The sequence below is a fragment of the Crassostrea angulata genome, chromosome 3 (assembly GCF_025612915.1).
Source record: "Crassostrea angulata isolate pt1a10 chromosome 3, ASM2561291v2, whole genome shotgun sequence".
Taxonomy (NCBI): Eukaryota; Metazoa; Mollusca; class Bivalvia; order Ostreida; family Ostreidae; genus Magallana; species Magallana angulata.
In genome coordinates this window covers 13,014,259-13,115,739 of record NC_069113.1, presented here as the reverse complement: position 1 = coordinate 13,115,739, position 101,481 = coordinate 13,014,259, and the positions used below count along the sequence as shown (strand labels likewise).

At 35.4% G+C, this 101,481-nt stretch overlaps 6 protein-coding genes and 1 long non-coding RNA gene across 8 annotated transcripts; 3 read left to right on the top strand and 4 right to left on the bottom strand.

Annotated features, from left to right (window-relative positions):
* The first annotated feature begins 10,084 nt into the window (after positions 1-10,084).
* On the top strand, positions 10,085-44,127 carry LOC128177541 (uncharacterized). Its single transcript, XM_052844278.1, has 17 exons — positions 10,085-10,981; positions 13,219-13,275; positions 14,388-14,462; positions 14,855-14,897; positions 15,956-16,152; positions 22,192-22,321; positions 22,553-22,833; positions 23,320-23,545; positions 26,491-26,732; positions 27,157-27,289; positions 28,265-28,456; positions 32,195-32,353; positions 33,160-33,328; positions 38,527-38,677; positions 39,870-40,125; positions 41,221-41,317; positions 43,264-44,127. The coding sequence occupies exons 1-17, from the start codon at positions 10,838-10,840 to the stop codon at positions 43,625-43,627; spliced, it is 2,916 nt and encodes a 971-aa protein (XP_052700238.1). The 5' UTR covers positions 10,085-10,837; the 3' UTR covers positions 43,628-44,127.
* Positions 44,128-48,304: 4,177 nt separating this feature from the next.
* On the bottom strand, positions 48,305-56,454 carry LOC128178042 (fumarate hydratase, mitochondrial-like). The gene is made up of 9 exons (XM_052845031.1): positions 56,347-56,454; positions 55,481-55,606; positions 54,456-54,566; positions 52,990-53,166; positions 52,601-52,756; positions 51,863-51,974; positions 51,524-51,604; positions 50,936-51,139; positions 48,305-50,744 (listed from the first exon to the last, which is right to left on the bottom strand). The coding sequence occupies exons 1-9, from the start codon at positions 56,347-56,349 to the stop codon at positions 50,320-50,322; spliced, it is 1,395 nt and encodes a 464-aa protein (XP_052700991.1). The 5' UTR covers positions 56,350-56,454; the 3' UTR covers positions 48,305-50,319.
* Positions 56,455-56,736: 282 nt separating this feature from the next.
* On the bottom strand, positions 56,737-71,528 carry LOC128178831 (zinc finger protein-like 1 homolog). 2 transcript variants are annotated; one of them, XM_052846192.1, is made up of 8 exons: positions 71,477-71,528; positions 60,337-60,441; positions 59,559-59,679; positions 58,982-59,175; positions 58,317-58,677; positions 58,196-58,225; positions 57,868-57,991; positions 56,737-57,628 (listed from the first exon to the last, which is right to left on the bottom strand). In XM_052846192.1, exons 2-8 carry the CDS (start codon positions 60,436-60,438, stop codon positions 57,436-57,438), a joined length of 1,125 nt encoding a protein of 374 aa, XP_052702152.1. In that variant the 5' UTR covers positions 60,439-60,441; positions 71,477-71,528; the 3' UTR covers positions 56,737-57,435. The 2 variants fall into 2 exon arrangements, with proteins under 2 accessions (XP_052702152.1, XP_052702153.1); XM_052846193.1 differs by lacking the exon at positions 58,196-58,225.
* Positions 71,529-71,754: 226 nt separating this feature from the next.
* LOC128177073 (uncharacterized) lies at positions 71,755-76,999 on the top strand. The gene is made up of 9 exons (XM_052843596.1): positions 71,755-71,859; positions 72,574-72,728; positions 72,824-72,900; positions 73,941-74,066; positions 74,461-74,538; positions 74,777-74,870; positions 75,135-75,211; positions 75,648-75,715; positions 75,840-76,999. The coding sequence occupies exons 1-9, from the start codon at positions 71,772-71,774 to the stop codon at positions 76,979-76,981; spliced, it is 1,905 nt and encodes a 634-aa protein (XP_052699556.1). The 5' UTR covers positions 71,755-71,771; the 3' UTR covers positions 76,982-76,999.
* Positions 77,000-82,244: 5,245 nt separating this feature from the next.
* Positions 82,245-83,291, top strand: LOC128178286 (uncharacterized). Its single transcript, XR_008242934.1, has 3 exons — positions 82,245-82,381; positions 82,828-82,995; positions 83,209-83,291. It is a non-coding gene; the product is annotated as an uncharacterized LOC128178286 (long non-coding RNA).
* A 1,849-nt stretch (positions 83,292-85,140) lies between these two features.
* Positions 85,141-95,813, bottom strand: LOC128178602 (DNA polymerase delta subunit 2-like). The gene is made up of 10 exons (XM_052845852.1): positions 95,539-95,813; positions 93,694-93,815; positions 92,961-93,084; positions 92,406-92,526; positions 91,879-92,074; positions 90,257-90,337; positions 89,797-89,954; positions 87,642-87,769; positions 85,803-85,904; positions 85,141-85,326 (listed from the first exon to the last, which is right to left on the bottom strand). Exons 1-10 carry the CDS (start codon positions 95,753-95,755, stop codon positions 85,187-85,189), a joined length of 1,389 nt encoding a protein of 462 aa, XP_052701812.1. The 5' UTR covers positions 95,756-95,813; the 3' UTR covers positions 85,141-85,186.
* A 1,404-nt stretch (positions 95,814-97,217) lies between these two features.
* LOC128177213 (blastula protease 10-like) lies at positions 97,218-100,942 on the bottom strand. The gene is made up of 11 exons (XM_052843841.1): positions 100,795-100,942; positions 100,480-100,578; positions 100,114-100,357; positions 99,550-99,676; positions 98,982-99,051; positions 98,678-98,878; positions 98,432-98,561; positions 98,211-98,330; positions 97,980-98,077; positions 97,737-97,855; positions 97,218-97,611 (listed from the first exon to the last, which is right to left on the bottom strand). Exons 1-11 carry the CDS (start codon positions 100,867-100,869, stop codon positions 97,467-97,469), a joined length of 1,428 nt encoding a protein of 475 aa, XP_052699801.1. The 5' UTR covers positions 100,870-100,942; the 3' UTR covers positions 97,218-97,466.
* Between the last annotated feature and the right edge of the window lie 539 nt (positions 100,943-101,481).

The following is a 101,481-nucleotide window of genomic DNA, read 5'->3' as shown; positions in this document are numbered from 1 at the left end:
TATCATATTACTTTGTTTGATCATCATACTTTGTCTTAAATCAGACAAATCCATTTATTCTTGAATTAATATTTTCATATATTTATTGAACTAAAAATGTAATATGCATGTATCTTTGGCTCTATAATTCCTTAAACAATATTGCAAATTAGCAACATAAAAAGTAATTTTTTTCTAAATCCGAAATATCCAAAAATGCGGCTCTTTTTTTCATAGATATTTCAACACACGCTGTATATATAGATGTACATGTATGTAACAATATGAACAAATCTACTTAAATAAAATTGTTCATGAAATGTTTTCCATATCATTTTGATTTTATAGAAACGTTTTTTAAAATTTGTTTCACAGAAAACGATTTTCTTTTTTTTATTCTGTGGGATTTGGGCGAGGAATAACAATGGCTTCAGTTTCAAACAACCTGTCTGTGTTGAATATCCGGGGCGAGGATTCTGTATTCCTTGGAAACGAATCTCTCGAGCGAAATTTCCTGTTGTCTGTCCTAAAGAGACTCGCTTACGACTACAAGCTCTTTATATTCCCACAAAAAACCCGGTGCGTCTCCCCCATGCATCAAAGGTGAATCGCTGCCCGGCCATCGATCGACGACCCGTTGTTAAGAAACACAGAAATCTTGTTAATTATTTGACATCTATAAGTTTATTTAATGCACGCAAGTTTGTTGTATGTATATTTGAGATCTCTGACGAAGATTTAGCACCAACGGAATAAATAAAGACCTGGAGATAATAAATACTGTGCCAGTTATTGCTCCGCAACGGTTAGATTTACAAGTGTTTGTTTCATTTATGTTACCAACACGTTTAAGTAAGAAGGTAGACAAATTTTAAAACACCTACTAGTGATAGCTAACACAACTAACTAAACTTTGTATTTTAAAATCGGTTTTGTTAATGAGAGAGAGAGAGAGAGAGGGGGGGGAGAGAGAGAGAGAGAGAGAGAGAGAGAGAGAGAGAGAGAAAGAGAACTTGTAAAGATTTAAAAATTCTAAATTAACATTTATATAGACACAATATGATAACGCTACCTATCAAACAAATGGCTTTTGATGTTTTTTTCTCTTTTTTGCGACGTACCTGAAATTTTTTTTCGGAAAAAAATATAGGATGAGTATGTTCACACGTCAACTTGATTAAAATTTCGAAAAATCAAAGAATACGTTCACTAAAAAATAAACGTTCAGTATGTTTTAATTTCAAGCTTTTGCGTCTCTAAGTTATTGTATTTCATCTTAGTGTGATGAGTCCTTGGGGTTTTTGCAACCTTTGAGACATCGTTCGTTCGAATATGCTCATATACAAAGCATATATATATACACTTGTTTATGCCAAGCATAAGTCGTGTCTTATCGAAAGGATATCCTACTCACAAGAAGGAGAGGTTATCTGATAAAACTGGGATGGGTTAAAGCACCGGAAAAACACACACCTGATGCTGAGGAAAAAATTAATTAATTAGTTCCTGAGAATTCGATAACAAGATGTTTCACCCCAGACGTAACGACGTTACATTGTTTTCTATTTTCTCACCAGATTTTCTCCCGTTCTCCCAAATTTAAGAGAGTGAACAAGTGTCAGTTCACGCTGTCTCCATGAACACCCGTGGGGATAAGGAACTTGGACAACGAGCTTTAACTGAACAAGTATTTTTTGGAACAGTGAACACTCGGGGAGAGTTTTATGTTTAAAAACACAAGTAGTCGGTGCCCCATTTTCACATTTACAAGTACATGCAGAACTATCCGGACTTTAAACCGAATTGGATTGACTTAAAAAATTTAATTATTATAAAATTAGATGCTTTTTATTCTTATCTGCTATTCGTTTTGGAAATTTTGTGTCCTTAAGATGAGCTAAAGCCAAAGAAATATGAGCTCTATCGCCTCGGTTTTCCTAATGATGACGTCAATGCTAGCTTTCTGAATAGCAGTAATTCCTCTTTGCTCTGTCCAAGTCCTATTGCATGTGGCCTTTCATTCGATGTTGATTGCTTTAGCGTAAAATTAGTACTTTTGAAAATAAATGAAGGTTATAGATGAATATTAATTTTGAAGTACATGCGTTTAAATTATGTAGGCAGAAACTGCCTGTGTAATATCTGTTTCAAATCAAACAAAAAAAATCACTTTACTGATATTTGAATTTGTGAAAATATTATTATTTCCTTTGTTTTGTCGATAATATTTCAATTCGTAATTTTTATTTATGAAAGGAGTGGGGGGGGGGGGAATTTTCCCTTTTTATTTATTGTCATTATGTTTCAATAACGTTTCACCAGAACTGTAGTTGTAGATAACAAATACACTGTAAATTCATCCATTTCAAGAAGACTATAAATAGTGTTATCTGAAACATTCATTTTGTCTTATATTATTTATTCTAAATCGTCAGCAAGTCTTTACGTAAATGAAACATTCCCAGAACGATGTATTTGTATGCAGTATCTAATTTTGATATTTTTTTTCTCTTTTCTTCTATTTTCATGATATACTAATATGTAAATCTCAGATTTGCGAAAACTGTTAAATAAAAGGCTTATATATAACATACTTAAACAAATAATGAAACAACCATCGCAGTTTTGAATTACTCTACAGTAAGAGAGAATTCTTCTTGATCATTTGACTTAGTTTCGATTCAGTCGAAAAGATGAGCAAGAATTTATATGTCAAAGCTTATATTTCTTTTTTTCTAGTCCAAATAACGGCCTTTAATTAATTAATATTCTTCTCGTTATCAATATATTAGTAAATAATCCTACTTGATTAAAACTCATTCAATTTTTTTTAATTTGTTTGTCTTGCAATAACGTCAAAAAAGACTTCCATGCGTTCGTATTAATTTTGAGAATTTTTAAACATGCATCTCATTAGAAATAGTAAAAATGATTACATCATTATCATAGCATATTCTACTGATACTGTGCTGCATTTCTTTGATTAATTTTAAATGAACTTACTCAACGTCATCTTCTGTGGTAAATAAATGTAATTAGCGTCTGTTACTCGGTTGTTATGTCCTTACTTCATAGAAAACAACGTTCTAACGTTAACATGATTGACTTTACTGTTTTAACTGCAAAACGATGAAGTTGAACACATCTTATATTTAAAAACATTGAAGACAGGAAACGGAATACGTTTGATCTATTTCCCTTAGTTAATTGTGGTTTTAATCGGAACTGAAATCTAAGCAAGCTTACGTATTTCCACTCTAACTTTTGATTTATTGGTTGAAGTAAATAAACATGACTTATATTGACGACCCGTTATCTTACACCATTTTTTTTCTCCCTGATGTTAAAACTAAATACGAGAAATGTTGTAAGTACACAGCTGCCTGGTAGAGGTCAGTTGTTGAACTCGTACCAGTCACGTGACATAGGAATCGTTAACGTCAAAATAGAAGAGTTCCATAAATGTGTCATGAGATTCGTAAATCCTAGGAGGTTCAAAATGACAATGTAAACAGATGTACGCAAGATTATTTATTTTTTTGCTTGAACCGAACAACAATTAATCTATTTAGTTTTCAGTGTACTATTATTCTTCTATGTTTCATCACCACGTCATATTTAAGTGTATGGTTATAACGTTTAGATAACAAACAAAATATATTGTCCCTAAACCTCCTGAATTCTGGTGAACTCTTATCTTCGGAAACATCGTAACAAATTTTAAAGATGAAATGTGAGGTGATATGGCACCCGATATCCATTTGCCCTTTATTAGTGTCTATCAACTTGGATTTCGGATTTCATGCTTCACAGCAAAGTTTTCATTTTTTTTTATTATTTTTTTTTTTTTGTTCTCGAAGACGATGGGTAAACAATAGATATAAACATGACAAGGTTTTAATCTTTTTAGCCCTGGCAATAATGAAACTTTAATGAAATCGTGATGTGTGCCACTTATAATGGAAATTACGCACGTGTGTCTCAAGCATTGCGACCTCAATGGCGTTTCCACCTACTGATGACAAAGCAAAATTGAGGATCTCACTGAATAATGGACGGGAATAAATGGTGATCAGCAGCTACATTGAATAATAACACACTCCAAATTAAGGGAAAATAGGTTCAATATACATGTAGCAAAAAGTATGTGCAATTTCAGATTTAAAATGTTATCTTCTCAGTTTTTATTTTATTCTATTTTATCAGAATGCGTCCAGCTTCTGCTTTTTACTATTTTATAATGATTTTTTAAAAAACTCTTTTTGCTCTCATATAATGGTCCAATAACTGTTATCGGAGTGTCGTGGTGGTCAGGTGCCTTGTGAGGAAGTGGAGCAAGCATATGGAAGTCTGAGAAGCATACTATTGGTGTACATTATTATACTTTCATGTTAAATACTGAAATCTGATTGGTTTCAGACGCAGTTGATAATCCGTTCTATTACCCTAAGCGTTAGTAACACACTTAGCAACGGGTAACACTATATAAATAGTGCCTGTTTGGGAGGGTAACTGTTGAAATTGACACCCGAAGTAAACCATTGTCAACCGACGCGAAGCGGAGGTTGACAATGATTTTCGAGGGGTGTCAATTTCAACAGTTACCCTCCCAAACAGGCACTATTTATTTTATTATACTGAATGTTTTAGTTTAAAAGAAGATTTTACTGCTTATATATAGAAATGAAGTGAATTCTACGGCGAACCGTATGCGCATAATTTCCGCGCATGTAACAATTCGTTGTGTTACCCGTTGCCAAGTGTGTTGCTCACGTTGAGGGTAATAGAACGGATTACCAACTGCGTTTAAACCAATCAGATTGCAGTATTTAACATGAAAGTATAATAAAACGAATTGTTACATCTAGATTATGCGCGTACGTTTCATAGTAGAATTCACGTCATTTCTATATATTTACATTCTACTGTGTTTTTCCATTAAATTCCGTGATGTTTAAATGCCTCTAAATGCAACACCTATTCACTGCGTATGAATTTACGAGTAATTTACATAAGTAGTTCTCAAACAGTGATTCCTATGTTATCTGTTAAAAAAACATTGCATGAATGTTGTCAAAACACCATGTTTTATAATTATTCAACAAAAAAGTTGACTTTATTGTTAAAAACAACATTTCAAGAGTTATTCATCATGGATTATATTTTCATGCTCGTCGATCACATCTCAACAGTCTATGTGAAAACCAGTTTGAACCGGTTTTGCAAAACAGCTGTTCTTGCTGTTACTTACTCACTCCCTCCGTGATCTGCACTTTATATCGATTTATTTAAGTAAACAATTGATTTTTTCAGTAAGGGAATGTAAATATAAGCATTAAATGATTTATTTTTGACGTCGTCGTGTCAATAACTGCCGTCAGGTGAGCAAACAAATTATCATAACGCGCTAACGCGCGTTATTCAATTTGTCTGCTCACCTGACGGCAGTTATTGACACCACGACGTCAAAAATAGATCATTCAATGCTATAATAAAAGCAGTAGGCCTAAAAAAATTCTCTAAAATTAAGACATTCAGTATAATAAAATAAATAGTGCCTGTTTGGGAGGATAAAAGTTGAAATTGACACCCCTCGAAAGCCATTGTCAACCTCCGCTTCGCGTCGGTTGACAATGGTTTCCTCGGGGTGTCAATTTCAACTGTTATCCTCCCAAACAGGCACTATTTATTCATCACAACATATAACATATGAATCATAAGTATAAACAAGTAATCATAGCGCAACGTCTCATTTCAGAATATTGATCCCTCGTCCAAGGGAGGAGGGAGGGGGTCCAAAGATAATTTTGTTTGCAAGGAGGGGATGTTCGATGTACTCTGGGAATTGAAATAAAAGTTGCCATAGTGTAAATTGTAATCAAAGGACAAGTCAGGACAGGATTAATTATATGGCTCATAATGTACTAGTATGTAGAATCTGGATTTTAAGTGTGAATAAAATGTAGAATCTTGATCATACGCCACTCCAAAATGGAGTGTCTAGATCACAAGTCGAACCAACGTGTAGTGTCTAATTATAATTCACTACATCATTAAGTATCTGGATCATAAGTCAGACCAATATATATTTAGTATCCGGATCACTTCAACATGTAGTATCTGAATCACAAATCACTCCAGCATATAGTATCTGGATCATAAGTCAGATCAATAAGTAGTATCTAGATCATAAGTCAGACCAATATGTAGTATCTGGATCACAAGTCAGACTAACATAAAGGTCTGGATCACAAAGTAGACAGACATGTAGAGTCTAGATGACAAATAAGATGAATATGCAGTATATGTATCCTAAGAAATACTAGCATGCAATGTCTTCATCACAAGTCAGACCAGTATGTAGTATCTGGATCACAAGTATTTCCGACATTTAGTATCTGGAAAACAAGTCAGACCAATATGTTGTATCTGGATAACAAGTCAGACCAATATGTAGTATCTGGATAACAAGTCAGACCAATATGTAGTATCTGGATAACAAGTCAGATCAATATGTAGTACTAGTATCTGGATAACAAGTCAGACCAGTATGTAGTATCTGGATAACAAGTCAGATCAATATGTAGTACTAGTATCTGGATAACAAGTCAGACCAGTATGTAGTATCTGGATAACAAGTCAGATCAATATGTAGTACTAGTATCTGGATAACAAGTCAGACCAGTATGTAGTATCTGGATAACAAGTCAGACCAATATGTACTATCTGGATAACAAGTCAGACCAATATGAGGTATCTGGATAACAAGTCAGACCAATATGTTGTATCTGGATAACAAGTCAGACCAATATGTAGTACTAGTATCAGGATAACAAGTCGGACCAATATGTTTTGTTTTCCCTTGAACTGAAATGTCACACTTTCATTGGTTTAAACATAGCACGTTATTGCCTCATATATTTCTATATTTGTTCGGTGAGAAATAATATTAGGCAATATGGCCGTCGTTGGCCGACGCTTCGCTTACTCATTTCGATATTTCATAGTATTTAATACATAAACCGCATGCCGTAAGTTCTTAAAGTATTTGGAGTAGTTGCCCTTTGAAATTCTTTAAAATTAGAGTGGTTGCCCTTAGAATATTGACGTCACTTTGTTTTGTCTGGAGCAGAACAAAATGGCAGCGTTGAAATTTGCTCAAATCTCTGTAGAGGAAAGGGAGAAAACATTTAAAATTAAATAGCAAGAAAACTTTGTAAGTAAACATGGGTGAAGCAAAGATTTTAAAAGACTATTGAAAGGTGAGATTGAAAATTTTGAAGAGTTTAAATGAGTTATTTAAAGTGAGTCAGTAACTAACCTAATAAGTAATAGTATCTGGATAACAAGTCAGACCAATATGTTGTATCTGGATAACAAGTCAGACCAATATGTAGTACTAGGCCTAGTATCTGGATAACAAGTCAGACTAATATGTTGTATCTGGATAACAAGTCAGACCAACATGTATGTATGTATCTGGATAACAAGTCAGACCAATACGTAGTATCTGGATAACAAGTCAGACCAACATGTATGTAGTATCTGGATTACAAGTCAGACCAATATGTTGTATCTGGATAACAAGTCAGACCAATATGTAGTATCTGGATAACAGGTCAGACCAACATGTATGTAGTATCTGGATAACAAGTCAGACCAACATGTATGTAGTATCTGGATAACAAGTCAGACCAATATGTAGTACTAGTATCTGGATAACAAGTCAGACCAATATGTTGTATCTGGATAACAAGTCGGATCGACATATAGTATCTTGATCACAAATAAGACCGACATGTATCTAAATCACAAGTCAGACCACCACGTTGTTTATAAATTACAAGTCAGACCAGCATACAGTATCTGCATCACTGATCAGACCAGCAATTAGTCATCTGGATAACAAGACAGACCAGCATGTAGTATCTGGATAATAAAAATAAGATCAACATATAGTATCTGGATCAACGTGTAGTATATGGGTCACACGTCAGACCAACATATAGTATCTGGATCACGTTATGACCAATTCAGCATGTAGTATTGAGAAAACATGTCAACTTAATATTCATTATCTGTATTACATATCATATCAACAGTTGTTTTAAGTGTACGTTTTGGGGGTGATAAAAGAAAAGACTTTCTGGCCTTTTTACATGTTATTGTATTTTGTTTTCAATGATAGTACCCTACCACATTGGGAGTTTTACCAAGATGCACCGTATCTTGGAACCAAGGTACGTGTATAAATGTGGGTGTGATACTGATGTTTGAATTGTCTTAAAAAGTTGTTTATGCGTTCTCTATGTTTAGCGCTTTATTTTGTCTTTTAGTGGCAATAAAAAAAATATATAACACATTTACAAGAAAAAGACAAAACTTTCGCAATGACTCTCTAGAATTTTGATATCATATTCTATTAAGTAAGTGATAATGAAGTGAGAAATTGGTGAACGATTTTCGATAAATGTCTGTCTATTTCAAAACCTTAACAGTTCATTTCTAATCCCAGATTAGTGTTTGATTTTAAGTTTGACAAACTTTAGTTCAGACAAATTCAATTTATGAATTGCATGGATTTGTAGAACAATTAATTTTACCACCTTTTAGCACTTTAATCAATAGAATACGTGGATACATTTGAATGTTTTATAAAACTGCGTCGCGCTGTAAAAGCCTCTGAGAATCAACGTGCAAAAGATATTTGAAAAGGATTATGACTTCTTGTAAATGTTTACTTTTGACATTTTTTTCAATGATGTTTACTTTATGAGGTGCGCATTTCTTAATGCACAAACGAACACTCCTCTGTCTTTGATTTTTAATTGTTACGTAGTCTCTTAAAATATTGTCCCGATGTTTTACAAATCGCTAGTGAAATATTAATTGGTGAAATCAGTTTGCAGATCATCGTTTAATTAGTTCAAGATATTTTTTTACATATAGATAATTATGAAGATGTCTTACTCGGATCATAGTCTCTATAACTAATGCCATGAAAATACGGCACTGGATTTCCCAAAAGAAAACGACGCCGTGTATGCAGTAATTAAAATTTGACATTTTCCCCGGCGTAACGTGGTGGGATCAAGCAATGGAGAGGGAGAAATCTCCATAAAATCTCTTCTGTAACGCACAATGTTCTTTTATGGTATTGTATAAATGATTCCCTTTGTGCAACAGACAGCAACGCAAAAAAAATAAATCACAAAATGCACGGATTGCAAAATTCTTAACGCTACAAAAACAAGCGAAAACAGTCAGAAGGCAGACCACCGAGAAAATAACATATGTCTTAGGAGGAAAAATGACAAATGCATCAACAAAAGAAAACAAAAATCTGTGAGACTTTGGGTCGAACGTTTCTTGTCCACTGACAAGAGCAATCACCATGGAGGTCTCAAAGGGGAAATATTGACGTCACGCACGGTTGAATGTAACGTGACATCGGCTCTGCAGCGGTAGCAACCAGGAAATTACTTCAAGTGCATCACTTGTTGCACGCGCAGCGTATGAAACCAATTTTCGTATTTACATGTTTATGTTGTGTAAAAGAATTTCGCTCGAAGGGGTTAATTGGTACGTGCAGATTGCGTACTCTGTTTATAAACAATTTTGTCGGGATTCGGGGATAAAATAATCAATTAGCACTGCTTGTTAACAAAGCGTTTTGAAGGGAAGGGTCCAGGGGTCAGGTAATGAACGGTACTGGGGCCCCGCATTATCGTCTTCTTTTGAAGAGAGTTGTCCACAGAGTATGATAAGTAACCTATAATGTCGCTTATTTATTTGTTGTTCGTGATTCAATTAAGATCTCTTTCAAGTTTTGAACAAGGCTGTTTTATTTCACGTTAATCAACGTCCTTTCATTTTTTTTTTTAAATGAATGGAAAAAACTCTTGAATTTGTTAATTAATTTTGAAAAACAATGGAACCAAAGTCTTTGGATCGTATGAGTTCCATTCTATAGTAACTCAATTTGACCCAGATTGTCTCAGATAAAAATAAAAGAGAGAGAGAGAGAGAAAGAAGAAAAACTCGAAACGGGAGTTTATCAAACTGAATATCTGGAGGTTTAGAAGCGGTAGATGAATCTATGGCATGTCTGATGTGATTTGTTTGCGAGCCTACGTAGAGGTTGGGCGATAAGAAGAGATACAGGGAGAGATTCGGGTTACAGTAGAAGAAGTTCCGAGTTAACGGCACACATTACAGTCAACGGAGGAACAAAAAGAGCTTCGATGTATATGTCTATGACCTAACACGCCTCGGCAATTAGTTTAATGTTAAGTTTTGGTGTTTGATTTCTTCTACCTGCTTGAGTATCCGCATCAAGCCCCGTGCTCCGGGAGGATATAATACTTTTTTTCTTTGAGAAGTATCGTTATATAAACGAGTTCCAGAGGTTAATTAATGGTGAGAGTTTTAAGGAAAGGGGCTACTTCTTGGCAAGTAAGGCTTCTAGCGCCGTGGATGATAAGCAGTCGAAGTGAATATTACAATTAATTACGGATTAATAAGGAGAGGCCATGTGATTCGGGATTAGCGTTTGAAGATCACGGACCCAGCCTTCCAGCTTTCCGCACACGTTTTTGCAGTAATTATCGAGAGAGTGCTTTATCGCCGTTTTTTCATAATAATTCATCTCCAATATAAATATAATATAGATAAGATATATCCGACATTCCTCTACAACAATCGGAGGCACTTGAAGTTGTTACGTGATGAGTGCGCGGGCACATATTCGTATTTACGGAAATAACTGTTCCATACTATAGTTATAAGTCATGGGGCATTAAGGTCGTGATATTGGTGAAAAACAAAACTTAAAAAAAAAACACCAAAAAATATAACTATGGATGGAGTTTTAAGAGTGAAAACAATTTGTGTGACATTGGTGCTATGGATTTCTGCCTGTGTTTTGGTCTTCGCCGATGTTGGACTTATACCAGGGCCAATTGTCACCAAGGCCCAGTGTCGGGCCAAATGTCTGCAAGAGGTATACAATTATTGGTGTTCCTATTCACTTTTTGATCAAATTTACCCGTTTTCAAATTTGTATAAAATAACTTTTTCGACGCTTTTTATTCCGTGCCAAGAAATTTAAAACAAGGGTTAATTTCTCACATCATCATTTACTTAAACTTAAGAACGCCCGATTCAACAAAGAAATTTTGATCATTTCACCATAGATAAATCGATATTTTTTTTAAATTAAAATTTTGTTTTATAAAGGAGTGGGGTAAAATTAAAGTTTTCAAATTAGATGAACTGCATCTTAATTTTGTTATAGTAGCAGATTGTGAACAAATACAATGTACTAGTCATGATACAATTAATGTTTTGCCTGTACTTGTTACATGTTAAATTAAAAGAAATTAGAATTTAATAAAAGAGATAAATCTAATATTGATTTTAAATCCTGCTTGTCACCCTTATATGGTTTTTCCAACTTTTAAAAAAAGTAAACTCAAGAGTTTGATATGCAAAGATATTGCAAATGAGGATAAATATGAATGAGCCATGCATTGCACTCTCATAAGATATTATTCCTTTTAAGAAGATTTAATTGATTCAATAAAAATAACATGATATAAAGTTCCATGTAAAAGTTGTAGAAAACATTGGTTTCCCATGAAAAATTTCTATTAGAAAATAGTCTCATTTTTTTCTGAATACAACGGACACTTACCAAACCTTTGAAAAAATATATTTTTTAATTGTAAAAATTAGATGTTAGCATACCTGTTAACCTTTCAAAGCTGCTATGTAGGAGAATCTCCCCCTTACCAACTTGGCTAAGGGGGAGATTTTGCGTAAACGACGTTTTTTCATGTGAAATGCAAATATATATTAAAAATACTGTTAGACACCTTATTTTACCATTTAATTATTACCATTGCAATCATTTTAAATTTTATTATTTCTATGACTACCAGTGTGTAATTACAACTTGTGTTGCTAACAGTTAGAGATTCATTTAAAACAATTATTAGGTACATGTAAATGTATGATAGAATATTGCATCTATGGAACGTATGAAACGGATAAAAAATACCAATGTTCAATGTCTTTCTAATGCCAGTCAAGTGTTTTTTGTAGCAGTTGTTTAAAAAAAAAGGTAAAACATTGTCACCAAATCATAACTTCTGAGTCTAGCTAATGCAGTTAGGGTGAGGGATCGCATTCAGAACTAACTTTGTGATTAAGTAGTGAAAGGCAACAGACTATGCCTTTACTTATTTCCCTGGCTGTTGGCGCTATAGATGCCAAATTGTGCTAACTTTCCTAAGGTACAACTGCATGATAATCCTCAAGAAATAATTAATCTTGTATTAAGTTTTCTCGATGCAAAAATCTGTTTTCACTTTCACTATTTTTAAGGTAACATTGTTGTTACAAGCAAAGAGAATTTATGAGAAAACAGGTTTGTTATTAGGTGTACATGGCTGGGGACAAATTGATTAATATGTTTGCAATTTCATTTGTTCAATGACAGTTTAATGCAAACATGCAAAACACAGGTGCAGGTACACAAATGCATACATGCTACTTGGAAATGTGGTTTTGAGAAATTAAAAGATATTTATCACTCATAAAAGGGGTGCAATTTAATTGCACTGGAATGCTCTTTATGTGGGAAAGATAAGATGGTTTTGTCTGAGGTTCATATTTTTCTTTGCTGGCTGTAAATTCTAAAATCCAAACTGACTTAGAAATTATGTACTGAAACTTTCATCTAGTGGTTTACAGACAGTATTGTAGTACTCAAAAAGTTTGATTCCGAGTCTTTTCTTTTTTTATACCTTTTTCTAGCTTTTAATTCGTTTAATACAAGAAAGAAACATAATTATGCTCCTGGAAAAATATATCTATTACATGTAATACAGTGCATTATAATTTTGGAAATAAACTTTTTGATATTTATGGTAATCTTTTCTTTTTATTAAAATACTGTTATTATATCAGTTACTAATCTATGATTAATTATTATGATATATAGCAATATTATCTTTCCATTTTTTTTCACAATTCATAAATTATAATTTGAAAGTCTTAAATATATCGGTGTATCATAATGTATATTGATCAGTTTAAAAAAAATGGGTTGTATCAGTGCATGATTTCTAAACTTTTAAAGTTATATCATATTTTCTTAAATGATTAATAAATTGGTTAAAATTACAACACTAAACCATTCATTTTTTGCTTCAATTTTGTCCTTATTTCTTTCAGTTACTGAGATCTCCATTTGATGACAAATCTTGCTTCAGGAGAAAAAGTTGTGATGTGGTAAGATATTTAAATACAAATCATCCACATCTCTCTTCAGAAAAATTCCAATTTTGTTTCCCCATGTTTCAGTCCTTGATTCTACAATAAAGCATGTCATTTTCCCGGGAACCTTTTAGTAACATCATAGAATGGCTATTTTTTGTAACATTTGCCATGAGTTTGTGAACATTAGGATTTAGATCCGACCCTTATGCAAGGTCATTTATTAGCCTTAATTATTGAGAGTGAGTGGGTATATAGCTGCTTTTCAACTATTTTTGCCTCAATTTCCATTAAGTCGATGTAGAGCAAGCTTGATATAATTCATTAAGAAGAGTGAGGGTAGATTTTACTTCCTGATATCTGGAGAATCACTAAAGAAACAATGACAGAGAGCTTAAATCTTGGAGACCAGATTGGATAATGTATGCAAGCTGCACTTTGAAGTTACTGAAATTTATTTGTGATGTTCACATCGGCTATTGTATAGAGATCTTGCCAAACATAGCTTATACTTAAGTTCTCTGGAAATAACCTTTTCGTATATTGTGACAGTATATACACTTTTTCATGCCTTCACCATGTGTTAACAGTCAAAACTATTGTCTGAAGGGAGCAGAGTACTGGAGAAATTTTTGTCCGAGCCATTGTAGGCTGAGGACAATAGTTTCTTGGGACCTCTTGTGTTAACATGTCTTTAATTATTGATTAAAGACAGAATTATAGTTACCAATTTTTTAAACATCAATTTACATTGTAGATATATATAAAGCTTAAATAATAATTATTACTTTGGAACAAAAAAGGATGCACATGAAGAAAATATTATGATTTGCTTACTGAACTGAGCTTAAATATATAGTATAAATTTATAGAGGGTGCTATATTTTTCAAAAGTATTTCACAGCTAACTAGAGCTGAAAAACTGGTTTTGCAACTGTTAGACCACAAGCGAGTACATATGCACTGCATTCATTTGATCAATCGGGATTTAAATTCATGGAAGACTAGGAAAAATTACTCGGTCATCCATAAATGTATCCAATTCAGTAATGATGTGTAAGTGAAAAATATGACGGCATCATAGAGATCTGTCTTAACTGCACTTTTTGTCTTCTTTTATTTTCCAGTGTTGGAATATGTGTGAAAATATCATCATTACACCCGAAATATTTTCAGAAATCTGCAACAATGAGGATTACTGCGTAAGATATCAAGTTTTAATATCCTGTTTGTATCTATTATGAGAATCAGTCAGGGAGTAACAACTTTCGAATATGTTATAAAAACCAATCTCAGATTTGTACCTTTTAAACTCTAGAAAGGTCTGACATTTCTTCTAGATTGTTTGATTCATCTTAAGCATCAAATTATTAATTAGAAACATGTGGAAAAACTGCTGTACAAGAAGTATAAGATAGCTAGCTCTGATTCATACAGGATTGATGAAGATCAGTTTTAATATTTTGACCAAGCTGACTGCAGATGCAAAAGATTTTCAAAAATAAAAAAAGTATGCTTAATGAATGAACTACATGTACCAATGTATAAGTTTTTTATGAAATGTTTATGCATCTTTCTTTCTTTTTAACTGTAGCAAAGGGGTTGCCAGATAGCATGCAGCTTCAACAAAACAAAAGGTAGATATATACATACTCTATGGATAGCTGTTGAGGGGATAACATTGTTTTATATTGGATGTCAAATTACCTACTGGTCAATATTTTGTAGTACATGTTATTACCCTCTATTCCAATATATTATATGTACAGCATTATGCATTTACTATACATGTACCAGTAGATGGAAACATACTTGGGTAAAATATGTTATACTGTATAATGTTATTTGAGCCTTAAAATTAATATAGAAATTTCCAGAGGGAACCCCCATTCTCTGTGTACATTATACATACAATATATGAAGTATTGTGTAAGAGGCATACCGATGTACTAGGCTGCTCATATTTTGCCCTGTTTCTAGGGAGAAGAAAAGTTTCATTTCTCTTTTATGATGCACTGTCTTAGAACAGAATATAATTTAATGATTGTGTTCGCATGGCCAGGAACAGTCAAAATCCAATTAAAACAAGTTCTTTTCCCTTATAACACAAAGATAAAAAAGAACCCGAGACTCATTAATGCTGCTCTACTCTTATTATTTTGATCTAGTTTTTCGGGGGTTCTTTAATTGGCTAGACTCCTTATGGGGTTGATCATGTGAGAATTAAGGGGCAAAATTGTAATTATTTGAGAAAGTTAATCTACAGTTTTGTGTTGGTAAATTGTTTGTGTATTTTGATCGAGTTCCAGACAGCATTGTCCAGAAGTATTTGGCCTGGAAGCTGTCCCTTGCTGTGGTTATAGTGGCTGATCTGTAATTAGTTATGATCTTTCTTTGTGTATGTTGGCAACTCCCAGAATTTGACCAGTTGGCTGCTAGTAGTAAAGATAGACTCAGATAAGATAAACAGGGAAATTAAAACATCAAAATCTGTTACTTGGGAATGGCTGCAGGGTTGACTGCCCAATGCCTGGCAACCTGAAGTATAACCTCCCTCAAAACATGCCCCCAGATGTCAAGGTCAATCTGCTTACTGTGACATTGAATATTAACCTTTCTCCAACCCATTGTTATCAGTTCATACAAAAAAACATGGTATTCATTTATTAAATGATAATATTTGGGTCCATTTCAGTACCATCATCCATAAGTTGGAGCTTTGGCATGGAACCAGCTGTGATGAATTTTAAAAAGACACAGAACACAGAAATTGCATGGGAGACTCCTACGTCTGAACAAGCATCTGGATTAAAGCAAGCTTTTGTGTATATTCTCATGGCGAAGGAGCCCGTTGGTAATCCCAGGAGTAGGACTTGGACAGAAGTCACACAGGTATACAGAGAGAGAGATAGAAAGAGAGAGAGAGAGAGACCACTGAGCCATAACCAAGACCTGTATGCATTCTATTGATATACCGGTATACAGTATATATAGATGGAGAAACTATTTGTGAATATCATATCACATTTTCAAACATATCACATTTTCAAAAGATATGACTTAATTCAAACACTATTGCAGAAAGTACACATATGTGTGTTAATTATAGAGCTTAGGGTAGGAATTTGCGGTTTGGGGTTTTGGAAGAGGCTTTTATCAGCTCTACTCTTGGTGAAAGATTCTCTTTCAGTTTTCGTATCCATAGTATCAGAATTAACTTCATCAAAGCAGTATTGATGTCAGCAGGATCTGAACTCATCTTATCACCTGCTAAAGACTTTGTTTTTACAGAACTGATGTCTTGATAATGACGAAATATGATTTAAAAGCTTTCACCAGCTAATAGCTAATATTTTGGTTGCTTTGAAACTTCAACACATTTTTTCAAAGTTCAGTTTCATGATTTCGATTCCCATTACAATTTTCTTCTTTAGAAAAAATAAAACGAAAATAATTGAACCTTTGTTCAGAATACAATAGATGTATGTATTGGATATTAATTGCCTAGTACAATAGTGACATTCCTGCAGGTTAATTTATAATATATACCTATGTACACCTGTGTCTTACAAACTTGTATCATCTCAAATATTATGTCCTAGCCAATCTGTAGACTTGAAATATGAAGATCTTGATTATTATAAAGTGCTAAGTGATTAAGAACCATGCTTTAGAAGAGGAGAAGTTTGTTTTTTTCTTACGAAATATGATGAAGAAAATTATGCAATAATCTGAGACATAAAGATGCCTGAATAACATGGGAAATGACTCCTTCTGTACCTTGGTTATCAATACTCCTCAACAAATTAAAGGAATCTAACACAGCATTTATCACTTTCCTCATATATTTTATTAATCTGCTCGTAAAAATTTATTCTCCCTGCGTTCATTTCCAGAATCTCGTGTATCAATATTGCACAGTATAAGTATGTAGAAAGGAGATCTATTTTTGCTGTGCATATCTTACGAAAGACTTTTAATCCGTAAATCAATCTGTTTATTGGTATTCCATGCAGCGTTAATATTGTGAAGGCAGATCATAATTTCCTCACATTTCTTATAATGTGTCACCTAATTTTATCTGCCAGCCTGTGATTAAAATAGAACCATCTTGGCTCTAAACTGATGTCAGTGACTGAGGAGAAAAAAACCCCACCATGGATTTCAGTCTTATGGAAACTGACAGAGAGAGGAAGATCTGTATGTGTGGCCTTGCAGCCTTTGAGCCTTTGATGAGGATGTAAACATGCATAATCACAGAAATAAAAACATGTACATTTATTCATACTGTTTTTTTATTGGAGCCGGTTCTGTGTTGAGCAGCAAGGGTCAGAAGAGTGCATACTCGGGGCGCTGTCTAGCATCGTTGTGGGTACATTCTTACTACTACACCTTTCAGTGAGGTTCTGGAAGAGGTGATGAAAAAATGTCTGAACCTTCCACCTGTTGCTGAAATCTTCAGGCTTACTGCCGGCCCAGATGCTGAAACAGCACTTAGAAATATTTAGAAAACATACCACTCTAATGTTTCAATATTGCAGATCTACCGAATATCAGGATCTTTACGACGGTGTGCTGCTCTCCTCTTAAGTAGCTTGTCTTATCGTAGTAGAGATAGATAGAAAGAGCAATGGCACCAGTCAAGAAAAAATACAGCACACACGGACATGAGTTTCTGTTCCTGACTGGCCCCCATCATTGGTGCATCTTCCGATAATCCAGTAGTTTTCCTCATCATTAATACATCTCATTTATGAAGTATCCACTTGAAGTGAAGCAAACATCAAACCCTTTAACAGCACTCCAGCTCGTAATCATAATAAAATCGCCTCTATCTCCCAAATACCACCAGCAGTGTCGAATCGACTGATATTCTATTTAATAAAGTCTTCTCTTTTTTAACTTAATCAAAATTTCAAGGCTGGCAGGGTCTATAAATTATTGCTGAGACATGACAAAGCAAGTTTTTCTTAATTATCCAATAAAGATTTTATAGCATGAAGATTGTATTTCATTTATTGTAGCTAAGAAAATACACAGGTGCTTTCAAAAATATATTTTTGATCCATCTCTAATTGTTTAATGTAGAATGGATGAAGTTGAGCAGTGCAGTTTATTATGATAGATAATCAATTTTCGGTTGAACTGAGTTGCCTTCACATTAATTTGTATATTTGCTGCATTCAAACAGAGAGAATTTGATATGTATAGCGAGTAAGAAATATGTGCATTAAAGTACAACATTTGAAATAAAACTTTAATATGCATGAGATACCAGTCGTAAATCCAAATATTTCATTTGCAATTCTTTTTTAAACTTAAAAAATATATCAATAGATATACATGTTCCTTAATTACACCACATGTACATAAGTTAATTGCCCAGTATCATACAGAAATTTAAATGAAAAGGATTGTTATTCATGTATTGAGAAGACTATAGAATAGACAGCACAATTGGATACATAAAACACTAGATTGATCGAATGTTTTATTATGAATTGATCCATTTGTTGCTTCCATTAGTTTTGTTGTCATTGGATTGTGTATTTTAATAATTATACATGAAATATATTATGTTAATTGTTTTCTATTAATTTTCTAATTCATTTTTTGTTTTTCATTTTATCAATCATTTTTTCCCCAAAAATTTATTATAAAATAGAGATTGGTATGAATGAGATTGAACGCCACTGGTTAAAGCCTAGACAATAATAAAATTTGAATATACAGTCAAACTTCATTATCTCAAACTAGATGGGACTGTTTAAAAATTTCGAGATTTCCAAGTATTCGAGATATTGAGGGTGAAACACTTATGTACACACTTTTTCAGTGAGATTGTAAAATACTTTCATTTAGAATCATTTTAACAAGACCTTGGACTTTCAGTAGGGTGTAGCAATGTATTTCTTGCGTCAAAAGAAGTTAATCATGACTGGATTTCAAGCGAAATATGCAGCGATTGCGTAGTATTAGCTCAAAAGTCAGACAAATCTTGTTGATTTCAAAGAGCTATGGCTGAATGGTCAGCAATGAAATAGACAGGCCTATGTCACATTGCTGTTTGACACAACTACCCAAAGTCCAAGCTCTTGTTAAAATGGTTCTATCAACACACTTCATGAATATTGATAGTGTCCTATATGTTAGCTAGTTCTTGGATTATTATTGTCAACTTTTTTTTTTAAAGCTGTCGATAATTGTCTTGTTTGTAAGTCTGCATAGAGCAATATGACATAGGCTCGCAGTGAGCAGTATGTCCTCGCAGTGACTCAATCTGTTCAGTAAGAGCAGCATTATCGTTAGTCGACAGTCACTGAGATGATTGGTGCTGCCAGTTAGTAGCTAGTTTATGCGCAGACTTGATGTGAAGCGGCTGATACATGCGGGGTATCTCTGGTACATGTTACTCTTGCTTCAGTGTAACCCCAGAATATAGTACGCCGTCTGGGCTCCAGCATCTTATAATCTACGCGATCTTGTAGTTTATCCCCATAAATATAATCCAAAGAAACATTCAGGAGATAGTTAGACATTTGACTTTTACAAGCTTGGTATTTGTGAATACTTACTAACTTATTTGATAGTATGAGTAAGTGACAGACTCTATATATTGAAAGCTAGCTCACAGACTGTAAGATACAAATGTGAGATTCTCTGGTTTGGTTGTCTGCAAAAATGTTGTATCATAAGAGAGCAAAGTAAATGAATGGAAAAAAAAACCATATGAATAAGTTAAAAATTCAAGAATGTCAAATCTTCCAAGTCCAACCAGTCTATGGAGAATGCAAAATAACAAGAGCCCAAGTAAACAATTCTTCAATAACTCAGCTACACCAAAAATACACTGTCTGGAGATGATATACTATAAGATTCCTAAATAGCTAATATTTTGTGTTAGAAGGAAAGTGCAAAACAATTGGTAATAATGTTTCCAAAGAAATGTGACCCAGTTCCCAAATGGAAATCTCTAATGGTTATGTGTCTGTTGGTTGTTGTTTGACAACATAGCCTCTAACAAGTTACGACTGCAATGATAAAATGGTGTATACTCTATCAGCTCTGTATACTTCTAGATATTGCGCTTAGAAGTAATCATTCCAAGAAGTAATTGAGGCTCAATTTTCATTATTGCAGGAATTCCTTTGCTCAGTGTGCTCAAATTGTAGGAATAATACTATACTGTAGTATATGTCATTTTGTCCTACCCATTTATCATCACAGCCTATGTTAAACATCTATCTTTTCTCATTGCAATTTTAAGAATCAATTTATGTATTATGTAATTTTGAGAACCAATATCTTATTGAAAGTCATCATTTTTTCTGATGTATTTTCTTGTTCATTTTTTATAATTATTTGTGATAAAATTAAATAAGGAGCCGGATAGTTTTTGTTTTTATACACAATAAAATTTCCATCACTTTTATCTCGTCTAGCTCTAACGAAATGTTGTTTTCGTAAAATTTGTTTCCCACTGTTTCGTTGCAAACAAAATGTATTCTCTTAAATGCATACACTATACACTACGACTCTTGTTATTTCGAGGTGGGATGAAAAAAGATGCACAATATAATATACAGTGATATTGTTTATGATCTTGTTTTGTTAAACACAAGATTTTTGTAAAGTTGTCTTGGCACAGAACATTTCTGACTGGTGATACTCGTTTCGATGTACAAATCCACGCAGCATGAAACAGTTGTTTCTTCAATTGGCGTTGTCATCATGCGATATTTTGGTTCTGAGTTCTGTCTGTGCATCCACATGAAAGAAAATAAAACAAGAGTCATCATGATTTAAGAATTGTTAGTTTATTGAGACTTAAACTGTAGAACACCACATTGGATTGTAGGGGCTTTGCGTTGTTGATAAGTATAACATGTGTAAGCCATGGATCCGTCTCAGTTGAATGCCGAATCACACCTCATTACAAGCTGCTGATGGACGAACTCTCCCTTTATTCTTTTCTGAAAAATTACCTGCTTCATTTCATGTGCAGACACCTTGCGGCACAAGCACCAGAGCCTGTTTCCTCATGACTAATTTCTCACAGAATTTTTTTTTTACGTGAAGGATAAAGGATAATCGAGAAAACTTACCAGTTTTCTTGTGTATTTTGAAAACAATTAAATTGACAAAATATAAGCAACATCAAAAGCTTTTCCCACTTTACATGTTAACTAATGACTTTTGGAATATATAAGATGCTGCAGAAAAAAAGCCTGCCATACAGATAGATGTATATTGCCAGTTGTTTAATATTCCTCTTTATACAAGTTGAGCTGTATGGGATTTTTTTTGTGAGGACATGCAGTTTTTCTATTTACTTTATGTCCTTTCCCTTTGTTCCAAATCATGGTTGGAGCCATATAACTCATCATTGATCTTAATGGGACATATTCCCCTCCCAAATTTGATTATGCTTACAATCCAAGCTTTCATAGTAGTATCTGATGAAGACTGCACCAAAACATTTATACCATATAAACCTAAAAACACACAGATTTCATATTTTTCTGCCTTTGTAAAGAGTCTATGAAATATTTATTGAGACTGGTTTGAATTAGAAATGATTGCCTATATATAATCATTTTATCAAAGTCCTCGCTTGATTCATTGTTTTCATTTGCAAATACCAAGTTTTAGAAAATTGTACAAAGATGTGAAAATATGATATACCAACATCTAATTTGTATCAAATCTTTGTTTTGCTCCTCAAATGAGTAGTTTTACGTAAATTCATGATTAGAGATGCTCTTTGCTATATCTCTTCAAATTATATACCACTTGAAAATAAGCCAAAATGTGGTTTTGAACTGAAACTTTGGAAGATGATGAACATAGCAAAAGCATGTCTATGCACTTGAAGTTTTTCATCGTTTTGTGCTTCTAGAGGTCTGTATTTAATGTAATTTGTCTTTTCAGACAGCATCTAAACAAGTAGTGTTGAAGAAAGAGGTGCTGCTCCACAGTTCAGAGTTTTGGTTGATTGCTGTAACGGAGAATGGGACAGCCACGGAAGCTCATTTTGAAAATAAAGAAACTATAGTCAAAGGTTCTTAATTATTATCACATTGCATACATTTGTTCACATACACTTCAAACATTTATTCACATACACAGAAATATGAAACTTTTTAAAAGATATTTTATTTGATTTAAGCTAGAGAGACATTATACATATATATACATAATTTCATGTTTTATTGAAATTTGAAAATATTGATCAATATTGCCTAAAAGATGCCAAAAAATGGATTTTTAATTATAATATTTTTTTTAACAGGAGTAAAGTACCCATCATCGTCATCTCTCACAGACTACACAACCCATGGCTCCTCAAAAGGCACCACAATTCAGGTCAATTTCACCATTGAGGAGGACCCAAGGGACACCACCCTGTCAGTGTTGTTAGAGTGGTCAGACCCTCCCCTCCCCCTGAGGGAGGTGGATGCCTACAAAGTGACCTGGTTTATGGAGAACTGCGAAGTGTGGGAGAGGTCACCCCCCTGTAGTATTCCTGCCGACCATTTTGCTCACACTGTATTTTATTCCAAAGACAAAAAGGTATTCAATCTGCTAGTGTAGACAATGCATGAGCAACTGCAGAAGATTTGGTCATTCTGAATTATCTATTGTTCCAATTTTTTCTTCGGTGTTTATCATTCTCCACGACAAATATAAATTTTAAAAAATAGTCATATGCTATTAAATTTGCAATAAGTGCATTATTACTAAAATGAAATATTCTTTACAAATGTCATCAAAATTAACATTTAATTGTCAACAACTTGTTTATATTTTCTCTTTAAATTGTAAAATATTCAACTTTTCACTGTAACATGCACATTATAAATTGGATGAAAAACCAATTTTATCGTACTATATCAAAACACCCATTAACTTTGATAAAATGTAAGAGAACTAATTTTAAAAACTGTATTTCAAAATTACAAATGTTAATGTAAATATAGAGCTTCAAGAATGCAAATTGCAATCACTAAATTGAAATTTAAAACATATTAACTAGATAGTTTCCTTTTCCTGTTTCAGTCATCATATAGGATAAATTCTCTTATGTACAATACTGAGTACAATGTCAAGGTCGAACTTCAACAAGCCAATCAGAGGACCAGCACTGAATGGGTAGGAGAAGTTGATTTCAAAACGGATCTATGTGAAGAAGTTGATGAACAGACTTATACCAAGTGTAAAATAGGTCTTAACCCTGATGAAACAGTCCCAGAAACCCCCATAGTGGAAGAAAAAGAAGAAAGAGGTCAGTGTACAATCAGGTCAAGGACAGTCTGTATTTGTCCAACCTTTGACCTTAATTTATAATACATTGTAAACCAAACTTATTACATGATATAATGTAATAGTGTTCAGATGCCTTTGTTTCCAATGTCAATACATTTAGATGTGTATTTCTATTTACCACATTTAATGGAAAACGGCTTCCACCAAGTATATTGATAGGTATACATACATGTGCTAATTCTATATCCACTATAACCTGTTGAAAAGTCAATTTCTGCCAAATATTGTACATGCCAAGTGTAATACATGAAAGGTATTGAAAATGTAGTTCTGTTAGGGCTCTCTCTCTCTCTCTCTCTCTCTCTCTCTCTCTCTCTCTCTCTCTGAGAGACTTGAAATGTGCAGACAGTTGTAATTTGTTTGACCTGTAAGAATTTAATTATTTTCTATAAAACTACATGTCTTATCATTCCGTAGGAAGCAGAGTGAAGGGAGGCAGGGTATCAGATAAGTTGCTCAGTCGATCTCAACGGTAATTACTGGTAGCATTTTATATGGGATATTTTTTATATCCTTTAGGCTTATCGCAGGTGAAGATAAGACAAAGTCGTAGGGGCTAACTTAGAAATCCAGCCAAAATGTAGCACCTTGTTCTTGTACTCTGCAAAAGTGATTCAGATAAATCCTCATTTATCCCTAATTTTCCCTAATTCAGTGGGAGTGGTTGGGATCTATAGGTAAATTGCTTAATGCAGTTTTCGTTTCAAATCCAAACAAACAATTTTGTTTCTTTGAGATCTTAAAGATGCTTTTCTTGTCTAATTTAAATCTAAAGATGTGCGGGAGTGAGGGTTGAAAAAGAACTTCCTTCATCTAGATAGATCAGACTAAAGCAAACATTTCTGGGAATCTTATTTTCATGCTCCATTTTTATGGAGAATTTATTGACTTATTTTGTAATTGTAGCAGTTGGTATTAAAATGGGGGGAAAAGGGGATCCTTTTATTTCATTGTCAAAAGTAATGAAAAATTTGACAGGAATGTACAATTTCGATGAGATTTATTGGTCTAAATAATCAAAAGATTAAAAAAGAGGGAGTGGGTGCAAAAAAGCAATGAACTGAAGTGATGATATAAATTCATATTTGTTTGTACTTTTTCATTTCAATTTGGGTCATTCCGCTGACAGAATTATGAAGACAGTATATATATTTCAAACATGGAAACTGTAAATCAGCCATAATTTCTTGGCTACAAGATATATTACCCGGAATAAAGGAACTGATATGCAGTGCACTGGAAGTGATGATGTACACACTCTGTCAGTGGAAGTATATTGCATATGGGGGTGATAAAAAACAAATGAAGCGCAGGAGAAATCAAACATTAATAATTAAAAAATTCGGTTAAGTTCCCAATCCATCCATCATTACGTGGCTACTGATGAGGATTTCTTGTGTGTATGTTGAGCAAACTAACTACACTTCATCAGAAGGTATTGCTATGATTTTCATAATGCCACCTTCCTCAAACCATCAGCAATATCTCTGATGTCTGCTATTCAACAATCTCCTACCTCAATAGTATGTGATATAAAAATCTGACACCCACTGAGAACAGAAAATAATACTGTAATCTTCATCAATTTTTGGCACCTTCTGAAATCGCATTACGTCAGAGGTAGTGTATATTGTTTTTATAATGTTGTACCCCTTTGCTGCAGATTAATGTCGTCTGCAAAATCTTTTTTCTTCATTATTTTTGATACCGTAAAGCAGACTTCTGTTTTGAAGATAGGAACAATTACATGGTTGAAGCTCATGCAAAGAGGGAAATAAGAATGTGTGTTCATAAATAACTAAATCCTATCAAAGTAGTTGAAAGGGAATTCATTTCCTTATCTGATGTCCAAGAATGTTCTTGAAGAATAAATAACGTTAATACTTTTGAATTAGATAGAGCATCCTAGACTGTACATTTGACAATATTAACCTTATATAGCATGCTTGGCTAAAATTCCAAACAAAGCAAAACAATTCTGAAATTCTCAAGACAGCACTGTAATATTAGAAATGGGAGTTCGCAATTAGAAACCGAGCTAAGATTCTCTGGCTTAGTGGACCATTAATCAGTTATCCTTGGTCCCTATTGCAGCTGAAGAATAAAAGGTCATAATTTACCTGATTTAATTCAATTGTCTATTATTCTTTTCTTCTACTTTTATGGCTATCTTGCATGTTTGGGTGATCGTAATAGCTTAGGATTAAGGATTTGAACTTTTACAAGAGTTATATACCCAATAGCCCCCAGGGACCTATGTTTATGTGTTGTTTTATCTGTTGCCCCTTTCTTGGTGAGTGTCCCTCACACACGCTTTCGAACTCCTAAACTCTGATGACGCCGAAACCTCCATGGAATCCACTCCACCGTCTTGACTTCCTGTATACTTATCTATGCATGCACTTCCTGAGTCTCCCTTTGTTTTATGTGATGTGTTAGATACACACTAGAACAAGTTGGATTTCTAATAAGAAGAGATATTTAAGCCTCGCCTAGATCAGGACAAGCAGCCTCTGTAAGCTGCACCTCGTACATACTGCTACTCATACATGCAATGCAGCAGGATTTCATTGTACAATGCAATTAATGTTAGTCTCCACCCAACCTCCTTACATTGATTTCTTTGGGTTTTTTTTGGCCCTGTCAGAAATGAAACCTAGAGATGTACCATTGGTACCGTTACATGTACAATGTACATGAAATCTTTGATGAATGTATAATCACAATTATAGTTTCATCAGACAACAATAATTTTACATGATTTCAACAGACTGCATCAACGCAATGGAAGCTATCACTGACATGGAACATCATGGTCCTTATATTGGGGCATATATATATATTCTACAAGCAAAATTATGAAATACAAAGTACTTTTACAAATCTGTGTCTTTTACTTTTCAGATCCATTTGTGTGGTACCTCACTCTAAAGAACATGACTTATGACAAGATCACACATAGAGTAACGGCTAACATTTCATGGACTGTGCCATTTAACACGTCACACATCAAAAACTACGCAGTGGCTTGGGAAGTCGTGAACAATGATTCCAACAATAGAAATTCAGCTGGCTATGAAAACCACATCACAACACAGATGTACCACGTCATTTCTTTGGCCCCAAATAAAGAATACCAAGTCTCGGTATGTAAAGATTTGTACCCAGTACCAATACTGTGGGTTTATCAATATATTCATTGAATACCAATTTTCATGGATTTCATTGTATTGAATGTCCAATGAAGTGCAATAACAAATTGATAGATCATTTGCAACAAATTTACAAATCTTTGGTACTGCGTTTTTTTCTTAAACCACCAAATATTGACGCCCAAGAATATTATTGAACCCACAGTACCTCTCAAAGAATTTTATAATCTTAAGTACATTACTTGGTATGTACTCCAAAGCGTGGGGAATCAATCAAGTATAATTGAAGTAATATGGATGACACCTTTCTCAGCTAAAATACTTTTCGACAATTAGTTCAATCTTTACTCTAAGTTTACAATGTTTGTTTTATAAAGCCACAGTTCTACAGCTTAATTTTGAATTGTTGGATTTTCAGGTTGTTGCTGTTTTCAATAACAAGAAAGGGGACATTGAGAGTAGCTTTGGAAGCAGCATGAGCGAGAAGCTGATCCTCAACACATCCTGGTACAAATCTATGCCGGAGACTCCCAGGACTGGGATGAGTAGAGGTCAGTAGTTCAAACCCCACAGATTGCCGTTGTAATCTGTTGTACTATGAATCCACAATACTCATATGAAGTAATGTGACTTATGCCTCATGTACAGAATAATATATCACTTAATGTACAAGTAGTGAATGTCAAACTGCATTTCTATATCTAAAACAGTTCAGAGGACCTCTTTGTACATTCAGATGTATGTTCAGAGGACCTCTTTGTACATACAGATGTAATTTGGCTAAACTTTTGGAAAAACTTGGATACATTTCAAATAATAGTACATGTATCACAGACTTGAGAAATGTATAAAATAAATTAGTTGCAAAGAGAGAAACATCTTCTCTCTTTTTTTTTTAAATTACCAGTAATGTTTAGATTAATCTATATTTTTTGAATCTGCAATTTTAGTTTCAAAGGTTTTGGTGCACATATATTTCTTTTAAGCCTGCATGCTTGCACTTAATTTCATCTTAAGATGCTTCAAAAATGTTGCATGAGGGGGATTAGTTGATTTTTCTTGTAGACTATTGACCCTAATGAAATAAAACATCTAATAAATTATGCAGCTTTATAGGACTGCCACATGCAGCTCAGACAGTAAAACAGATTTTAATCAAAACACTGAGCTAAATTAAACCTGATTTCTCTGAAATTGATTATGCAAGTACTTTTTTTCTTCGAAAAGGGTTCTATGGTATTGTAGCTTTTTCTACAGAAAACAAACACAGTTATATATATAAGCAAAGTGTCAATGGCTTGGACAAGAAATTTTGATTAGTTATAATTGTGTAACTATATAATATATCAAATAAGTTTATGATACAATTTTAAAATTAGGGGAGGAAACTTGGACTTTGCTGGGTATTTGTTATAAGCATGTTTGCTTGCATCTGAGGTTTACTGTATTATGGCATTTGTTGTCGTTGCTATTTCATATCATGCAATAACATTATCTTTTAATCTTAATTGTGTTTGAATCTTTAGACACCTCCATAGTGCAGTCGCAGAAGAAAGGGGTCATGGATCAGGTGATATATGGGGTGGTGATGTTCTGCAGCATCTGCCTGCTGGGACTCATCATGCTGTTTGTCTACAAGAAACGCCATAGCTTCAAGGACATCATTATCACCAAGACAGCCGTCGCCAAGAGCAACAGCTACAAATCCAACGTCGGATGTAAGTTGGATATCTTTTTGTGTTTCATAAGAGATTGTCAAGCTATACATATACATGTTTCATTAAAAAGCAAAAAGAATTGAGGATTTTAAAAGTCTCAAAAACCATATAATTATGAAAAAAATAATTTGAAACAAGAATCCTTTGCCTAAAATTAAACTCTGCAAATGTATCTGGATTTCCATGTCAAATAAAATTTTCAATGCAGCTGCATTGCCTTAATTAAAAGTTCCACATTTAAAGCCTCAACTTTTCATGATAATAGTTGCATAATAAAATACTATTAATCCCAAATTCAAAGATGGCTTGCTATTGCATGAAATGTATGAACTAAAAACTTCATTAGATTGTTGCCTGTAAACAGGAGCTGAGAAATATCTTGGATACCTTTTTGGAACTTTAACAAATGGGGAATTTATAGTGATTTGACAGCTATTTTCTTAAACTTTCCTCAGAGTTCACACATTGGAGGTAAACATGATAAGATGTTTATCATGTGAAGAAGAAAAGTGCAGATTTCCACTATCTTTGAAATATTCAGTATCTGTAGGATGGGTTTAATTTATGCTAACACTGGAGACCCATTACCTACAAAATATGAGTCTACCGTCACATACAATTGATGACTGTACGTCATTGAAGGAATTCCCTCTACTTATGTAATAAGATGATAAATTTTTATTATTATAAGGCTATTAGAAAAATTGCTTTGGGTGATAGTTGTGGAATAATACTATGTTCCTCATAATGTTTGTTGGTTTTGAAGATGGGGGAGAAGAAAACAGAAATTTATCAGACTTTTCATAATTTTTTACAGATGTTTGTATAATAATCTATGCCAGCTAGATGTAAAAAATAGCACATCAATTATACATTATTTAAAACATTGTCTGATAGAAGAATATGTTAAAGTTGAACTGCAAAAACAAAACCAGATTATTTTGCGAGTCAAGTCTCTAAAAATTAGAATCTTTAAACTATATTTTTTAAAGATATTTTTAAAATCTTTACGTAGTATCAATTAAATACTTGTCCCTTACAAATGAAGTTAAGATTTTCTGGGGGGGTTTTTTCCTTTTTTTTTTTTGCTATTTTTATGAAACAATAGAAAATGTAGTAAATATTGTTCTGCATTTTTTTTTGCATTAAGAATTTTTTTTTTGGCTTTCAAATTTTTACATCATACCCTAACTCACCTTATTTCTGCTTGTGTTTGGTAATATGATTACTTTATATCAAAATGAGCAAAAAGTATATATTTTTGCCCAAAATAACCCCCTCCTCTTCTCTCTATACAATAGTTTATGATATCTTAAACAATAAGTCAGAAATTACACGTCTAGACATATCTTTTGAAGGTAAATTTATCTGTTATATTTAACTGCATGTTTGCAACCAAAACGTTTTTTCTCAATTGTGGTAGATGGACTCAGGTGCTTTTAGAAACTCTTCTCAATATTTTTCTATTCAAAAAAAGCAGATTCTTTTGTTGTAACATAAGTCATGTAGTTCTGGTATTGTGATCATTGTGTTACAAAAGAAGATGCACTTCAAGGCTCTCGGCATTACCAGACCCAGTTGGTTTGATCATACACTGAGGCGATCTGATCTCAAATTCTTCTGTGGAATTTTCATTTTGTTTCCATACATGTAGAAATGGTATGGAGAAATACATCAAACTTGTTTTACCTTTACCTTTTAGGAACATATTTTGTGTAAAGAAAAAAAATCCTTTGAATACCAGTATTTTTAAAATGTCATACCAAACTGAAGATGATAATGTTGAAATAGTAAATCCTAGTTTACAATTAGAAAATGTAACACCTCTCTCTCTCTCTCTCTCTCTCTCTCTCTCTCATATCAACAAAATTAAGTTAATCTTTAACTATCATAAGTTATATGTAAGAAGTTTTAGAAATGCATTTGTAAGGAATGCTGTGTTCTTGTAAGAAAATTCTGGAATGTGTCTTGTCACGTACCTTCAGTTTATTCAAGACACAAACATCCTATCGGGTTCAATGTCACATGAATCTTTGTGCATAGACTTCAAAGCACTACGTACTCATAAAGATGTAAAGTTTTCTTTGGACATTCAAAGGAAGCAGCTACCGGTAGGCAGACTGTTGATAGATTCAGTGCAAGAAACTTTGTATTTTACAGCCACACAAGATCAACATTTTGATTACGGCAAGAATATATTGCTACAATTAATCTTGTACCTTTTCTGACTGTAGATACAGGCGATGTTTGTCATCCTGCGGGCTTTTTTGGCACAGGAGCTCTTGTTAACGTTTCAGGTGCATCAATATCCGCTAAATTCTGGGTAATGTTATTTGAGTTAGATAGTGTAAGCCCAGAGTATCCTGGGGAGCAGAGGAAGTTTCCACCTTGCTTGCCTCCCTTTGATTTTGGCATCTGATAGCATTGCCCTTATGTCATGGGGACACCTGTTGACTTCCAGGTACACTGTACCTAGTAGGAGTTCATTATTTATGGCGAAAATAGCTTCTAGCGTCATTACGATATTTTGTGCGTTTTGGCAGTGATTTTTTCAAATTAATTTTTTTAGTGTTAATTATTATGGCAATTGTGAGATAAAAAGATGTTTTTTAAAAAAACCATGGCTTGCTGTGGGATGAATTTTGCTTTAAGTTTGTTGTAACTTTGTTTTCATAATTATTTTCGAATTGTGAAAATTGGGCAGTTATTTTTCTTGTTAGAAACATATTAGTAAAGCACCGCAAATCGTTGCATCTCTTGAGCACTTGATTTTTGTTTAAAACATGGGAAAAAATTGGAGTAATCCTGCTGGCCCGCTCATTATGTTACCTCACTCTTTCCCCTAATCACTAAATACCCACAAATAATGACAAAAGAAGTACAAACAAGGTTTTTTCATTTACGTAAGTATGTCTGAATAACTTCAGGTTTAAAAAACACGCCGAGTTTCTCAGATCTTAAATGAATATGGTGAAAAGAGTCTGTGGCAAAATTTGAGAAAATCCTGGTAATATGTATCCCTGTGTAAAAACTGCTTTTCATTGACGTAAGAAAAAGCGTGCTTCAACCATCAGTTTGGTTTAAAAAAGATTGAATCATGAAAGGAACATGGGATACTGTTACTTTAACAATGTTATAAAAAATTTTGTTTGATGTCCTTCAAAAGGAGAGAATTGATAGTCATGTATTGTTTGATAAAATCCTATTTAATAATTTTCAATTCAATAAATTAAAAATAGAGACATGCATGTGACATGTTTGAAATTTAACACATGCTTTTGATTAAATTTCTCAATGCATTAAATCAAATGCCACTAAATACATTTTACAGTTTACCAATTTATATACTAACAACTTGAACAGCAAGGATATCGAGATTGATCTGGTAGTTACTAATGAAATGCCAGCTCTGGTATATTCTACATCTTTTTTCATGCAGTTTTAGAATAGCTGAGTAGATTTTTCGAATGACATTTAAAAATGTGTTGTACAGGCTATGAATACTAAATTGATATGCAACAAGGCAAATTTTGACTATATAATTATCATCTGGTCAAATAAAGTTCATCGAAATCCATATTTTTTCATCATCAATTTTATTACAAAAACCAATTTTCACTTTTGTGAGAATTTAGATGAGGTTCATTTTTCATTGCATGTTCTTTGTCTTATAGGTTTTAACTTTGGATACCAATTAATTATTTAGCAGGTGTCAAATGATATTTCTTCTGATTACAGGTAAGGTTGATTACTCCAACCAATTGTTGGTGATCAGTGACGAGTGGGAGCTGGATCCTCGCCTCCTCAAATTCAGCAGTCCCATTGGTCAGGGGGCTTTTGGGAAAGTGGTGACTGGTTACTATGAGAACCAAAGAGTAGCCATTAAACTCATCAGAGGCAAGTTTGACATGGTTTTAATTCATATAAGTTATGTGCTTGTACTTTGATAATTTTAAAGTTTTCCGGGTGAGCAAAATTTGCCCTTTTATTTTTCAAACAGTTGTTTTGAATCACTTGAGAAAGCAGGTGTCCCAACTTGGAAACCAGATAGGGACGACCTGATAATTTTGAAATAAATGACACAGACTACACAAGTTTAATGATCTCTTCTAAGATTGTAAACTGTGGAATGAACTTGTAACCTCCAAGAAAAGCTTAAGTGCTTTAGTATCATTTATTTATTTTCTTGATTTTTTCATGTGGAAATTTGAAGATAACGACAAGACCTAGAGAATGAAAAATTTAGGTTAAGATTTCCTTCACCCAAAATTGTGTAAACCACTAGAATTCTCTATTCATTAAAATGACTTTTGCATTTTGTTTTTAATTTTTTATCTTTACCTGAAGACTTTACAGGTATTTTATTCATCAAACATATTGTGGATGAATATGTGAATTTTTTTTTTACAATTTTAATCCATTCCAAAATTTTAATTGGCAAAAAACTTGATGCTGTCAATACTATGTTTGATATACTAGTACATGTATACAGTTGTGAAAACTGCATACCATAGGTTTTGCCAATGAAATATAAATAATGATCAAGTTTTTACCCCTGTAATATAAGAATTGTATGTTTTGCACAAATAACCCTCCCTCCCCCCTTAAAAAAAAAAATTAAACAGAAGTAATAATCAAAGATTTTCGTTTTGAAGATCTGCCATCTTTACATGGTTTAATTAATATTAACTAACTTTTCACAGATAGTGCACCATTATCCTACAAGGAAGATCTTTTGGCTGAAATCAACCTGATGAAAAAAATTGGTTCCCATCCCAACATTGTATCAATGTCCGGAGCCTGCACCCTATCCGAACCTATTGCGCTTGTAATGGAATATGTTCCATATGGAAATCTGCAAAACTTTCTCAAGTAAGTTGCATGATGATCGAAGGATCTTTGATTTTTCAAATCATAAATCATATTTATTCTTCGGAAGTTTTTGCAAATTTTTTTGAATTTAAGGTATTTGAATTCAAAATACAGGTTTATATACATCCTTCCCTCCATTGTATTTTATTCAATTTTTGTACTTAAATTTCTAAAATGGTTGGAATTCCATAAAATCTACTATGTAAACTCAGCCAGTTTCATTCAGCAATATGTAATAGCAGGATATACCGCATATCCGATAATTTTTGCTTTTTTTGCAATCTATTTTAAATCGTAAACTAGTAAATACGCAAAAATTATATTCTGTATTATTTTCTTTAAAAAACCTTTTAAATCGCAAAATATGACTGACGCAAAATAAAAATGCTACACTTTTTTCCCATTTTCGCAAAGGACTAAATTCATGTTTAGCCAAAATCGGCCTAACGTCAAAAGCAATTAATATTGTATTAAAATATTCTAAAACATTTTTTCATTCGTTATGTAACTTTTTTTTCATGTTTAAGGATTCAGAAATTCTATTTCTCATGTTTTTTTAAGACACTATAATAGCGAAAAGCGAGTGTTTTTTATAGCGTCAAGTATGACGTTACGTCTTAAAAGTCTTCAAGTAAATCACATATTAAACATGGATTTAGTCCTTTTGTGACATGCGAAAAAAATCAGTTATACGGTATTTGATTACTGTAAACACACTTTTATTTACATGCAGTGAGCCAGTAATTAAACCTTTCTGGACTCAATCTACAATATTTAATTACTGATATTGGTATGATTGATTGTCTAAAAGTTATCAGTGGCAGGAAAATTACAATGTTAAGGTTTTTGGTGGTTTCATATAATTCACTGAGTGTCTGCACCAAAATGAAAAAAGATTGAACAAGATAGCAGTGATTGTAGGGATGATAGTGAAATAATTACTTGTTTGATGGTGAAGCTGTTAATTTGACATCTTTTTTCAGACTGTTTATCTCTGGGGGAGTGTAGTTTAGTACTTTGTTCCTACTCTCTTGCTAATTTAAAAGTGTCATGTGAGATCTTGAGGTATTCTAAAAAAGAGATGCCGGCTTTGTAACTGTCTTTGATGAGTTGGGCCTGGAAGGGGGTCTATCCAAAGTCAAAGACAGTGCTTCATTGGATGGTATCAAAGTATTGATTCTCAAAGGCAGCAACTTTGAATTTGTTTCATTAAGCAAAAAAAAAAAAATTAAGAAACTGTGCATTGGCAATAATAGGTCTACCCAGGGAGCTTCTTTAATATAGTTCAGAGTGAACTCAGATATCAGGCTTAGTGCTGTGATTGATCAAGTAATGGTAACACTAGTTGAATCAGGCAGTTTTAATTAACCCAGACAGACACTAGTAATCCAAGCTATCTGTAGTGCAGTACTGTTAAATAATGGGGAAAAGGGGGCACTTGCAGTAATGGAGAGTTGATGCATGTCATAAAGTGCCTATCCTTGCCAGGCAGATTACCCCACTTTCATTTTGGAAAATCTCAGACTTGGAGTTTCGGAGCAGAGCTGTATCCCCTACTGTTTGACTGCTCAGCAGAACCAGCCATGGGGAGAGCCACGTCTTGATGCACAATTCTGATATCAAAATAATTTTTAGCAGATACTTCACAGAATACATCAGTTGATTACATCCTAATCACCCCAGTTATTATGCTGGGATTTTATATGGCTCTGTGCAGTTGGGGCCTGTTTTGTATTTGCACTTGAGGCTATTATCACCCAGCGGGCCAGGCTACCAACACATGACCCTATCATCGATAAAGCTAACCTCCCCCTGCAATGGTGGGTGCATTTCTAATGGCCATCTGATTTCCTCCTCAAGGTTATTTATTTTTTCTTGTTGTCTTATCTTTTGGAAAACTTTCTTCATTCACTCTTGCCTTTATTGAATATAGCTCCCTGGGGACACTGCTTTTTGAGTTATCCTTTTAGACATGAACTACCAGTACTGCAAATCACTCTTATACTGTCAATTCCTTATATTACGCAAGTATTTCTTGCACATGAAAAAAGAAGTTGGTTGCATTGGTACCATTAGTGTCCAGCATGGAAACTCCCATCAATTTTCCTAACTTTATTCACTAAAGAAAGCTTGACTTTAAGATTTGATCAGTTTAAAAGTTTTAATTGCTAAGTATAAATTTTCATGACTCTGACAAAATGTTCCATTCTGCATGCAATAGTCATGCTGAAGAGATACCCCTGTATATGATTCCAAGAGAAGTTGACCCTGTCCTCTTATGAGCAAAATAAAAGAAAGTAAAATCCAGTAAATTATAGAATGGACTAGAGAATTTTTTACAGGATGCATTTTGTAAATGAAAAGATAAATCATTAGCAACAAACGCAAACAGAGACATCCTTCTCGGTGATGCTGGGGGTAAAACCCTCCAGAGGCTGACCTTGCATTGTCCTTCACTTGCAATACAAGGACAAAGCTGGCATCACTACATCATCGTACAGATTGTCAGATATATAGGTCCATTTGATGGGATTATCTCCATTGTAAAAAAAATTACAGGAATTAACTGCATGCTCCTGACAGCATTAAGCTAAGCTTATCTTAAATGGAAGAGGTCTGGTTTGTTTTCGTTTCAGTTTTTAAAGCTTTCAACCTCACAGTGTTTTGCCATTTATCATTCACTATATACTGTAAAACTTATATATTTTTATATAATTATCTATACCAACTAACGTTATACATGGATTCACTCTAGTTTTGACCACGTATGGTTGAGTGTGATGTAGGAAATGTGTTTGCGATTATAACGACAGCTGTCAGAGGGTACCTTGGAATGACAGGCTTTATTAGAGTTTCCCTCTTTGGCCGCAGCTTTAACCTTTAAACAAAAAAACTCTATTTTCTAATAGAAAGCAAGAAAACTATTGTCTGTCATGACTGGAACCCGACCAATATCAACATGCCTTCCGAGTATTCTTGTTCATGTAAGTGTTTGATAATGTCAGAGTACACGAAGATTATCCTCGGACATGGATTCAAGCTAAGGTTATAAGTACTTCTGACTAAATGGCTGCAGACTGGAGAAGATTGGAATTATTAACAGTCTTTTAACAGAACATGTCTTGATGGGGTCTGTTAATCTTTGTGGTCGGCAGATGTACAGCCTTTTGGCACTACCTCGTGTTTTGCCTATATCACCAAGTTGTAGGTAGCCATGGCCAATTATATTTCTGTCATAACCTTGCCTACAATTTTTTTGTTTTCAGTGCTGATTATTTTTCTGTTATCTTTATAGCTACAGTTCATGGGAGTTCCTAATTTCATGCATAGTTAGAAATTACGCATTGTCTGTAAGGTTCTTGTTTTATAATCAATGTGGTTCCAGAATGATTTTCCCTCATTTGACTTTCAACAATTGGCAGTGTATTTGTGGGGAATGAATCGTGCTATTTTTTTTTTACTAATTGTTTCAAAATATGATTGAAAGTAATTTTTTTTCTTAGAGAGATGATAACTAAAAGCAAAAATGTTTAAGTAATTGTTCTTGAGGGTTCAACAAATAATTAAGCCTGTGTAGAACATTTGGCTCAGACCCTAACTTTTCTGCACTTTAATGACTGTGTGCAGCCATCTTTGCTCATGGTTGAGGTGATTTGAACTGCTATTTGATGACAAGCTACCAGGTACCCTCAACTTCTTCAAAGTTTTGCACTTGAACTGGAGCTCACTAACATTTGGTTAAGTCATCAGTCTGGAAGCGCTGGAGCAATCGGCCAAGGTACATTTGTCATTCAAGATTTACAACAAGAACAAACAAATCTAAAGTTTCTAATGCCTCAAATTGACTGTGATGAGTTTCATGTGTGAGGTTGATTGTATTTTGCGGGTACAGATGTTTTTTACATAAAATACTCATTACATGTACTATAAAAATGCACAATATTAAAATACCTTAAAAATTATTTGTACGTAAAGAGTAGTGATATCTTGACATTTCAGCTATTCTAAATATTCATCAAAAAAAGAATTTGAAGCAAACAACACATCTACTCCATAAATACTTTCATCTTTCAAATTGATAAAAACCACCTCCAAAATATTTCAAAATGAAAAGGAAGAGAATGCATGCAATTGACATCAATTAATCCTTTTTGCAACAATGTTGTTGAACCAGCATTTTTGCTGTTGCTCTATGATGGATGTTTAGCGCTCAAGTGCCAATAGACGAAGAGATACACTGCTCTTCCTGTAGCCATTGCTTCCTAGTCTTCATCAGCTGTCAATCGGACAGTCAGCCCATGGTAATCAAAAATTAACAAGACTCATAAATCACTCAGCCAATGGCTGATCTCTCATACCTTGCTCTCAGCGCAGGCTGCCGGAAGGTGTGAGATTCACCTCTCTGATGTCTGACGACTGGCACGTGACTCTGCCTGCCTGGTCGGGAGATGACAACACGGGTGCTGAATCTGATTGGAGTCCATCTGAGCAATAAGCCTCCAAAAAAAAGTTATTCTGCAGTGTAAAAAAACTGCCTTTGATTTAATAATGCATGCTGCTGCCCTTTCGTTTGAGGTGGCATGTGGTCATTAGTAAGGAAAAATCACTTGCTTTGTTTTTTACGGACTTTTAGATACATGTATTTGTATCTGTCTAAAAAATAAATATGTAAAGCAGAGAATGGTGCATTTAGAATACTCACATGTAATCTCAGTAGGTATCCTTATACTTGCAAATAGATTTTCTAAAGGATCAGAAATAATTCCTACTTTTTCATTTTAATTAATGAGTCAGTTGTATGCTTTAGTTTTTAAGTGTTCAAGAGAATTGAATTAAGTTCCCGGGGTATTTTCAGAATTAGGATTGTGGGTTATTACAGTTAGTAGTTTTTTAATTCTGCTATTTGTTGCTATCTGACGGTGATGATTTGGTGCATTCAATTTTGTAACCAGTTGCTCTTGGGTTCTTTTTCCAGTTTTGGCTCAGAATTTTCCAGATGTGAAAACTTTCTTTACATTGAATTATTTTTAATATCTGATGATATTTATAAAAATAATAATCTAAATTAAGAGCGCATTGTTTTACTTCTTGACTTCTGTCATATGGCTGATGGAATTCTGTCAGACATTCTTAAAAGAAATGGGTGAAGCATGCTCACATTTTCATGGTAGTAAACTTCCATTTTTTTAATGTTTCAGAAAATGTCGTTTGGAAGGAGATTTCTTGAAGAGAATTGGCCGCCCAAGCGAGGTTGTGTACTCGCTGATGGATGAAAATGGTGGCATCGACAGTGGTGTGATAACCCCTGCTGACATGCTGTCATTCGCAAGACAAGTTGCCATGGCAATGGTCAGTTGACCTAAGTGCATGTATATATACATATGAAATCTGAGCTTGACATACATCTCCTTGCCATGTTTATATAACACTTGTTTTATGTATAGCCTTGAAAATCGTAGATTGGGATTTGTTTAAAATCATCCTGTAGATATATGGTTGATAAAACACTGGTGGTGATCCTGTTTTAATTGACATAAAATGTACAATTTGGATCAGGAAGAGGCTCCCTAATCACTGCAGAGCCCATCAATGTATTCAGTTTATCTTTTCCCAATATTGAAGGTTAATCTTTTTTCACTAAATGGCCTACTTTTCTGTACTACTATGGTTTTTATGAACTCCTTAGAGTTCTCCCTGTGTTTTATCAGGGCCAGGTTTCCATTTTGAACCCAGACAGCAATATACCAACGCATCAGCTTCACTGTAGCTCGGTACCAAAAGGACATGAGGCGCGTTTTCCTTTTTATCATAATACTGAAATGTTTTGTTGCCAAATCTTGTCTTCTTTTTCTCTAGACTTGTTTTGTTTGTGTTATGGAAAGGTTTTTGTAGTATACATTCAATCAAAGCTTCAGATAAAATCAGAGCAATCAAAATACCAGCGTAAATCTTTTAACAATTCACCCACATTTCAGGATCAATGCTTGAAGTTAGCTGTTTAAACATGTCTCCTCTAGCCAAGTTATGCCAACTGCGGGTGCATTATTTCCTAGAAATTTAGACTATTTTATGTTCATGGAATTTTATCCAAAATTGATCTTGCTTCCGAATACTTTTTTGTTTGATTTTTATTGGGTTCCTTAGTATAAAGAGGGGGATAAACTGAAAATACAGCTCAGATCCTCAACTCACGTAAAAATTATATTGAAAAAGTTTCATGAGTGAATGCCAATATACATGTATTCATATCAATCATTATTATTTTTTAATGTATTTACATAAGTACGCAGTATATATTAATTTTCATGTAGGCATTAACTTATGATAGTCAGTATATGGAATAGATTTGAGAAAATTTCCTCCTTAGAATAAATTGTAACTTTAGCAATAGAAGTTCAAGTCCTCCGAAATTTCTTCTTGTATGTGTTATAATAAATTTTGTTAGTGTTCCAAAACTAATATGCTTCTCTTCAAACTGTTTTATTTTCTTTATGAATCAGTGAATGGGCTTACATTAATCAACTTTCTCCGTCTTTTTCAGGAGTATCTGGCGGCCAAGAAATATGTTCACCGTGACTTAGCGGCCAGGAATGTGCTGTTAGGGTACAACAAAGTGGTGAAAGTCTGTGACTTTGGCCTGTCTCGAGACATCTACAACGACAACCAGTACCACAAAATCACCAGCGGCAAGCTGCCACTGAAATGGATGGCCATCGAGTCACTAAGGGACCGCATCTTCACCACTCAGAGTGATGTCTGGTCCTTCGGTATTCTGATGTGGGAGATCATCACCATGGGTAAGGACTAAGGGGCCAGGCTAATTCAGGTTTTAATTAAGAGCCAGCAAAGCACTAATTAAACCTAGAGCAGGTCTTGTAGAACCCTCTGTAATGAATTGTGTGTGTCAGAGAAAAACAAAGATAAAAAATATCAAAAAAGATTTTTTCCATTAATGAAAGCAAAATGAAAAAATATATATTGTATACATATATCTAATGCATACTTTTACCCGAGATGTAAGCACACATTAATTTAGGGTCATAAATATTTCAGATTTATTTCATCATTTGGCAGTTTTAGTATCATTTGAATGAAATATACTGTTCTTTCATCATCTTTGGTTAAGCACCAATTTTCATTGATCTCATTGATCATATTCCCATGCAAATTACATGTAATATTTAAAGGGGCATGATCACGATTTTAGTCAAAAATTATTTTTTTGATTTTAATGTTTATAATGCTTCAGTAAGGCATTTTTAATTGGTAACCAAAATTTGAGTGTCATTTGTTAAGTTATAAGCGAGTTACAGACCTTACAATTCCTTGCTGTGTAAACAAAGCTTTTATTTACATTTTGGATGTTGAAGTGAAAATTCCAGTTTTATACCTTAAATGAATGTGTTAATCATTAGGAACTGTTCATTTAGGCTTTAAATGAATAAGAATATAGACAAATCATCTTTAAAAAGATTTTTTTACTGGTATATTGAACCTATGTAAACAAAAAAAGGGCACGAGCCTTGTTTACATGACGAAGAATTGCGAGCCCTGTATCTTGCTTAAAACTCATCGACGGGCACCCAAATTTCATTCGATCATTAGAAATGCATTGATAAAGCATTGTAAATAATAAAAACAGAAAAATAAAATTTGACCAAAATCGTGACCATGCCCCTTTAACAATGTAATGAAATTAAATAATTATCTTGTTTGAGCTGACGTCTTTGTATTTATGTATTCTGTAAACAATATTGCAAAATACGCAAAAACTGACACCCATGGATATTAATGAAACCATTGTATATTTTAAACCACAAAATGCACCTGCACTGTTACAGATGCACATGTAGTCCTTATCAAACTAACATATTCCGCTCTGATTTCTCCAGGTGGCTCTCCGTACCCAAACATTGCTCTAGCCGATCTTTACTATGTTCTGGCCAATGGATACAGAATGGAAAAACCCAGTAATTGTTCATCAGAGTTGTAAGTATAATCAAAATGTACATACAAAACAGTTCATTACATCACTGAAATTATCAGAAACAGATGCTCAGGGTCATTCCTCATTATCAAGGTCAAATCTTGTGATGTGTACGGTTCGAGCAGTGCACTATGGGTAAAGTGGCACCGTACTGGCCTAGTATCAGCTAAGCATGTGTTTTTATCTTCATTTTCATTTAAAGCTAATTGGATTAGGGTGTTGTTTTTTATCATTCTGACTTTACAATATTTCCATACTAAGCCTATAGAAACTTCAGATCTCAGCTGTTTACCTTAGCAGATATGGCCCTGTAGACCACTCCAAAATTAACTTAATTTGATTTTACTGAGGAAACTTTTGGCAGACAGACTGACAATGCTCTGGAATAGGAGCCTCCTCTGCATGAGGAGATGTGATAAAATTTCTCAGCAGGTGTGGATCAGAATAAAAATAAAAACCTGCTCTTCTCAAATCCCACGTAAATCCTTCAGTAAAATTATGCAGCTCTTCAGATGCATTGTTCTCCGCTTTTCTGCAGATTAAGAAATTTCTAGACAAAGCACCTGAAGTACTCGGCCTAAAACTGTCACCTCTCCGTCTTTATTTCAAGAGTTATGGACAAACTGACTTTATGTCCTCCGTTTTTTGGCTGTTGCTGTTAACATTTATTTTCATTGTCAAGGTCATCCCGTGTCTCATCGCATCTTTACCACTTTTACATGTAAGATCTAACAAGTTTTCATGATACGTAGTTTTTGGTCCATTTGCATCAGATCTCGTGCCAAGTTTGATTTTTTTGACAAGTTGTTATCATATTGTAACATAATTTTGGCTAAGTAATGTGTAGTGAAATATGGGGTCAAAGACATTTCTGATTAACAAGATATGGGAGGTAAGGGAGAAGAAAAAAACAAACAAACACTGCTAGAGAACTGTGAATAATTCATATAATTCAGCTTTTTACATTACTACACAAATCTCAGTCATTACGTTTACTTTGAATAACTGATTTTAATGATTTCCACAATGTGGGTTGAGAAAATAACATCTTTGTTTCTGACTCATTCTGCCAGACAACCATGCACAATCCCATTAGTACATGAAATTTTCATTAAATGGTGTTGAACAAAAAGAAAAAGCACAATGCATTTTTATGATGATGCGGAAGTGACCGCACCCAAGTATAAATCTAATCTCAGATGTTTTTGTGGGTTTTTTTCCAAAGATATTCCCTGGTTTACATCTTTTAGTTTTTATCAGCTGGATTTCGTTTTTCAAACCTGCACACATTTTGTGTGTATGCCAGTGTGTCAAGATTTAAACCACAGGAAATTCTATATAGCTTCTTCTTTCAAATTTGTTTCATATATATTTTATGAAAAAGATATGGCCTCCCATGGAGAATATTAGCTTTTGTACCCTTAAAATATGTCTGTTATTTAGAACACTGTATTCACATATATCTTAAAAACAACATATCAAAAATCTGTAACCGTTAGATCAATTTTTTTTATTTTTATTTTTTATTTTGATATACTGTTGTAATGATATGATTTCTCAACTTGAGGTGAATTCAAGAATTTCAAAAGGTCTTTTTATCTTGTGTTGTCTTATTTTACCCCAAAAAATAATGTCTGCACTTTCATTATCAGTCTTTGAATGAAATTCCAGAGGTTTTTCTTTATTTTTCTTACAAAGATTTAGATATGCACAGTATATACGGTAGTGTTTGTTTAGTTAAGTTTTTCTAGATTTGACGCAAAGCAATCCATCAAGAGAGCTGCGTTAGATTTTAACACAGAATTTCAACTGCCTATCTCAGAAATGTGTCAGATTTTGTAAGAATCAAAACCAAAGGGAAAACAAAAATTGGAAATATTCATCAGTTTGGGCTTTTGGAGAGTTTTTTTTTTTTTCCTTAAGTAATTTTTGAAATTCTTTGTTTCAGGTACACCATTATGCGCCAGTGTTGGATTGAAGTTCCTACTGACCGCCCCAATTTTACAGACTTAAGAGTTCAGATAGAACAACTATTGTCCAGAGACAGAAACTATTTAGATCTAGACAACATAGATGCTCCCTTGTCAACATCAGAGAGTAGTAGTTCCCCAAAATCAGATGACTCGGACACTATGTCCCTGATTAACTCCAAACCGTTAGTACATAGAGTGATTCCTGGGCAGTCGTCATGGAAACAGGAAACCAGTTCACCGGGAACCAGTCGATCTGTGCCTCAAAAAACAGTTACCATAGCTACAGACCCTGTGACTGTAGTGTGTATTGAGAATTCAGATCAGTGGAGCTCATCATAATCTTCGAATAACATTGTTTTCATTATTTCCTAATGATGAAGAATACATGTACATTAAAACAATATAGCCAGTCTGGGCATCAAATTGCACAATAGGGAATACATGTGAAATACTGACAAGTCCTAAACATGTGAAATCTTTTGACTGTTGCAGATTTGCATAAAGTGACCCATGCTCAATATTGTGCAGTGAATGTAGAGGACTGTGATAGCACAGACAATGAATGTGCTGTGCAAGCACTATATTCTGTGCACAGGCTTCAAGCCAGTGTCATTTGTGCAGTGAGATTAAATACTGATGAGGTTTGCTGTGATTCATGATTTCAATGAACAATTTGTTGTTTAATTTTGTTGATTGACAATGTAGATCTGTAAATGTTTATATATTTATATTTTACAGTAGAAATATTTATTATGAAGCTGTGGGGAGTGTTCCTCACTTGATGTTTGAGATTTTACATGACATAGGGCCAGTATATGTAATAAAATGCATTGTCTTCATTTTTCAGATTTTTCCTACATTGTACGTACACTGTATATGCCTATATTTTTGTCATAAACTCCAATACACTGCATTTCCATATATTAATTGACTGTTATCAACAGCATATTAGATGGAATGCTAGATTGATCATAACATGTAAACAGAAACCTTCTCGAATTAACACTAGTATGTATTTTCAGATAAAGATAACAATCGAAGGATTTAAGTATGTTTAATTTTCCCCTTTCTCATTGCTTCCTTAAAAAACCTTGCTTGTGGTAATTCTTAAAAACACAAACCCATTGAACCTTTTGCCCAATACATGTTTAAGGCATCATATGTTGATAATGTGCATAATTGTTATAAACTTATGAGTCAAGTTTAAACCTTTCATTTTTCATTTCAAAATAGACACAAAAAGTCACAATAGTTTGTTGGGGGCATTTGAGCATCTAATCTAGGTTGTCAACACCTTCCATAAAAAAAATCAATCAATCAATCATTAAACCAAATCAGTAAGTTTCATTACTTGAATACCCATCAATACTAATACACCCATGTTATAGGACATACAGGGCATGCGTTTAACATTCTAAAAATATATAATAACATTTGTACAACATACATGTACATAGAAAAATCAGAAATAAATTTACCTTCACACAAGAGTAATGAAAGTAACCTCAGGTGGCCAATAATATATTATTTTGTGTATTCAGATATGATCACAACTTTGTATACAAATTTACATGTATTTCTTCACTGGGTACATTGGAAAAACTGTTCTCCCTGGAGAATTTCATTAAATCATATATTGTCTCCAGAAGGACATTGTCTTTTTGAAGTTGTTATGTCATTTAAATTATTTAATTATCTCTTCATATCTTCATGCGTTTTCATAATGGGCCATTATTTCACAATGTCTGTAATTACACTTCCTTTAATTACATGTGTAATTGCAAATTCTCGCCTGGAATTTTTGTTCTTGCAGTGCACTCTGTATTCTTCATTTACAAAAAAATCTTTTGTTTAACAGATAAATATCCCTATAATAAAAGTGTTATTGGACCAAAATATAAATGTGTACCCATTGCTTTGATTTTTGATTATTTTTTGCAAGCAAATATTTGTAAGCAAACTCAAATAATTCATAGCAAATAGTTTTGCAATGAATGTCTTCAATTTTTAGATGCATCAGTTTCTTCTTACAAAAATTCGATCAAATATGAGTTCAGTTTCATTGAGTGTGTTCGTTGGAGTCCATTGTTACTATTTATATACGAGTGTGTTCGACTGACTCTAGCTGCAGTGGACGTGGTTGTGTCCCCGTTCACGCGTCCGTCCACCACTCTCAAGTTTGTAAATGTTTTGTTATTAATTATTGTATTTCATGCATTTCACAATAAACAAAAAAAAAGATAGTTGTTGTAGTTTTATATATGTATAATTCTTTGCATTGGGTTTGCTTCTTTCTTTTTTTTTATCTAAATCTGTGATCAATGCAACTAAAATATATTCGTTTAAAGCTGGCTTTGCGACTGAAGTCGATGCGGTGCAACAACTGCACGCTTTGCAAAAAAATATAACAAATTTCATTTGAGTGGCTGTTTTGTATCATATGTGATTTATCTGTATTACAAGAAAAAACCGTTTCTTAACAAAAGGTTAAATCTTGCTGTGAAGCTTCCTGTTTTTGGTCCGACATAAAGGCGTGTTTGACTTGAAATCTCGTCGGTTATCATGTCAGCTGTGCTTCTTCAATACGTTAGCAGTTATCAAGAGCATGGCTTCTTTTTAATTCATTTAATGTAATGCCATATTAATTAAACATATTTTACGAATATGTTTTATGAAAAGATACCGGAACAACCTGAGAGATTCTTATCTACAAGACAAATTGGGATACTTGAAGAAATACTCGATCATACATTGAGTTCCGTGACATTTGCGCAATGTATTTTAGCGCGATTCTTGAAACGAACATCGTCTGGACGTGGTCCTGATGAAAAGAGATAGATAAACCAAACGCAAAAAAGATTAGATTTTTCTCTTTTGATGATACGTAGATTAGCAAACACGCTGTTCCGCTTGAAAGTGACAGAAATATCGTCAATTTTATAAAACTTTAGAGAAGTAAAATATTCCAAATGGCACCAAGAGAACTGTCGGCTGTCAGCGAAACATTCGACTCTCTAGTTACGATAAGCTTGCGACAAGTCGCGAGATAAGCCCCAACAGTCTTAATTTTGGGTTGTCTGATCGGAGACGCTTTTGATATCTTTAAAGTTGTCATTGATGCATCTAGGATGGAAACGATTCACATGTTTAATTTCGATTATTTTATTTTCGTATAGAGTATTTCATCTCATTTTACAAGCAGTTGAAAGTTCTAAATGCATGGAATTCTTTCGATTTCAAGTTTAAAATTCACTCTCTCATCCTCAAAAACAGGAATGAAAAAAAGCGATACAGAGCTATCTTCGCGTACTGTGGTGAACGCTTCCTTCCATTGTTTTATCGACAGAATGAAACATTGCCATTCAAAAATAAAGATAGTGGGATGTTTTAGTTTGTACTTAGGATAGCTTAAAAGATTTACAGGCCTCGCAAAATGCCAAAAACAATTTTGATAATACATTACATTTAACTTATGTGTGTCTGTTTGGAGCATGTTACATAATTTATACAATTTATGTCAATAAAGATATTTTGTAAAACATGAGATTCCCGCCGTCTTCAAATTGATTCATCAGCCGACTTTTAACACAAGATCCACACAAACGTTGATATATATCTCTTACAAGCTTATCTTTTAAAAAAGATTGGTGAGCTAGCGCTGTAGCCATCATAAAACTTAGAAGCAGATTTCTAAAACATTAGTTTAAATTTCTGACTCGATTAATTAACAATAGGAAGGCACAGGGATGTATTAGAATTGTGCCGGGCTGGAGTGGGGTTCTGAATCTAGAGTGGGCTTCACATCGGCAATGGCATAGCTCTTTGACTGTGCCTTAATCATTATGTATCTACTGTAATTTCAATTTCAAGGTGAACATTTTCAAGAACCATTGCATTGGTGCTGTTTTATAACAATCGTATCTTTTATGGCCTTTCCGACATGCTCGGAAAACATATATCCGAGGTTGTTTTCCGAGCCTGCCGGAAATTTAAGATAAAACTAGCTATTTATTATGATATATTTAGAATAACTTTGCATTATAATACCTAAGATAATGTTACTTTTTGACATTTACAATAAACAAAAAACTTTATGTGAAGATGATAAAATGAAATTCAAATGGTACAGTTTATCTACAATAGTATTCCCAGAATCCCCTACTATGGAGTCGAGCATGCGTATTCCAGTGAAAAAGACTAACGTAGTTGCTAGCGCTCGAGAGCGCTAGCAATAACGACTGAGAAATACGCTAAATCTACGCGATTACTCCAAAATTATCGGAACCAACAGTACAACGCGACCCATCTATCTCCCACTTTCCTGCAACAATCTGCATGTTCAAGAAGAGGAACTTGTGTTGCCTAGGTTTTGTGGGGGTTATGGATGATATTGGGTAATGGATTTGTGATTGTATTATAGTTTTTTTTCTAACGTTGTCTTAGCCCATCAGTGACGTAGTCGATATGGTTTCTCTGTTTGCTCTGTGGAGATACAGTCGCAGAGATTAGGTAGCAATCGGCTGGAGGTTGTCTTGTCTATTGGGCTTATCAGAATCTTTGTTCCACCCTTACCGCTCAATATTTTGACATATTTATCAACAAAATAAAAAATCAAGCCCCCTCAATCAAAACAAGAAGCGATCGTAAACGAGGCACATGACGTTGCTCGCAATGGAGGTTAGGCTTCATTTAGAAAAGCGTTTGTTTTGCTTTCGGCAGTTGACCGTTTACCTTGTATCAAGCAAAGAGAATGACTTGGGGGTAATAGCACCTTCAAAAACTCCACGTACAATCTGGGCGCCAAAACGTCATGTACGCTTGTGTTGAAGTTTCGATTTACATGCAGGATTCGGCAGCGTGACGTACCAAGTCGGGTTGATCTTGGTTGTTTTGCTCCACGAGTTTTAGCATGATATCAATGATAACTGTAATCTATAAATACATCTGCTGAGTGAACAGTCTGCAGAATGACTGCGACAGGCGATAAATAAATACTTATAAAAAGAACCAAGTATCGCGATATTTGGCACTTTCCTTTTTTTTTTTTTTCGTCTTTTTTTTAATCTCACAAACAATGAAGATTGAAATGATCGTCAAAAAAGCTCTGACAAGAATAAGATAAAGGCTATCATTGGTTACCAAAATAAAACTGGATGAAAGTCTGTTTTAGATAAATCAATAGTTTAGTAAAAAATGCACAATCAGCAAAACATATAACCAACGAAAAACATTGTACACATCATGCGTGGATCTAGAGGTTGGTCGTAGGGGGTCCGGAAACCCCACCCCTGGAAAATTAAAATTGATTAAATTCATTATTAGTAAAATTGTCAAAAATATGCACCGGGCCCCAGACACAACTATTCCTTAGACACCATCCCCATGGAAAAATGTTCTGGATCCATGCATGCACACGAACACTATTCCGCAGTACACAAATAGAATATGTTCATATATGTTGTTATTTTATCATTGATATGTATACATAAAAGATCACAGATCGTTTTCATAATAAACAAAGATAGAAAACTACCTGATTGGAATACCTTTTGTGACTCAAGACGACAAAAAAATTATGAGCATTGCAAGCTAAAGGTACTGTATAAATGTACGGTAGTTAAATTTCACTGTTGTACAAAAGATTCAATGAAAAAAAGTTATGAAAAAAATTTCATGCAAAAAATAAGGTTTTGCAGTAGCCACAGACTTGTGAACTTTTGATCCAAGTTCTGCAAGTTTTTTTTGTTGGCTATTATCAACTTCAAACAAATTTTCATTTCTGAGTATAAGATGATTTCAAAAAAAAAACTGGAAGTCATTTTCTCTCAACTTTTGGTACAGTTTCTTGAAGTTTAAAGATCTGTGATGTGGATATGGACTAATTTGCAATAATGAGATTATTTCCAGTTGGCGGTGGAAATGTTATACATGTATACAATTTTCAATTCCAGTATGTTTACCCTTAATTTTTAGTTTCAGTGCTGATTACTAAACAGCAAATTCAGTGAAATATCAATACTAAATAACATACAATTATATATCTCACATATTAATAGTTGACTCAATGACAAAAGTGTTTAAAATTAGTAATCTTTAACACCCAAAATGTTTTGAATTAAAATGGTTTGAAATATTTACATAATTCTGATTAAGAGCAATAAAAAATAACTGAATCCTGGTTCTTTCATCACATAATCTGTAGATGGCTAGATCAAAGAAAGACAACTAAGAAATACAAATGGAATGTGGTTACAAGGCACTCCAGGAATTGACAAGTATACTGTACAAATACATGCTGATATGAGAATGTCAGAATCACAGAGAAATACATCTTGGCTTTACAGTACTATACAGTATCAAAAGAATACTGTGTATCTGGTTATCATTTACATAAACTTGGAAAATATTATATGTCATACCTGGCTTCATTTGAATCGAATTAAAATCACCCCTTCTAATAAGGTTTGTTAATGTCGATGGTAAGAGGTATAGCCTTCTTTCTCATTATTAGCAAACTCCCAAGGTACTCTTTCTAAAACTTCTACTTAAAAAGGAAATTTGCAAAAATTTACAAAACAAAACCTCATGACACTAAATGTATTGTTGGGTCTGATGTTAAACACAAATACTGTTAATTAATAATGTCTACAATAACAGATACATGTACATATTAATAAAAATTAACTTGCAACTGCACAAAAAATCTTATCTTTTAAAAACTCTCATTGAAAATAAACCCCATTTCTAACTATAATGCCTCTAATTTAATCGAAAATCTTGAAATGACCGGACTACGGGACAATGCATTTTTGTCCATCAACTAGGAAGATGTCTTTATTGGAAGACAGAAAAAAATTATGGGGACAATATTGGGAATGACAAATATCGACTATTGTCACTGACCAACAGATGAAATAAAACATTAATGTATGCACAGATCTTTGCAAGATTTGATTTTCATTACGTGTGTACCACCAATACTTGTTCGAATGACTCTCATGGGTCTAAGAATTTGTTTTGTTGCAGTGGCATTACTTTGGTCCTAACATGTCTTTTGGTTGAACTTTGATGTCAAACTCCTCCTCAGTCAGCATCTGCAGTGACACGGCGGCCATTTTTAACGTGGACCCTGTGGTATGAGCATGCTTAGCTATCTTTGCCGCGCGGTCATACCCTATGTGTGGATTCAGTGCCGTGACCAGCATCAGAGACTCGTTTACAAAACGATTAATCTTCTCTGTATTCGGTATTATTCCATCAACACAGTTTTTGGAGAATGACACACAAGAGTCTCCGATCAGTCTAACAGACTGTAGTACATTTGTGACAATCACTGGTTTGAATACATTCAACTGAAAATGGCCATTACTTCCACCTACTGTCACTGCAACATGGTTTCCCATCACCTGAGCTGCAACCATGGTAACAGCTTCACACTGTGTTGGATTTACTTTTCCTAAATGCCATATCAATATCAAACATTTAGGTCATGTAATCTTATTGCCATCATGATTTACATGCACAATTTTGTGCAATTAAAGAATTAAAAAAACAACACTTCATTGGTAAATTTGAGAACAATTGAGGGGTAATTCAACATAAACATTTTGAACATCACTAGATCATAACACACTTTAATTATTTTACCTGGCATGATACTACTTCCAGCCTCATTCTCAGGTAACGAGAGTTCACCAATTCCACAACGAGGCCCTGACCCGAGATGTCTAATATCATTGGCTATTTTCATCAGACTACAAGCTAACACATTCAGTGATCCATGGAGTTCCACCAATGCATCGTGTGCTGACAAAGCTTCAAATTTATTTGGAGCAGTCACAAAAGGGTAGCCTGTATTTCAAAAATAAATATCTAATTAAAGTTGTTGCATTATTTAAACTAAAAGCTGGGCTATGATTAATGAATGATTGTCATTTTCAGTTAACATTACTTTTGAAAGTAAAATTTGGTGTTTTTAGGGGTACGAAAATAAAATTCTGATAGCTTTAAAGATGTGAAAATAAAATCTTGTCATAAAAACATATAGTTCATGTACTGGTACTATCATGATCAACAATAGTGTTAGCATTTGCACTAGGTAAAGTTTAAAGAAGCCAATTCATAAAACCAAAAAGGGTAAAGGTCACGGGTTTCTAATGATGGAGATTGACAACAATACCATCATGCTTTAATTTATTATAACATTAAACTGAAATGTTAAGAGAAGTAAATCACCTGTTTCCTCTGCTATTTTCGCTGCCACCTTTTCTGCAAAGCCAATTCTGGAGTTCAGTCCTGTGCCTACTGCTGTTCCTCCTGAAGAATATACCAGGTATATTAAATATTATTACAATGAGAAACATGTTAATTTAAGTCTGAATCTTTTTTTTTGATTTACTATATAACAGTTTTTTTGCAGGGTGCTAGCTTTGGTTTATTTTAGCAGTTTGATCGTAGCCTGCTAAAAACTCAATCACTTAATTTGTACCATTTAGGATAGTCCTGAAAACATGAAAGAAAACTTGAGTCTGCAAAAAATAATTTATGCCAAAAAAATTGTGAATAAAAATATACCAGCTGCTAGATGATATAAACGTGGAAGCGTATCTTTCACTCTTTCTATTCCATTCTCTATCTGATGTACAAAGGAACTGAACTCTTGACCTAAGGTCAAAGGAGTGGCATCCTGTAAACAGAAAGAAAATTTAATCTTTTACAGTGTGAAATATAATCTAATAGCAGAATTGATGTTCAGTAGCAGAATCATAACAGTTACATGTAAGTAACATAGGCGAAATTCTTTGAATGAATTTGTCTTTTAAAGCTCAACAGGTTAAGCATTTGTTACTTATAACCTTATGCTGTGGGTTGAAACTTGTCACTTTATGGATTATTAATCTTTCCATGTAGATCTAAGTTAGATTAACAATTTAACAAAGCAGAAATTTTAACATTTTCCTTCAAAAATAGATTGTATTCCAACCAAAAAAGCTGCTGAAAAATGCATATTAGTAAGATCATTATCAATAAGTTAACAAGCTTAAAAGGGTTTAGGCTTTAAAAAGTAGGCATAAAATAATGAATTACCAAACAAATTCATGCATTTATCTGGTCTTAAGATGTCAACCACCAGTTTACGTCTCTACAACCTGTATAAGACACCTGTACATGTACTGTATTCAAGGGGGTGTTAATCTCAGATTATCGACAATTAATTTTTGATATGCGTATTCATTTTAGAGGGGTTACTAATATGTGTGCCTGTGGCAATATTCAAATGATTACATAGAACCATTTTTTTTTAGTCATCACCTGTAGATGAGTCCTGCCGATCTTGACAATGTCCTTGAACTCCTGTTTTTTAGTTTCCAATGATTTGAGTAGAACCTTTAGCCCCGGCAACAATCTCTCCTGGACCTCAAGGACGACAGCAATGTGCATGGCTGTCGGAAAGGTGTCGTTAGAGCTCTACAATAAATAAATATTGAATTGCAGTGTAAATAAATAAAGAGAATATGGATATATCTCCCTATTTACTGCAGTTGCAAGTTAACGATACAGTCATAATTAATGTTATTTCCAATAAGTAAAATGACCATGCAAAATATTGTCATGATTTTTATTTGATATCCAATGACTAAAATGACTCCTGGCATTGAACTTCAATTTCGTGCAATGATTTCATCCAGTTCTTAACAAACCTGGGACATGTTGACATGGTCATTTGGGTGAACAGGTTGCTTGGAGCCCATTGTTCCTCCTGAAAGTTCAATAGCTCTGTTGCTGATGACCTCATTAATGTTCATGTTTGTCTGGGTCCCTGAGCCTGTCTGCCAAACCACCAAAGGGAAGTGATCCCATAGCTGTCCCGCTATAATCTGTGAACAAACACACTGAATTTATGAACCACCAGAGGGAAGTGATCCCATAGCTGTCCACCTATAATCTGTGAACAAACACTGTGAATTTATGAACCACCAAAGAGAAGTGATCCCATAGCTGCCCAGCTATAATCTGTGAACAAACACTGTGAATTTATGAACCACCAAAGGGAAGTGATCCCATAGCTGTCCAGCTATAATCTGTGAACAAACACTGTGAATTTATGAACCACCAAAGGGAAGTGATCCCATAGCTGTCCAGCTATAATCTGTGAACAAACACTGTGAATTTATGAACCACCAAAGGGAAGTGATCCCATAGCTGTCCAGCTATAATCTGTGAACAAACACACTGAATTAATGACCGACCAAATGGAAGTTATCCCATAGCTGTTCAGCAATAATCTGTGAACAAACACACTGAATTAATGAACCACCAAAGGGACACTTAATTTAAAATCCCTGCTTGCCCTTTACCTTAAAGGGACTTGGACACGATTTGACTTAAAATTTTCAAATTTTATTTTTCCATTTTCAATGTTTATACTGATAAATATAGAAGTTTATAATGCTATGTCAAAATTTGAGAGTCAAATATCAAGTTATAAGCAAGTTACAGAGTTCATAATTCTTGGTTTTGTAAACAAAGCTCGAATATTGTCATTTTTACATATGTGTTGTATTGGTGTAAGTTTCAATCAAATGTATCTTTCTATTGTTTATAATGGTATTTATGAAGATACTGAATTAGTTTAAATTGTTTTTACATGTCATTTTGTCTAAGAAATGGTAATTCTCTACAATACATTTTTTGTAAACAACTATAAGACTCGAGCTTTGTTAACATTACAACCAATTCTCACCTCTGTATCTCACTCGTAACTTGACTTTAACATTCAATATTTTGGTCAATCATTTAAAATGCACCAGTAAACCATTTTATACATAAAAAATAAAAATAAAATTTTTGATCTCAAATCGTGTCCAAGTCCCTTTAAGACATTCTTTAAGTGAAGTACAAGCCAAATAGGGTCTAGCTACAAAATAGACTAAATTAAATAGTGAAATTCAATGTAATAAACAATCAAAGCAAAGTTACTGTTCAACCCAAAGATTGATCTTACAACAAACAATCTGAAACAAACACAACCAAAGAGAGTTACCTCATAGATCTACCACAAAACAGATCAATGAAGCCCTATACCCGATACCATATATAGTATGGAGCTGAATATCTGAAAATAGAATATTTGGAAAACGATTTCTTGGTTTCTGTGTTAACTCACCTCATCAGCTACTTTGACAATGAGGTCAGCTATGGTTGAATCCAGTCCATACTCTTGATTTACCCTGGCAGCACATTTCTTCAAGATCGCAAATGCCTTGATGATGGGAAGCTGTAATGGTGTTAATCATGTTGACTGATCATATATTAATTCTGTGCTTTATGAAAATTTGAATTTTCATGGAGATAACACTGTGGAATTTCATTATATAGAACAGTAAATTATGATAACAAACAAGAAGGAGACAACTTTTGAGAAAATGAGACATTTGCAAAAGTTGAATCAAAAAATAAATCCTAAAACGCATCGCTCTCTAATTCAAGTTACATGTAATTCAGTGACTGTACTAAGATGTTAATAAATGTCTAAAATAAGTTGACAAGTGTGTATGATTAGTGTTTAATTGATACAAATACCAGTAGTCTGTCCCACATGCATATGGATCCCTTATTGTGTTCTTTTATCCATATAAATATCCAAAGTATTTAATTCTGCCTTGTAGTACATGTACATATACGTGTTGTTTATTTTTCATTTCTGTTAAGATTTATGCAATGAAAATACTGCAAGATTTCTCTTCTGACATTTGTTTTCATTTAAGACAATTAAAGGACAGGTGACACAATCACAAAATTATTAAACAATGCGTTGGATTGTCAGTGTGATAAAACTGTTGAACTACCCCCGCTATATAATATTCATCTATTTCACAGCTATTGCAGCTGTAACATTGGGCAATATAAGTAGATCTTAAAGGGTAAATCTATGCCAGTAATGTGTATGTTAATATCATATAGCATTCAGGATAAAAATGCACATGTACAATTTTTTAACACTGTAACCTTTCTGAAACATGTATAATCTTTAATAACATAATTTTGCTAAAATAATGTTGAGGAAGCCAATCAAAACGGCATTCAGATTGTCAATGAATGAGTCAATATTTTCTTTCTTTTTTTAAATATGACTCTAGGCCTAATTCGTTTCCCTAAATCCATTCAACACATTCTCAAATGATTCCGTACTGGCATTCGTTCTGATGGTCCGCCTATGTTGAAGTTTATGATGGAACGAGCAGTGTTTGCTCCATAGTACTTGTCTGCAGGAACCTGGATTTCTCCAAAGCTGTCAGTCTCTGCACGAAAAGATGCCTAAAAATTAATGAAATGGATCAAATCAGAAAAATAGGTATCATTTCTAATTGTTTGTATTTATGACTTTTATCCCCTCTTTTTTTCTTACTTAATTGACCATTTAACTATTGACATCATGATTTCTGACTTTCCAGCTGCCGACATCCCTTGTTTATTCCATTATGCTAATCTTGTGTACCTGCATGTGTATGTTCATTGGGTCTTAAATTTGGAAGAAACAAAATACTCATGTTTTTTTATATCATAAACGGTTGGCCCATTTTAAAACTGTTATCAAAATCTAAGCACAGGCCTCTGAATTTTCATCAATAATATAAGCCGTTAAATGTAGGGGAAAAGAAAGATATATACCCTATCTATATATAAATACACATATAAATACATATACATATTTATATATAGATAGGGTATATCTCTCTCTTCCCCTACATTTAACGGCTTATTGATAGAAATGCAGAGGCCTGTGATCTAAGAGAACTTTCAAAATTAAAACCTTGTAATTGTTTACAACAACACGAACTGTAAATAGCTAAACAAAACTCTCTCCTACTTTTTCTTTCTCTATTATTATTCATAATACATGCAGCAATCTCTATAACTTATAAAACATGTCATGGTTAACTAACTTTAACAACAGAGAAAATTCCAGTTTGTACACGTGTTGGGGAGTTATTTAGGTCGGTATTTCGATGCAATACTAAACCGTCACGCTCACAAATCAATACTTGGGTACCTACCATTATTATACTGTAACCTGTCTTTAGGAATTTGACTGTCCTCTTTCTAGTTTCGTTTGTCTTTGCTGTCGACTCGAGTCACAGGGGGAAGTAACTCTAATGTTTACCTGTATTTTTATGGATTGCGATATCCAGGGAGGCAACTCGGTTTTTTCTCCTTTTGGAGGCTGAAGATCAACAAATTACCCATTTGGTCTACCTTAAAATTTTGATTAATACGATTTTTCAACCCTTAAACTGAAACTTATTTATATTTCAGCTTTAAGATTTAAATATTTTATATTTTATTCAAAGCTTTTCTTCAAAATGAGACTGATATACATGTTGTCATGAACAAGCTCTCTTCAACATTTTTTTTGTTTATCAACAAAGTAAAATGCAATTTTTTTTATACATTTATTAACCTTAAAACATATTTTTCATACATAAACAATCTTTTTAAATACAATTCAGAAATTTTAAAATATGTTCATCATAATCACACCAATAAAGCAATTCTAATATTACTGGCATTTATTTGGAATAAATAATAATTGCACTGATAACGTAATAAAATTAAAACCAGCTTAATATACAAATAACCCTTTATAAAATAATACATGTATAACATATTGTGTAACATTGAATGGAAATTCAGGTTTAAGTTAAAGTACAGCACTATACATATCTATTTGAGTTAATATCATCTCACATGCAGGTCATCTTTGACAAAATAAAATGCAATATTTGTTTTCCATGATAGCAACATATCACAGTACATCAATCAGATGGTGAATATTAGATGGTATAACTTATAATGGTCCGTGGGTCAACCATGTACACGAATATTCATGATTTAACATTTTAAATCTACAATCCTTAAGTTACAAAGCAAAGCCTTAAAACAAATGTATACAGATAACAAACATTTGAATGTCTTACAGAATACAATGTACTTTCAAAATAACTATTAGTGCATAATCACATCTATTCAGATGTCAAACCATCAATAGTTTTAAAATAATTCAGTTTTTACAGATTCACAAATATTCTCTGAAATTATTTAAACATACACCAATTGTAAATGAATAAGAATAACACAGTCACATATCAGTCCATGATTTCATCCATCACTCTAACTTGGGGATTTCCCAAAAAGGGGTCCTCGTCAATGCCGCTTCGACCTAGTTTTGAAAATATCACAATGATTGTCAAAAAGCCTATAATTCCTATTACTAAAACCACCAGAAACTTCTTCCTTATGGACATTGGATCCTTCTTTCCATGTTTGCCTTCTCTTGACCTAAAATGTAAAAAATAACAAATAATAACACAGTAATTAATGTTGAACAATATGAGTCTTCTAATCTAATGTAACGGTTACTGTTTTTTACAATACAGTGATTTTCTTGAATAATTTTAATTACATGAATTGTAAAATGCCTAAGTCATTTTATCAGTACATGTGCCTTTTGACAGTTCTCTCTTTCATTTTGACAAAAGTATTTGATAACACATAACTTCAACAGCTGCTTTACTTACTTTAGCCATTTTGTTAGCCATTCCATGGCCGATCGTCTTCTATACTTGTTTTCATCATGGTCAAGGGATGTATTAAATATGGAACTTGTGTCTTCTTTAGTGGAATCAAACAACTTTCTGGGATCTGAAAATTAAGATAAAATTTACAAAAACATGCAAATATATCTTACCAGGTATTCATAGTTCTGTTGATTAAGATGATTGGTTACAGTGAATAAATTTTAGGGTGAAGGTGTAAAAATTGGGAATTTTGGTAGAATAGTCTAAATATTCAATGCTGGGTTTCATGTCAGGAAAAAATATGTGCACACTGGTCCAAAATTCTTACCACCATTTCTCTTCATATTTTGAGACCTGCCTGTTAGAATTTTAATTTTTATAAAAAATAATTAATTCTAATAGTTGAAAATTATTAATGTTTAATGAGTCAATCCCTCATTGTAACGTACCTCCAAAGGCGAGTTTGTCCTGTCCCCTCACTGAGGTCCCCTCGTCCACACTGATCACACTATGTTGATTGGGAGGAACGTGGGCGCTGGGTCTGTTGTAGTTAGGAGTTGACATTGGAGAGTAGGGGGTCCCAGACTGGGGATTCGGTGAGGCTCCCAGGGGGTAGGGAGATGCAGCAGGTGTGTTTGAGAATCCTGAAGAGTTTGGTAATGTCCCATGATTCTGAACAATTTGAGATTTCTGAGGAGTGCTATGAGTCGGTAGAACTGCTTCTGACTTTATTTGAGAGCCCTCACTGCTCTGTGAGGTGGGTAGTTGTGTTTGTGGGGGAGGCAATAAAGGTTCTTGTGGTTCATCAATCTAAACAAAAATGTAACATACAGCGATATGATTCAACTTTAATCAGTAATCATTGCATGTACTTACTGTTCAGTATCAAAGAATCAAACTTTTTATGTTTGTATAATTGTATTTCACATCTTTTTTTTTTTTATCAAAACATGCATGTATGTATACATATTAGTATACATGTATTAAGCTACTTCCATTATCACTGATACATAGAAAACAAATATAAATGATGTTTATTCTTATATTCTATTCATCAACTAAAAAAATAAATGCATGTGTATTGGTGTACTACAAATAGTGGTGGATGACTTACCAGGGGTAAACCAAGACCTGCTCTGGCCCAGTTGACAGTGGACAGGAGGGTCTTTAGTTTGTCTGACACAGGGGACACCATGTTCTGTGGGGGGAAGATCCCTGCATTACAGGTGGGACAGGTGTAGCCAGCGGGGGCTGTGTTAGCAGGAAACTGCTGGGCATAATGGTTCAGACAGGGCCAATGGAATATATCTGTGACAAAAAGGGCAGTGTTAACCTTTGAAGCAGAAATATCAGCATACTAATGTATATACTGTATATTAATTAGTATTATGTATATAATCATGTTTATTATCAGCAGACTTTGCATTGTCAATAATCAAATTTTCTTTGGCATGATAAGATACTTATATACTGGCTCAACAGCAACTATTTCCCTCAGCTCTGCCTTGGGAAATAGTAGCTGTCTCAGGGGACAACAATAAACTTGCTATTCCTCATGGCCAGCTAATAGGAATATAATGTACCTGCAACTATACACTTGAACATGTAGAGAGGTCTGATATGGTACTCACTGGGGTTATGTGCCATATTTCATTGTACTGAAATTTACATGATTATATTAATGTACTCACCATAACAAGTCAATCTGACACAGTCTCCATACTGCTCATCACTCAGTACATTGTTACATAGTTTACAGTTAGGGTTGTAATCACTGTCCTGTAACCACTGCAGATATGACTTGATTACACACTGAAAAACATATTAACAAACAAACTGAAAAATAGAGACAATTTGAAGTGTATTCATCAAAAATTTCTTAAAAGAAATTGAATTTAAAAAATACGTAAATTTTGGGCGCTCATGCAAATGGCGCTTTGGCTTTGGGGGAGTTACCCGTACAGGGGGAGGAATACAATGGTCAGACCGGTTTCAATACAGGCACCAGATAGCTCAGTTGGTAGAGCATTTGACTTGAAAATCAGATGGTCTGGGATCAAATTCTAATCTGGTCTGCCATTATTTCTCCCATCCTGATACACCTAGAGGTAACTGGGCAGACTACCCTATTTGTTTACAAATTTGGGGTATTTTTTGTATCTTATTGTTACAGAAGGAGAATCGCTACAAAAAGTGTTGCAAAATGATTTTATCAATCAAAGCATGTGTGTGATCAGGACTCCACACATTTCCTTAAACTTACACCGGCAAAAATTGGGTGGGCTGGGTTAATGTCTACGGCAAAGTTTCTAACAGTGTTTGCTATCTATGAACTTTTCCCTTTTGTTATGATCATTGAACATATATTGGAACTAAACCTAGTTATAGCCCGTGCATGGAATGACTCCACAAAAACGCATAATTAACATGATTAAGTGACGTTTGTGATTTACAATTTCAACAATTTACCTTTGCATGATTTGCCACAAGACAGTTCTCACAAACATTTACTCTATGTTCGAAACAAAATAGGTTGGTCACTTTCTTTTTGGGGCATTTACAGAGCCCCATCTTGAGGTATAGAATAGGGTACTTTTTATATCCTATAACCAGGCACTATAACCAGGATGTGCGCATGCGTGAACCAACTTTCCATCGGGATCGGTAAACGATTGGGAGGAAATTCGAAAGCTATTTGGAGGAACTTCGAACTGATATATGTGCAATTTAAAAATGCGATTTTTATATGAAAAATATGATCAGAAGTGATAAAAATGTTATGTACATTAGATTTTACACCAAAAAATTAAATAAATAATTGAGAGAACAATCAAAATCAATGTTACAGGAAAACAACAGGCACTTAGCATCGGAGGGGGGGGGGGGTTGGAATGGGGGCAGGGACACGGGACTGCCCCCCTCCAGCACACGTTTTCTCGCAGCAAATATTTTTCTTGAATTTACTTATAAAAAAGTAAATTAACATACAGTTGCAACCCCCCCCCCCCCCCAATGTTTTTGGGACCATGTAAAAATTGAAATGAAAGAGAGGAAATAAACTGTGAAATTGAAGTTAAAGGTACACTTAGCCCCCTACCCCCACGGATTAGGATTTTCAATTATTTAAAAAGTATTTTTGAGTTGGTTTTTTTTTTCAAGGCAAGATTGGATGAGTCTGCCCTCAACCCACTTTGCTACGATGCTAGGTGCCTGAACAAAATATCATGGTTTCATTACATACATGTATGCTAGTATAAAGACTTTATGTAAACCAATATTATCTCGTGCATTGTTCCATTCACCAGGTTCTACAAACACCTTAGTCCAAAATAAATAAAAAATGCAAGACTAGGAGGGGAAGAAAGAAGAAATCTATTTTCCTTTTTTTTTTTACTCAGGAGCTATTTTGTTGGGGGGGGGGGGGGTATTAGGGGTGAACATGTCACTGACCCCTTGTAGATCTACCCATGACCTATCACCAGGGTCTGTATACACAAAACCAGGGTCAGTATACCCATCATCATGGTCTCCAGGGTCAGAGTACGTATCACCAGAGTCTGTGTGCCCATCACCAGAGTCTGTACACCCATAACCAGGGCTAGTATACCCACCACCAGGGTCTCCATACCTATCACCAGGGTCAGAGTACGTATCACCAGAGTCTGTGTGCCCATCACCAGAGTCTGTACACCAATAACAAGGGTCAGTATACCCATCACCAAGGTCTCCATACCTATCACCAGGGTCAGAGTACGTATCACCAGAGTCTGTGTGCCCATCACCAGAGTCTGTACACCCATAACCAGGGCTAGTATACCCATCACCAGGGTCTCCATACCTATCACCAGGGTCAGAGTACGTATCACCAGAGTCTGTGTGCCCTTCACCAGAGTCTGTACACCAATAACAAGGGTCAGTATACCCATCACCAGGGTCTCCATACCTATCACCAGGGTCAGAGAACGTATCACCAGAGTCTGTGTGCCCATCACCAGGGTCTGTACACCCATAACCAGGGCCAGTATACCCATCACAGGGTCTCCATACCTATAACCAGGGTCAGAGTACGTATCACCAGAGTCTGTGTGCCCTTCACCAGAGTCTGTACACCCATAACCAGGGCCAGTATACCCATCACCAGGGTCTTCATACCTATCACCAGGGTCAGAGTACGTATCACCAGAGTCTGTGTGCCCATCACCAGGGTCTGTATACCCATAACCAGGGCCAGTATACCCATCACCAGGGTCTCCATACCTATCACCAGGGTCAGAGTACGTATCACCAGAGTCTGTGTGCCCATAACCAGGGCCAGAATACCCATCACCAGGGTCTCAATACCTATCACCAGGGTCAGAGTACGTGTCACCAGAGTTTGTGTGCCCATCACCAGAGTCTGTATACCCGTAACCAGGGTCAGTATACCCATCACCGGGGTCTTCATACTATCACCAGGGTCAGAGTACGTATCACCAGAGTCTGTGTGCTCTTCACCAGAGTCTGTACACCCATAACCAGGGCCAGTATACCCATCACCAGGGTCTCAATACCTATCACCAGGGTCAGAGTACGTATCACCAGAGTCTGTGTGCCCATCTCCAGGGTCTGTATACCCATCACAGGGCCAGTATACCCATCACCAGGGTCTCCATACCTATCACCAGGATCAGAGTACGTATCACCAGAGTCTGTGTGCCCATCACCAGAGTCTGTACACCCATAACCAGGGCCAGTATACCCATCACCAGGGTCTTCATACCTATCACCAGGGTCAGAGTACGTATCACCAGAGTCTGTGTGCCCATCACCAGGGTCTGTATACCCATAACCAGGGCCAGTTTACCCATCACCAGGGTCTCCATACCTATCACCAGGGTCAGAGTACGTATCACCAGAGTCTGTGTGCCCATAACCAGGGCCAGAATACCCATCACCAGGGTCTCCATACCTATCACCAGGGTCAGAGTACGTGTCACCAGAGTTTGTGTGCCCATCACCAGAGTCTGTATACCCGTAACCAGGGTCAGTATACCCATCACCGGGGTCTTCATACTATCACCAGGGTCAGAGTACGTATCACCAGAGTCTGTGTGCTCTTCACCAGAGTCTGTACACCCATAACCAGGGCCAGTATACCCATCACCAGGGTCTCAATACCTATCACCAGGGTCAGAGTACGTATCACCAGAGTCTGTGTGCCCATCTCCAGGGTCTGTATACCCATCACAGGGCCAGTATACCCATCACCAGGGTCTCCATACCTATCACCAGGATCAGAGTACGTATCACCAGAGTCTGTGTGCCCATCACCAGAGTCTGTACACCCATAACCAGGGCCAGTATACCCATCACCAGGGTCTTCATACCTATCACCAGGGTCAGAGTACGTATCACCAGAGTCTGTGTGCCCATCACCAGGGTCTGTATACCCATAACCAGGGCCAGTTTACCCATCACCAGGGTCTCCATACCTATCACCAGGGTCAGAGTACGTATCACCAGAGTCTGTGTGCCCATCACCAGAGTCTGTACACCCATAACCAGGGCCAGTATACCCATCACCAGGGTCTCCATACCTATCACCAGGATCAGAGTACGTATCACCAGAGTCTGTGTGCCCATCACCAGAGTCTGTACACCCATAACCAGGGCCAGTATACCCATCACCAGGGTCTTCATACCTATCACCAGGGTCAGAGTACGTATCACCAGAGTCTGTGTGCCCATCACCAGGGTCTGTATACCCATAACCAGGGCCAGTTTACCCATCACCAGGGTCTCCATACCTATCACCAGGGTCAGAGTACGTATCACCAGAGTCTGTGTGCCCATCACCAGAGTCTGTACACCCATAACCAGGGCCAGTATACCCATCACCAGGGTCTCCATACCTATCACCGGGGTCAGAGTACGTGTCACCAGAGTTTGTGTGCCTATCACCAGGGTCTGTATACCCGTAACCAGGGTCAGTATACCCATCACCAGGGTCTTCATACTATCACCAGGGTCAGAGTACGTATCACCAGAGTCTGTGTGCCCTTCACCAGAGTTTGTACACCCATAACCAGGGCCAGTATACCCATCACCAGGGTCTCCATACCTATCACCAGGGTCAGAGTACGTGTCACCAGAGTTTGTGTGCCCATCACCAGGGTCTGGATACCCATAACAAGGGTCAGTATACCCATCACCAGGGTCTCCATACCTATCACCAGGGTGAGAGTACGTATCACCAGATTCTGTGTGCCTATCACCAGGGTCTGTACACCCATAACCAGGGCCAGTATACCCATCACCAGGGTCTCCATACCTATCACCAGGGTCATTATATCCATCACTAGAGTTTATGTGCCCAACAACGGGGTCTGTACACCGATCACCAGGGTCAGTATACCAATCACCCGGGTCTCTACACCCATAACCAGGGTCAGTATACCCATCACCAGGGTCTTCATATCTATCACCAGGATCAGAGTGCGTATCACCAGAGTCTGTACACCCATAACCATGGTCAGTATACCCATCACCAGGGTATGTACACCCATAACCAGGGTCAGTATACCTATCACCAGGGTATGTACACCCATTACCAGGGTCGGCATACCCATCACCAGGGTCTCCATACCTATCACCAGGGTCAGAGTACGTATCACCAGAGTCTGTGTGCCCATCACCAGAGTCTGTACACCAATAACCAGGGTCAGTATACCCATCACCAGGGTCTCCATACCTATCACCAGGGTCAGAGAACGTATCACCAGAGTCTGTGTGCCCATCACCAGGGTCTGTACACCCATAACCAGGGCCAGTATACCCATCACAGGGTCTCCATACCTATAACCAGGGTCAGAGTACGTATCACCAGAGTCTGTGTGCCCTTCACCAGAGTCTGTACACCCATAACCAGGGCCAGTATACCCATCACCAGGGTCTCCATACCTATCACCAGGGTCAGAGTACGTGTCACCAGAGTTTGTGTGCCCATCACCAGGGTCTGGATACCCATAACAAGGGTCAGTATACCCATCACCAGGGTCTTCATACCTATCACCAGGGTGAGAGTACGTATCACCAGATTCTGTGTGCCTATCACCAGGGTCTGTACACCCATAACCAGGGCCAGTATACCCATCACCAGGGTCTCCATACCTATCACCAGGGTCATTATATCCATCACTAGAGTTTGTGTGCCCAACAACGGGGTCTGTACACCGATCACCAGGGTCAGTATACCAATCACCCGGGTCTCTACACCCATAACCAGGGTCAGTATACCCATCACCAGGGTCTTCATATCTATCACCAGGATCAGAGTGCGTATCACCAGAGTCTGTACACCCATAACCATGGTCAGTATACCTATCACCAGGGTATGTACACCCATAACCAGGGTCAGTATACCTATCACCAGGGTATGTACACCCATTACCAGGGTCGGCATACCCATCACCAGGGTCTCTATACCTATCACCAGGGTCAGAGTACGTATCACCAGAGTCTGTGTGCCCATCACCAGAGTCTGTACACCAATAACCAGGGTCAGTATACCCATCACCAGGGTCTCCATACCTATCACCAGGGTCAGAGAACGTATCACCAGAGTCTGTGTGCCCATCACCAGGGTCTGTACACCCATAACCAGGGCCAGTATACCCATCACAGGGTCTCCATACCTATAACCAGGGTCAGAGTACGTATCACCAGAGTCTGTGTGCCCTTCACCAGAGTCTGTACACCCATAACCAGGGCCAGTATACCCATCACCAGGGTCTTCATACCTATCACCAGGGTCAGAGTACATATCACCAGAGTCTGTGTGCCCATCACCAGGGTCTGTATACCCATAACCAGGGCCAGTATACCCATCACCAGGGTCTCTATACCTATCACCAGGGTCAGAGTACGTATCACCAGAGTCTGTGTGCCCATCACCAGAGTCTGTACACCCATAACCAGGGCCAGTATACCCATCACCAGGGTCTCCATACCTATCACCAGGGTCAGAGTACGTATCACCAGAGTCTGTGTGCTCATGACCAGGGTCTGTACATCCGTAGCCAAAGTCAGTATACCCATCACCAGGGTCTCAATACCTATCACCAGGGTCATAATGCCTATCACCAGAGTCAGAGTACGTATCACCAGAACTGTAAACATATCACCTGGGTCATTATACCTTTTAGTAGGGTCAGTGTTCGTAGTACTAGGGTCTGTGTGCCCATCATCATGGTCTGTATATTCATAACAAAGGTCAGTTTACCCTTCACCAGGGTCTTAATACTTTTCACCAGGATAGTGTACGCATCAATAGGGTCTGTGTGCCCATCACCAGGGTCAGTATACCTAACACAACAGTCAGTGCACTTATCATTAGGGTTTGTATATCCATTACCTGAGTCAGGTAATACTGACCCTGTTGATAAGTAGAGTGACCCTGGTGATAGGTATACTGATCCTGGTGAAGATTACACATACCTTGGTGATACGTACACTCATGACCCTTGTGATAGGTATACTGACTCAGGTGATGGTTATACTTACCCTGGTTATAGATTTCGAGATTCTGGTGTTATGTATGCTGACCTTATAATATCTACACTTTTGTGTATAACGACTCTGGTGATGGATACATACTGACCCCTGTGATTGGCTACAGACCCTTGTGATACGTACACTGACTCTGTCGCTAGGTATACTGACCCTGGTGATAGAGAATGTGATAGATATACTGGTGATAAATGTACTGACTCTTGTGATAGGTATACTGACCTTGGAGATGGGCCCTCAGACCCATGGATGCGTACACTGACACGGCCGTTAGATAAACTAACTTTGGTGATAGGTAATAGGTACAGTTATCCTGGTGAAAGTCTACTGATCAAGGTAATGGATGTACAAACCCTGATATTAAGTGCACTGACTGTTGTGATAGATATACTGACCCTAATGATGGGCACACAGACCCTATTGATTCGTAAACTATTCCTGGTGATAAGTATTTAGACCCTGGTGATGGGCATACTGGCCCTGGTTATGGGTGTACAGACTCTGGTGATGGGCACACAGACTCTGGTGACACGTACTCTGACCCTGGTGATTGGTATGATGACCCTGGTGATGGGTATACTGACACTGGTTATGGGTGAACAGACCCTGGTGATGGGCACACAGACTCTGGTGATACGTACTCTGACCCTGGTGATAGGTATGGAGACTGACCCTGGTTATGGGTGTACAGACCCGGGTGATTGGTATACTGACCCTAATGATGGGTGTACAGACCCCGTTGTTGGGCACACAAACACTAGTGATGGATATAATGACCCTGGTGATAGGTATGGAGACCCTGGTGATGGGTATACTGGCCCTGGTTATGGGTGTACAGACCCTGGTGATAGGCACAGAGACTCTGGTGATACGTACTCTGTCCCTGGTGATAGGTATGGAGACCCTGGTGATGGGTATACTGACCCTGGTTATGGGCGTACAGACCCTGGTGATGGGCACACAGACTCTGGTGATACGTACACTGACCCTGGTGATAGTTATGGAGTCCCTGATGATGGGTATACTAACCCTGGTCATGAGTGTACAGACTTTGGTGACTGACACACAGACTCTGGTGATACGTACATTGACCCTGGAGACCCTGGTGATGGGTATACTGACCCTGGTCATGGGCGTTCAGACCCTGGTGATGGGCACACAGACTGGTGATACGTACACTGACCTTGGTGATAGCTATGGAGACCCTGATGATGTGTATACTAACCCTGGTCATGCGTGTACAGACTCTGGTGACTGACACACAGACTCTGGTGATACGTACATTGACCCTGGAGACCCTAGCTGGTGATGGGTATACTGACCCTGGTCATGGGTGTACAGACCCTGGTGATAGGCACACAGACTCTGGTGATACGTACTCTGACCCTGGTGATAGGTATGGAGACCCTGGTGATGGGTATACTGACCCTGGTTATGGGTGTACATACCCTGGTGATGGGTATACTGACCCTGGTTAGGGGAATCTGGTGATACGCACTCTGAACCTGGTGATAGATATGAAGACCCTAGTGATGGGTATACTGACCCTGGTTATGGGTGTACAGACCCGGGTGATTGGTATACTGACCCTGGTGATGGGTGAACAGACCCCGTTGTTGGGCACACAAACACTAGTCATGGATATAATGACCCTGGTGATAGGTATGGAGACCCTGGTGATGGGTATACTGGCCCTGGTTATGGGTGTACAGACCCTGGTGATAGGCACAGAGACTCTGGTGATACGTACTCTATCCCTGGTGATAGGTATGGAGACCCTGGTGATGGGTATACTGACCCTGATTATGGGCGTACAGACCCTGGTGATGGGCACACAGACTCTGGTGATACGTACTCTGACCCTGGTGATAGCTATGGAGACCCTGATGATGGGTATACTAACCCTGGTCATGAGTGTACAGACTTTGGTGACTGACACACAGACTCTGGTGATACGTACATTGACCCTGGAGACCCTGGTGATGGGTATACTGACCCTGGTCATGGGCGTACAGACCCTGGTGATGGGCACACAGACTCTGGTGATACGTACACTGACCTTGGTGATAGCTATGGAGACCCTGATGATGTGTATACTAACCCTGGTCATGAGTGTAAAGACTCTGGTGACTGACACACAGACTCTGGTGATACGTACATTGACCCTGGAGACCCTGGTGATGGGTATACTGACCCTGGTCATGGGTGTACAGACCCTGGTGATAGGCACACAGACTCTGGTGATACGTACTCTGACCCTGGTGATAGGTATGGAGACCCTGGTGATGGGTATACTGACCCTGGGTATGGGTGTACATACCCTGGTGATGGGTATACTGACCCTGGTTATGGGACTCTGGTGATACGCACTCTGAACCTGGTGATAGATATGAAGATCCTGGTGATGGGTATACTGACCCTGGTTATGGGTGTACAGACCCGGGTGATTGGTATACTGACCCTGGTGATGGGTGTACAGACCCCGTTGATGGGCACACAAACACTAGTGATGGATATAATGACCCTGGTGATAGGTATGGAGACCCTGGTGATGGGTATACTGGCCCTGGTTATGGGTGTACAGACCCTGGTGATAGACACAGAGACTCTGGTGATACGTACTCTATCCCTGGTGATAGGTATGGAGACCCTGGTGATGGGTATACTGACCCTGGTCATGGGCGTACAGACCCTGGTGATGGGCACACAGACTCTGGTGATACGTACACTGACCCTGGTGATAGCTATGGAGACCCTGATGATTGGTATACTAACCCTGGTCATGAGTGTACAGACTCTGGTGACTGACACACAGACTCTGGTGATACGTACATCGACCTTAGAGACCCTGGCGATGGGTATACTGACCCTGGTTATGGGTGTACAGACTCTGGTGATAGGCACACAGATTCTGGTGAGACGTACTCTGACCCTGGTGATAGGTATGGAGACCCTGGTGATGGGTATACTGGCCCTGGTTATGGGTGTACAGACTCTGGTGATGGGCACACAGACTCTGGTGATACGTACTCTGACCCTGGTGATAGGTATGGAGACCCTGGTGATGGGCATACTGACCCTGGTTATGGGTGTACAGACTCTGGTGATGGGCACGCTGATTCTGGTGATACGTACTCTGACCCTGGTGATAGGCATGGAGACCCTGGTGATGGGTATACTGACCCTGGTTATGGGTGTACAGACTCTGGTGATGGGCACACAGACTCTGGTGATACGTACTCTGACCCTGGTGATAGGTATTGAGACCCTGGTGATGGGTATACCGGCCCTGGTTATGGGTGTACAGACTCTGGTGATGGGCACGCTGATTCTGGTGATACGTACTCTGACCCTGGTGATAGGTATGGAGACCCTGGTGATGGGTATACTGGCCCTGGTTATGGGTGTACAGACTCTGGTGATGGGCACACAGACTCTGGTGATACGTACTCTGACCCTGGTGATAGGTATGGAGACCCTGGTGATGGGTATACTGGCCCTGATTATGAGTATACAGACCTTGGTGATGGGCACACAAACTCTGGTGATACGTACTCTGACCCTGGTGATAGGTATGGAGACCCTGGTGATGGGTAAACTGACCCTGATTATGGGTGTACAGACTCTGGTGATGGGCACACAGACTCTGGTGATACGTACTCTGACCCTGGTGATAGGTATGGAGACCCTGGTGATGGGTAAACTGACCCTGGTTATGGGTGTACAGACTCTGGTGATGGGCACACAGACTCTGGTGAGACGTACTCTGACCCTGGTGATAGGTATGGAGACCCTGGTGATGGGCATACTGGCCCTGGTTATGGGTGTACAGACTCTGGTGATGGGCACACAGATTCTGGTGAGACGTACTCTGACCCTGGTGATAGGTATGGAGACCCTGGTGATGGATATACTGGCCCTGGTTATGGGTAAACAGACAATGGTGATGGGCACACAAACTCTGGTGATACGTACTCTGACCCTGGTGATAGGTATGAAGACCCTGGTAATGGGTATACTGACCCTGGTTATGGGTGTACAGACTCTGGTGATGGGCACACAGACTCTGGTGATACGTACTCTGACCCTGGAGACCATGGTGATGGGTATACTGACCCTGGTTATGTGTATACAGACCCTGGTGATAGGTCATGGGTAGATCTACAAGGGGTCAGTGACCTGTTCACCCCAAATCCCCCCCCCCCCCCAACAAAATAGCTCCTGAGTAAAAAAAAAAAGAAAATAAATTTCTCCTTTCTTCCCCTCCTAGTCTTGCATTTTTTTTTATTTATTTTGGACTAAGGTGTTTGTAGAACCTGGTGAAAGGAACGATGCACGAGATAATATTGGTTTACATAAAGTCTTTATACTAGCATACATGTATGTAATGAAACCATGATATTTTGTTCAGGCACCTAGCATCGTAGCAAAGTGGGTTGAGGGCAGACTCATCCAACCTTGCCTTGAAAAAAAAAACCCAACTCAAAAATACTTTTTAAATAATTGAAAATCCTAATCCGTGGGGGTAGGGGGCTAAGTGTACCTTTAACTTCAATTTCACAGTTTATTTCCTCTCTTTCATTTCAAATTTTACATGGTCCCAAAAACATTGGGGGGGGGGGGGGTGCAACTGTATGTTAATTTACTTTTTTATAAGTAAATTCAAGAAAAATATTTGCTGCGAGAAAACGTGTGCTGGAGGGGGGCAGTCCCGTCCCCTGTCCCTGCCCCCATTCCAACCCCCCCCCCCCCCCTCCGATGCTAAGTGCCTGTTGTTTTCCTGTAACATTGATTTTGATTGTTCTCTCAATTATTTATTTAATTTTTTGGTGTAAAATCTAATGTACATAACATTTTTATCACTTCTGATCATATTTTTCATATAAAAATCGCATTTTTAAATTGCACATATATCAGTTCGAAGTTCCTCCAAATAGCTTTCGAATTTCCTCCCAATCGTTTACCGATCCCGATGGAAAGTTGGTTCACGCATGCGCATATCCTGGTTATAGTGCCTGGTTATAGGATATAAAAAGTACCCTTATTCTATACCTCCCATCTTTCTATGTTTTAGTGTTGACAATTTTCACCGGAAGTTTGAACGTGGAGGAAATACTAAAGCACAGACTCGTATATGTACGGAATCCGTATTTTAAAAAAAAATTATGTTCAATTATAATACCTGTAGTAATTTGAGATATATAACATTTAATATAAAATTACAATTAAAATATAATATCCATTTAATTTTCTCTCCAGAAATATGTTTAACTGGATTTTAATAGAGTAAAACGTTTTCACGATTCAGAATTAACCACCACGTGGTTTGTTGACACACACATGGACAGGAGATTAAGATGGCATGTGGAATAGAGTCAGTGTGGAACAATCGATTTTTGCGGCCTCCGCCGGTTATATCTCTGCCTGCTCCATTTATGCAGCAAGGTAAGAAATACAGTTTTATGATTTCACAGACATCTATGCACAAACGACTTACGTACTTATACTTTGTTCTTGGAAAATATTGCACAATACAATCGGGCAATAGCTGAAAACAATAAGTCAATCAGTTATGTCAATGTCAGTTATCTTTTTGGCATATTTCTGTCCACTACATGTATACTATTGAAAGATAGACTGTCGGTGTGCAAGAAAAGTAGGTCAGCTTCTTATTTCTACATGCAAGATAATCATATTTACATGCAAGTTACCAAATCTTTCTTTCTTTTTTTTTTCAAAAATCTGACTTTAATATGTGAACATTTAGTTCCAAGCGTCAGTATAAGACAACATTATTATGTAGACATGCTATTGCAACTTATTTATGTCAGCATGCAAGTTAATAATGTGTTGACATACAACTTAAATATTAACATGTGAGATAATTATATTCAAATCAATATCATGTTCAATATCATTGAAGCTGACATTCAGCTTGGTTGCCAGGATCCAAAAATATTTCTGGAGGGTAGGGTTCTGAGGGTTTTCTATGTTTGTCTTGGGGGGGGGGGGGGGGGGTCCAATACCTATTTACAGTAGCTATTTAAATATATAGATTTAAGCAATTTGAATTTTCCAAGGGGGGGGGGGGGTCAAACTGCTACAGTAATCATCATTCTTGTGGTCCTAGAACTTGTATATATAATTCTTTTTACATAGATAAGGTGAAAACAGTATTGAAGATTTTGAAAGAGATGCAGGAAGACAAAGAGAAACAGGACATTCTCGTTCAGGAAAAGTTTATACTAAGCCGAATTATCTACAAATTGAATGCTCAGTTACGAAGTGAAAAAACTCTACAATGTTTAAAGAGGGTAAGTCAATTCAATATTTTGTATTGTATAATCCTGTTTAATACAATGAAATACTCTCCCATTTTCTGCCATTTTACTGTTTTGTACATTAACAGATAAAGGTGTGCTTGTCCAAGTTGACTGAAATGAAAATGGAGAAAACAGTTGAGGACTACCTTGGCATACTAAAACAGTAAGTGAATAATTCAAAACAATCTTTAAAATGCAGTGAAATTAGAAACAACTTGTGTATTAACTGATATTAATGGGCATCAGTTTTAGTGGATTTTGTAAAATACACTGTTTCAACAATGTTTAAATTAGTGTACAGTTTGGCCCTCAAAAAACAAATTGTTGACATATTTCTAATAGATAGATGATCATTCAGTTGTTTCAAATATCAGTGCAATCTTTCATTCCTACTTGCTAAGTCTGCTGAATATTCAAATGCACGCTATTAGCGTTTACAGATAATTCGTAGACTGCGTGTTTAGTAGAGTACAGTATTTGACTTTATTACCTAATCAAAGGGATTTTGTTGTTCTATTACAAATTAAATATTTTCGTCTATTCTGAACTGCCGGTCAATAGACTGCGATCTATTAGACCGCCGGTCAATAGACTGCGATCTATTGGACCGCCGGTCAATAGTCTGTGATCTATTGGACCGGTAACGTATATCAGAACGCGTGTATATTATAATCTTACATCCTTTCTCAGGGAATGTATATTCCTTTACATAAACGCTGTTTTTTAGTACTTGGTGAAACCCAAATTCAATGTTATCAAAATGGAGTGTCAAATAATCAACAGTTTTAAAGCCTCATATAAGGTAAAAGACTATTTAAAATCTAATGGGTTGAAGACTCCTCCTTCTTTGTGTAACTAATATTAAACTGAGATGTTGTAATGCATGCAACAAGTTTGGTGCATGTAAAAGATGAAAAAAAATCTTAGTATATTGCAAAATGGCATTAAAACCATCTGCAATATGCAAAATGTAAACCCAGAAAACTAAAAAAGGAATAAGGTAATAAAACAATTATTTAATGCTTGAACAGTCAATAGACCAGAATTTTTTCCCTTGGTGCAGGGAACAGCTCAGTATGATCTATTGCCCTCGGCCGTTGGCCTCGGGCAATAGATCATACTGAGCTGTTCCCTACACCTCGGGAAAAATATTCGGGTCTATTGACTGCTCAAGCATTAAATAATTGTATAGTGTTATTTTAGGAGCAATTTGATGGCCAGGACACCTTACCTCCCTTCACAACAGATGATAGAGCACCTGTTGGTCAGGTTGATTGGAGCCAGGTACCTCTACAGACAGACTGCAAACTTCTGCAGCACAGCCTATGTGTATCCTTCATAGCAGACAGCAAGGAGTCTATTAAAGCATGCATACATGCCAACCATCCCTTTTTTTTCAACTTAAAATTTTAAAATATTTTTAAGCTGTTGAAAATGTTAATAACTCTATCATAATGAGAAATGCAAAAAAAAAATCCCAAGCTGTCCTGTTTTTGTTTTGGTATGTGCTCATATGACATTAAGCTTAAGTTAGTCTATCAGTTCAAACCATGAACATCATTTTGTTCAGTTGAAGCTTTAAGAAAAAGGAGAGAGAAATTAAAGCTTTATTTTTCCCAAAAAATCAAATTTTAGGATAACACTTTTAATTTTTTTTATCAGTTGTGAAAAAAGGAACTGCTCTTTTACATTTTCGTTTGCAACATTCCCTGACAATTTGAAGTCATCTGAAACAACAGCTGGCCATTGGTACATTGGTACCTCAGAATCTAACTCTGATGGCTCTCATCAGTAGGGTGTGGTAAGTGTGTGTGCTCTATTACTTGTAGATAGAAGGACTGGACAGTGTAAATAGTTTCTTTATTACTGGTACATTGTATACTTGTACATTTCAAATATTTTCTTTATTGTTCCTTTAATGGATTGTGCAATCTTGTGAGGAAATGGCAATGATTTCTCCATGTGTAATGTCATATTATATCAGATTCGATCTTTGACTTGTTTGATAATTTAGTTTGTTTATTCACATTGGATTGCAGGTTACTGTCGAGAGTATGTTCCAAGTCTTGTGTACAGTGGTATGACAGTATTTACACTTGCCTGCCTACCTTTCCATCAACTTCTCACAGATGGGTCAGTATTTTAAAAAAGACATTCTACCATAAAATTTGGCTTATTTTGTTTGATGTTTTCTAAAGAAGCGAGTTTATCTATTAAAGTGTAACCTGTGCAGAAAAATACTTTTTGGTTCAAAGATGCTGTCGACAGAATTAGTAATAAAAAGTCAATTAGATATTACCGATATTTAACATTTGACTATAAAACATGGATTACAGTAAATACCCGGGTTTTGGGGTTTTTTTAAGTGGTGACTTTGTTGTATATGTTGTTTTGCAGTTACCACAGGGTTCAGTTTTACCCAGCACTATTGCTGAACCAGAAGATGAGTCAGATGAATCGGTCATAAGTAAAAGGTAAGTGTACAAAAAAGAAGGTGTTCTGTTTTTATAATGCAATATCCCTTTCCCGCAATCTTTGAATTTTATAGATTCTTATGGTATGCCTGAAAAAATTGAACTTATGTATCAAATTTGGATTTTTACATTTGTATTGATGACTCTCAGGAGATGCTTGATTTTCATGTAATTAGCACATTTGTGGCCCTTTGTACTTCAATATTGTAAATATTCAGAGATTTTGTTTGAAGTGTGTATATAGCTCTTTTTGATACACATTATTATATTGTTTGAAATTTCCCATGCTAACTATTAGTTTGTTGGATGGAATTATGATATTTTTCTTGATGGCCAAAGTTATATATGAGGCTACTTTTGAAGAACATGTCTTATGTTGTTCTTATAACTATAATTTACTGCTATAGCCTTATCTAGTGTTTTTTTATTTGAGCAGTGCTTCCAGTGAGAGAAAAATTGTAAAGGACAGAAACAGGGAAGAAAAGGGTGATCATTTTCATGAAGGTGAAAGATTTTGAGCAGCTTACCATACTTGATATACAATGTAAATGTATATTACATGTAATTGGTTCATATCTTACCTTTCACTCTCAAATTTGAAAAAAACAACTTGTTTTATATGTTTTAGATGATGACGAGGAAAGAGGAATAAGTACTGACACAGACCATGACCTTGCCACAGAAAGTTTAGCAGGAAATGATGTTTTGGGTAGTAAATTCAATATCCAACAGGAAGATTCAAGTAAAATCAAGAGGAAAAACAGTGTTAGGGTTCGATCTAGGACAGACTCCAACCAGATGGAATCAAGTGAGGATGAAGGGGAAGTTGTTTCAAGAGATGAACAGAGTTTTGGGACCGAGTCCCATCCACTAGTCTTGAGTGAGGACGAAGGACAGCCTGTCACAAGAACAGGCCACATTGAGAAATCAAATTCATCAGTATTCAGTGAAGATGAGGGGGAGCCTGTATCAAGATATAATCCACAGAAGGAAGAGGGTCTTCCACACAAAAGAATGAAAGTCACTGAAGACGAGTCTGAGGGAAATGATGATGAATCAGACAGAACTGTTATTAAAATGGATAATGTAGTTGAATCAGTTCTTGATGAAAATATTGTACAAAACAGTTCTGTTGATGAACTTCTTTGGTTGCTGAGTAACATGAAAATGGCCTCCCAAGAGGAAAGGTGCCTTGTTCAAACATATGTAGAAGCTCTGCGGAAATTGAAAGGCGGGTCTACAAAAAAGGGTCAGAAGAAAAAAATGAAGCAAGCAAGAAAACTCATTACAGAATTGAATGCAGAGCTTGCTCACATTCGAACAACTTGTCAGAAAGAAGGTGCAAACAAAAAAGTGAAAAAACAAAATAAAAAAATAAATAAGCCACCAAGGTCAAATAATGAAGCCATGGAAATGACTGAAACTAAAGCAGGGAAGAAACGGAAATGTGATTTGGACTGTGATGAATCTGACACTATGAAGAAAAAGGGCAAACTAAGCCCAAGATCAGATGAACAAAATGGTACAAAGGTTCCAAATTATTCTTCAGATAATAAGGAAGGATTTTTAGCTATGATAAAACTGTGGCAAAGAGGTCTTCATGAATCTGCTGAAGTGACAGTGAAGGGATTCAAATACAATCTTTGTGATGAATCAAAGAAAAGAAAATTTAGCAAAAAATTAAAGTTTCTCAAACGTCAATTTTTGAATGGAGACTTATCAAAGAAAGAGTGTTTGGATGCTATTCAGTCCTTTTTATCCTCTGTTTGAAAGAGTAAAATAAAAACATAAAACATAAATTACATGTGTCTGTTGAGTTGAGTCAGTTTTTACTTTTTATTTAGCTAACCTGATTGAAGGCTCAAATGAGCTTTTCTGATCAAGTTTGCCTGTTGTCTATCGTTATAGTTGTTTTGATTTTCGCTGTAAATACGTTTTCATCTTTTTCTCCAGAACCCCTGGTGCAATTTTGACAAAACTTGGCACAAAGCATAGGAAGTAAGGAGCCATGAAAGAAGTGTTCAAGATTCAACAGTGCAATTCATTTTCAATTTCTTATTTGTAAATCTAAGGACCAAAACTTTTCCCATAGTATCATGATTGTTTAGACCTCATGCTTTGATTTTTAGACTCAGTTTTTCTCTAGGCTTTGAATATATCAATTTTTTTTCTTTGTATATAATTGCTCATTATGTTGAGTTTGGATGCAATTAACCGTTAATTTTCAAAACTTGTTTTGTTACAATTAATTGGAACTGTTAAAGTAATTTAATTTTTACATCTTCTAATCACATGTACAATATTTTCTCCTCTATTGTGAAAGAAATCCAGTTGTGTATAAACTGTAACGGATAATTCAATTCAATTCATTTACTCTCTCAAAACCTGGCATAAGGTACAAGAGGTATATATATACCGGTATAACATCTTTACATAGACAAACAGTCTGAATGAGCAGAGCTGGCTCATTTTGCATACGGAGGACAGATCTCATAATTTTTGGTAATGAAAATACAGTTATTTTTAAAAAGGTTGGTATCCGTCCAAAGATTAAGGTACTTAATATTTGATTGGACATAGTATTTCCTTGCTAAAAAATCTTTTCTAATTGAAGCTAATGCATTGCATTCTAACAGATAATGAAATTCGTCCCCAATTTGTTATTATTACACAGATTGCAGATTCGTTCATGTCGTTGTAAATTATTCCAGCGACCAACCTCTATCGGAAGACGATGGTTACTTGTTCTAAATTTCACAATAATATTTCTGAATTTTCTAGTTAGTGTATTTAAATATTCTTCACAAACAAACTTTGTTTCAAAAATCCGATATCTGATATATTTACTGGAGTCGTTGATAACCCTGTACCAGTTTTGAAGAAACTGATCTTTAAGCCTTTGATTAATTGAATCACTTGTCCACTTGACACTGTAAAAAAAAACTTGATCCACCTAAATATTACTCATATATAAATACTGCCTGTTTGGGAGGGTAACAGTTGAAATTGACACCCTGAGGAAACCATTGTCAACCGACGCGAAGCGGAGGTTGACAGTGGTTTTTTTGAGGGGTGTCAATTTCAACTGTTATCCTCACAAACAGGCACTATTTATTTTATTATACTGAATGTTTTAATTTTAGAGATTTTTTTTACTGCTTTTATACAGAAATGACGTGAATTTCACGGCGAACCGTACGCGCATAATTTACGCGCATTTAACAATTCGTTGTGTTACCCATTGCTAAGTGCGTTGCTAACGCTGAGGGTAATAGTATATATAAATAGTGCCTGTTTGGGAGGGTAACAGTTGAAATTGACACCCCGAGGAAACCATTGTCAACCGACGCGAAGCGGAGGTTGACAATGGTTTTCGAGGGGTGTCAATTTCAACTGTTATCCTCCCAAACAGGCACTATTTATTTTATTATACTGAATGTCTTAATATTAGAGAATATTTTACTGCTTTTATATAGAAATGACGTGAATTCCATGTCGAACAGTTCGCGCATAATTTACGCGCATGTAACAATTCGTTGTGTTACCCGTTGCTAAGTGTGTTGCTAACGCTGAGGGTAATAGAACGGATTGTCAACTGTGTTTTAATCAATCAGATTTCAGTATTTAACATGAAAGTATAATAAAACGGATTATCCACTGCGTCTAAACCAAAACATGAAAGTATAATAATAATATTATTTATTCCTCAGAACCCACGGGTTTTCTATCCGTTACACTGCTTTGAAAACCCGTGGGTTCCGACGATGCTTATTCCTGTAATGTTGAAAATATATGGATTGGTGGGCTGGTTTTTCGTATATAAAATAAAGATAAAAACAAAGCTATTGACGACTCTGGTGCAGAAGGTGAACATATGATAAAGTGGGAGGTAAAATCTTCCGCGACCAGGTATGGAGCTCCTGATCTTCTGAAGTTCCACCTTTCTGTACCTAGCTGTGCATTGCTGTTTATCCGCCCTTATTTGTTCTAGTTATTAAGTTTTGGTAAAGAAAATTGTTACTTACTTGACTTTTAAATACCGGTATATATTATTGAAAGGCCTTCAAAGCAGGAAACTAGCGTTACAAGGCACTAATTTAGATACTGCAAAACATTGTGTTACATTAATTACTATTCATAATATAACTCTATGTAAGGAACTACGCACGATAATCCTTGATCCCGTCCTATAATTAACATTTCAATATTTAAGAATTTTCTAATGAAGTTCCATTTGATACAAAGTATAGCTAGGAGGATAATTGTTTTTAATTTTCATCCGAAATCTTGTTCTTACGGGGCTTGAAGACTTTTCCAGCAAAATCAGCCCCCCCCTCTCACATGATAGGTATCGACAAACTTTCTCATCATTAAATTTATATATTTACATTTCAAAGTGTATTTGTCGGTGCCATAACACTACAAATCGATTTTGTAATGTAGAGTCTAGATAGTCTCATCAATGACTATTTTGATATTTAATCGTACAACTGCTGAAATTCATATAAATTTCATTAAGTAATAAGGAATATTATGATATGATCAAATACGATCGGGGTGATCAAATCTATCATAAAAGTCTTCGGGGGGTGGGGTGGGGTACTTTGGTGTAACCAAACACGTACAATTAGCTCTCTGTTTCACCATACAATTCATACTTGTAAAATTTCATTCGATTGTTTGTATGACTGAAAAACATTTAATAAGACACCTTAAGACTGCCCAAATATATATAGGCACCAAAACAACTCTAACGTTAGTAGTCCTTTATGAAATTGTTAGAATGCCCGTAAAACAATTTATAACCGACGGAAAAAAATAAATGAATATAAACCGGTCAATTCTTGGAGACGGTCAGTTACTAACAATTTGTCAGCAAAAACAAAAATAGGCCAGGGTTGCCATGTTGGAATCAATACAAACCAACCATTGACCTATAAACATAAAGAAAATTTGAAAATATTTGATTTTTTTCTTAGTATCCTAACCACTGGACGCTTGTTTATATCTCGCAAATCGCAATACCCCAGATTTATATGTTATATTTAAACTTTTAATTGAAAGAATCATATTGACAATTTTGCAGATTATTTCTCTGTAAAGGTGAAGTTTCCAACAGAGTAAGCAGTAACGATAACAAACTGTTCGGCGTTTGTGTGCAGAATCTATGGATCTCTTGCTGGATCATAAATTAGAAACACCCACAAATCGCCTTTCATACAGTAATGAAAAAATCAGGGAACTTAATAATTTCTCAAATACATGTATTCTTTAAATAAATTGTACAAATTATTTTGATTTCCCCATTTTAACATATTTCAACATATGCAATATTTTTAAATACAGAAAAGGTTTAATATTTTAATAAAAGTATATGTCATGTTTATTAAACTAGAAATATTTGATACACATCTAAGGCAGGATTTACGTTATGTCCTGTAAAACTTTCTTTAAAGGAGGAGGACTGTTCACACAATTCTATCTCAGCGGACAGTGTTATTAAAAGGGCAGTTTGTTGTTTATTAAAATCTTAATAACATTAAAATGGAAACAGTTCTTGATTATCAATTAAATGGTCTTGGCAACAAAATGAAAGCCCCCCCCCCTTTTTTTAAACTTAAATTCTCCCTCTTCATCAACCTTCATTGAAGAACACACAATGTCCAGATTTATACATTAATTTAAGATGACTTCTGAGTGTTCACCCTGATAATAAAATGAAAATTATACGAAATAAAATAACGTGATATTTTCAACATCTAAAGTCTATCCCAAGTTATTGCTTCCATCACTTTTTAATGATTTTTAATAAAAATACACATACCCGTGAAAGAATTACAGTTGAAATCGATGAAATGGAAAATATCCAAGATATCTTCATTGACAAATTATCTCTTTTCACTCATAAAAGTTTACAGGAACGAAAACGAATTTCTTACGGAGATTTAAAATGGGAAATGTTTACATCTTTTCTCCATTCGGAAGCACTCGGGACACTTCGCGCAATTTTTGAACGTTATCATCCGTCTGGGGTTATAAATGGCTGATGCAATGCAAAATCCCCGTAGACTTTCTATTTTGGGATGTGTATTGAAACCTGAAGCGGTATAGGGGCGTTTCAAAACAGATAATCTGGACATTTTACATATGAGTGGATGAACGTAGTTTGAGCGCCAAGGTATTTATTATCGAAATATCAAGCGAAAAGTGGTGGAAGCAAAAACTCGGGACAGAGTATAGTAACCATAACCGATATGTCTCCTCATCAAAAGCACAGATAAAATAAGTCTATACTGATTGATTCAATTAAACATGACGTAACCTCATGAAAAGAATTTGGTAGTTTTCTGCGCACGTTTGAAGTAAATGGCAACCTTTTGATATATATATATATATATATATATATATATATATATATATATATATATATATATATATATATATATATATATATATATATATATATTAGTCTTTAGTAACAGTTTTAAAATTAAAACTCTTAAAATGGACAGAATGACCAGCATGGAAAGAGCCAGAGCCGTTGAAATATTGGTGTCTGAATTGTACTTACTTTAAATATGCTGTTCATTACGTCTTTGACATTGTTTTAAATATTAAGCAATACGAACAAAGAGTTATTTTGATTAACATAATTTTTCTCTTCAATAATTGTATCATCAATTCCATTGGCAACCTAAAGCAATCCGTCAGCTTTGGGCGAAATTCAGTGTTTGTGATATGGAGCAAAGGTCAAGGTCTCGGGTTGCAAACAAAGGTCAAGATCGCTATATTGTTGCTGTTGATAGTAAGGGCGGGATCAAGACATTCCAACAGCAAGACTAACAACTGTGTTTTTCAATAAAGTATGTAAAAACATTATCTTGGGTGAACATTTATAACTCTGGTTCAGTTTTCAATACATATACATCTCAATCAGAGAATTTTTGACAAATATTTGAAATTAGTCCAAACTATCTTCGGACGTGTTCTAAATGTCCCGTTCTGCTAACCATAGGTTTAAAAATATCCGATGGAAAATCCGAAAACTCCGAATTGTTATTTTTGCACACGGCTTCGTTTACTCGGTTAATCTTATAAAAGTCGGATTTTCCGCGGACCGAACCATCCATACTCTTATAGCTTGTGGGCGGTGAACAACCTAGAAAAACGGTAGGTAATATTTATTATTTATTTATAATGCATATTTAAACCTTATACAGTGAGACCACCTTCTTCCTAAACCTTCATTATTTTTTTTCTTCTGTACAAAGTAGTATACCAGCTATCACCATATTTGCAAGAAGGCTGGTAGCCTATATAGCTTGGTTTGGATTGTGAATTTCAAGGGGTACAAAGACCAAATATCATATCCTTAAGATTGATGACGTTGACTGTACTTCTTTATAAAGTTAAAATAGAGTACAATCGGTGAAAAAAAGCAAACACCTTTCGAACACAAAGGGTATGTATATAAGATTACTGCTGTATTTCATTTGTAATACAAGTATGCCAGAAACTCTGTATATAAAGAGAATCAGAAATGCGGTCTCTGTCCTTCTTAATTGATATTACGGATAAGTTTTGAAAAATCATATCCAACTGAATTTTTATTCCAGAACAAAATGGCTTGTCCTGGATGTAAAAGTGGCGGTGTTTGCTTCAAGTGCGACAAATGCGGGGCCCTGCAGTGCAAGAACAAGTCGTGTAAGCACCACCACGCCAAAGCCGCCAGCAGCTGTGGTTCCTGTGGAAAATCCGGGGGACAGAAATCGGTTTAAAAGCTGGTCGGTAGCTCATGTCGTTAAACACAATTGACAACACACAGCAATATCAAAACAGATTAGTGTGCTATGAACTGAGAAATACCGTCAGGTTAAAAAAAATCATTTTTTACTGATCGGCCTGATTAACATGACCTGCATTGTTAATTGTGTATTAATATCTTTAAAATCAGTTTAAATGTAAAATTAATTAGGTCTGCTTTTTTTATATTGTAGGTAACTAACCACCAAGATGGCAGCTGTGATATTTTATGTGGTGTACATTCTTCTATATGCGTAATAAAGTATTGCTAACTTTTCTTTAGTTTTAGTCTTGTTCTACTTACAGGACATTGAAGCAAAGTACATTTAGTTCAAATTAATTGATCCTCTTAGCCACCAATATATGACCCGTAATCGGCCATTCATGACCAATACATATTTCTTTTTCGATATCGTCAACATCGCGATGTACACAATATTGATACGATATCGATTTTACATTGTCAACATTGCCGATATTTCTTTGCCGTTAACATCGTCGACATCGCAACGTCGACAATGTTGAGCCGATATCGAATTTACATACATTATTACATTGCCGACATTTACATACATTATTAGCATTGCCGATATTTCTTTGCCGTTTACATAGTCGACATTGGCGACATCGCAACGCTGACCATGTTCAACCGATATCGAGTTTACATCCTCAACATTGCCGATATTTCTTTGTTGTTAACATCATCGACATTTTTGACATCGCAATGTCGACGATGTTGAACCAATATCGAATTTACATTGTCTACATAGCGAGTAGAAATATACAATGTAAGACATATAGAATATCACCATGTTGGCCATCATTGCGATATTGACAATGTCGATGATGTAAACAGGATATAAGAGATACGATGTAGACTCGATGTCGATCAACATTGCGATGTCGACGATGTAAACAGGAAAGAAGGCACACGATGTAGACACGATGTCGACGATGTAAACAGGATAAAAGAGGTACGATGTAAACATGATGTTGACTCGATGTCGATCAACATTGCGATGTCGATTCGATGTTGGTCAACATTGCGATATCGACAATGTCGACGATGTAAACAGGATATAAGAGGTACAATGTAGACACAATGTTAATGACTATGTAAACAGGAAAGAAGGCACACGATGTAGACACGATGTCGACGATGTAAACAGGATATAAGAAGTACGATGTAGACACGATCTTGACTTGATTTCGATCAACATTGCGATGTCGACGATGTAAACAGGATGGAAAGAACACGATGTAGACACAATGTCAACTCGGTGTTGGTCAATATTGTGATGTCAACAGTGAAACAGGTTTTAGGAGGTATGATGTAGACACGAAGTCTACACAATGTTGATTAACACTGCAATGTCGACGGTGTAAACAGAAAAGAAGGCACACGATGTATACAATATATCGACTCGATGTCGATCAACATTGCAAAATCAACGATGTCAACAGGATATAAGAGCTACGATGTCAACCCGATATCGATCAACATTGCGATGTCGACGATGTAAACAGAAAAACAAGACACACGATGTGGACACAATGTCGACTCGATGTTGGAAACTTCTGGGACTCCCATCCAAATACATCTAAAGGGGGGTGACTCGACTGATGTGCAGTACCTCCAAATAAAGTTTGTTTGCAGTCTGTTAGCAAACAAAACGTTAACGCATGAGACTGACACTCCATGTTTTTCTGACGAGACGTAAACATTATACAAAGTAAAGGGGACGGCTACTCTGTGTCAGTGTAAATATGTACATGTACCATTACTGCTCGACAAAATCAGCTGTATAATATATCAGAAAGCTGTACCAGTAATGTGACAAAAAATAAACTTTCCTTAAAAAACAAAGAGGCTCATTGACAACATTGCTCACCTGAGCAACAATACCACCATAAGATCAGCTTTATGGAGTCATAAAATCTGAGGATTATGATTTAAACAAACTTGAAGTTGCAAGTCTGTACTTCAACTAATAATTACCAGTTACTACTTTTCATCCAGATAACTAATTGGTTAATAATAAACGTTTTTAAATAAAATGTTTCATGAGCAAGTTACACATCAACAACAGTTGTGTACTCTGACTAAATAAGGAACTCTGTAGGTATTGGTATAACAGTTTATTCGGATAACAATAAATAGGTTTGGTGTAGTTATCTGTTAGGTTCCATTATGGAGGGTGCTGCAAACTGCATAGGGACACAGTCCTGTGTGCGGAGGTTGACCATGACAGCGGTGGAGGTCTGGGAGAACCTGGGGACACTGACCAGTAGAACCTCCTGTCCTCCACATCCTGAAATCAGTGAACTCATTCGGTACTCTTACTGTGTAATAGTTGATATACTGTATATCAGGGTTGTTTTTTGGGTGTGTTTCAAATTTTGCGAAAATAGACCAAATTTTTTACATAAAATTTGATTACGTAATTTTTTGCAATTTTAAAAGGTTTTTATAGCAAACAATAACCAACACAATTTAGGCATGTTTTATTCTTTGCAATATTAAAATGATCATGAAAAAAATTGCTAAATTCATTGTAGAACAAGTATAGCATTCTGAAATGTTGCTATTGTACTGATGTCAACATAATCCACGAGTATTAAATTCAATACCTGTCATTCAAAAATTCTTTGATAAAATAGGAAAAACACTAACTAGTGATATAATACAGGTTTTTTTTAATCAATAGAAAATGTACTTACTAATTATATCACATACATGTAGTTTGTTATGGTAAGATACAAAAGCACAGACTATTTGGTTTCTTACCCTTGAAAACTTTTGAATCAAACTTGGTCATATTTCCAGCAAAAAGAACATGTGGACAGTCATTGATAATGAAAGGGTCCTCCTTATAAAATGGATAACATCCTGCAAAAGAAAACAACCCACATGTTATAGCCTAAAAAAGGAACAAAATAAAATATCTTCTCTGCTTATTATAAGAATGACTTTGCTACAATGAAACCAAAATGAAACTAGAACTGTCCTAATGGGACTAATACCCCCGCTAGGCTAATTTCAAATGGGACAAATAATTGAATTGAAAAATAAAGGTTTGGAACACATACAAAAAAAAATTCTAGAATTGTAAAAAAAAAAAAATTAGTTAACAAAGAAAAATTAAAATCAAAATTGTCAGAATTTCACTGTAAATACATATCTATAACAGTAATACATTTACAAATGTATGTATTTGATGATATATTTTTTTAATTTAATTGATTTAAAGAAAAACCAACAAAATGACAATAACCCCTCCCTTTGCAGTGAATAGAAATACCGGTAGCCAAGCAATGCTCTTCTGTTGATAAAACTTTCAATATCTTTCTAATAAGAGTCTTGACAGATGCAGTTAGTTGTTTCAAATTTTCCTCACTTTCTCCTATGGCACAATGGAACTCCATATCAGAAAATTGATCCCATAGGACTATGATTTTCTTTGATGAACTTGTTAAATTTAATAAACTCCCAAAACATTACCATAATTACCATACTATGTAAAAATATGTAAAAAAGAAAATTTAATATTACAAACAATTTTAAAATTGCCAAAACACTACAATCATATCAGTAATTTTGAATTTCATTTAAATTAATGCCCAATAGGGTCACTTCATCAATTTACTTGACAAATAAATTTAAACAACCTCTAAAAATAGTTTAACTTCTTTATTAATAATGATATTATTTATTTCCTTATAATGATAGACCTTTTGGTTTACATGAAACAGTTTTAAAATAGCCCCAAAACCATCACCCATTTTACAGATTATCAATTTCCCCTAAACACATGCTCCATCTGAACCATGGCTCAGATAATGGCTCCCTTGGGACAAATGAATTCAGCCACACTTGTCTTTGATGTTCTTATTAGCTCCTTTGCATTGTCAGTTGATAGAATACTTATAAAAAATAAATTTTTTTTATTAATTAAGACATAAAGACAAAAAACTCCATCTGGATGTATTTATATAAATATATTTTAGAGTGTTTTCTATTAATTAATTAATAAAATCTGTAAGGATTACCTCCCTTACTTTTCAACATTAGTGTACAATATATAGAATAAGGAAAATGAAAACTGTCATAAAATCATTAAATCTTGTCTGATCTTACAAAAATTGCAGGTGCACATCTTCAGATGGTGTTCAACATATGTACAAATTTTCAAACTGTTCCATGCAGTAATAAAAAATTCTATAGGGGGGACAAAGTTGCGTCTACAGACAGACGGACGGACAGACAGACGGACAGACGGACAGGGTGAAACCAATATACCCCCCTAAACTTCGTTTGCGGGGGTATAATGATTACTGGTACATTTACTCGTATTAAATGTGTTATTCCATAAAATAAAGTTTCCAATTACAAGCTTTATACATGCATAACAAATACATGGACATTTCCTCCCTTGGTAAAATATTTCTTCGTTTGAAAAAAATTAATGAAAAAAATTATTTATTAGATGTTGAAGAAAATAGCTACAAACTGTGATTTACAACAACCATTAACATCATCAATTTCAATAGAAAGTTAATAGCAATTCTTGATGATGTAGAATTTGCACAAAAATTTGGGCAAAGCACTACAAGATAATTCCCACACCAAGAGTATCGGGGGCAGTTGGAGCAAGGTGGCCCCACTCAAGGGTCTTCTCCAGAATGTCCAGTGGCTCCTCATTGGTGCTGTACTTGACAATGTCCTGAACCGCTTGACCAGAGGTGCCAAGAAACCTAGATTTTCAAAGAACGAAATTTTACTTGGATATTGAGCAGGACTAAAGCAGCAATAAGTAAGTTTGAGCAATTTTGTAACACTGAGAGATACTAATACAATGTGCACGTTTTTTGAAATGTAAAATATCAACAAAGCTATTAAATGTATCAGTGGTCTATTTTTGATGTGCAGACAAGTTTATCACACCATTATTTCTGTGCAAATTTTTTATACATGTACTGCTCAGGCTTGGGGTAATGCTTAATGTAATGGTAATGCATTGTAATGCATTACATGTTTTCAAAGTAATGCTAGTAATGCATAATGCCACAAAATTAGCATTACAAGTAATGGTAATGTAATTCATTACTTTCCAAAATCAAGTGTAATGCTGGCATTACATGGCATTACTTTGCATTACTATGCTTATTTATGCATGTTCACTTTAAAAAATGTGATGAATACATGTAAATGAATAGTTGAAATTGAATTTGACTAAATTTATTTTTTAAGAAGAAAGAAATAATTCTTGAGATAACATTTTTTAATTGTATTATTAAAAAAAGATTTTCAAAATTTTATTTTTGAATTGTAAATATCACTAAATATTACAGCAAATTTTCATAACATTTTTAAGAGTGTTGTTATTAAGAGTTTTTAATCATTTAAACAATTTACTCCAATTAGTTTGCACTTCAATAAGAAATGTGTCAACAACACACTATGCCCCCAGGATAATCTAAGTATCAAAACAATCTATTGTTATAAGAAGTGCTAAATACCCCAACCCCCTTCCCTTCGCTATGTCACAATAGAATAGGAGACAGACATGCACCTTTAAAAGCAAAATGAATGCACTGTCCATCCATGATGAAAATCAATATCACTTTCAATATTATAACCCATTTGAAAATAATTTTACTTACTTACTTTCTCTCTCTCTCTCTCTCTCTCTCTCTCTCTCTCTTGTATATTAAGTACACTGTACATTAGTTTGGACTGATAGAAAATACAAGATTCATGTATTTTTTCTATTATTGCACTTAATATATCTTAAGATAAAGATAGTCAAACAGTACTTTTCAGTCCAAGCTTCGACTGCTCCTGTAAAACATTTATTTAGTATAGCTGGGAAGATTACTAACAGGATGCAGTTAAAAGATGAACCCTTTGAAACTTTGATCATAAAGTGCAACAGCAATCTTTTGTCTTAAAGTGTCCTCAGTAGAAAGAAATACATTCAAATACAGTATCTTAAGAAATATAACTGGGAAAAACCATCTGTTTATGAATTATACTACAATTAAGTGTCCAAAATTATAAAGATTTGTGTAATCTGGGGAAATATCTCTATTTAGCTTTTGATAACCGCAACATTATTCCATAAATTGTTTTTTGTTATGCATGTAATTCTGTGTCTCTATTTCGTATCCTACACTGTATCATGCCAAATGTCTATAGATATCATTTTACTTATGTAATATGTTGTTCATAATGCCACAAGATGATAATATATTGAGCAAATAAAGAATGACTCTTATATAGTCATTGAATTTGAACCTGATACTGAGCATGAAGCTGTAGATATGTTAAAGAGTGTTTTATATTTGAAACATTTGCAAAAACTCTTTATTAGCTTTACTTTTTTAAAACAAAGTAATGGTAATGGTAATGCATTACTTTACTCATGTAATGGTAATGAAATGCATTACTTCAAGAAAATCAAGTAATGGTAATTTAATGCCCAAGTTCATGAAGTAATGGTAATGTAATGCATTACTTTACAATGTAACTCGCCCCAAGCCTGGTACTGCTACAAGTATAAACTGAGATATAATTTCTGTGCTATTTGCCCACTGGACAATAAACCATTGAATCTTTTGTAATTTTGAATGCATTTCATAAAGAAGAATGATTCCACAGTATAGGACAATAGCTTTCAAACAATAACATATTCACTGATCACTAATCAAGACTTGCTTTAACTTTTTCCTAACAAAAATGTCAAATTCCAAGTATTCTCTACAAAAACCAGTTGTCCTACCTGACACCTTCTACTTTGAAGTCGTACGGATTAGTCACCGTGTGGAAAGTTGGGTAGCGAGACGCCTCTGGGAACATACATTTATGGAGTGGCTGCTGAGGCAGGGTGTAATTGGCTGGATCATATTCCCCTGGCATCAAATCCACATCCACAGAACTCTGGATACAAAGTAAGTTGAAAGATGTGTATTGAACTGTTCATTATAATACTGTACAATCTTGCATGATATTCAGCCAACTGTTATCTATACAAAATCAATTACCATCTTCATAAACTTAGTTAACCTTGTTACATACATAGACCTTTGTTGCTTGAATTTTACATGGTATGTGGTCATATCCTCGATATTGTCATCATTTTATAAAAACAATACCAGTAAATAAAAATTAAGTGATATTTTTCATAAATTAAAAAAGAATGACATCATTGAAATATCTTTGAAAACAAAGTATATTCTTACTGCTAGCTGTGTGAAGACATCATCCAGAGTTTTGACAGCATCCACACTCCCTGCTGCTGTTTTCTTGCTCAGATATTTTGCCTAGTATAAAAAGAGTTGAAATTGTACAGGCATGAGAAAAAAATCTTTCTTCCGTCCTTGTAAAATGTCTTGCATCTTAAAAAAGTCCTTTTCTATCTCAAGATGTGAGATTATAAAAATGTCTTTTCACATCTCTGTTTATCTTAATTTGCAAAATTAAATGACCTTGAAAACCTATGTACCGTATTTTTCGGGGCATAGGCCGGTATTTTTTTACTCCAATGCGCGAGCATCGGCTTATCCCCCGTGATCGGCTAATCATAGGCTCAAAGTTGAAAAAAATAAACAGTCAAATTTAAAATCCACTGTTTTTAGCAGTTTATCATCAGGGTTGGTTTTTTTTTCGTCCGTTTGAACTATTGTTCGATAGTTGCATATACAAAGATATAACAGAGCCCGTTAGTATATACGTCTCTGATAGTTGTCCCGTTGATAATTTTTGTAATGACATTGCGAGTAATAAAATGTACAGTACTGTACGAGGTATTTCTTTACAACCCCAATCAAAAGAATTTTTCCCCCACGTTCACGTATGAACCCTGGAAACTATTGATGCGTAGTAAAAAAAAAAAGGAAACCGGGTAGAATGAAATATGACGGAACTTTTGTGAATTTCTTCATGTCTGCGTTCGTGGGAATCACTGGTCTTGGGTGCAGAATAAATCAATGCTTTGTGTTTTTACAGTTAATTTTCTGTTGGATGAAATAACGGTATTCTGGTGTCGCGTGTATATATAAAGGTGTGAAACCCGTGACTAAAACACAGCCTGGGGGCACGTAGTGTACACCCTTACACCTCACCGCATTAATTGTGTTTTTAACATTACAACTTCTTTGCATATCGGCAAGTCACTTTTTAATTTATTAATGGAAAAGAACACAAATTAAATATTTTATGTGTGGTATTTCGTTTTCTCATTCATGCGATTACGGGGGATAACTCTATTTGAATATGAAACCACGTGTTGAGCTAATGGACGCCATACCCCGATCTACAAGTAGCTTTCAAAGTATTACTTGATTAAATGAAATTGAGCAGTAAGGTTTTAATGAAAATATAAAAGGTTTGGTAAAATATCATACTTAGTTCTATCAGACAGTACCACGGAGTTTGGTGTTGCAATTAAATTTACATTATGTAACATTACGATACCTAACGATATATACCGACGAATACGGAAGAGACCAAACAGCCACAAAACACAATTATATTTTTTTTAAATGTTTAAAATATATATGTTAAGCAAATTTAATAACTTTAATTACTCTTTTGACTTTCTACATCGATATTCTGAAAGTATATACTTAATACGTCAACTTAAATTCCTTCATCATGCAGCGGTCATACTTTCAACATAGAAATCATCGATTGAAAATCGGCCTATCCCATAATTCGGCTAGTCTATGGATTTTTCCTGAATTTTGTCTGAAAATGAGCAATTCGGCCTATGCCCCACATCGGCATATGCCCCGAAAAATACGGTATACAAAGAAATAGAAAAATACAAATATTGATTAATGATTTGGTTTCATGTTTTTACCTTCTGTAAGCTGTCCTTGTCTTGTGTACTGGAGCTTAAAGAATTCCCTGCTACAATGACCCTACATATCTCTGCGCAGTGACTCTGTTCCTCACTATTACCCAGCATCCCTGTCACCATGTCAACGAACAGCTGAAGGCTAAAGATCTGCTCTTCATTGCTGCCTATTTCTAGTCCTGATATTAGGACCAAATATCTAAAAACGGGAAAAAAGAAGATAATTCTTTTTTCAGTTAAAATAACCCAAAAGATTTCTTAATGAACTGCTAATCCTATATTCTTCTTATTTTTCAAATTTGTTATTTTTTAAGCACTTGGGGAATACATATCAATAACATTTCTTTGATTCCCATTCAAACTTATAGCAGTGATTCATTATTTAATATGTACATGAACTTTCACTTGCTACTTACATTGTATCTAAACTATATAAATATACACATTAACTTGCTTGAAGTTTTTGGAGTTAAGAAACCTAAACGAATCCTAGACAACGTTAATACTTAAAGAATAAATGGAAAACTGACTTGTCTTTCTGTATAACTGGCCTTGGGACCTGGTCACTTAACATTTGAAAACAGTACTTCTCCACGTGGAACTTCCCTTGGTCGTCCTCTGGTTCTTTACCATATACTGCTATTATAACACCTGTTAATGATATAACATTTTAAGTTAAAAGTTAGATCCTTCTTTGTGGTGCTAAGCAGACGAGAGACATTGACTCCTCCTAAATGGGACACCAGTCCAACGCATAACTTCCAGTGTAAACCAAAACTTTATTTCAGCTGGGTGGACTGAGACAATGTAGATAAACTGCCTTGTATATTGGTGCACAACATGCAACTTCAAGTGACCACAATGGTGTTTAAACCAGCGACCTTTTCGGTTACTGACCTAACACCTGACCATTGGGCCATGTGCTCTCCTTACTATAAATTACATGTACAACCATTAACGGTGTAAAATGTAAACTATAAACATTCAATATAATGTACTGGAAATAACTACCAAACAAAGTGCAATATTTGTTTAGCAATAAGCTGCATCAAAACTCCATTTATTGTATATCATAGGAATTATACCTGTAACAGAGGTTTGGACATCGAGATCCCCCATCAGAATGATTCTTTGTAGTTCGTCTTCTAAATAAAGTTTGTCCGATTCATCTACATATTTTGTTCTAACTGGCTGTGGCATCAAATTATGCTACAAATAAACATGATAAACCGTTACAGTCTCTTCACACACATATATGATTGTCTTCATTCTATGATAAGAGATTCAAATCTTCAAATATATTGAATTACATTTTATGCATTTATGCATAATGAAAAAATACAAGTAAATTTATTAGTCAAAGAAACATTCAACAAATTAAAAGAAATTGAACAAGATTTAGATGATATTTATATCCTCATTCTGAGAGGTTGAATAAATGAAAATACAACGAGATGCACATCAAAACAATCAATAAAACTGTCAAATACCATCAGCACTTGTTATATAGACAGCTTTTGACTAAGGCCAATAAAAAAATTGTGTGTTTAGGGTAACACTGATGAAAAAATTAGATTAGATTAGGTAGGTAGGGATTATTTTTTATTTTATCATATTTCTTCTGCATGAATCCTAAGAATGTTTGTTTGTGTCATATTTAAAAATGGATTTTTGAATTAAAAATATATAAAATTCACAATCAGATAAAAACAGACATCTAAAAATGGTAGGATCGGGCCATTTTTGTAGGTTAGGTCGGGTTACCCTAAACACACAACTTTTATTTTTAGGCCCAACTAAGCATCAAGCAGATCTTACTTCTTCACTAATCTCCTGTAATATGCTTGGTTTCAGCTCCATGTGTTTGAACAATGTCCCAATTACAACACAGGTCTCATCACTTTTGAGTTCATGTAGTTTCCTTATAACAATATCCTTACCTATAAAATTAAATAAAATAATGAAATATAAATGTGTATAAGATGATAAAAGATTTAAATAACAAACTTTTTTTTTACCAAATTTTTGCAATATTATCACATAAAGTAATTTTATTTGGTGTCTTTGGAATACTAAGACGTTATTCATTGACTTCATACATGCATGGATCCAGAAAAATTTATACATGCATGGATCCAGAAAAATTTATGCCCCCCCCCCCCAATGTCATGAGTTAACACTGAATTTCTCTTTCTGCTCCTGCAATCATAATTTATAATAATCATAGCACAGTAGGGCATCTGTTTTTTTAACGATAGAACATTAAGTCTAATTTGATATAAATTCATTGTTGATCTTCGGTGATGAAAATATACATGACCATCATGCAAACAGTGCATTACTGTAGTATGTCCCAGGTTACAGTTGATACAAGGGGAATAATCCAAAATTTCTTCATTGACATTTCATTTTTTTATACACCGAGAAATTAAAATGAACAAAAACAAATTTCTTACGGAGATTCATAATGAGGAATTTTAACACCTTTTCTCCAATTGGAAGTACTCAGAACAATTCTCTCAATTTTTCAACATTATCATTCAGGAACTTTTCATGTTTTCATGTTGTTTGCCATGCAATATACCCGTAGACTTTTTATTTTTGAACTTAACGTCGACTTTTTATTTTTGGTTGTGTGTTAGAACCTGCAGCAGCGGGGGCGTTTCAAAACAGAAAATTTGAACTTTTTTTTATTCTGGTGGATAAATGTAGTTGGGCACTAGGAATGGGACAATCCACTGATGCACCTGTGCATCGCGGTATTTATTTTGACGATATTTGGATCTATACATTTACCAATAATACAACAATACCTTAGCAAACTTTTATTTAATTTCCAAAAATATCCAAGCTATATATATTGGCTATTTTTAGTCCACGCGCCTATCATGAAAGTACAAAGATAGCGGAAAACCTCTTAAAGTTGTCAAAACTGTTATGAATCTAAATCTGGAGTGTGGAAAACTTTTGGATTACTTCTTTATGAAAAAATAGTGAATACAAGACTAAAGTAATTTGTAAATTGTGCAATGCTCATTTTGAAATGATATATATATATTCATATAATGAAATCACTTTGGACATGCGGTAATACATTGACAGATTCAATAAAATTTAAGCCCTTATTCATGTTTTCATTAAGTTGCAATGTATAGTGATATGTATCGTATCGCATCTCATGTATTGTGATATGTATCTAATCGGCTAAGTACAGTATCGTCCCAGCCCTATTGGGCACAAAGGTATTTATGGTTTTCGAAATATCAAACAAAAAGTGTTGGAAGCAGAAACTTGGGACAGGGTATAATTACAGTGATATACACAGCACACACAACCGTCATCTGCATTAATAAATGAAAACCTAGAAAAATAACTATTGTCACAAGTACCTAAAGGTATATATACCGATGTATGTGTCAGTCTCATCGTATGAACCGAATAAGGCACTGTTTGACATAAAGCTATATATTAACAAGCAAGTACCAACTAGTTTTGAACACTCAGCAATTTGATTTGTGTTATTATTAAATATAGGCCAGAGTGTATTAAAAAAAATTCAGCAGGTCATGTGTTTACATCTTGTTCTAAAAAGGTGTAAATCTATAAACCACTAAAACAAAATATTACAAATTAAATATGAAACAAAACATATTCTATTTATACCCCATTTTTTTCTTGCAGAAGCCTCTACTTTCGGACGTACTTCCCACAATCTTTCTGCATATAAATGTGCATATTGCCTGCTGAAAGTTTTATCCTTCAGTAGAAACCTATCAGAGCAGTCTGAAAAGTTGCCCGATTGTCTTTCACATGCTTTGTGTGTCTGTGAAGGTTTTGACAAAAGGTCGTCGGGATGATTACCCCCTTTTTTCTCAAACATTTCTTTTTGTTTATCACCGTTCGCGCCAGTGGAAATCTTTTGTTTCTTGAGGCGCGATAGTCAATCGAAGATATTATTTCGTACGAAAACTGTTTCCTGTAAGCATGAACTTTTCCATTGAGTCTAAAATAGTTATTTCACGAACGACATCTAATATATTACTTAGTTTTTTTTCCCGACTGTCTGTCTGTCTATCTGTCTGTCTGTCTCAGGAACCATGTTTGTAGTAAAAACTCAAATTCAATTGTATATCATATTTTATGTGTATTACCATCACGATCATGTAAATATAGGAGAGGATGTGTTCTGAACCTATATAGTCAAAAGTAAAGGTCTCAGCGACAGATCTCTTTGAAAATCATTATAGAACCAATTCTTTCCTTTAGACGCAGCATAGACTTACATGTGTAACGTAACATGTCTATGGACACAGTACAGACTTAATCAAAAGGACTGTCTGAAGGATTGGGATTTGTAGTGACCTTGAACTAAAATTTCTAAGCTGGGTGCCAGTCAAGGTCACGACGAAAAGCGTGCGTGTAACTATGTTGGGAAAGAAAGTGACACATAAAAAGACAAACAAATTAAATATTAAGAATTAGTCTCCGAATGTAACTTCGTATTAGTGCACATGAGTTAAATCTCATTTTATAACAAACTTTCCTCTGAGTTTTTTGTCAGTTTCAATAAACTTGGGTATATTTAAAGTTGCATATATATTTTGCAATCGTCAGTTTATACATTTTAATCGTTGATCTGTAATTGATATATTATATATAGTTTGTTAATATTCAATTTGTCTTTATGAAAAGCAAATTTAAAAAAGTGGCAGTGTTTATATAGGCCTATACGGTCTCCGAAGTTCATAAAACAATGTTCTTGGGTTATTTCAGGATTGCCAACATCTCAAAATGTTCATAATAATCAATTTTGTCTTTTTACATGTTATTTTCGCCCATGTTATTTTCGTCTTTCTACACTTGCAAACGGTTTTGCCCCGATTTGAATTCACCCATACAAAGTTGTTAAAGAGAGATAAAGTGGTTCTATCTCTCTTTAACAAGAGCTTGGAATTTAGCCACGGTAGCTGTGCCAAACAGCAATGTGACGTAGGCCTGTCTATTTCATTGTCAGCTACTCAGGCTGACTCAGCCATGGTCTCTGAAATCAACAAGATCTGTCTGGCTTTTTAGCTTAGACTACACAAGCGTTGCATATTTCGCTTGAAACCGCGTCATTTTTAACTTGTTTTGACAAAAGAATCAAATAGCTACGTCCTACTGAAAGTCCAAGGTCTTGTTAAAATGACTCTAATTGGAGACATGGGAATTCTTAAATTCGCCCACTGTCGACGAGGGCGAAACGAGCGAAAATAAAACGTGGACGAATATTTCCCCGTATACAGTATTGTTTGTACTGCATTACCACATTTTAACCCTAATATAAAATAAGAAGAAAAGACTTGTTACTTTAGAGTGATTTTATTTAGTACCTGTTTATTTATTATACATTCAAGCAAAAATATGAAATCTTCTTCAATCAATCTTCAAAAAATTTAACCCATGAAAATACAGCGTTGCACAATTCAATTAGTACATATAAGATAAACATGTAAATTCGATCAAAAATTGTCGTTCACGATTAAAACATCGTCTGGCCGATACACTTGATTTTGTTTTAAAATGCATGATGATTCATTGATTTCTTTTGATTAGGACGAGTGTATGGTGTATCGGGCTCGAAATCCCGAGAACTCGTTCGAGTCGTCTGCGTGGAATTTGATCAGCAGAGTATTGCCAGGATACTCTATAGTCCTCGGCGGCCTGTTCTCGCTTCCACTTTCTTCTCCGCAGAATCTGAAAATACAATAAAAAGAGATAGATACATGCATTTTAAATTGCTGAATTTCTTTGCTAATGACACATTTAATTCAAATGGTTTCAGCAAAACCTTGATTATTGCTGAAGCCATATCTGCTTACCGAGCGCCCCCTATGTGTGGTCCACCAAGAAATATTTCCAGCCAGTCAAAGTAACATGTGGAGTCATCCTCTACTTGGAAGTCCTCCATTATAAGTGTTATTCTTGATCCAACCGGTCCCTAAAATACGAAGCCTTGATACAACGGAATTCTTAAAATTCTATAAATTGTCCTATAAATATAGATGTCAGCACTTAAGAGTTTCTTAATTTTAATATAAATTTTCTTAATTCAAGCTTTTAACCTTGATAACCCAAAGACAGTCAGCATATGATGAGTAATCTCTGGGATAGTTTGGAGAAGAAAGAACTCCGCTCGTTCCCGTCAACTCCCCACCACAGTCTGAAAAGCAATGGCGTTAACTCATTTATATATTGTTATATAAAATCATAAAGGTACAGCAATTATGAATGAACGGATTTAGATTTAAGTCAAATGAAAATAGCAACCACGTGAAATCAGAAGATCAACCTACTAGTGTTACTTTGGACAACTTCTGAGCAATCCCTCCCTGTCAAACCATTTGGACACAGACAGGCGCAGTTTGGTCCAACATAGCCTTCGTTTTTGCAGTTTAACTTTATTGGACAACTTGCTGAAAAATTTACGAATATAAAAATTGAAAAGAGTAATGATTACTTTGGGAATGAACTTTAAAGGCAAGAGACAAACTTCTTGTTACAAACATGTACTTACCTGCGCATTTGTAGAGATCGTTGGCAGTTTTAATATCCAGGAAACTCAGTGCATCTCGCTGACCCATCGTGTTCAGAAGGTTCTTGACCCGTGGCACTATTGTTTTAGACTGCCCGTCCCGACTCATAAACTGCAACACAAATCGAACACGAATTGCAATCACCAAATTATATTTCCTCCTATTCTATATACCAGTATCTAGCTTGAGGAGTTTGTTAATATCACGTGACAGGGTGTGACACTCACTGTTGGACCATAATGCATCACAGAGGACACATCGTATGGTTCAATGTCCTCGATACTCCTGGCGCCAATCTTCCGGAAATCCCCCTCAAACCCCGGTTGTATATTATTGGTATTAATAGTCACGTGATCGTCCCGATCTGGTCTAGAGTGCTCGTGGTAAAATCCAATACTATGTGCAATTTCATGTGCAATAGATCCAATCTACGAAATCAATGTGTACTTTTTAATAAAAAAAACCCACATAAAAGTTTGAATTAAAAAAAAAACCAATCTTATTATATAAGGTTGATCATCGTGAACAAACCGATTGTTGACAGCTTCCCCCAATCGTGATTTCCTGCGGACCACCTCTTCGACCAATTGGAGACTGGCATCTGAAAGCAGAGATGTTTGGAGCTGGTGTTTGGAGATTATATTTTAAGTAAAACAGTCTCTGTGTAATATATAGATAATAAAATGGTTCTGAGATTATAACGCTGAAAAAAAACCCCCATAACGTCAAGGTAAATAAGAGGTTATTTATTCTGAACTAAATCATTTTTTCTGTTTTTATCAACAGAAATTAGCTGAACTTCACATATTGAAAACCGAGTCAAAATCTGCATTAATGGATAACTTCTTTGCATTTTATCAAAATATTTTATACAGTGAGTGATATTAACAATTTGAACTCGCGTTTAACAAACATTTCTGGGACCCAATGAAGGCGTCATTGTATATGTAACAATAATATTTACAAGCGATGTAAGGAGGTAACGTAAATAACTGAATATCATTACAATGAATAAATCTTGCAACATAAACCAATCAACACTCTACAAAGTTGACCCACCAACAAATGATATACATGTATTAGTAATTAGATTAATTACCCCTGTGATCCGACAAATATAATCCTATCCGAGGATCCGGAAGCCGAATTGTATTCCCTGAATCTCAGACAAGTGTTATCCTCCCAGAGTTTCATAGCGGATTTAACATTAGAGACTGCCTGGCCTTCTGTAAGTTTAAAACATTAATCTAAAAGTTTAAAACAGTTTCAATTATTCAACAAACAAAATTAAATATATAAAGTAAATTCAGGAAATAATTTCCCACAGGAGAAAAGAAATGAAAACGTGAATGTAGCTCCCGGTCTAGAAAATGCGGATGGACGACCAGGTCGCCCATCCGAATTTTTTCAGACCGGGGGCTACAAATGTGCAGCATGAAAAATACTTGTTTTACAAAACAAATTGAAATTAATTCTTCAAAAATATACATGTATTATCTTTAAAAAAATTCCGTAAGAAAGAATGAATTAGCAAAACTTTGTTAAATAAATAAAAAAATGTTTTAAGGAAATTAATAGTATTATACAACAAATTTTATTCTGAATTAAACAACAAATTTTACTCTGCATTCTTCATTCATCAGTTGTACAAAGGAGAACAGACCTAGAGTACTGGACAACTGATAGTACACAATCCCACGGGGCCACAGTTTCATGTCATTGGCCACTGCCTTTCTCCGGATCCGCCCCCTCGATTCCATTTCTTCCATATCCTCCTTCTCCTCTGGCGAGAGTGACATGTCGGATTCGAACTCGAGTCCTTCTTGTTCCGCAGGTTTGTGAACATGTTTGGTTTTTATCTTTCGGACACGTGGTTTCTTGTGGTTAACATAATTGTTAATGGATGCCTAAAATGATTTAAATATTCTCTAAAAGATCGGGTTTATATTTTTAAATTTCCAAATAAATACTGACAAATATATTTTCATTAAGAAAAAACCGCATACTTGAAATGACAACGTATACACACATTTGGAATCAGTGCCTCTGGATCCGTTTGACCGCCTAGTCGAAGTAAAGCTCGCTCGACCTCTATCAGATCTTCTTGCATTGACTTCAAATCATTTCCCTGAAAATTAAAACTCTTGTAAATATATCACCGAATTATAATGGCGCAAGGCTTATTTTCCAAATATTCCAATTTCAATTTATGCTTTCTCCAGTTTAAGAAATAAATAAAACAAGAAGGGCATTAAAACGAATACCCCTTTTTCAGTTTGATGAAATTATTTTGATAAATTATGCAACTTTTAAATAGGAAAAATATATTATTTCAATTACTTACAGATATTGGAACGGCGTGCGCACAGACAAATATACATGCAGCCAGCAAACTCGCAAAAATGATCTTTCCCAACATGCTGTTGTTGTTGTGCCTTAGCTGATATCAACCATCTTTTATATAGCAATATTTGAAAAGAAACCTGTGTTTAGGTAAATATAATAAATATTGAAAATTTCTCATTACGCAGTTGGGTGACGCTCCTCCTATTATTTATGTGTTCCCGCGAAAGAAAGAGCGGAAACACTTCAAAGGGTCTTGTCTTCTTAGGCCGCATTGACAAGATTTCTGGGGGATAATCCATTCAAGGTTCATGATTACTGAATAGATGTTCGCAGGTTTATCAATTTAGTCGCATTGTCACAATCTCCCGTGTTTTTGGTTGGAAATCGTGGAACTTTAATGTATTGGGATGCAAAGGGAATACGTCATTCGATTAAGTAAACTGTAACCCAGAAACGCGGAATCTGCAGGCATAAATTTCGAAAGAAAAACACATAAATGTATGATTATTTCTTTACCAGTGAAAACAAATCATGCAACAATCATTTTGCTGCAACCATTGCATACCACATACAAGGGGTGTGTCTATTTGATTGAGGGATAATCGAGCACCAACCAGAAACAAAATATACCTCTGTGCATTTTTCTACCGTTCTGTCGAATCTTGGAGTTGTTTTTTTTTTTAAA

Bases quoted from the DNA above. Each gene is read 5' to 3' on its own strand.
- LOC128177541 (XM_052844278.1), top strand. From the start codon at position 10,838: ATGGATGGAGTTTTAAGAGTGAAAACAATTTGTGTGACATTGGTGCTA. The intron at 38,678-39,869 runs GTCAGTTGACCT...CGTCTTTTTCAG, and splicing joins GACAAGTTGCCATGGCAATG to GAGTATCTGGCGGCCAAGAA. The intron at 40,126-41,220 runs GTAAGGACTAAG...TGATTTCTCCAG, and splicing joins GTGGGAGATCATCACCATGG to GTGGCTCTCCGTACCCAAAC.
- LOC128178042 (XM_052845031.1), bottom strand. The intron at 51,975-52,600 runs GTGATGACTAAA...TTCTGTTTACAG, and splicing joins TCGGCAGGACTCATCTACAG to GATGCCACTCCTTTGACCTT. The intron at 51,605-51,862 runs GTATATTTTTAT...TATATTCTTCAG, and splicing joins TTTATATCATCTAGCAGCTG to GAGGAACAGCAGTAGGCACA.
- LOC128178831 (XM_052846192.1), bottom strand. From the start codon at position 60,438: ATGGGGCTCTGTAAATGCCCCAAAAAGAAAGTGACCAACCTATTTTGT. The intron at 57,992-58,195 runs GTAAGAATTTTG...CTTAATTTTCAG, and splicing joins AAATATGAAGAGAAATGGTG to ATCCCAGAAAGTTGTTTGAT. The intron at 57,629-57,867 runs GTAAGTAAAGCA...TTTACATTTTAG, and splicing joins TGGCTAACAAAATGGCTAAA to GTCAAGAGAAGGCAAACATG.
- LOC128177073 (XM_052843596.1), top strand. From the start codon at position 71,772: ATGGCATGTGGAATAGAGTCAGTGTGGAACAATCGATTTTTGCGGCCT. The intron at 71,860-72,573 runs GTAAGAAATACA...CTTTTTACATAG, and splicing joins TGCTCCATTTATGCAGCAAG to ATAAGGTGAAAACAGTATTG. The intron at 74,539-74,776 runs GTAAGTGTGTGT...ATTGGATTGCAG, and splicing joins GCTCTCATCAGTAGGGTGTG to GTTACTGTCGAGAGTATGTT.
- LOC128178602 (XM_052845852.1), bottom strand. From the start codon at position 95,755: ATGTTTGAGAAAAAAGGGGGTAATCATCCCGACGACCTTTTGTCAAAA. The intron at 92,527-92,960 runs GTATAATTCCTA...TATCATTAACAG, and splicing joins TGTCCAAACCTCTGTTACAG to GTGTTATAATAGCAGTATAT. The intron at 85,327-85,802 runs GTAAGAAACCAA...CACTGATTTCAG, and splicing joins TGATTCAAAAGTTTTCAAGG to GATGTGGAGGACAGGAGGTT.
- LOC128177213 (XM_052843841.1), bottom strand. From the start codon at position 100,869: ATGTTGGGAAAGATCATTTTTGCGAGTTTGCTGGCTGCATGTATATTT. The intron at 99,052-99,549 runs GTAATTAATCTA...CTCTGCTTTCAG, and splicing joins ATATTTGTCGGATCACAGGG to ATGCCAGTCTCCAATTGGTC. The intron at 97,856-97,979 runs GTTAAAAGCTTG...TTCGTATTTTAG, and splicing joins ACTGTCTTTGGGTTATCAAG to GGACCGGTTGGATCAAGAAT.